Source organism: Xiphophorus maculatus, chromosome 19 (genome assembly GCF_002775205.1).
Source record: "Xiphophorus maculatus strain JP 163 A chromosome 19, X_maculatus-5.0-male, whole genome shotgun sequence".
Taxonomy (NCBI): domain Eukaryota; kingdom Metazoa; phylum Chordata; class Actinopteri; order Cyprinodontiformes; family Poeciliidae; genus Xiphophorus; species Xiphophorus maculatus.
In genome coordinates, this window is record NC_036461.1 from 6,581,260 (window position 1) to 6,725,438 (window position 144,179).

The following is a 144,179-nucleotide window of genomic DNA, read 5'->3' on the forward strand; positions in this document are numbered from 1 at the left end:
GAATTTCCATGTGACTGCTACTGATTGCGAGACTTGCTTTGTGTTTAATGGGAGAAGCGAAACAGGTGTATCCTAATTAAAAGTAAAGAAATCAAGAAATGGCAAAAAATGTGGAATGAAGATAAGAAAGGAAGAAGATTATATGAAGTACAAAAGTCAGTTTGAATTCGAAGCATTAATGAACGAAACAGAAGAGAAGAAATAATAATTAGTAGATTAAGAGTAGGTCATACCTACTTAAATGACATGCTTTATAAAATAGGGAGGAAAAATAATGATAAATGTGAGAGATGTGGAGAGAAAGAAAATGTAGAACACATATTGATGAACAGTAAGTCAAATGAACTCGAAAGGGAAGAATTAAAGAGAATAGTTAGAAATATGGGGCATGAATGGAATCTTAAAGGTATATTAGGAAATGAAGGAAACATAACAGATATTCACAAATTAAGGAAAGCATTGTTTATTTATCTTAAGAATACAAAATTAAAAAGTAGAATTTAATAGATATGAAGTAATGCTTCTACACACTCATGTACAGTAGGTGGCGGTATGCACCTTAAAGTTGCTTGTGATCCGCCATAATAGAAAAGAAGAAGAAGAAGAAGTATCCTATTGGTGGTGATGAACAAGCCCAGGCAAGCAGGCTGCGGACTTTGTTCGGTAGCCTGCTTGCTACTTGCTAATCAGTAGGTGGGGTCAAAACACTTGCGTTTCTCTCTCTCGCTTTTTTGTAACGAGTAACTAAACCACACATTGAAAATGTATCGGAGTAAAAGTACGCAATTAAGTTCGGAAATATAGTGAAGTAAAAGTGAAAGTCATCAAAAATTTTCATACTCCAGGAAAGTATGAAGTACTCCAAAATATACTTAAGTAAAGTAGTGAAGTATTTTTACTTCGTTACTATACAACACTGGTCATCATTGTGTTTAGCTTTTGACCGCCGACGAGACCTGAATTAAAAACAAATGTTGAATGAAATTCTATAAATATGGGATATTCCATATTTCCAAATGTATAATTTACAGATAAAACTGATGCAGTAACCCGGATTTTGACGCAACAGAATATCTGACTCTAAAATATACTTTCCTGGTAAAAACAAACCAAAAAAAAACATCTTGCCTGCATTCAAAAATAATTTTATTATTTAAAGAGAGCTCTTTTAATTTCTGGTTTTGGTTCTGGTCTAATAAATCTTTATTTTGTTAACTCAAACCAGAGACGTTGTTATCACTACTTTATTCTGGGCCATGTTGTAGTTCATTGAAACACATTAATGGTTTCAGGCATGGAAATGAACATCACTGTCATCAGCTGAACACATTTAAAAATAAAAATGTCATTTACAATTTTAATTGTATTCTAAAATTAGAACACTTCTGTGACCTGTTTGTTAAATAAAGATGTAAAAATGTGTTAAATACTGGGAATTTATTGTTTTGTCTTATTTCTTTATATGAACTGTGTATGAAATAAAAGCTGTGAGGAACCAGATGATCATCTGACCTTTTGTTTTTTTTCTGATCCATGATGTTGAATTTTCATCCACATCAGCTCACAGTTTCCTTTTTAATCTGCAGGGGAAACACAAATCAGTTTTTCACACGGTGGCTATGATCATTCTTTGTGTCAGATTTGCTGCAAAAAGTCAGTGTCAGCTGAATTAAGTCAGATAAGAGTTAGGTAGAGGAGACTGCTGTACTTCAACTATCAGCCCACTAGATGGCGCCATGGAACTGCAGGCTGCATTGGCAAACTGTGATACCTACTCCACAATAACTCAGTTCAACATCTGAAAGAACTTTATCCATGTTCACAGTATCAAACTCAAAATTACTCATTAGATTTTGGATGACTTTATAACAGAATATCTGACTAGAAATAAATGTTAGATTTCATAGAGAGGATAACACTGTCTAAAATTTTGTTATGCAATGGCTATAATATACTCAGAATTAAATAAATTATACCTTCAGACTAAATATTTCTTCAAAAGTATCTGTTACCTGGAATCCAGGAACACGAAACTCAATTATGGATCAACATCACCAGAAAATATGGCAGTAAAGTGTGTTTACCACCAAAGCATCATTAAGACACATTTGCCAGACATTTACTTGATATAAACACTTTGTAAAACTTCATGAAAAATTCATCACAGCCTAAAATCTCTGTAGTCAGTTCATGGTTATAAAAACACTTTCTGGTGCTTTGATCACAACTTGAGGCTCTTTGTGCATCATAATTCCTGTGGTTAGAGAGTTAGTGCCAACAAGGAAACATTTCAGTTGAAAACTTGATCCTTCTTTCTGTAGTTGTTGCAGGTTCTGCAGCATTCTGTTCTCAACGGTTGTTTCCAGGACTCTGTTCTTGTTTATTTCACAGAGTCATTAACTAAAATGATATTCTATTTCTTATATAAAACTATCATAAACTTTCAGAATATGCAGTATATTTTTAAGAAAGCATATAATAGGCCTCTAAACCATCTATTTTATACTCCACTAAGTATAACTTAAGTAGAATCAAACTAATTTCAACAGAGTAAACATTAAGTTTTTGTTTCTGAGTTTTATGGTGAAACCAAAGGTTGAGTTCAAGTTATTAGAAACATTAATCAGTTTTACAACAAAAAATATGATTTGTTAAGTTATTCCATATTTTAGTCAACCTCTGCATTTCTCTTCAGAATAGAAAAAGGCCTCTAAACCATCTATTTTATACTCCACTAAGTAAACGTGGCAGTTGTGGTGGAGGAGACCATTGTGCTTCACAACATTAAAGATGACACTTGGCTTTGCTATGCTTATGGGTGTCATCTACTGTATCAATCTCAACAGACAAGAAGGAGCAGAATCCATGTGCAGATCTGTTGACCAATAGTTGAAATTACCCAAGGAGGACAGATGGTCCCCACAGCCAGCTGACTTTAGAAAAATGTCACTGCCCACCTTATTTGCATAATAAAGCAGAAATGCATAAGGTAAAGTAAAAACATGAGACATGTAAAAGCAGTTTATGGAAAAAAAAGTTTTGGGGGGGAAAAAAGGATAAAAATAAACATTTAAGAGTCATAAATGAATCTACAAAGGGTAAAAACAAAATTTTTACAATAAAATATTAGGTAAAGTTCTTAATTGGTGCCTTTTAAGTGCATTTATTTGAGATTTATATAAAAAAATATATTTCTGTTATTTGTCAAAAAATTAATTTCTGTTTTTGTCAGTTTTGGTCCTTCAATAAATGTCAACACTTCTGATTGTCTTGAACAAATGTTTTCTTTTACACTTGATTTAAGGCTTGTCTCTTTTTTTGATAGAGAAAAATAAAAATAAATGTATAATATTTGAAATGGAACTGCATTTTGTGTAATTATTTTTAGGAAACTGGTGAACTTGGCATTATTAGTGGAGAAGGTGAGCAATATTTGGAAATGTTAGTTTACTTAAATTGCAATTTGAAGTTCAGTAGCTGCCTTAAACTCTTGAGTTAAATTAACTCAAAAAGGGAATTGGTATGAATACAGTTAGTCAGTTTAACTTTAAAATGAGAGTTGAAAGTATATATAATTGCTTGCTACTTTAACAAAATAAAACAAGTTTTTTTTGAATGGTTAATGTAACTTTGCAAGTTATTTAAACTCGGAGTATGAAGTTCATACAACTAGTAGTCATTAGTTAGACAAATGGTATAACTTAATTATTTGAGTTCAAATAGAATATGATTGTAAATTTACTTGACAAGAGTACTCAATTTTTTGAGAATGAATAATGTTCTATAGTTAGTCATTTTAACTTATGGTATCATATTTAATCAATGAATTATCAGCAATTGGTCTAGTTTTCTAGCTTGCCATCCTAAGTTGGAAAAAAACATTATTTCAAGTTGTGTTAACTTGTGTTTTTAAGGCAGCTGTTGAACTCAAGTTTTTAAGTTTAACCACCCTAATTATTTTTACAGTGTAGATCACAATACAGGTGGATAGTTTCGATATTGATTCGTCTTGGTCTCTGTGACGGCCACTCTCATACCTTTCATACACTTTCATTTAAAACTCAACTCAATGATCAAAACACTTTCCAGTGTGATGCACTTCCACTGTTTTCTACAAGAGGTCAGGCTCAGACTGTCAGACTGATGTCTGGACAGACCTTTGTGGTGTCCACATAATGTTAGGTATTTCTAATTTCACTGTACCAACTATTGAAAAAGGCCTCTCTCATACCTTTCATGCACTTTCATTTAAGACTCAACTCAATTAATTAAACACTTTGCAGTGTGATGCGCTTCCACTGATTTCCACTAGAGGGCAGCCTCAGACTCTGTCAGGCTGATGTCCAAACAGACCTTTATTGTGTCCACATCATGTTAGGTATTTCTAATTTCTATGCACCAACTATTGACAAAGAAACATTTTCCATTTACTTTAGATAACAGAATGAAAACAAACAGCAAGTACGTCGTTTCAAGAACATCAAGTGTAGTGAAAGAGTCGCCATTTTAAGCAGATGAAGGTTTATCACTACACTATTGAGATCAAGCAAAAACCAAACTGAGTTATTTCCTTTATAGCCTCACAGTAGCTATGCTTCATCTGAGTAACCTCTGAATTACTGCTAAGCAGTAACTTTTTATGTGTAAAACTCTACAACACTACAAAGATTCAACAAACATCTTCATTAGGGAACCATCTGATAAAGATGAGGGCTGATGAAGGTCAACAGCAGCAGGACTTTCAGCTTTGTGGTCACATTCCTCCCATTCAGTCTGATCAGTAAACTCTGGGTCGGGTCAGAACTTTGATGAGCTGGACCAGTGGTGTCAGATCAGGTGTTCTCTGAAACCTGTGTGCTGACTAATAAAACCTCAGAAATGACAGAAGGTGACGTTACATTTTATATGTAACATTTTAGGAGCAGCTAAAGGAGCTTAAGGCCACATGTTGAACTGAAATATAATGTGCTGCATTGTTTTATTTTATTTATGTTGAGTTGTTCTGATTAGATTGAGGTCACAGATGGACCAGGTAGTCCAAGAAGTGGTTCTGAACCTCAGGTTTTGTTTATACCATATAGTTTTGAAGCGTGCTGGACCAGAAACAGATTTTATCTCTACTTTAATTTGCTTTAATAAATAAAGAATGTTATCAATATCATCGCTGACAATCTCCCTAAAGAGCAAGTTCTCCTAATATCTTACAGGACACAACAGACTTAGACTTAGATTTCAGGAAATTGATTTTTCACAAAATGTGAAACTGTAACATAAAGTTCTACAATTGAAAGTTTGGAAAAAAAAAGGTACTGTAACATTTACTGCTAGACACTGAAACCAACAGTTTTTTATTGTAACATGTCAGTGTGATACAAACACAGCGTCTTTGGACAATCTCTAAACCATCATCTGTGAGGTAAAGATTGAAAATCTTTTGCAAATTTTTTGGAAGAAAAAACATAGAAGACAGTGACTTCTCTTTATGTTTAATATGAAACTTTATGTTTTGGTTTTCCAGGAAATGTGAAGTGGAGATATCACATAATATCTGGTCTCTGTGTGATTATGATCTGATTCTGGTAGCTCCTCCTTTAACTCTGAGCCGGTCCAACCGAGCTGCGCTGCCATCTGGAGCTCAGTATTTGCCAAAGAAGCAGAGAGTTTCCTCTCAGATTTAGGAGCTGTCAGTTTTTACCAGTCTGCTGCAAAATAACTCAATAAATGATCTGATGTCACACATTTTAATCTTTAGAGCTCAGATCACAAACATTCTCCCACTCTTCTACCTCCATTTTGGTCTGATTCCTGCACACAATCAGTATCTTCAGGAAGTACTTTGTATCTAAGCATTTCTGTCATGCAGCTTTTTACTGTTAGTGTAAATTGATTGTTTTGAATTTGTTTTTCCTTCTTCAGTATGCAGATGCTAATGAGATAACTTTTTTTTTATCAGAGTGAAGCGGGTTTCCATATTTACTCAGTCACTTGAGTTAAATGACTTGTTTTATGTTTTGCTGTTTACTTAATTCAGCCTATTTGAGGAATCCTTCAGTCAAAAATAGATCAATCTACTTGGATGTCAGACCTCTTTATAAGTTTGATGCTGCCCTCTGATGGGGATATATGGAAATGCAACAAAATCTGGAATTTTGCTTAAAGATGGAGCTCTTTGTTTCTTGCCACCAAGAATTAAAGAAGGAACAAAATAGTTCCTCTGATTGGGTGACGTCAAAAATACCTGCTGACACTAAAAACTGTAAGACACAACCAGGAGATTGTGGAATTTAAAACATACAGATACTTTACTGGAGTTTTAATCTCTGCTGTACATTTGAATGTTTTATAGGAAATTGTCTCCTCTAAAGTTACCAGAGAGGTAAACATTTTGAAGCATTTAAAAACTGATATCAATCGTTTTCAGTCAGAAGATTTCCAGTGTGTCGCTTTGGTTATGTGTTAAATGCATTTGGGAACAGATAAGCAGAGTGCAGTGAAATTCATTTAATAAAATAAATTACAAAGTTAAATATTACATCTGGAGCATGACAGCAAGGTTATTAGATAATTGGCAGAGATGGGACACAGATATCCAAACCAGACAATGATTATAAGATCTACAATAATAAATATTTACTAACACTAAAGCTCCAAACAATAGACTTAAAGCACAAAAGAAAACAACAAAATTAACACAAAACACATTATCTGTCTTTTGAGTCCCATGAGTCATGAATAATTGAGAGGTTTTTATGTTCCAACTTTGCTTTGGGTTAAGCTGCTTACAGGTGTTAGAACCAGTACAACCAGTAGGTGCAATTAAAAACCAAGAATCCAGAGATCAAGACTGGTGAGAAAAAGAAAAGTTAAAACTTTTTTTTTATACAAACTAAACTAAAAGATGGAGCAAATGCTCAAACTAACAAAATATTTTCCTCTGTTACTACCTTTAAGACAAAAACCAACACATATCACACTGTTTACAGACAATGTCAAATAATTAACATATTTGTATATCAACATGAGTGCAATAATCTGCAATGACAAAAGGTTCTTGAAAAGTTTACATTCTTAATTAAAAAAAGGTAAATTAGGGCTACTTGTTTGAATATTATTCATGAACTGTATTAAAAAGTTTCACTGCATTCATCAAGATCTTAAGGTCTAAAATAAAAAGAAATGTGTACATATCCTTTTTGTACACACTCAGGTCAACATTTTATTTATAGTTGCTCCTCAGAATGATGCTAAAATCTAACAGGAAGGGTTTGTAGGTAAACAGGGTAATGTCTGGCTGCAGTGCACAATTATCTGGTGTTCACTAGAGCAGTGTTTCCCAACCATATTCCTCCCCATGAGAACAATATTTTTTTTCAAAAATAAAAAACTCAAAATGCACTGTTCCAAATTATTATGCACAGCAGATTTTCTAAACATTTTATGGATTATAAAGAACTGCAAATGGTCATTCTTTGAATGTGCAGCATTAAGTGGTCACATGTACTAAAATCAAAAGCTATTTCAATCAAAAACATCTTAACAGACCGAGTTACATGTGAACATAGGAGCCCTTCTTTGATATCACCTGCACAATTCTTGCATCCATTGAGTTTGTGGAAAGTTTCTGCCTGAATTTCTTTGCAGGATGTCAGAATACCTTCCCAGAGCTGCTGTTCTGATTTGAACTGCATTCCACCCTCAGATCTTCTGCTTGAGGAAACTCCAAAGGTTCTCAATAGGGTTGAGGTCAGAGGTCAGAGGAGGATGGTGACCACACCATGAGTTTTTCCCCTTTAATGCTCATAGCAGCCAATGACACAGTGGTATTCCTTGCAGCATGAGATGGTGCATTGTCCTGCATGAAGATGATTTTGCTACGGAAGGTCCAGCTCTTCTTTTTGAACCATGAAAGAAAGTGATCAGTCAGAAAGTCCATATACTTTGCTGAGGTCATTTTCACACCTTCATGGACTCTGAAGGGGCCGACCAATGATTCTCTCCCCATGATTTTGGCCCAAAGCATGACTCCACCACCTCCTTGCTGATGCCACAGCCGTGTTGGGACGTGGTGGCCATCCATCACCAATCCACTACTGCATCCATCTGGACCATCCAGGGTTGCACAGCAGTCATCAGTGAACAAGTCTGTTTGAAAATTAATCTTCATGTACGGCTGGGCCCACTGCGACCGTTTCTGCTTGTGAGCTCTGGTTAGGGGCCCAATAGTAGGTTCATGCACCGCAAACCTCTGGAGGATCCTCCACCTTGAGGTTCCAGAGGCACTAGCAGCTTCAAATAGCTGTTTGCTGCTTTGTAAGGGCATTTTAGCATCTGCTGTCTTAATCCGATGAATTTGTCTAACAGAAGCCTTCGTCATTATGCCTTTATCTGTACAAACCCATCTTTGTTCTGAATCAGCCACAAATCTCTTCACAGTACGATAATGCTTCAGTTTTCCTTAAATATCTAATGTTTTCATATCTTGTCATACGGCACTACACTATCTGATGATTTTCATCAGCAGAGATCCTCTTTCCCATGTTGCTTGAAACCTGTGGCCTGCTTAATAATGTGGAACATCCTTCTTACGTAGATTTCCTTTAACTGAGTTCACCAGACAAACTAATCAACCAGCTCTCTGAAATTAATTATAGTGATTCAAAGAGCCCTGACACACAATACCATCTATAAATTTAATAGCACAACAAAAAAAATATCTTTATGACACTTAAATCCAATTTGCTAAATAATTTGGAATTACAGTGTATATCAGTTCCTCAAGATCCGGACTAGGATTATAAGGGAATTTGATGGATTATCAAAACACTGAGAAGAGAATCTTCTTTAATGGTGAATTAATTTGGTTGGTGGACTAGAATATTGCTGTTTTTCTTTCCCACAAACCAGTCAATGTTGCTATTATTTAATTCACTTTGTTCAAATGTGATTGTTAAATTGGTTCTGGCCTTAAATTTAACCTTGCAGTAACACTCAACAGAGAATCACTGAGGAATTGACTGACCAGAATCCAAACCCTGGAAAAAGTTTTTCTGTGAATGTGGTGGAGAAGGTGTGGAGATGGATTAATTTACCAGAGGAGACTTTGTAAAAGGACAGAATGCCAGCAGGATAATTCACAAATACTGCTACTATCTTTGTAATGGAAGAGGGGATGGAAATTTTGCTGTTATTGTGCCACACAGCGTAACCATCTTGACTCGAGCAGTACAAACTCCAGGATTGATTGTTTTTTCCAAATAAGCTGTGTTCATGACTTTCTCCCCTACTGATTCTCTTGTAACTCAGAGAGATATTTACATCTCCACTCCACTGAACTTCCCAGTAACAGCGGTCAGTCAGGCCATCTGCACACAGCACCTCAGGGCAACTTAATCTGTCTGAATGATAAGAATGTGTCTGAATCTTTTCCACACAGGTTACCTTCCTCTTGTTGTGAGATAGTTTAAGAAGTCTATTCATAGTCTCTGTGTTGATTGTGAGTTGATGGGAATCTGATGAAGAGCACAAACAAATTCAGCTGCGTTTATTGCATTGTTTATTGATTGTTTCATGATGGCTCAAATGAACAATGGGCTTGAAAATGGTTTAATGTGTACTGTTTTGCTGTCATGAAACAAATTAAAAACACACTTACACTTTTTCAGATCTGGTGTCAACCACCTTTCTGCAGCAGGCTCCAACCTGAAAGAAGGAAGAGAGTCAGACCATCACTCGTTTTGCACGCAAACACAGACTTTCCAGTCTCTGAAAAGCAACAAAACAATATTTAGATGGATAATCTCTGAAGTCCAATCATGACCTCCTGATGGCAAGGTCAAAAAAGCTTTCTCTCTTTGAACGTGGTTGGATTATTCAGTTCCATAAGCAAAGCCTTTCACTGCATGCCATTGCTGCTGAGGTTGGATGCAGTAAGACAGTCATTTTCAGCTTCTTGAAAGATCCTCAGGATTACAGAACAAAAAAAGTCAAGTTGTAGACCCTAAAACATTTCACCAGTTATGAGCTGGAGGAACCACACTGGACGATCCTTATCCCAAATTAAGCTTGCTACTGGTTCCAACTGCAGTCCCATAACCATCAGATGGCATCTATGAGAGAAGAGTTTTAAAAACAAACATCTTCAAAGGCCTCATCTCCTTCAACTGCACAAAATTTCCTGTTTGGAGTTTGTAAGAGAGCACCAAACATGGGACACTGAAAGGTGGAAGTTTTATTCTCTGATGAGAAGAAAAATAGCCTTGAAGGTCTTGATGGCTTCCAAAGTTACTGGCATGACAAGGAGATGTTTTATACATGACACAGTGCAGAGGGCACCACCACGATCTGGGGGCTTTTTCCTTACATGGAACAATGGAGGTTGAGGTTGCAGAGGCATCAAATTGCAGCTGACTATGTGGAGATGATGCAGGGGCATCGCTCATGACTGAAGGTCATCTTATGTGAGGTAATTATTGGGTTTGTCAACTGGAAATTCTGCAGTTCACAACGCCTGCCTGACACAGGAATTCTTCCACAGAATTCTCTCTGGAATTCTCTGGAATTCTGTGTTTCCGTGGTGGTTAAATGCACCACGGAAACACACTTTTAGATCAGTGTGTTCCTCTGATCTAAATCCAATCAAGAATATTTGGGGCTGGATGGCACAGAACGTTTACAAAAATCTTCCAGACAGGTACACAAAGCCATTTTCACCACTTGGAGCAACATTCCCTCCAGCACACGGGTGGGCAATCCAGGTCCTTGAGGGCCAGTGTCCTGCAAACCTTAGACGTCTCCCTCGTCCAACACACTTCAGTGCAATAGTTGAATCACCTCTTAAGTGCAGTCAAGTTCTCCAGAGTCCTGCTAACAGCCTCATTATTTGACTCAGGTGTGTTGAAGTAGGGACACATCTAAAGGTTGCAGGTCACTGGCCCTCGAGGCCCTAACCACATGGAAACACTACCATCAAGAATGCTGAAACAAATTTTTGAAAAGAATTAACAATATGAAACTGTTATTTCTATTTTAGGGGGATTTGATTTTTTTTTTTTTTAGATATATGAATTTTTTGATCTGCTGATGAACAGTCTATTTCAGTTTAATGGTTGTTTGCAATACGTACAAGTGACACTGGTGTCCTGTATAAAGCAAGGAATGGTGAAGTGCCTTCTGTGAGATATATCTGCAGCAAGATTGCTCATACCTGAGAGTTTCCAGTGTACTACTTTTACATGTTGACAGAATCTTCACTCCTGAGGGTTTGGGATGATTGTAGGCCAGGTCCAACACTTTGAGATGAGAGGGGTTAGTACTCAGAGCTAAGGCAAGAGAAGCACAGCCATCATCTGTGATCAGGCAACCTGAAAGTCTGCAAGCACACAAAAGAATACACAAGGACTGATAAGGTTATACTAAACTCAACAATTCAATTAACAGATACTATTTTAATTAAATACGTGAGGGAAGATTATTAGATAAAAAAAAATTCTGAGAACAATAAATAGATAATTTTTGGATCACCAGTTTAACAGATGGATTTGGTTTTGGACTATGTAATTTCCCTCTTTTGAATATTTCTGCACTTCGTCGACATTGCGAAAAAATGTTACATCTAATAACCCAGATACATTTTATTTTTTTAAAACTTAATATTTTAAACAGATATTCAGCTAGACATGGTCATTTTCAATAAATCTGAAATGCGTCTCGATTAGTCTTATTCATCAGATTAAAAGTACTTTTGCAACCAATAACCTTTAAGCAGGTATTAAACATACTTTTCATCAATATTTAAATTATCTTTAAAAGTGTTTTTATTGGTCTGATGTAATATTCTAATCTTAAATGTTGTGTTTTCATTAGCTTCAGGAAATTATCAGGTTAAGAGAAATAAAGGTGTTAAAACCTAAGTCTTTGTCTAATTAGCCAACATAATGTGTTACACTAGGGGATGGAGTTACTAAAACAATTTCAATAGCATTATAATTTATAGAATGGGTTTCTAGCTTGACAAAAATTAAAAGTTCGATAAAGGTTCTGAGTCAAACCTGAGAACTTCCAGTTTGCAGTTTGGACTCTTCAGGCCGTCTGACAGATGTTTTACTCCTGAATCATACAGGTTGTTGTCACTCAGGTCCAACTCTTTCAAAGAACAGGACTGAGAGCTGAGCACTAAGGACAGAGCTTCACAGCTTCTTTCTGAAAGGTTACAGCCACTCAGTCTGAAATAGAAAAACAAACACAATAAACACAAAATGTTTAACTTGATTTTTATTTTTAAATGTGACCTTTGGACAACTGTATTTTTCTTGCAAAAGATCTTTAATCTTTTGACTTCTAGAACCTTTCTTAAAGAAGCAGTATGTAAATGTTTTTGTTTTTTTACATGTTTGATAAAACTGTCACTATGTTGTGACAGTACAATATGAGACAATTGGTGAATTTCTCTCTATGGACCTGCTGTCATCTGCACAAATTCATTACTCTGTCAAAAACAACCAATCAGAGGAAGGAGGAGAGTCTTAATATTGGTACATATTTGAGATTGGGTTTTCTTAGCTTAGAAGAACTGGAAGGTGTTGGATGCAGAGGTGTGAAGCACTTTGTACAGCACCCTGGGACTCTAGAATAGTCCAAACATGTCCTATGAAATAATGAGACACACCTCTCTGTCTGGCAATCCAAGGAAAGTCTTCTGCAAGGAGAACAACTTTGGTGTGAAGGATTATGGATTTGGTGTCATTATCCTCAGGTGTTTGGGTTTCATCTGTGTTTGTACTTTGAGCATTTCCATATTTGGAGGTTCAACTTATTTCTTTCTATTTAAGTGGATTCCTTCATATTTAGTTTCTCCGTTATTTTTTTGCATTTCCTTTGATTAGAGTTTCACTAATCTCGACTTGAAAGAAAACCTTTAAATTGAATTAGGACAGCTATATCAAATTCTATTGTCAAGGACTGGTGTCCTGGCCCAATACACCTGAGTCAAATCCTCTGCATGCAGCCAATTCTGTAAAGTCACACTAATTATCTAAAAATTTGGATCAGGTGTGTTTTTAAAATAGATGCATCTAAAAGTTGCATAATACCAGTCTTCAAGGACTGTTTTTTATGTATTGTGTATGGAAAGGATGGCATTTTGTGCTGAACTGAAGGTTAATTTAGACTAACTCATAAAATGTAACTGGCTATTTAAAGTTCATAAGATTATTCAGAGATTGCTGGTCAAAATCAATTATATGTTTGTGTTTCAGGCTTTATTAAAAATTAAAACTCTGACTTACTGATCCAGCAGAACTTAGTTTTTTTGGTTTGTTTTTTGTTGTCTTTTTGTAGAGCATCATTAAAGTATCAATATGTTAGTTTTAAAAGTACAACAACATTTATTTATGTATATGTTAAAACTGTCAACCTGTTAGGATGGTATGAGACAGAGAAACTGTGAAAAGATTAAGCTCCTCCACCTTCCCTGAGCTACTATTGCTGCCTGAAGCATGCACATTCATTGGGCCTGGTCAAAAACAATCAAGCCAGGAGGAATGTTTTAGAGCTGTTAATCAACCTCATATATGTGCTGCTAAATGTGCTAATAGCAGAGGAAAACCGTTTATCCACTGCCATTGATATCAGTAACTAGCCTGAGCATTTATGTCAGACTCTTCTGTCAGAAAAAAGCTGTAGCGTAGCAGATCGAGGGGGAGGGTGTGCACACAAGAGCGATTGGTGGTGCTATTAACTAAAACTATGTAATTAGCACACAGTTACAATAATACAAAGAATTCTGCAATTCATATTGTACTGTACATCACTTTTAATATTTACTTAAATGAGAAAAGAAATCTAAATCAACTAAAAATAAAATTTTCCCTGCTGGTGATTTGAATTTGACTGTGGGGATACTTACAAAGCCTTGCTGGAAGCTTTGACCACAGGCAGCAGCCTCAGAAGAGCATCTTCTGAAGCTGAGTATTTCTTCAGGTCAAACTCATCCAAATATTTGCCTGATGACAATAAGAGGAAAACCAGAGCAGACCACTGAGCATTGGTGAGTTTATCTGTTGTGAGACTTCCTGAACTCAAGGACTGTTGGATCTCCTTCACCAGAGAAAGATCATTTAGTTCGTTCAGACAGTGGAACAGATTGATACTTTGTTCTGCTGACAAATTGTCATTGATCTTCTTCTTGATGTACAAGGGAGTTTCATGATTAATAGGTATGTTCATGACTGGGTTCTGTGACAGAAGGGTTTCGAGGAAAACTTGACTGGTTTCCAGTGAAAGACCCAGAAGGAAGCGAAGGAACAAATCTAGATGTCCATTCGAACTCTGTAGGGCTTTGTCAATAGCACATTCATGGAGATATTTTGGTTTTTGTTTCATAGCTATAGAAAACTTCTTAAAAGTTTTTTGTTTATTATCCATCAGGTTGACACCAGAGTTGATGAAGGTCAGATGAACATGAAGAGCAGCCAGAAACTCCTGAATGGTCAGATGGACAAAGCAGAAAACCTTGTCCTGGTGTGGTCCTTTGTCTTCTATAAATATCTGTGTGAAGACTCCTGAGTACACTGAGGCTGATCTGATATCTATGCCACACTCTTTCAGGTCTGACTCGTAGAAGATCAGGTTTCCTTTCTGCAGCTGATCAAAAGCCAGTTTTCCGAGAGACTTGATTATTTTTCTGCTCTCTGAACTCCAGTGTGGATCTGTCACAACTCCTCCATCAAACTTGACTTTCTTAACCTTGGTCTGAACTACCAAAAAGTGAATGTACATCTCAGTCAGGGTTCTGGGTAGCTCTCCTCCCTCTTGGGTCTTCAACACATCGTCCAGAACTGTAGCAGTGATCCAGCAGAAGACTGGGATGTGGCACATGATGTGGAGGGTCCGTAATGTCTTAATGTAGGAGATGATATTGCTGGCTTTCTCCTCCTCTCCTCTGAACCTCTTCTTGAAATACTCCTCTTTCTGTGGGTCAGTAAACCCTCTAACCTCTGTCATCATGTCAACACACTCAGCAGGAATCTGACTGGCTGCTGCAGGTCTTGTAGTTATCCAGAGGCGGGCTGAAGGAAGCAGTTTCCCCCTGATAAGGTTTGTCAGCAGAACATCCACTGAGGCAGGCTGTGTAACATCAGTCAGGATCTCATTGCTGTGGAAGTCCAAATGAAATCGACTCTCATCCAGGCCATCAAAGATGAATGCCACCTTGAACTGCTCGAACTGACGGATTCTTTTGGTTTCAGCAAAGAATTGATGAACAAGTTCCACCAAACTGAAGTTTCTATCCTTCAGCACATTCAGCTCTCTGAAAGTGAATGGAAATATGAACTCAACATCATGGTTGTTTTTTTTTTCAGCCCAGTCCAGAATGAACTTTTGAGTTAAGACTGTTTTCCCAATGCCAGCCACTCCCTGTGTCATCACTGTCTTGATTGGTTCATCTCTTACAGGCAGAGGCTTAAAGATGTCTTCAAGTTTGATTGTTGTTTCTGGGCTCTCTGGTTTCCTGGATGCTGCTTCAATCTGTCTGACCTCTCCAGTTTCTCCTTCTGTGATGTAGAGCTCCGTGTAGATCTGATTAAGAGGAGTTTGGTTTCCTGCTTTAGGAATTCCCTCAAACAGACACTGGAACTTCTTCTTCAGAGACGATTTCAGTTGACGTTTACAAAGTACTTTTAACAGTTCTGAATGGAATGACAAGAAAAACATTAGTAATGGAAATATCATACATTATACAGAAGATATAATGTATATACTATGTTATAATGTGCATACATTATGACATAATTTTTTTATACATTATGTGTGTGTATGTGTATATTAAATACGTACACACATGTGTATACCCATACATACATATATATGTAATATGGTAAGAGATTGTACCGCAATCTTAAGAGACTGCTGTACAATCTCTTAAGACATAATTTCTAAGTACTGCAATGAACCTACACTGGCCTGCTTTTATGATTTTTCGAGACAATTCATGCCCAATCTAATTTGTCTTTCTCAGCTTCTCAGAAGGAATAGAATTTTTCAGACTTAGAAATTATAGTTGTGAGAATCACACTTCACATGTTGATTATTTAATAAGTATGTTTCTCTATGGGTGACACAGACAACTCATAGGATTGACACGTCTGTGATTGTTTGCAACTATTAAGACTCCAGTGACTCCTTTACTGTCATTGTCCAAGCTGTGATCTATGTACATGAATATCTATACCAAGATACACCATCACATTAAATCATTGAAGAAATTTTCTTACTGTTCTCGAGACGATCAGCCAGCTCTATCTGCTTCAGTCCCCTCAGAAATTTCAGAGTTATCCTCATAATTGCCTCTCTGCTTTTCCTCTTCTGCTCCTCATCTGTATGCCCTAACAGCTCTTCATCCTCAAATTGACTCCCAAATAATTTTGGGTGATCATGTCTCAGAACCTCCTGGATCTTCTTTAGTTCATTCTTCACAAATTTGACAACATGTGATTCCAACAGCTGAAAAAGAATACAAAGTGGATTTAGAAATGTTTGATTGTATAAAAACAGGTTAAAACCAGGAGAAAATGAGGAGAATAATTGCAGGTCCACTAATTTTAGCGTGTATGCCTTCATATGCTGACAAAGCGCAGAACACTGGGATAAGGATATGCAAATGTAATGACTTACCTCTGGCTATGCTATTTACTAAACTGAAACAGATTCCTAGATCTGTTTTAGCATCTATATATTTACTCTGTAGAAAAGTTGGTATAAGCTCCAATGCAGTGATGTCTGAGGTCACTGTGCCGAACAGGAGGCATATTTACAATTAGTCATTGTCTGTCAAGTATTTTTAACATTTAAAGAATATAAAGTAAAAATATTTTTAAAAACTTAGAAACATCCTCCAGCAATGCCTATCTTGAGCTGCTAGATATCACTTTATGGTAGCACACTGTCATGTTTTGATTCTCTGCAGAAGCGTTTCTATAAATCCAAGAAAATTTGATTATATTTTATTTGCTGCATGTTCCACAAATTGTGGAGGTAAATACGAAGGTTTAGAGCTTTGTTTTGATTATTCGCAAATGTTTTTTTCTGTTGCGCTGTACCATGTTGTATACTAATTTAAGTTAATTGAATTCTTCTTCTTTCTGTTTTTATACCTCCAGCATAATGATTTTCTACTTTATTTTTCTTTTATGCCCACTGTGCTCTCCAATATTCTCCATGATGTCAACTTATGACTCACAGAAAATCCTCATTTAAATAGAGTGGTCTCCACCATTGTTGTTCCTGCAATCAATTGCACAGTGAATCTTTGTAAATCACATGCAACACCCCACTTCCTGTGCATACAATTCTCTTTCTTTGAGGAATTTACCATTTCTGATTCGGAACCTTTCTAGATCAGGCCCTAAATGTCACATCATGGAACCAAATATCAGATTCAGATTAAATAAACTGAAAATCCACTGGTTCATACAGGGATCAAGAAGAAGATGATTAGAATAGCTGTGAAGTAGCAGATTTCTGCCTATGTAACTTTTACAAATGAGATCTGGATCTAAATGGTGTTTTACCGGGTTAAATAAAGGAAAGAAAGAAAAAGCTGATGTACATGCACAGACCATAAATATGGAGTCAAGCTCTATTTGGCCCTGCAGGACAGGCTGACAACTGGAATCCTCTGATTTCTGCTGGTCCAGTCTGCAAAGTAATCACAAAGCATTAACACATTCTGTCTGTTCACACAAAGAAAAAAATCACAAGGTGAAGGTTGACAAAGACATATTGGATTATACATTAAGCTACATAAGAAGATTTACAGGTCCTGGTCATTTTCATTAGAATTAGAAGCTTTATAAAATTCTCTTATTTTTTTAAAAAAATCCCACCCCTTCCTTTTCAAGTGTTGTGGAGCAAAGTACTCAGAGCCATTGTGTTTTATGGACATAAGTTGTCATGCTGTACACAGGGTTTCTCCCAGTGCTTTATAAGTCTGGCAGCCCACCATGCTTTACCAACTCCCCCTTTTCCCTCCCCCGCCAGGCTAAGCCTTGCTTGTTTTGTTTTTAGGAAGTTATAATTAAAAAAATGTCTTTTTTTTCTGAGCCGGATTGCAAGCGTCTCTGTTGCTCACTAGGGGGCGCATTCGGACAACTAGTGATCCAAGCACACAATTTGAGAAAGACTGCATTAGGATAATAGCAATGTCTATGAGACATCCCATTCTTTTCTAACAATCATCATTTTTGTTTGATTCATATTTGCCCCAACAAACAATATTTAATAACTAACTTTGACCTGCCATGTTTACTTCAATATGGCTATGGTAATAACAGTAGCACAAAATATTTTTTTACTGTTACAAAACAATAGTTGGTTACTGAAGGCAGCACTCTCACTAATGAGTGAATTTGTTTATACCAAAAGTAAAAAGTTTCCAAAATGGGGTTTACATCTTAGGTGAGCTCTGTTTACCTTAATGTCAATTTTACATGTCCAGTTATTTTTACAAGGTATTGTCTTCAGGTCCTGTCAGCCAAATAGTTATCTTAACATATGAGTCTTTGAGTCGTAAAATGTTTCGTTCTTGGTTATCACACCTCACCAAATGTTACTTTATTCTTGGTTTGAGCAATTTCAGAAATTCTTTTCTATATCACAAATGGGCTGTGTTGGCACGTACACACACACACACACGCCCCTCCCCCCCCCCACACACACATTGTATGTCTATCTTCACAAGAACTTTGCACTGACTTTCATTCATTTTTCTTTCCCTTCTGATGTCTTGTCCCATTTCAGGAGTTTTCCTTTTCCTTCAATAGTCAACATTGAGCTTTTCCCAACCTCAGTTTCAACCACCATTACTACTAAGGTGTGAATTAAGTTTTGGTGAGGCAAGGTGGGTAAAGTGTCTTGCCCAAGGACGCAACATCTGAGACGAACAGAACTGGGATTCAAATCGGCAACTCCCCGGTTAGTGGACAAACTCCTACCACTGTTGTCATTGTCTGTTTGAGCTCACATTAAGCACTGGATGGAATACAATACTTTTCGGACTGATTGACTACATAGTTACAATAGTTAAATACAACTTACTTGCTTGATGTAGAAGGTTGGAAATTTATAACATCTTTCTTTGAATTGTGTCTTGAAAGGGACAATTGATTGGCTTCAGGTTCATAATATATCCTAGTTTTAACAGATGAAATGACATAAAGGGGAAAATCGGTTAATCAAGTAAAATTAGATCCATTATTATTGCATTGTGCCCCCTTGGTCACCTCAAGAACAGCAACAACAATAATAAGAATATGTTAGATACAGTATATGTTCCTATCTACATACCAAGAATACCGTGGCAGATATATGTGATAATGACTGAGCACAACTATAGTTGGTGATCTCACCTCTGATCTGATCTCTCATGTTCTACAGTCTGTGTGGTAAAAGCAGAAGTGGCTCCTTCTTTTCTGTCCTTCCTCTGATCCATGCTGGTAAATTCACAGCTACACCTCACACATTTCACCTGTAAAGGAAACATACATCAATTATTTGCACTGCCTGTCTGCCTGCCTGCCTTCCTTTTTTCCTTCCTTCCTTCATTCCTCCCTTCCTCCCTTCCTCCCTCTCTCCTTGTTAACCATGACAACCCTACATTCTAAGAATTGTTAACTTCTCAGGGCCAAATCTTATCTGGAGAATGCCTTCTGCCTCAGTAATGGACAAGCCTCAGCCCAAGTCAAGTTTTATTTGTCTAACACATTTCAGCAACAGGGCACTGTTTTTTTACATAATAAAATATAACTTAGTAACCAATTATGAAACAATCAATAAGTATTACATTTTGTCAAATGGTATCATTAAAATCATCAAGTAAATATAAATCAAATACATTGATCAATGTTCCAGTTAGTGTCAGTCAATGGCAAATCTCAACAGCTGGGGTTATAGCCTTGATTTAAAGGGACTCAGTGTTTCAGCTGTTTTGCGATTTTCTGAACCGTGTTCCAGATTTGTGGTGCATAGAAGCTGAATGCTGCTTCTCCTTGTTTGGTTCTGGTTCTGGGGATGCAAAGCAAACCAAAACCAGAAGACCTAAGGGGTCTGGAAGGTTGATACGATAACAGCAGATCTTTAATGTATTGTGGTGCTAAGATTTATAAACTAACAGTATTTTAAAATCTATTCTTTGAGCTACAGGGAGCCAGTAAAGACTCTAGAACTAAGGTGACGTGCTCTATCATGCTAGTTTTAGTGAGAACGTGAACAGATGGATCAGCTGCAACTAATTGATTTTTAGGCAGATATGTGAAAACACTATTGCAGTAATCAATGCGACTAAAAAGAAACACATGGATGAGTTTCTCTAGACCTTTCTGAGACATAGTCTTTTAATCCTAGAAATGTTCTTCAGATGATAGTATGTATGTCTGTTCTTGCATGTGACTGATGCTTTTATCTAAAGTAACTAACAAATGAGCAATTATGCTGCTGTCTACTTTATTGATTTCACATTTTTCCACTTTGAATTTATTCTGTTTAGTAGTTGAGACAAGTCATGATGCAGCTATTGTGGAAAATTACATAAAGCAGATTACCATCATTGCCTTGCAGCCAGATAAAAATCTATTTTTTCTAGTTCTGCAAGTTTACTGTTCCTCTGGATCAAACTTTTGAGAGGCTACTGCTACAACTGTGGGATTTGGACATTGTTTTGCAAATGTCACATTGTGTTTTTAGCTTAAAAAGGAACCATAAACATTAAGCATATTCATTAAATTCAGATCAAACTCCTAATTTCAATTGTCAACATAAAACCCAAGCAAGCTTACAGTTTGTCCAATTGGTCTTAAGTGTTGAAAGAGAAGAATAATAAACTCTCCATTCCAGAGATACTCACAGATAAGCTGCACAGAGGAATCTGTCTGCCACTAGTGATGGACGAAGGTAGTTTAACAACATTCCCAAAGTTGTTTTGCTGAAGGAAGTGCAGAAGGACTATTAATATTCAAGAATTTCTTCTTCGGTCAGTGGATAGTGGCAAAAAACCATAATTAGCTATGTCTAGTGAAAAGTTGGGTAATCTTTGATGCCATTATAACCTGTTGGAAATGTTACCGTGAGAATATTATCAGGACTAATAAACAGTTCATAAGGTGTTCTAAGACAAGGCTTGAGATATGTATGTGTTATAACTCATAAAGCAAATGTATCAAACTACTGTGTGTTATCCACCAACATGAGTTGGTCAAAAATGACACAGTTTTAGGCTCAGATGAGAACGTCAGGTGTCACACAAACCACCTGGTTGATTTTGACATTTAATCTTTTAGTGAGAACTTCTTTGAATTTTTTTTTCTCAAAGTTGCTTTTGTTGCTGTTATCAGTTGCTTTGAGAGTTATTAGTGTAAAGATTGTGTATTTGGTTGAGAATCAATTGAGAACCTCAAAACATCCATTCATGCTTAGCTCCAGTGGTCAACAGGAAAGAAGCGAACTACGCCCTGAACAGATAGCCAGTCCATCACAGGGCAACACAGAGACAGACAGGACAAACAATCATCCACCCACACACTCATTCTTGAGAACAATTTAATTAATCAATTGATCAGCAAGTTTAATTTCTATATCTGGCATATAGATGCATAATATTTGCACTTCACACAGTCACAATCAGCTCACCTCTCTGAGGATGAAGGTTATGATCAAGTCAATGATCCAAGTCCATATTAGATTATTGATTAATATGGGTTGTTATGTTGTACGATGTTTTAAGATCTTGTTCATGTGTCGGTTTTTTATCTCTGACACACCAAAGGTCTCTGTATGACTCTGACCTACAATGTCAGTGTTTGCCACCAAAGCACCATCCACACACATTTGTCAGATCATTAGTTGATCTTACACATTTTGTAAAACTTTATGAATAAATGCATCACAGCCTACAGTCTTTGTACTCAGTTCCAAGTTATAAAGTCACTTATTGGTGCTTTGAGCAGAACCTCTCCATTAGAGACAAAGTTCCAGCATACAAACATTTCAGGTGAAAATTTGTTCCTCATGTTCGGTAGTTGAATGTGGTTCTGTTCTCAATGGTTGTTTCCGCTGTTGCCGTCTTTATCTCACAGAATTGAAAAAACTGTACAATGTTCTTTTCTTCTACTAAGCCACAACAAACTTTCATCAAATCCAATACTTTTTCAGGAAAACTTTAAAAAGCTATTACATATTCTGTCTATATATAATTACCTAGAAACATTCATTTTTAACACAAAGGAAGTTTTTGTTTGCATTTTATAGTAAACTAAAGTTTGAGCTCCAAATATTAGAACCATTAATCACTTTAATCAAGGAAAAAAATACCCATGATCAATTAAGTTATTCTAGTAATTCTCTAGATTCCTCTTCAGAATAGAAAAACAACACACTGTGTTAAAATAAGAAGGGAACATCAGAAATGCATCAGAAAACAGAATAAAACTAAAAGAATTTGCTAAATATAAAGTAGAACCTAAAAGAAAGCAAACTTACATTTTGTTCAAGCAGGCTGAAGTGTTTAAGAGGAAGAAATGATCATACACTTGAACTGCTTCATGGAATGAGGCAGAGTTTTACCCATGACTGAGAAAAAGCAGATAGGAGGAGCAGCGACAGGAGCATCAGGGGAGTTCTTACACTGCATTCTTAAAAATGTTTGCATAACAAACATGTAGTAGGGTTCTGCTTCACAAAATAATTAGAGACACGTTAGTGACTTACTCTTGAGTGAAGCTTCTATGATGAGAAAAAGAAAGAGAAAATGTAAAATTGAAACTGGAGATAAGTGGAAGAAAGTAGACAGAGAAAAAGTGGTCAGTTTGTCTTACAGCAGCCTAACGGGATTATGTTGTCTGTTAAATCTTTGTCAGTAGAAAAAGAAAAAGTTTCTTAGATAGAAACTTTTTAAAACTAATTTGAATTTTTTTTTTGTGCCTCAAGACATTTGTTATGAACTGGTGCTACATAAAAGAACAACTTAATTTAAATTGAAATTCAAATAATACAATAGTATCACTGATTTTATTTTTAGAAACTTAAATTAGTTGTCCACTTTTACCTAATATTCATCAGTGTTTAGGGGTTTTATTCAAGTTGTGATTAATGTCATAATATTATGCAGACACGATGGTTGTGGAGTTGTCCCAAAGAGAACTTTTAATATCTGAATTAATTTTAATATTTCAGCTTGTCTTTAAGGAAAGACCCAACTTTTAACTTTTTCAATGCTTATATACAGCGCTATACAAGTACATTTTATTTGCCATCTTTGTACTTAACTGTTAAATGTCAAACCATTGAATTTCAATATTTATTCTCTTGTCACAAAAGCCTGACTTTAATCTGCAATAGTTGAGAAGATTTTGTTCAGTAGGAATACTTTTAATATTTTGTGAATATTAAAAGTATACGACGGGCTGCATTATGTATCTTTTCCATACAAGTGTACTTCCAAACTTTACACTTTTTCAAATGTCCTATAGAGTAAACAAGATTTATTAGCAGTATATAAGTTAAAAATTGCGCATTCTTTAGATGCACTCACTGATTTTAAAATGTCTCTCAGCGTTTGGTCAATAAACTCCACTTTGCGGTGTGTTGCATTTTCACTGATTCCCACTAGAGGGCAGCATCGGACTCTGTCAGACTGATATAGGACAGACCTTTACGGTGTCCACATGAAACTGACTGAATTCATTTACAAAGATGTTAGGCATTTCTAATTTCTATTTACCAACCACCAACAGTGAATCACTGGCATTTTTTTTAGATAACAGAAAGAAATCAAACAGCAAGTACGTGAAATCAAGAACACCAAGTATTTTAGGAGCAGCTAAAGGAGTTGAAGACTGCATGTTGATTTGAAATATGGATACAGAATAAATAAAATCCTGCATTTACTTCACATGAAGCACATAAATATTTACCTATTTACATTTTGTTTTATTTGATTTATGTTGAGTCATTCTAGTTAAACTAAGGTCACTCAAGGATCGGGTAGTCCAAGAATGGTTCTGAATCTCAGGCTTTGTTTATATATTATAGTTTTGAAGAGTGCTGAACCAGAAATACTCCAACAGATTGCAACAGATTTTATCTCTATTTAAATTTGCTTTAATAAATATAAAATATATTGTTCTCACGGCTGACAATCTCCCTAAAGGGTAAATTCTCCTGATATCTTACGGGACACAACAGACTTAGACAACAGACTTGTCTCAGGAGTAATTTTAACTTTTCAGCTAAAAATGAAGGATTATTGGAGGTAGTCAATCTTAGAGTCAAGAATTTACATATTTTTAATCACACTCATCTATTTCCTAATTATTTAACTAAGCAAACACAAACAAAAACCATAACATATTGCACATTAAGTAACACTGTTTAAAGAGAATTTTTTTTATGAAGATCTGAACATTTGAGGTCCAGTTCATTAAACTGATAAAAAAATGTAACTTTATAAGTCTCTATCAATCTATCTGACATTTTAGGAAATTGATTTTTCACACAATGTGGAGCTCTAACATTAAGTTAAACCTGGGTTGAAAGTTTGGAAAAGGTACTGTAACATTTACTGCCAGACACTGAAACTAACAGTTTTTTATTTTAACACACCAGTGTGATACAAACACAGCATCTTTGGACTATATCTAAACCATCATCTGTGAGGTAAAGAGTGAAAATCTTTTGCAAATTCTGGTGGAAAAATCAAATAGAAGACGGTGACTTCTCTTTATGTTTAATAAGTAACTTTTTGTTTTGGTTTAAGTGGAGATATCACATGATGTCTGGTCTCTGTGTGATTATGATCTGGTTCTGGTAGCTCCTCCTCTACCTCTGAGTCGGTCCAACCAAGCTGAGCTGCCATCTGGTGCTCAGTATTTGCCAAAGAAACAGAGAGTTTCCTCTCAGCTTTAGGAGCTGTCAGTTTTTACCAATCTGCTACAAAACAACTCCATAAATGATCTGATATCACACATTTTAATCTTTGGAGCTCCTAATCAAAAACATGTATTGTTTGTGTATGAATTGCTACTGAATGTTTGCATCAGCTACATAAAAAAAATATATTTTCTAAGATGGGCATCAACAGCAGCAGAGATTCTGGATGTTGTTCATCTATATTTAAATGATTTTTCTCTATGAAGTTAACTTTACAGTGTAACCTCTGTTTTCATGTAAAAACATCTTCAATTAAAGGAAATGACTGAAACCTGTCCAGCAGTTCTGGTCTCAGACCCAGATCGTCGGTTAAATATAGCTGCAGTACCATGTGTGTTCTCGCTGCTGATTGGCTGAGAGCCTGCAGGCCGTGATTCTGCCCTGCTAACCTGTTTCTGAGCCAGAAGAAACTCCAACCTGCTGAATGTTAACAGGGAAGATGAGGAGATGCAGCTGGAGGAAAAATACACCCAAACTGTTGTTACCTGCAGTTACAGGTTGGAATTTACTACTGTTTGCAACTTGTTGCTTTATTTTGAGCCATATAACCGAAAACATGCATAAAATTCCCCTTATTAGGTGAAAAAAAAGAATAAAGAAAGAATATACTGTATATATACATCCACTTTTATGCTCTGCATTAAAAGAAAAGATTGTGTCCGTCTTTGAGCAACAGGGCACCTCTTGTCTGTCCTATTATGAGGAAATATTCTACATGGAGGAAATGTGAACATATGTAAATAGTTAAGTCTTTATCTGTCTGTGTCTCATTTGTTCAATTACCATCAGTTCCATAACCTAGTCAGCTGACATTTTCCTGATGATCACACAATGTTCTTCTGCAGAGCTGTTAAATCATTCAGAGTCAGAATAACACCAGAAGTCGGTAAGTGATGAATCAGAGACGACTGAGGACAAAACTGGACCGCAAGTTCAAGCTGAAAAGAAATGACTGGAACCACTTGATTCTTAGAGACTGAAATCTTCATGAAATTTGACCTTTTTCACTTAAATCTAATTGTTTTCTGGAGCAAAAGCACCAGATGACTTTAAATCTATTATCTCTGGTAATGGTGATCTTGTCTAAATCTATTATCTGTGGTAATGGTGATCTTGTCTAAATCTATTATCTGTGGTAATGGTGATCTTGTCTAAATCTACTATCTGTGGTAATGGTGATCTTGTCTAAATCTATTATCTGTGGTAATGATGATCTTGTCTAAATCTATTATCTCTGGTAATGGTGATCTTGTCTAAATCTATTATCTGTGGTAATGGTGATCTTGTCTAAATCTATTATCTGTGGTAATGATGATCTTGTCTAAATCTATTATCTGTGGTAATGGTGATCTTGTCTAAATCTATTATCTGTGGTAATGGTGATCTTGTCTAAATCTACTATCTGTGGTAATGGTGATCTTGTCTAAATCTATTATCTGTGGTAATGATGATCTTGTCTAAATCTATTATCTCTGGTAATGGTGATCTTGTCTAAATCTATTATCTGTGGTAATGGTGATCTTGTCTAAATCTATTATCTGTGGTAATGGTGATCTTGTCTAAATCTATTATCTGTGGTAAAGATGATGTTATCTAAATCTATTATCTGTGGTAATGGTGATCTTGTCTAAATCTATTATCTGTGGTAATGGTGATCTTGTCTAAATCTATTATCTGTGGTAATGGTGATGTTATCTAAATCTATTATCTGTGGTAATGGTGATCTTGTCTAAATCTATTATCTGTGGTAATGGTGATCTTGTCTAAATCTATTATCTGTGGTAATGGTGATCTTGTCTAAATCTATTATCTGTGGTAATGGTGATCTTGTCTAAATCTATTATCTGTGGTAATGGTGATCTTGTCTGTCCCATTGCTCTTTTGGGTTTGTCTCTGATCTGTCCTCTGAAAGATCCATCCCATCAAGACTTATGGTCCCTTTTCCTGACCCTGGTTCTGGTTCTGTTGGAGGTTTTTTCCTTTTAAAGAGGAATGGTTCCTCTCATTCACATGATAAAATCATCTTTATGCAATGAATCAAGCTTCCTTAAATAACTGATTACCAGTTGACATTAAGAGATTGTCTAAAGTTGACTGGATGTAAAATTAACTGAAAATCAATTAATCAAGTCTATTTGCTTAGCACATTTCAGCAACAAGTTAGTTCAAAATGCCTTACATTGTAAAACACAAAACAAAAAACCATAAAAACATCAAAATCATCAAATGACATCAAATATTTTGGTCAATGTTCCAGTGATTATGGGTTGAAAGCAAATCTAAATAGGTGGATTTTTAGCCTTGATTTAAAGGAACTCTGTGTTAAAAAGGTGAAAAACACATTTTTGTTTCATATATTGTGTTGAAGTGATTTATACTGTGATTTTGCACCATTTAAATAAGTTTAATAGATCTGATAGTCAAGTTTAATTGGTTCTGTCTCTCCTGTGGCAGTACCAGAATGTTCTGGTGAACCTGATCTCCTCTGCTTGCAGCTGTGTGGGCTCAGCTGAACCGGATCCAGTTCTAAAACAGAACACTGTCCAGGAGAATCTGATGAGTGTCGATACGAGTCAACAGAACCTCCTTGTGATCTGGTTTATTCAGAGTCTGATGGCTGGTGCGGCTGAAACAGACAGAAATGTCAGAAACAGTTTTAAACCCTCTCAGATGAGCTGAATGGTGTGATGGTAGCTTCATCCTAGATTTAAATATTTTGAATCGTCCTTGACCTGAACAGAACGGGAAAGTTAACTGAAGCAATTTTTTTTGTCACTAATGTGTCATTTTCTTGCAGTAGAGTTCAAAACAGCTTAAACATTTTATTTAAAACACCTTCAAAGCATTAAGACGAAGAAAAATGATGTGGAGAATTCACAAGAACATTGTTTTAACTTAACGTAATCTTTCTGTCCCACCAATATCAGTTCTTTGTTTTTCAGCAGCACATATTGAAGATGGAAAATACTTTGTTTCATTTGCTCTTTTTTTACCTCATTCCTCTATATTGAAACAAGATGTGTAACAAGTTTATCAGAGTTTTACACACTGTAATCTGACACAAACTGTTCTCTTTGCTTCATACAAAACCACAGACCAAGACAATGACTCACAGCTTTCTGCCAGAACTTTGGTTTTCTGCATGCATTGTCTAAATCTTATCTGCATTTTTTTTTCTTTTACAGAACCTTTACTGAAAGAATTAACACAAGGTGTGATTAATGACGACATTGGTTTTTGTAATTATTCTGATCTTTAGAATTTGTTTTTATACTTAAGGTTTGTTGTTCACTTGCTTGCATGTTCTGACTCTGCATCCAGATGTAAAACATAAAAGCATCAGAGCCTGACGTCATTTCACTGAACCTGCATCACAACAACCTGAAAAGTAATTCTTAACGTTGTGATAACTAATTTTTTATCAGATGGAGCTAAAACCAAATTGGTTAATCTGTGTCAATAAAAGACCTACAAATAAACATATTGTGACCAAACCCTGGCAGCAGAAAGATTTTTAGAGACATAATGAGGTTTTATGCACATCAGCTGAGATACAAACAAACTTTGTGACCACTCTGTGCCTTGCTGTGGTCCGGGGCCTGCAAGAGAAACCGAACGCTTGTGATTCAGACTGACAAATCCAGATGCACACATACTAAGTTAGGCCTTCATATTTTAAAGTTATTTAAACAGAATCATACTTTTAAAGCCTGTGGAATCATATTTCTACTTCTGCTGGGATGGAAAACATTTCATAGATTGAGCTCAACAGATTTGAGTCACTGAATTCAGAAAGTAAAACTTTTATACCGTTTATCATAGATTTTTTTTCTTAGAATGATTGAGGTGTTATTTCTGTTCATTTTGATGGTTATAATTTATCAGAATATTAGAACAATAAGATCAATAAAAAGGGATTTTTATAGGACTACTGAAAATTATGTCCATAAACTGTGCAGTATGTGAGCTCAGTACTTTAGTGTGGCCTCCTTCTGCATGAATTACTGCATCAGTGCAGCGTGGCATGGATGCAATCACTCTGTTGCTCCACTGAGGTGTGATAGAAGCTCAGTTTGCTTTAATAGCTTTTAGCTCATCTGGATTGTTGGCTCTGGTTTTCTCATCTCTTGACAACAATACATAGATTTGCAACAGGATTGTAGGTTAGGACAGGACAATCTTCCAGAATCATAAAGACAGAAATTGTTAGTGTTTTCCTTTACTGTTGAAGATCTTGTTCTGTTTTGTTCTTCATTCAGGCTTTATTCTCATTCCCTGCAGTGCATACATTTAATTTCCCGCTGTATTATTGAATAATATGATAAAACTGTCACTCAGAGAGTAAATGCTGTTTTCTGGATTTGTTTTGTATTCCCATCATGTTTGTCTGTTTTCACGCTGTAATATTAAACCAGAGCTTAACAATAACTCCATAATTACAGCCCGTGTTGTGTGAAGATCATTAAACCCATTTTGCACTGTTAGACTTTTAAGTTCTCACTATTGGCCCCTGTGTTGTTGCAGGGTCATTAAAATTCTTATTTATTATCCATAAATGCATAATTGAGCCATTGATTTTCCAGAAATGTATTTATGCTGAGTCTCAAACATTGTTTTATTGTTGATGAATCTATTAATTATAATATTTGCTGATCTGATGCTGCAGCTGCAGGTTTGGTTTTGGACTTTTAGACTGATAAACGTCCATCACCTGCTGCAGATAATTTCTTAACTATAACTGCAGCGGTTAGCCCTGTGTGTGTGTGTGAGAGCATCTTATGGTTCAATGCATGTGTACGTGTGGCTCATGCTCCGAGTGTGTGTGGGTGCAGGAAGGCGGAGGTGGATCTGGGGGGCGGGGCCTGGATCAGCTCCATCCCACCTCGGGAACACCAACCAGGTGCAGCGGCTCCTTCCTCCTCCTCCTCCCGGAGCTCGGTGGCTCTGAGCGCGGTGCAGAGACGGAAGAAGCCGCAGTGTGGAGCAGGGATGCGGGTGTGCTGATGTGAGCGGTCCCTCTGTCTCTGTGGGCCGGCCGGATACCAGACTGCAGTCTCCTGCGGCCGCAGAGCTCCGTGTCCCTCCCGGATCCCTAAAGCGCTGTCCGGATGGCTGGACACCGCTGGGAGGACTGGTTCGAGCGGGAGGAGTTTATCGGACATATCAGCGACATCCGAGTGCAGAACCTGCAAGGTAGGAGGATCTGGGTCGGTACCAGGACAGTGGAAAGCGTGCTTGGGGAAGTTTAGTTCAGGATGGAGCATGGGGACCAAACAAGAGGAGCGGCGGAGCTCCAGGAGCCTCCTCCTCCTGAGGGGCGCGCAGCTCCCCGTGCACAGTGCGTGACAAAGTTTGGAGGTTCGGCCCAGTGATGGAGGAGTTCTGGCCATTCTTCCAGACTGAGCTCCCTCCCCCTGCGGGTCCAGATCAGAGAACCAGGCCGGGACCAGGGCCAAAATAAACCACCAGGGTCCCACAACACTAATCCGCTGCACGTGACCTGTTTACTAATTTATAAGCTATAGATCGATATGCGACCACCAGTGTGGACTGAAGGTATCCCTCCGCAGCGCATGGGCGGAGGGACTATATTTACATCAGGTTTAGTTTTAGAAAAATAAAATTAAAGCTCAGAGAACAAAAATAATTCAATATTTATAATAAAAGAATAATTTAACAGTTAAAGCAGCAGCAGAAGCTCGCATATATTAAATTAAACATCATTATTAATATTCATTTTAACAATAATTTTATGTAATTGACCCATCAGGTTAATACTTTTGTAAAATGTATTTTTTAGTATTTCTGCGTCAGTATAAAGCATAAAATCTTATTTAGATAAGAGTAAATATTTAATCTAGGCCTCATTAACTTCATAAACAATGTCAGGTTCCTTCAAAATAAAGCTGTGGTCCTTTCGGTATAAAAGATTTGTCTGGTGATCTGATTTTCAGAGACTTTATTTTTCAGTGCTCAGCTGTCAGGTGCAGCTGACAGGTTTGTTTCTACCGGCTCACTGAACGACTGAACCGCCTTGTTTCGTCACGGTGGTTAATGCAGCTCAACAAACACAAACTGATTTGAAACTTTAATTGGAATCCAGGTTTATCTCTACTCTGTGGCAACTTGAATGTACAAATAAATCCTGATAATTTTAGACGCGTTTAACCTGAAGAGACTCCATCCTTTCTGAGCAGAGCCTGAGTCAGGAGGGGGAAAAACTCAGGAATCTGATTTCTTTATTAAAAAATAACACTCCTACGTTGGCAGGGATGAAGTTTGCTTCAGAGAAAACACAACGTGCTTTGATGAGTGTTTCACTGAGCAACTGTTGCTATGGAAACATACAAACTGAGCTTTCACACAGTCTTGAATCATAGAAAGTTAGATCATCTTAGAGATCAACCTGGAGTCAGACAGCATAACAAAGAGCTTTCTTTGATCCGACGTCTTGTTTGTGGACGTTACCTGAGCCATGCTGCGTGTTGAAGGCTGGAGTTGCACCCCGACCCCAGCACTGCCTCAGACGTCAACCCAGAAAGTTCAAACTATGCAGAAAATCTGCACTGAGGTGTTAAATAATTCTGCTGAACATGTTTGGTGCTTTTCTCTCTCTCCAGGTTAAGAGGATTTATTTCTTCTATCAAAAACAGTTTTTTTTAAATCTGTGTGTAGGTCATAATGTCCTATTTGGTGCAGTCTAGTGTCAGCCAATTGATATTACATCATTTTTGCATCATTTGGAATTTGGCCAATTTCCTAATTAAGTGTTTCTCATTCATAAATCTTCCTATGTTAGTCATCAGAACTAAAAAAAAAAAGTAGAAAACTCAGGCTGAAACAAAAGCTTTAAAATTTGTCTATAATAAAATTATTGAATTTGAAACACAATCAGCTGAAGAATGTCCAATTTATATAACTTATAGATATTGTCTGCACTGCTATTTCTGCTGTTCTTACATGTTGGATCACCAGAGAAAAAAGTTTGAAACACGAGAATTAAAAAAACTCAGAGTAAGAAGATGTGGTTGTAACAGCCTGATAGACAACCACATTTAACATTTTGTTAATGTTACAACCATAAAACTCTGTGTACTTTACAGAATTTTAATACTAAGTAGATCTATAGAGATATGGAATAATAAGAGTGGACCTAATTGGTTTGTTTACCAATTAAGACTTTAGAAAGTCACTGGTTTCAGTGGATTTTACTCTGTGGCGTCACATTAATGCCACATCTTTTTGATTTTCTTGTAAAATATTTTGAAAACAATTCACATAAAATTTGAATAAAATGTTTTGAAGTTTGTGTTTGTAGCATGACAAAAAGGAAAAACGCAGTCAAGGTGTGTGAAGACTTTTTGTCAGGTGTGTAATGTACGACATATTTAGTCAGATTTAGCTGCAAATCCAACATCTGTGTTATATGACCAAAGCTGTACTTCTGAGCCAAACTCGCGCTGCGTCATCCGTTAATCAGCCAGCAGTTCCTGTGTTTACTTTGCCGCAACTCTTCAGTAGTCCAGTCTGTGTTCAGTCTGTTGTTCATCTCCTGGTTGATTCAGCACCCACAGAATAAAGATCACTTCTCAGTACTTAAGAACAAAGACTTTTCCATTTCTTATTAAAATCCAAATTACCTCCAGACATTAAATTTGATGCCTCAGTATGTTGTGTGGGTTTTACTTCATAAATAAAGAAGCAGAGTGTACATTTACAATGCTATAAATGTGGATTTGATTCTTTGTGAAGGATTTGCAACAAAGCTTTAGTTTTTCTGCAGTATTGGGTTATTGACTGGTTGATGATGCAGGAGTCTGTATATTGATCTCATCACTTGTGCTTTCTCTGCACAGTGATGTGTTAAACAACACCGTGAAGCGATGAAGCAACATCTTTAATTGGTCAGTACTGTTAGGTTATAGCTGTATATAATTTTTGTAGCTTCAAATGAGGGTTTGCCAGGTTACTCAATGTCAGATGAAAATCTGGATCTGGTTTGATGGCTTGGTTGGTTTCAGTGCTGAAGTAAATAGATGCTGCAGTTTGGTTTGTTTCAGATTGAGCTCTGGATGTGTCAGCCCTGTTTGTAATCAGTGTTTTTCAATGGAAAAGCATCAGATCCCAGGCCCGTTTGATCCAAACATCCCTGATCTGTTCCTGCGAACTCGGGTTTTGACGACTCCTCGCAGTGTGTCTCTGCAGCTCTGTGGGCTGAAGCATCTGATGAGTGGAAGCAGTGAGAACACTGACCGGGGGATTGTTGCATAACACAGCGAGTCGAGGAAAAGATCAGAGCTGAACGCATCACACATCCCACACAGATCTGCCTCCCACCTCCAAAGCTGCAGGAACCAGAGGAGCGATCAGTATCCAAACCGAAGCTCACACTACGTAATGTTCAGATAAGAACTATCAGGAGAAACATTTGTGCATTTTAAAATTTTTTCATAAAGATATTAGAGCCATTCATGAATAATTTGATGCTCACAGCTTCACCTTGTTTTGCTTGGAGATTATTATCTAGGAGGAAAAAATAACTACAAGTTTTAAGTCTGCAACTAATCACAGGGATAAACTGTTGTTTTTTTCCTTTAAGCAGGCAGTTAAAGCCTGAATCTCATACCAGCTACTTGCTGCCTCATTTCTCTGTGAGCTAACCGATGGTGTATGAAACCGCTTTAATGACTGCCTGGCACTAATTACTCAGGTAGGAGGAAACGATGCTGAAATAAAAAAGCAAAACATAATTAGAAAGAAAACCAAAAACATGATGCAGTAGATGTGCACAGTGGAGTGTGAGTAAACTGTGGCTTCTGAACGCATTGCTCCTCATGTTTCTGTTGAACTTCATGAACTCAAACTGGTTTGGGTTTTTTTTCTGATACTGATCTGTATCTTTTGACCTGTTTTGTTATTACATTTATCAGTACAGTGAATCTGATCCATGAGTTCAGCTGCATGTTTATTTTCAAATCATCTCTAACTGACTTATTGTCTGTATTGTGTCTAAGGTTTAGGGTTAGTATAGCATGGATGCCATTACATTTAGTTCCTTTAAGGATTTTCTTTGCATTATATATTTAGATGAGTTGTTTCATTGTTTTAAAAAAGGATATATTATACTGTTTCTTAAAGAGTTTGTCAGGTTAATACTTGAGAAGTTATTCTGTCAGATTCTTGCATTGTCTCCTTAGAGAAGTTGTCACTATTGTACGTTTTATTTTCTTTTGAGAAGTTGGTGCAGTACTTTATAAAACAAGATGTTTTCTTTGGTCTTGTTTTAAACTTTGATACATTATTTCTTTAAAAAGCTAGATTTTCAGCATAGAGGAGTTCTCACATTGCTTATTTAGTTCTTTAAAGATGGTAATTGAAATGCCTTGCTGCTGAAATGTGCTATACAAATACAATTTGATTTTGATTTTTGATTAAATCAAAAATCCTTCTAGAAAGGAAGGTTACAATGTAACAGCTATGTAAAAGCTTCGTTTGGAGAAGCTGTTACATAATTTAATTTCTACTGTAGAGACGTTCTTACATTTTTAGAGGTGTTGTTACATTGTTGCACTTCTTAGAGGAATTGTTAAATTTTTAGTTTCTTCTTGAAGGATTTGCTACATTGTCTCCCAGAAGAGTTATTATATTGTTACATTGTATCATCAGGAGATGTTACATCAGTTACACTATATCCGTAGGGGGTATTATGTTATGTTTTTATAGAAGTTTAGACATTGTTATAGTGTTTCTTTAGAGGAGTTGTTGTGCTGCTTTTTTAGATACGTTTTTTAATTTGACATTGTCTCCTTAAAGGGTTTATGCTTCATAAAAGGCTCTTTTTAGCTGAAATTCTCTCCTGTTTAGAAGAATTTCACTGATGGTGGTAAAAATAACCTTGAAGCAGAACGTCTCCCACTCATTACTTCATCATCTGTTCCTCTCCTGTCAGATCTGAATTAGAACGAACACTTCATTCAGATTTTGACTTCAACACCGTGCTGCTACGAGTCTAATCACTATTTATCTGAGTTTGGATGAATAACTGTCATTTAAGACTGCACCAACCTTTGGATAAGTGCAACACAGTGATGAATAGGCTGGACAGTTAACTGTGTAATAAAGCAGACATATTTCCTCTGATTTGAAATTCTCCTGCAGCTCTTTGAGTTTGTTTCTTCTTAGCTTTGTATCGTTGTGTTCAGAACCCGATCCGCCATGTGGAGCCTCTGTTGGTGGCCTGCTCCTCTGAAAAGGAAGATCATGTTCATCAGGTTCAGAGGCAGGAACACTGACTTTTGTTTTTGTTTCTGCTGTCTGTGTGCACCCTCTGCCCGTCATACGTGTCCAAGCAGAAACGTGTCAGGATTCCTGCAGAGTTCAGTCAAACTATCTGAGCATGTGCAGAAAAAAATGATGACAACACAACTCTGATGACCTCACCTGTTTCGGACTATTGTTGGTGGTTCTGCGTCATTCAATTCTGTTCAATTCGGGTGAAGGCTGTTGGAAGTATTGATCTTTGATCAGACAGAAAGCTCAGAACTACAGTACCGACCAAAAGTTTGGACACAACTGTGTGTCCAACAGTTGGTCTGTACTGTACATCTGAAATAGCTTGAATCAGTTTTCAAATGGCTTGAGTGAAGAGCCTCTTCAGGTTAAGCTGGTTCTGTTGTCGTCAGGCTGGATTCTGACCCGAACTGCTGCGGTCTGGTGGACCTTCAGAGGAATAAAGTGTGCTGAGTTTGTGACGGTGACTTCATTTCCGTATTTCCTACCCTAAAAATACCTCGGCCCTCTCAGAAAGGTCACTGGTCTCTTTGTGTCTGATGTCAGGACGTCGAGCTCACGGCTGGACTGGAATGCTGCTTTTTATGAGAAGCAGGTGGTTTCAATAAGGCCTGAGTGCACACACACACCCACACACACACACGCCCCCACACGCGCACACACACACCCACCCCCACACACGCCCCCACACGCGCACACACACACCCACCCCCACACACACACTTGAAGCTCTGTGAGGCCTTAGTTTTTGAAAGTACAAGGCAGAGCGTCGCTGAGCACTTCTTGTCAACGTTTCGTACTTTTATTTGTTTCCATGACAACATCTTGACAAGACATCTTAATTGTTCTTTTATTGAGCCTTACTCCTCTTCTGCTGTCTGTCCATCACTGTGTGTTTCTGACAGGAAAACCTGCCAACACTACAAGGAAGCGATGACTCTTCCATGTCTCTGTTTTTGTGCAGTTCAGGTGAAGATTTTCTTTTTTGTGAGAAATAACATTTTATGGCATTGTGACTTTTTTGTAAACACTGCTTGTTCTCAGCTGAAATTTAATTTCCGTTTAGGATTAGATTTTTTTTTTTTTCTTTTTCAATTCAGTTAAAAGCCAAAAACAAATGAAAACCTCCTGTGTCGGCTCTGCTGTGTTTGTGCCGGTGTGTAGCTGGTGAGTTCAGGTGCTGTGGGATAAAAAGGGAAGGCATCTGGTCAGGTTCACACTTATCTGGAAGTTTGTTAATGCTTCTCAATGTTTAACTGGGTTTGTTGCAGTGGCGTTTGAGGTTAACTGTGTTTTTTACCATTGTTATGATGAAGCTGCTTTACATTTGAACATGCAGTTCAAATTAATATCCTGATATAGTATGTTATCATTGTGAAACATGATCTATGTCACAGTGTATAAAATTTGTGCTTTATCTCTAATAATTTGGAATGCTTCAATGCAGCTATGAACTGTGAATCAACAGGACCAAAGCAACAACATTTGAAATTGTTTTACCAGAGAATCCAACAGCAAATTTGAGGATTTTAACCACTTCAGTTTCAAAACAAGCTGCAATGCATCCATATGTCCAAACATGCAGAAACAGTTGTAAAATGCAACCAACTTGCCCCATCATGCAGACCTGCTGCTGTTTATTAGATTGACAAATATATCTGCAAAATCAAGTCATAATGCAAATGCAAACCCCTTTGACCAAAAATCAGACCCCATAAATGCTAAACTGAGACAAGGCCACAAAATTATTTGCAAAACACATAAAACAGCTACATAAAAACAGCTGACACAATTTGGTAGAGGATTTATTGGTCTAAATAGTCTTGTGCTTTTTAATTTTAATTTTTTTGTTTGTTTTATATTTAGACTTTAGGTTTAAAATAAAACAACATAATGTATAAAGGAACTCTGAAATGATAAAAAACAAGTATGAGTCGATTTAAGGCCTGTTCCAAAAGAACTCTGGCCCAAAGAGGCAACAGTGCAAAAGCTGTTATAAAAATCAGCCATTTTACAAATTAATACTTATAATAAATGAATACTGTACAAAGTGACTGGAAAATGCAACAGATTGGTTAAGAACTGTGAAAATCAAGACACAAAGCTTGGATGGTGACAGCATTCGTGAAGTTTGTCATCCTTTTGTCAGAGTAGTTGCCAAACGGGACCATAAACCCAAGCAACAATGTTCAAATGAACAGAAATCTCCTCTCTAGGCTTACTTCACGCTTGTTCATTTAACATTTCTTCCTTATCAGAACTCCTTCTTCCAGAGCTGTTTGCCTTTACAAACTAATAACATGAACAATGGTTGCAAAGGCAATTAATAGCTGAAATTCTGTAACTTTATACATGTAAAGCAAAGCTGAATAAATCGACTCCGTCGCCCAGCCTTAATACTGACTAGAGATGTGGCAACAAAACAACTAGGGGCCAATTTCCTTTTGCTTCTGTAAGCTTGTAATTCCTTTCTTCTTTTTTTTACAAACTTGCATTTTCTTCTCTTCATATATACCTAGGAAAAATATCCTACTTAGTCAATATGACAAGACCTTGAAGGAAACCAGAAATTTATATTTGTTATCAAAAGATTGATCAGTGTGCCCATACACAGACTCTGAAACTGAACTTTTAGATTTTTATTTTAGCTAACTGAAGTGATTTCTTCCCTTGCTGTGTTTTTGAGGAAATGCTCTGAGTCTGACCTGCAGCTTATATAAACCTTCACTACCTGCTCTGCTTCATCTCAGCCTGAAACGCTCATTTTGTGTCTGCAGAGGAAGTTCACCTGCGAGCGTCTGGAGCTGATCCCTTCGTATCTCGGAGTTTCCCCGTTTAATCGCTGTAACGAGCTGCTGCGGCTGCTTTTTGATAATGTGCAGAGTGATTTTAGCCGCTGAGCTCTCACTCTGATCTGACCTGATCTGATGTGACGGATCAAACGGTTACCTTACGGTGACTGAAATTGGGCTGAAGCAGCTCGACTTTGTTCCTGTGCTGCTTCATGGAGGCACTTCAGGTTCATTAACTTGTTTCCTGTCTGATCTCTCAGATAAAGTGAAAGGAACAGAACATCATCAGAGGGAGGACAGTCCAGGATTTTCCTGAAGGTTCAGTCTGATCTTTAGATTTTATTTTCAGATTATTTCTGCAAAATCTGAGTTTTTCAGACATTAATTAAATCTGAAAGTTGTCAAGGTTTTTGATCTCAGCGTTTGATGAATTAGATGCGGTTTTTAATTGCAACATCTCTGAAGAGATAAAACTGAAACATAAACATTTCTCCCACATGCTGCCTCTAATTATGACTCTGGAAGCTTCTGTTATCTGTCTGGCGTTCAGCTCTGCTTCCAGCTGATGCTTCGGGTATTTATGGTTCTGCTGCAGGACTCCTGAGTCGGTTTATGGTGCTGATAAGGATCCATTAAAACGCAATCAGGATTAACTTGGAGCTTGCACTTACAGAGTGAGGCTGCTGTCAGCTGACAGGATGGAGCCACAACCTGACCTCCACAAAAAGCCACTGCAGAGACTCTGAGAGAGAACGGCATGTCAAAGACCTCCAGCACAGTTTGCGTTATCAGCTCACTGAACTTTGAGCAGCGAGACGGAGAACAGGAGTCAGGTTTTAAACTAGAGAGGAAGATGCAGCTCCAGATGTTTCTCTGTGATTTCCGTAGACGTTCTGATTGACCTAAACTGATCTGAACCCATTTGATCGGCTGAGGTTAAAGAGCTAAAAGTGTGTCACATCAATGTTTCTGCACTGAAACGTGTTTATGTGGATGGGAGTGCACAGTGATGGAAGCGGCTGATCGACTCTGTTAATAACTGACCGACTGCAGGAGTGAAACCGGTTCCGTCCGACTCTGATCAGTTCAACATCAGTTCATCTTTTTGTCTGGTTATCTGTCATCAACTGTACATCTTTCCAAGTTTAAGCACCGTTACATTCATGTTTCTGCCTGTTTTTGCTGTTTATGTTTTGCTTTTTTTAGTTACCCAGATTTTTTTTTCAGGAATAAAAATACATTTTGGGATATTCGGGAGTCTGAAGTGGCTCTTGAACAGATTCATGTCTCTGAACAGATTCCTGATTGCTGGCTCTGAACACAAAATCTAATCTAATCTAATTTCTGAATATTAATATAAAGCTCCAGTTCAAATGGCAGATTTTTTTAACCTATAACAAGACATTTTCCCATAAGTGCGTAAAATCTGCCAGTGGAACTTTTTAGAAATATTTAACAATTACTGACTTGAAATAATCTTCTGTGACTTGCTAAAAGTTACTTATAAGCTATTTTTGTCTTATTTTAAGTGTAGTAAGATATTTTTACTAGAAATTAGACAAATATACTTGGTAAGATTTCGTGTTTTGCGAAATCTCCTACAGAATTTCCTCCAAGCGGAGGAAATTCTGTAAAGTTCTCTGAAACCAGGCAAACAAATTGAATTGATTGATTAGCAGCAGTGCATCAATAAAACTATTTAGTTTGGAGATATTTACAAATCAGGGCTTCAGCAAACTATATAATAAACCAGGAATCAAGAGACACTGAGTAGATCTGATTAGAAATACCAGCTTTGCATTCATATATTCTGCAGATACAGAGACTCTGACTCAGGAGCATCACATAGTGAAATAATGAATGAAGTGACAGGCCGTGGAGTTAGAAACCAGTATGAGATGTGAGGGTGATGGGAGGGAAGTAGCAACTTTAACACCTTTGATTTAGACTTCATCATGTTTATAACATGATTATTTCAGTGAAACTTGTTCTCTAATAGGCGTTTATGAAACTCGGTGGAACACGTGAGCAGATGGAGTGATGAAGACTCTCAGCCTCCCTGTGAACTGTGATCTTACATAACCGAGGCGACGCAGCACTGCAGTGTTCAGGAACACCCCCACCCACCATCCCATCCCTCATGAATATTTTACCATCGCCGCAGCTCTTCCTGCGACTCCTGCAGCCACATTCACACCTCCGCTCTGATCGTTTCTCAGCGGTGTCGCTCGTCATCTTTCATCTCTGAGTCAGTGTTCAGGCTCGGTTTGTCTCCGTGTGGGAGGACGTCAGGAAGAAGTCGGCTGCTCGGCTCTAATTGGCACCCGGGAGGAGAAACTCTGTGGCTGGGAGTCAGATAGTCCCCATGTAGGCAGGAACAAGGAGGAAGAGCCCTGTAATCAGAGACGTCAGGGTGAAACGTGGCTCACAGAGACTGCATTTAGGGAGAAATCACACCTCAGCATTGCATAAACTGGAATCAGTGGACATGGTTGTGTTTAAGGAGAGGTTTAGACCAGGATCAGATGTTTACACTGCAAAAACACAAAATATCACCAAATATTTTTGTCTAGTGTCTAGTGAAGATATCTTTGTACACTTGAAATGAGACAAAACTAACTTACAAGTAACTTTCCAGCAAGATATAGAAGCTTATTTAAAGTAAGCCATTTCTTTTTGTTGATTAAAAAAATACTAGTTCAACTGGCAGATTATTTCACTTATAACATGTGAGAAATGTCTTGTTATAAATAAAATAATCTGCCAGTGGAACTAGCAATTTTCATCATTTTTAAGAGACTTTTTACTTAAAAATGTTCCTTATCTTGCTGAAAATCTTGCTGAAAAGTTACTTGCTCCTACATCTCCTTACTTGTAAGGTAATTTTGTCTTAATTCAAGTGTACAAAGATACTTGCAGTTGAAACTAGACCAAACACACATTGTTTAGATTTTGTGTCTTTGCAGTGTAGAGCTCTTTGAAGGTTAACGATGTTAGGAAGACTCCGACTTGTATCGTTAGCTCGCAGTCAGACACATTAAACAGTCTGTTAGGGAACAGCTGGCTGGATTTCTGCTGTTTAATTACACGAGCTCATGTTTCATCAGATTAAAGAAAGGATCCACTCATTTAAACTGATCAGGGTCAGGTTGTTGATGTGACTGACGGCTCTGATCTGCTGTTTAACTCCATGCTGTAGAGCTGCACCTGTTCCTGCCCGAGGCTAATAAATAGCCTCCATTATCGGATCTGATAACACAAACAAACATGGAGTGCAGCATCTGTAGGGCCTGACATGGTTGTTGTATTAACTCTGACTAACCCAGAGTTCAGGATGTGCAGAAGTCTGAACCTCTGGATCTTTTTCTGCTCCTGTTGATGTTTGAGCTGCTCCTGGTTTGTCCCCTCCTCACGCTGTTTTGCTCGGTTTCAGGGCTGTAAAAGCTGCGCTGTAAAGAAATGTTCACTCTGATGTTTGCATGGCAAACAAATGAGCAGCAGCAGCTCTCAGGTCCACACTAAGCCTCATCTGTGAGATGAAGCAGAGACATCACGTGTTTCTGAGCAGGAACATTACATTTTATCTGACTGTGTCCTGTTTTAATGAAAAACATGCTCAGCGGAGACTCGGGTAACCTGCTGCTTTAGAAACCTTTATGCACCTGGTTTCTGCAGCTTCACAGCATCAGCATAGAGTCGCATTTCATATAAATCTGATCTGGTAAGATGTTGTTTTGGCATGTTTGTTTATAATAAATTATTTAATCCCTCTGAAAAACATAAAGGTCTAATCTGTTCCTGTCTCTACACAAACACCATTAATTAGAAATCTTTCTCCAGATGAAATAACTTGAAGTGTATCCTAAATACAAAGTCATTATTTACTGAACTTTCTGAATTTATTGCTTTTTATTAGAATAGAACAGTGCATATTAATGAGCATACAATAGCGAAGTAAATACACAAAATTTAGCAAAATCCTAATTTCCATCCATAGTCCCATGAAACAAACACAACACAAAACCACATCATTAATTCAATGTTATAAAAACAATAAAAACAGCAAACAAAAACTATGTAAGTTTGGGTAAACCTATTTTAAGATACCTACATCAAAGTGCTAATATCTTTCTACACAACAACTGTTACAAAATACTAACAAAAATTTAGTAGGAAATTTCTAAAAGGTGCTTTAATCCAAACATGGTTGGATTACTGACCAGCCATGTTTTAAGCTGCAGCTTAAAGGGAAAATAGGTGGAGTCACACATTCCAGTCTTTATATCTGTGTTGCAAAGGATGGGCTGCAGTCTGAGTCTATAAATAAAGAAAAAAATTACATTTGACCTCAACAAGTTCAAGTTTTACTTGGAAATTAATATGAAACCACGGTTACTGAGATTGGAAGTCAAATGTCACAGAGTATGTAAAATTTGGGCTTAACTGTATCACAAACAGAAATATTTCCTAGGAACCATCCATGAGTTTCTCCACATGTCAATTCAAACTCTGTGCAGTGTTTTTTATTTACTTTTGAATGTTGACCTGATTTGTTTTTCTTTCTGTTACTTAAAAAGAAAACATGATGTGACCGATTTCTTTCTGAACTCTGAGGCGAAACTGGAGTTGAATTCAGGTCACATTAGTGAAAAGTGGTTTGGTTGTGAAAGATCTTAAGTTAAAAAAGGATCATGTCTGAATGTTCTCGCAGTAAAAACTGAAGGACATTTCAACAAAACCAGGAAGTTGGATCACTTCATGCAAATTGTTGAATATGTAGATTCTTCCGGTTAAAAACCTGGATCTGTTCAGGTTCTGTGTTGCATGTTTCTGGTTTCAAAGGAAGCAGAATCACTGAAGTCGCTCCTGATTTCATCTGTGACATTCGTCAGCCGCCCTGCGGAGCAGATCCTCTTCTGCTCAGAATGCTGTTTACATCATTACAGCAGCCACAGCTCTCATTACCTGTTGTGTGCTGGAGGGGGTGGGACTGAGTCATTCAGGACATAAAAATGAGTAACAGGTGACTGCTGCCATGGCAACGCTTCAGAGCTCCTCCCATCACTTCCTGCTCTGTTGAGCATCAGGTTCCCCACTTTGAGAGAGATTTAAAAAAAAAAACCTCCTGTATCTCCCAGGATCCATAAACATAGATTTTACATTCGAGCTGAAACATAAACTTTGCTGTGATTATGCAGTTTGTCCTGAAGCAACTCCGTCAGCAGCAGAGATGAAAGAGGACGACTGTTTCTGATCACATCAGCTGCTGTTTGAAGGAAGCTCAAATTTGAACTCTTAGTGATTTGATAAAATGCATGTGTATGCCAAATATTCACATAAACTAAATAAAGGGACACATAGCATCTTTTTTTGTCACTGTCTGATTTTAAATCAGACTAATCTTTTCCTTTTTAAGGTCAGTTATTATTGCCAAAGTTTTTTCTGTTTGCTAAATAGCAGAAAATGAGAGGGATATTATTTTTTAGAGAATTTTATCAAGGTTTACATTCACAAATGTCTTCCACTAGTTTGCTTGAATTTTGGCCCATTCCTTTTCCCAGAACTGGAGTAAATGATGCTGGTTGGAAGTGTGTGAACATCTGGCTTTATTAAATGTGACAACCCACTGACGCACAAACATGTTAATACATTTACACCTTCTGCTGTTAAAAAACACTGAAACTCTCAATTTTTCTCAAGAAACATGAAATTAAAATCCTCTGAAATGCTTCTCCTGCTTTTTTCTGTAGTTATAAATGAATAATTTAATTATATTGGTACATAGTGCTGAAATGCATCAGGTCGGAAGGAGTTTATTTAAGAAAAGTCACTGGAAGTTTGATTTTATCTTTAAAATACATCAAATAAAGACAATTTTCCTCTCTCAGATGGAACATTTATTAGTTGCTGCATGAATCCACCTCTTCTGTTATATTTTATAGGTGTTTATCTATGTTTAGTGTGTAACAGTGAGCTATGAATAGAAACCAACCAATTTATGTCTAATAATGTCATAAAAAATGACATCAGTGAGTGGCCACAGTTGTAAACATCCTGTCTTTGAGTGATGCGGAGAAATTATCCAATTTGTATGTTTCTTAAACAAGACAGAAGCGGAACAGAAATCGATAATAATTCTGTCTAATGTTACGATCTCTGTGTTGTCTTCACATTTCTGCAGCCTCTTATGCTCTCCCTGTTTGTGTGTTTCAGTGGAAAGAGAGGTGGTGCAGAAGAGGACCTTCACACGATGGATGAACCTGCATTTAGAGAAGGTCTGTTCCATTTACACCTCAGGGAAAGTTTGTTTTATGTTCAACTGTCCCGAAACTTCAGCGTTTGTGTGAGAGCGCCCCCTCTCTGCTGAAGTGGGGGCGTGGGACCCTGAAGCTCCTGCATGGATGTCATAATGAGAAACTGCTGAACATGACCCATTGATGCTGTGTCAGCTGTAACTCGACACCTGCAGCCCGTTTGTGTTTTATGGTCTGATCTTTGAAAATGTGAATATGCAAACATGCAAAGTGAGATCAGCTGCAGGTTTCAGGCTGCAGGCATCAGCGGGAAAAGGAGATGGTCCAAACTTTATCACAGGAGAACTACATTAAGAACAACAGATATTTTGCCTACTCACCAATAAAGTCTGCAGTACTTTAATTAAACACATAAAGTAGTCAGAGTTGTTGTTAAAGGTGCATCCGTACATTTTATAGATCCAAAACTTTCATAGGGTTTAGCAAGTTTCTAGGTACCAGTTTTGTTAATTTTGACCAATAAAATCAGGATTTAAGTCACTCCTACTTTGAAAACACTTTTTGTATTTTTCCAAGTTTAATAAATTAATTAGAAGCAGTTTAGGTGGCAACAAAGTTAGTTTTTGAGTACGTAAATGTTTCTGGACAGATATTGATAAAAAGTGTGGTTACTTAAAGACAAATAACTTCTGTTGTTGGTAATGTTTTCTATTTACTTTCTTTTTTTAATTTTACGTCATGTGTGATAATTTTGCCCTAGATAAAAATAGAAAGTCTCCATTTACATCAACACCTGTGCTGAGAGATGTTAGAGCTTTAGACAATAAACTGAAATAAACACAAACAGGTAAAATAGAGAACTAACTACTGGAAAAAAATGTATTGTAAAGTTTGCATTTTGTAGCAGGTAACTGAGGGTTAAACAAAATAAATCTCTGTTTTCTTATCAAGTGTAGGACTATTTACATGCTGACAATAACAAGGTAAAAATCTATTTCTGCTGTTCAGACAACATTAACTTCAATTAGCTCATATTCAGGATGATCAATAATCAGATTATGTTTATAGATTCAGATGCTAATGTCACGTTGGGTCGTTTAAACCTCCATCATTCTGGAGACTTTAATCATTTATACTGACCAAGTTTGACCTTTTATTTTAACTGTAAGCACAGAGTCCAATAGAGTCACAACAGAACATTGTTTCTGACCCAGAACTGAACAATGACTGTCTGGAAGGAGGCAGGAGTTACAGGGGAGCAGAGAGACGGGATGTGGGAAGAGTTAAACACTGCAACATTGTCCCGAATTGGTCCAAATACATTGCCTCTGTCTTATTTATTTAACAAAGTCCAAACTTTCATGCTGGGCTCGACTTGCCTCAGGATTCCCATGGATCAGTGCATCTGTATGTTTTTTGTGTCTGTCTTCCGAAACCCCCAGTTGACTGCAGTGGGTGGCCGTTCATAGTCATCCTGATGGAGGTTTCTTCCTGTTTAAAAAGTCGGATTTATTGTTTAGAATGAGGAATTGCTGTTAAGTTTGCAATTAAACGTTACAGTGTGGCTGTCCAAACTCTTTTACACCTGGGCCAAAATCATAAAGTCAAAAGAACTTGTGGGCCAAAAAAAGAAGGAAAAGAAAGAAAAAGAAAATATCTTTTTTTTCTTTTTTTACCTATTCAACAATATTTTGTCAACCCTGAGTAATAAAAACAAGATTTAGGTCACTCTTACTGAAAAGTGTATAACCAAGTCTGAGTCATTAAAAGCAGATCTGGTTGCACCAAAGTCTGCTAAATACAGACGTGGTCCTAAAAAGCTGTTGTTGTAGACAACATTTTTTATTGTAAGGCTTTAATATGTTTGTAATAATTTTGCCCTGATTAAAAATAGAACGTCTCCATTTACATTCTGTGCCAAGGTATGCAAATTTGTATATTTTTTTAATTGCAGTCGAAGGCCTCACAGAGACAGTCCAGGGGCCACAGTTTTTACATTTCTGTGTTAAACTTTACTATAATATATAAATTATAGTATTTTATTATAACTAGACAATAATTGGAAAGTCTATATAACTTAACTGATTTGATTTCTGTACATAATTTGGATCAGTTTGTCTTTCAAAATGTCCTCAGGAGGCATGTTGTCTGAATTCAGATGAACTGAGGTCAGAACCTGGTCCTTGGAATGACATCACTTCCTATTTTGAGCCAGAAAACCAGCAGGATTTAATCGTTGATGTGTGAACACCGGCTGTGAGCGTTGCAGGATAATTGCAACATATTTCTGTGTGTTCAAACGGAGAAGGAATATTCTTAAAAAAAGAAAGTGTGTTGGTTGGAATTGCAACTATAAAAATTTTATACAGCAAGGCTCACAACCTTTGTTACATTTTTTGTTCCTTCAGTACTGAACCATTTTTTAAAAATATCCATTTAACTTCAAGAGAACCATTTCACCTATTGCTCTGGAGTTTATATGGACTCATGCATTTTAAACTCATTTGTGGAAAAATGGAGAAAGTATCATTTTATTGTTATATTGTGGTTTTTGTACACACATCATAATGTTTGTGTTTCTATGATGAAAATAATGAACACTTTGCAGCCTGAGTCGTTAGCCACTCCGCTGTGAGACAACACAAGCATATTTTCACTACCACAACCTGCCTTTTCTTTTTCTCTATAAAAAGAGATAAAAAATATACATACACGCACTGTTTCTTTATCCTTTCTTTCTTCTGAAGTTTATAAATTTAGCGTTAATGTGTCAAACTCCTGGTTTGTGCACACAATCTTGGCCAGCAAAGCTGATATTGAATCACGTTTTTTTTATTTTTATTTTGTTACTAGTACTTGCTTCTTTTATCTAATATTTTAGTTACTTTGTTTTGCAATGTAATCTTGATTATCAATATAACAATTGGTATCTTTTATGTTGTAGGTGCAAACGTCCATAAGATTGCAACCCAAATATAATGTAAAAATCAATAAATCACAAAAGAAAGTTAAATATACAGCCATGCAAACAAAGACTGGCTCCCACAGTCTTTCCATTGTCACAGGAATGCAAGTTGATCCTGGAAACTCCTGCATTAAACAGATTTCAGCAATAAAATGTAATGAAATGGATTAAAAGTATAAATCAGTAAATGCAAACAATTCAATAGGTAATAAACAGACACGATTAGTTAGAAGAACTGCCACCACATTTTCTTACGTCATACAGAGAAACACTCAGTTCTGCTCTGAATAAACGTTCAGAGGAAACAGAATCAGTGAAGTGAAAGTGATGGTGCCTGCTGACAAGCTGTGGAGTTATGAACTGTTGGTGTATTGATCCTCTGCAGCCACCAGCCAGTTAGTGTCTGTCTCTTTTGGGTGCATTTGTTGTGTTGTTTTGTTTTGCATTATGCTCTGTTGCTATTATTACTGCGACTCCAGCCTCCGCAGTCTCTGTCCTCAGTTTAGTTTGTGAACAGTGAGTCTCAGCGTCTGATTGTCTCTTTTGTCTCCCGTGACACAATAATCCTCTCTTCTCTCCCTCTGTGTGTCTGGCCTGCTGTCAGAGCTCTGACCCACTAATTAAACAATCAAGCACTTGTTTTCAGTCATCTTGGAACGTTCCAGCTCCTCAACCCCACTACCCCAAACGGCCTCCATGTCCCAGCAGGTTCATGTCAGGGCTCAGTTTCTCAGGCTCCTCTCTCTGATGCAGTGACAATCTGCATCCATCATCACCTTATTAGTCTTCAGAGCTGCTCCAGTAGATACATCTGGACGTTTTTGAGCAGGACATTTTAATGGAACCTGATTCGTCTGCAGCTATGATGTTTAATTATTCAGTCTTAAAACCAGACTAATGGAGGATTTCAGTTGGCAGAGTTGTGACCTGCAGCTTAGACAAGTCAAAACCACGTCACCATAGTGACCATTAGACCATCCGCTCTGAGTTTGGACGTTTTATTACAAATAATGAAATTCTTTTCTTATTCTAAAATGCAACAACATAGCATTCTGTTAGTGTACATTTGATAATTTGTAGCAAAGAATGCATCTGCAGCTAAAAAAATACTTCTAACATCAACATGTGAGAAACGAATTTCTTTCTGTTTGACTTCTGTCAACACAGTTTAAGGCTGATCTGTTAATTAGTTTTTGGATTAACCAGTTAATGATTGGTAGCTAAAGGTGCTTGATAGGAGATATTTTAAACAGAATTTGCAGTGATTAAAGCAAAACCTGTTCTGGGTGGAACATACTTACAAACAAAGGTGTTGTTCTTTCTGCAAAAAGCCTTTTTTGACTATCGTCTGTTAATCTGCTGTTTATTAACTAAGGGAAGCTTGTAACTAATCACAAAAACCTTCGACAGGAAGATTCAACCTGGATATAAAACATAAAGCCTATTTATCCCCTGAAGAAAAGTGAATTTAGTGCCTTCAAACAACAGTTGAGATGGTTTTCCACTTGAAATGTTTTGGAAAAAGATGAGGGTAGATATAATATGAGATGTTCAGATTTGACCTTAAATCCTGAATAAAAATGTGTCTCTCCTCAGTGTGACCCGCCGCTGCAGATCCAGGATCTGTTCCAGGACATCCAGGATGGATACGTCCTCATGGCTCTGCTTGAGGAGCTGTCCGGCTGCAAACTGGTCAGACTTTAATGATTTTAATCATTTACATGTAAACTCATGACGTCCTGGGCAGCCGTGTAACTGCTCTCTTTTTCCATCTCGTAGCTCCACGGCTTCAAGAAGTCCGCCCATCGGATTTTCCGACTCAACAACATCGCTAAGGTGCTGTCCTTCCTGGAGGAGAGAAATGTGAGTCTCTCAGAGGTTGGCTGTTTTTGAGCTGATTCCTGTCGGAGCTGCCAGTTTGTTAAAGCTGGATTAATGTGTTTTTCCAGGTGAAGCTGGTCAGCATCGATGCAGTCGACATCGCTGATGGAAACTCCTCCATCATCCTTGGACTCATCTGGAATATCATCCTCTTCTTCCAGGTACTTCCTGTCTCCCTCAGCATCTTCATTACTTTCCCCTTCTTTGACCTGTTGTTCCCAGTTATGTAGGGGTGACAGACATTTTTGACATTCAAAAAGTCTAATCAAACTTCTCCATCTCCACCAAGATCAAGGAGCTAACGGGAAACATCCGGAGCCAGTTCCCCTCCTCGTCCAGCTTGTCATCCATCCCCACCAGCTCCGACTCCGACACGTCCTTCAGCAGCACGCCGTCAGAGGAACGACAGTCTGCTGCCGCCACCATGAGGGAGAACAGCAAGGCCATAAAGAAGCTGCTGCAGTGGATCCAGAGGAGAACCCGGAAGTGTGTTGGCTGTAGAACAAAATAAAACCCAAACCGATGATGATGTCTGATCTGATCTCTTGTGGTCTCATAGGTACGGCGTGGCCGTGCAGGACTTTGGGAAAAGCTGGACCAGTGGTTTGGCCTTCCTGGCCGTCATTAAGTCCATCGACTCCAGCCTGGTGGACATGAGAAAGGCCCTGCTGAGGACTCCCAGAGAGAACCTGGAGGACGCCTTCAGGATAGCTCACTACAGTTTGGGAATACCGCGACTGCTGGAGCCTGAGGGTAAAAATCACAGCTTCACATATTTGATCCTTGACTCAGTCACTGTTTGCTGCTGACGCTGTGACACATTCCTGATGTTCTGATAAGATGGACTCAAACACCAAACAAGGATAAAAACAGGCTCAGTCACAATACACTAGCAGAGTTTACTCATGTTTTAAACCCGTTGGTCCGTCTCACTTAAGGCAACTAAAACTAGTCAGAAAACATTTCCATTCATGGTTTAATTTAGTGTGAAAAGGATAATGAAACAGGTTTAACTTACTGAAGCAGCTCTGTGTTTACGAGATTTACCTGATAACAACCTGAATAGGGAATGATTGAAACCATCACCTTGTTGGCACAGCACGGAAAGTTTGACCAGTCAGACAACACTGCAAAAACACAAAATGTTACCAAGTGTTTTTGGTGTAGTTTCTAGTGCAAATGTCTTAGTACACTTAAATTAAGACAGAACTAACATACAGGTAACTTCTCAGTAAGTTAAAGGAGCTTGTTTTAAGTAAACAATTCCTTAATATTGATTTAAAAAGTTTCACTGCAGATTTTTCATTTATAGCATGGGAAAAATATCTTATTATAAGTGAAATATTTTTTAAAATTCATATTAAGGAGTTGCTGACTTAAAACAATGTCCTACGTCTTGCTGACAAGTTATTTTTCCAAGTGTTCTGAGATATTTTCACTAGAAACTACACAAAAAATACTTTGTAAGATTTTGTATTTTTGCAGTGAGGGGAGTTGCAGTAGCTTTATCAGAAATCAGCAGGTTGTATTCAAAGGGCAAACATCCAGATTTCCACTTTTCACTAGACTGGCTTCAGTGAAACACCTCCATGGAAGTCCTTAAAATAGAGCAGAAAACAAAAGGTTGAAACTGTTACGTGATTGGTCACAGCTTTAAGGAAATTTAACCAGTCAAAGCAGTAAAGTAAAACAAGTGGAACCATCAGCTGAAAAGGTCAACCTTCAGTCAAACTTGCATCCTGGTGTTACATTGATATTATTTGGAGCTTTATCAGTTTATTCTTCACTGGAAACAAAACCAGTTTGCTCCTGTTTTAACCTTTGTGCTGTTGTGTCTCCATCTGCTGATACAGAAGCAGGAATGTTTAACTGGTGCATCAAAAAAAACCAGTTAGATCAGGAAGTTTGATGAGAGATTAGATGGTGCATATGTTATATATGCAAAGATTCTTTAAAGGTTTTCACACTTTTTCAGTACCTGATAGTAAATTCCTGGTTATTGGTGATAAACAGCACCATTAATGTGTCCAGTATTTTAAATAATTGAGCTTCGCTAATTGTTTAATTGTAATGGTCTTCAAGTGGTTCATTAGTAAAAATTTAGGCTCCATGATTAAAAAAGTGGCTAAGGTGTTCTAAATTGATCTTTGATGGTAAAATATATTATGTGTAAGGTATAAAAGAAGGTGTAAGATTAAGCACCGTTAATCTCACACCTTCAAAAAAGATTTACCCATTGATTATTGAGAAGAATACAGATAACTTTCAATATAGAAATTTAAATTGAAACAGACAAATTAGTTTTTAAAAAAGAGATGCCTATTATTTTGCATGCACTCTGCAAAGTTCTCCTAAGTTCTCAGGGCTCACCTTTTCTTTGGTATCAAAGAAATGGTCCAGGTATCAATATCTGCAGACCTCACACATTCTGGACACAAACTGTTTAGACTTTTACCTTCAAGTCGACGCTATATAGCACTATTTGCAAAAACAGACAGTTTCTTCTCCCAGTTTGTCTCTTTGATGGAAACTATACTAAAGAATTATACTCATGCAGATATGCATATTTACAAAAATACCTTTTATTCGCCAGCAAGTCCTTTTATATATTTATATTTAAAATGAGAGCAAAGTAGATTCTAAGTCAGATTCCTTGTTTTGTGGAGAAACTTAGAGGTTAAAACTGATTCTGTTTTTTTTTTCTGTGTAGACGTGACTATAAATGCTCCAGATGAGCAGTCCATCATCATGTATGTTTCCCAGTTCCTGGAGCACTTTCCCGGCACACAAGAGGTAACAAAATGTTACTCTAGATTTTTACAGGTTCCGATTCTGACAGAATAAAACTTATGAATATCTGTGTTTCCCTCACAGTCCGAGGAACCCTCCCAGGTGATTGAACGAAGCGTCTCCATGGGCAGACTCAACTTCCGTGACATTGACTCGGAGCACATGAGGAACGGAGCCCATTTCAGCAGAGTGAAGCAGCGTTCCTACATGTTCCAGAAGGACTCCACCCAACCTCCACCTAAACTCCTGATCTCCTCAGTGTCGGAGGACAGAAGCGTCTTGGAGCCGCGTTTCAGGGTGGCTGCAGCTCGATCGTGGTCAAGCGACGACATTTTATCAGACCCCCCCCACGCCGAAGACGTCTCCATCAGAGAGACCGGCAGCGACGTTCTGCAGGACTTTGGTTCCCCTCAGCAGTCCTTCACTCACTCACCCTCATCAGTACCAGAGTCGCTGATTGGAGACTCTGCCATCAACTCTCCAGACTCCTGGATGGAGGGGGAGCTGAATCCGGACCGGTTCTGTGAGAGTCGCAGTGACAGCTCTTTATGTGACAGTGGGACGGCCTGGGATGTTTACCGGGCCACGCCGGTGGAGGTGATGCCGTACGATGAGGGATTTATCTCCTCCGTTGAGGACCGAGCTCCTGATGAATCCATTATTGAGACATACATTGATGAAGGGATGAGCTCTCTGGACAGAATCGATATGGAGACTGAGAGAAACCAAGAAGAATCGGAGATCACTGAGACTCTAAACCATGAACCAAACTTGGCAGCTGATGTTGAAGAAACCAAACTTATGGGTGTGGATGAAATTGCAGTGCAACAGGCTGCAGTTCCCAGAATACAAGAACCTTTGGATAGGGTGTGTGAAACAGGACTGTACCGTTTTGATGCTGGAAATCTTGAGAAATCAGATCAGTTGAACCAGTTTGAGCCTTTCTTTTCCACTGAACCACCTGAAGAGATCCCTCTGATTAAACAGGATGGAGAAGGAAGTCACCAGGATGGACAGTTTCCTCCTGAGCAGACGCCTCAGGAGGAAACTGATTCAACTCCAGAGGATAAATTAGAGGAGCTGCATGATACGTCAAAGAGTTTTAATGAAGGGAATGACTCAGCTGTTGAATGCCAAGATATTTTAAGGGACTTCTCACAGTGTGAGGAGACCAGCAGCTCAGAAACATCAAATAAACATTCAGTCAAACCAAGTCTGAACATTCCTCTGATCTCCATTACCAGTGAGCCAGAGGAAACGGATGAAGAGACAGAACCTTACCCAGTAATACTTGATCAGGACGAACATGAAGATCAGCAGAGAAACCCAGAGGTCCAGAGTTTGCAAGGTCCGGATCCACCAAGCATTGTTTACAGTGAGGCTGATGGACAAGAACCTCCAGAGATCCCATCCAGTTTGATACCAGAGAACAATAAACCAATGACAGACCCAGAAATTGAGTCTTTAAATGAACCAGGTGACCAGAATGGGACTCATCCAGAAAGTGACTACAATGATAACAGGAAACAGGAGGAAGGGCTTCCTGGGAACCATTCCCTGGAAGATGGATGTGACAACCAGCCTGAGAATCCTAACGGAGACGGAAAGTTTCCATCTGATGGACACCGGGACACACTGACTGAAAGGGAGACGGAGGACAGCCCACAGAACCTCCTGGACTCTTTTGATGGCTTCCAGAACGTTCTGGATGCAGAACCTCAGAAGCTGAACGGTCAGATAGGGATGCCGTGTTCTCCACCAGCAGATTTACCCAGAAACTTGGAGCAGCTGTCGCCTCACTTCGACAGACTTTCTCCCATAGAGGAGCTGGTCGGTGACCGGATTGAACCCATGGATCTGTTCTACCCGGACAAAGAGGAGTCCGTTCTTCCAGAACTTCCTGACTCAGACATGCAGAGGTGGCCTTCGGTTCTGAGCGTCTCTGCTCTCCAACCAGCGCCACCTTCAGACAGACCGGAGGACCTACAGGTGGACTTCCTGAGTGGAGGAGAGCAGGATCGTGTAAGATTTCTTTTATTTCTGATGGGTTCAGAGTCTGGATCATGTTGTTCCTTAAAGAGATTCTGGATTTCAAAAGCATTCAAAGAAAACAAATGTTTAAGGCTGCAGCTAACAAATAGTTATCAGTTATTCTGATGATTAATTGGTTAAATTTATTGGATAAATATTGAAATAATTTTCACATTCTGCAGATTTTTTGCTGTGCTTTTTTATATAAATTATTAGAAATACACTAAAAGATGCAAATTAGCCAATAAACCTTTTGCTGTTTTAACTAAGAAAATAAAAATTTTATTGTGTAAAATTCAATCAAATCCTTGCAGTAAATGTTTGATCATTTGATGCATCTGCAGCTAAAAAAATACTTTTAACATCAAAATGTGAAAACTAAGCCCTTTCTGCTTGACTTAAATTGATAGAAGGCAATCTGTTGATTAGTTTTGGAATAAGCATTTAATAATTCGATTTTTTTAATTTTTATTTTTTAAAGAATTTGAACCAGATGAATCTAAAAAAAATGCAACTTAAGAATTTTGGATAAAACGTACAGATGACGTTTTTTTAATTTTAAATGCAAAATGTATATATTTTTTATACAGTTTCGGTTTAATTACTGCTGAGAAATTGCCTTTTTTATGAGTCTGTGCACTCCAGTTAACGATTAATTGATTGCTAAATTAGTTGCCGATTATTTCAGTAATTGATTCATCGCGATTAATCAGATTGGTCGTTTCAGCCCTAGTTTTATTATTCTACAAATGATCTAAATGATCAGTTCAGCTTCATAGTTTGTTTAGTTGCTGGACAAAATTCAAATGTATGCAAATGACTCTATGTGGGTGTGGTGGTGTTTAACAGGGAACTCTGAGTTAGTTTGGTAACACAGTGAACTTACTGAGCCTGGCAAAAAAGAAAACAGAAATAAACCAACCATATTTCTGATATTATTGATTATTTAGAAGATTTCAAATAGAAGTTATCTCCTCTGATTTGTTCTGATTTTCTCTATGATTCCTTCTGACTGATTTATTGTTTTGCTAAAGGCATCTTAACTTTTTTTTAACCAATCAGACGCCTCCTGATTCGCCTCTATCCCAGGAGCAGTGTCTGATGTGCGGAGTGACGATCGGCGCTGATGTTTCAGAAGCAGACAGCAAAGCAAGCTCTCTGAGGTAGGGCTTCTATTCTGGTACTGTGAGAACCAGACCAGACCCGAGGGACAGCAGTGGGACCGTTCTGACCCAAATCCTCTCTGTCTACTCACAAGTTCCCAGAAATGTATCTGAGAGAGCTGCAAGAATGAATCACTGCAGCTTAAAGACAGGAGGCGAGGATTATAGACGCTAATGTGCTTCAATTAATTCTTACATCACAGATTAACTGGGTTCCTGTTCTTCAGTCGGATTCATGTTTGTAATCCTGCAGACTGTCAGACATCAGACCTGTTTTTCTGACTCCGTCATGTTTCAGCTGCAGCCTTTTGGGTTCTGTAGTCATTGAAAGGGATTCAGTCTGCATCAGAATGCATGAATATACTGCAGGAATAAAAACATATCTAGATCATGAATGTCCTGGTTGTTCCAGAGTGTATTGATAAAACCCATTAACAAACTGCATTTGATGAGTACTTCATCACAGATTTTCTTTTAGTTCTAATTTAGAAATTGTTTGATATTTGCGTTTATTTATGATGGTAAAATGTGCCTTTTTGTTATTTGGCACATCAATCACAGACAATAACTTGACATCAAGTACGGTAGAGGCAGCAGTGAAGTAAAAGTAAAAAATACTGCCACCTGCAGGTGGGAGTTAGCATCATCTGTTTAAACCCAATATTTTTGACAATTTTTGTGTTTCCCCAAAAGTTTGGGGATTTTGAATTTCTGAGAAACTTTTGAGGGTCTAATTGGTGTTATTTGGGAGTAAACAGATAAAAATGCTTCATTTGATGAAAATAATATTTAAGCTCACCATTGTAATGTTGAATAGGAGTTCCTCTAGTCTAGAGCAGGGGTGGGCAACTCCAGGCCTTGTGGGCCGGTCTCCTGCAACTTTTAGATGTATCTCTACGTCAACACACTTGAGTCAAATAATGAGGTCATTAGCAGGACTCTGGAAAACTTCACTTCACTTAGGAGGTGATTCAGCTGTTGGATTCAAGTGTGTTGGACCAGGGAGACAACTAAGAGTTGCAGGACACCGGCCCTCGAGGACCAGGATTGCCCACCTCTGGTCTAGAGGGCCACATTACAAGCTATGGCGGGCTGGATTTGGCCCACGAGCCTTGAGTTTGACACACGTGTCTTATAGGATGTTGAGTGATTTATGGTTGGGTAATTTTATTTTAGGTGCACTGCAGAAATACAAAATCTTGCCAAGTCCTTTTAATATAGTTTTTTAGTTCAAATATCTTATATATAAAATATAAATATAAAATAAAACAAAACTGACTTACAAGTAACTTTTCAGCAAGCTATAGGAGCTTGTTTCACATCAGTAATGTCTTAATATTGATGAAAAAGTAGTAGTTCCATTTTTCCCATGTTAAAAATAAAATAATCTGCCAGCGGAACTAATATTTTTTCATCAATATTAAGTAATTATTGTCTTAAAACAAGCTCCTGTATCTTGCTGAAGATTTACTTCTAAGTTATTTTTGTCTTACTTCAAGTGCAATGAGATATTTGATAAGATTTTGTGTTTTTGCAGTGTGGGGGATTTAAAATCAGAAGAAGAATGATATGTAATCTATATCTGCAACTTTTTGAAAAACAATGCATATATCAAGGGGATTGAGGATTTTATTGAAAACTTCCATACAGCTGTCACATGAAGCAACAGTGAACTGAATTTTCCAGTATCACAAGTCTAATTGAAACTGAGCCGAAGTGAAATGAATCCTCTGAGAGCTGCTGTAGTTCTAAAGGGAAATAAACAAGACGGGCGTTGAAGTCAATAAAACAGACTTCAAATTAAAGGTTTCAAGATTTCCTGATACTATAGCGTGTCTCGCTCTGTGACCTGACTGATGGATTCTGTGTTTTAGGTTGGACTCGGTCCACATCCCTCCGGTGCTCCGACACAGAAAAGGAGGTCGCCTCTCAGACTCCACGGTGAGTTCAATCCTCTGGCTTCTTTTCTGTGGGCGCTGGTGCCTTATTGATAGTAAATAACAATAATTATTTATGTCTGACAGGACAAACCGAGAGCTGCGCCCAGAAGAGCTGAAGCTGAAGACTCTGATTTATGGTGAGGACACCTCTTTTACATTCTGCACCACTCTGTTTATCTGCAGCTATTTAAAGAGATGTGAGCTCAGAGTGGTGTTGAGCACGTTGCACAAAAAGCAGAAGGAACAGAAATGTTGCAGCAGAAAGGGAGTCGTGGGATGTTTTCAACCCATTCTATAATCATCAAATTCACTTTGGATTATGGCTCAAAACTGCTGATTTCATTTGGACTGCATTCAAAGACTAAAATACCTGGGGATAAAAATGCACCCCTACAATCCATCTGATCCTAAATCTGAATTTAATCATCCTGTGGTCCGGCTTCATTTTCCTGTTCCAAACCCTAAGCCTTCTCTGATGAGTTTAAACATTGCCCACAATTATGTTCTCTTTATGATGGGAAAGAAATTAAAGATGATGATGGGATAGATTTACTTCTATCTCTCCCCCTGGTTTTTAACTGACTTTTTAACATTAAAGACGACCTATGAAGTACCTGGCAACAAAAAAAGAAAAAGATTACAAATGGGAGAAGTAAAATGAATAAATAAACCACCAAGAAACAATGAACTACTGTTTATAGACTGAGTCTGTAATATATTGGAAAACTTTGCATTATTGTGGTAATAAAAATACATTAGTTGTGAAAATCTTTATATTTGTGAGTGTATTTCCCAACACAGCTGCTGCTACTTTGTTTCCAGACTTCCTCTGAAAAGAAAAGAACATCCTCAGGCTTTACTCTAATCTACAAAAACCAGTGGGAACCCTTACCACTTAGAAATATTTTAAAAACGGCTATAAATCAGTGTTACAGACTGAAATGTGCTTCAGCATAATACTTTGAAACCTTCTTCTGCGTCTAAAGTCTGCAAAAGGTGTTTTCTGTAAAGCTCTGCCTGCAAAATCTTTTATCTCCAAATTTAGATATTTTTAACAAGTCCTCAGGGAATCTGTGTTGACTTTATTTTTCAAACCTCTTCTGTCTTTTTTTGTCTAAACCCTGAGCCGTCTGATCCGAGTGAAGCGTTTCTGTGTGTGTTTTTCAGGTGGAGGGAGAACTGGGAGCTGTGTGTGCTGCTGCTGCTGTGGCTGCTGCTCTACTCCTTCATGGTTCTCCCACAGATAGACCTGAAGACGCTGCCGAGCCTGCTGCTCAACCGATAAACACCCACGCCCACACACACCCACGCACACACCCCCACACGCACACACACTTACTGAAACACACATTAAACACTCTGACACTGACTCAGAGCTTAGCTACCGCCCTCCTCTTCATCACTGACTGCACTCCAGCTTAAATTAAGGCTTTTTATTCTTTCTTTCTGACTGAATTCATTTTGTTTTTGATTTACCTTTGTAAAAACAAATATATATATATATATATTTGTGTTATTTTTGTGTTATTTTAATAGAAAATGTTCTGCTTTTATGTAAACAATGAAGTCTACAAATGTAAATTTACAGATTCATAAAGTTGGGAGAATAATTAAACCTGCTACTTTAAATTTTAATCACTCACATAGGTCTAATCATCAGCGAGAGAATAAATAATTTTATGGATATTATGAAAAGTTTCTGCGTAACTGCCGAGAAAACATGCCGCCACAGGAACATTTTGTAAAAAAAACAAACAAATAAAAAAAAACAATAATTTATCAATAAAACTTTCATTTTCTGATATATCTTCATTTAAGATATGGAAATTTAAACTTGAGTTAGTAATTTTTTTGACTGTTATAGCCCCATAAAAATGAATTATTACCAAGTAATTTTTGGTTCATTTTAGCCACAGTTACTTTATCATTTTATTTTTTCATCCTATCGATGAAAAAATAAAATTTCTCAGTCTGAAATGAGACTTAGAAATTCAGTCTCATTTCATTATTAAGTCCAGACAGTTATTTTAACTATAATGCTGCCTGATGATGCAAAATATTTGGTTTTGAAATACTCATTTGCAGATATGAGCAGATTAACAGAAGTTTGGGTTTTTGATGCTCCACCTTGGAGCATCATTTATTCTCCCCTGGTTCTCTAACGTTCTGCACAGACTCAGTGACATTTTGTCATTTTGCTGATCGATCAGCTGGTTCATTCTGAAGGTCTACATCTGCATGCTAATGTGCAGAATCACAACGCTGTGAACTGTGATAAGTTTCTGTTGCATTTGCAGGAAATTTTACTTTAAGAAAACATATATAAAGTCCTGTTTAAAGTTTTAGGTCTTTGCAAAACTTGAACCAGGAAATAAATCATGCATTCGGACTGAATCAAAGCCGGTGTGTATCAGGGGCTGTAACGCTGACAGATCTCTGATCTGTAAATAAAACACAGTTACTGAAGATTTATGAAGACAAAGAATGTTAAAAGTTGGTCAAAGTTGGCTGTGATTTTTCACCCACATCTGAACCAGTAATGTATTCCAGTTTGTCCAGAGAACATTTTAAAGGGTCTTAGAGATATTCACACTCCTCAACATTTTCCATCTTTTGTCACTTTACAAACACAAACTTCTGTGTGTGCAACATGGATCATCATGCATAATTGTGCATTGGAAGTAAGATTACTTGGTTTTCAAAGGTTTTTACAGAAACAATTTGAAAATGTCAGCGTTATCTGAGTTAATAGTTTGTAGAACCTTTTTTCACTGCACTTAAGGATGTATGTTTGGGTTTATACCAGCTTTTCACTTCCAGAGGCTGAAATTTGTGTCAAGCATGTCAGATTGGATGGGGGGGTCTGTGAACATCTGTTTTTAAGTCTTGTCACTGATTCTCGATCTGATTTAGGTTTGACCTTTGACTAGGCCATTCTAACATATACTTTGAACTAAACGGTTCCATTGTAGCCCTGTTGTGTATTTATAGTCCACGTCCAAGTCACTTTTTCAATTCTAATACTCCAGTATTATGGACCACTTCATGTTGAATCCAAATGAAATGCACTGAAGTTTGTGGGTGTAATCGTACAAAATCGGAAAAAGTCGAAAAGGAGTGAAAACATTTTGTTAATATACCTTGTGGCTGTGTGGGTTCAGTATCTGACCTGCGGCAAACAACTGTCTGAGCATGCTCAGTTTGTCAATCAGGAAATAGAATTTACCTCATGTTCAGAATGTGAATAATGTGAATGTGATCCATTTAAGTTTATTCACATAAGAAAAATGAAAAGGAATCAAAATCTTGATTTAATACAAGGAAAGATTTGGATTACAGCCTCATAGATGGATCCAGAGTGGCATCCTGTTTATTAAACCTGGAACATGTTACAGTTTCTGCTCCTTTACTGTGACTCTGGACATTTTGGACAAACATTCCTGTCACACATTGAGACTGAACTATCATATAAAAGACTGAAGCAAGATGTAGATTATCAGTTCTAGATTTTTGTATGTTTGTGAAGTTTGATGGAGCCTTTCTGATGGTGCTGCACTTTGTAATGAAGAAATCTGAAGAAACAAACTGCCAAAGATCACGTTGGATACATTAACTCCACCAGCAGATGAACATCAGGTCACTGGTTTCAGCAGGATTTCGCATGTAGTGTTTTAGGAGACTGAGTGGGAATGTTTGGATCATAAGATAGGGGGAATGGATTCTTGATGTTTGGAACACTTATTATTATTATTATTTTTATTTTTTTTCACTTTATTTTAATCATTTCCGTGTGAAACCACCACCAAACACTGAACTTTCTTCTTCTGCTCACCAAGCTTCTCCCTGCAGCATCTCCTCCGTCCACTGGGTGGCAGCAGAGAGGCTGCTCATTACAGTTTATCTTCATCACTACTGTGTGCCTGCTCTGGATTTGCTATTTACACACCTTTGTGCTAATTGTACACTTATTACTGACTGACGTCTGTAATCAGCCTCAACATTAGAACCACTTGGAGGAGAAATATTACACTTCCAGTCAGAGGACGATTCAAACATTCATATCCTTCCAGAACCCCCATGACCCGGCTCCAACACGACTCCTGCTCAGGAACGATTAAATGCAAAACAGACCAATCCGATCAGAGACACCAACTCAACTACCCTCAGGACCCGCAACATACACAGCCAATGACTTACATATGTCTTGTTTTCATACGCTCTGACCTACTGAACATTACACAAACTGGTTTTAATCTTCTGGCTGTTTGTTGCACTGTTATTATTATAAGAAATATATGTAAGGATTTTGTAAAATTGTCAAAAATCACTGAAGTTCTGCATTTAATATTCTATTTTATTTGCATTTTAATCCAGCAGAAATCAGTCAGTGTGAGTGATTTGAGTATATTTTATGTATATTATTTACCTTATTAGGTTGTTACTGATGCATTAAAGTACCCCTAATATGGATATCAACAGATTTGTCCTTTTTCTTTTGGTCTTCTGAAATGTTTTCATATTTCTGCAACACATTCTGAATGTTTGAAGGATGCTAGGTGGAGCACTAGAGAAACATATTGACCAAAAATATACGCTAGCAGTGAAAATGCTATTTCAATTGGTTGCTAACACAACTACTCAATCAAGCAATCACATGGCAACAACTCAAAATATTTGGGTGTCTAGACATGGTGAAAATGGCTCGGTAAACATCAGAATGGGAGAAGAAATGGGGTTTAGGTGACTTTAAAGGTGCATCGTTTGTGTAGGCCTAGGTGGTCTGAGTAGCTAAGAAACTGATCAGAATTTTGGTGCAAACAATGTAAAAGCATGAATCCATCCTGCCTTGTATCAATTCTTCAGGTTGATGGTAGTAGCATAATGTGTGAAGAATGATTTCTTGAGATACTTTAGTACCGACACAAACATGGTTGAAACCCCACAGGCTACCTGAATATTGTCACTAACCATTTACACCTCTTTAGAAGCGCTATGCCGCCATATTGTGATGGCTACTTCCAGCAGGATAGTGCATTATACCACAAAGATCCAGTCATCTCAAACTGGTTTCTTGAATGAGTTGCAATGGCCTCCACAGTCACCAGATTTCAATCCAGCAGAGCACCTTTGGGAAGTGACGGAATGGGAGATTCAAAACATGAAATGAGAAGTCGAACAATCTGCAGCAAATCTGTGATGCTATCTGGCCAATAAGGAACTTGTTGAATCTACAACATGGAAAGTGGTACAGCAAAGTACTAACAAGGTGTATCTACTGAATTTGCCTGCTAGTGTCAGCAGATAATATTTTTTAGTTTATGAAAACAGCAAGTCTTTGGTTCGCTAATGCTGTCAGATATTTCTGAGGAAGAGAAAAAGTAGACAAAGGTTGTGTAGGATCCACACATCTAAACTAAAAAAATGGGGTTGGATAGAGAATGATATCAACATAACGCCATCAAACATTTGGAGATATGGGATGCTTAAAAATACTGAGAGTATATGTAGGTTAGTATTTAGGAACAATGCATAGTGTATTCAATCACAAAGATGATTGATGTTCCAGCAAACATGTTCCAGAAGAATTTTCCAGGGTTTTTAGTGTAGACTAGCGATATCAGAACTGAGTCTCTCCTCATCTGTTTTATGTAAAACACTTTGATGAAGCTGTTTGTGTCAAATGCTTTATTTATAAAGCAGCATGACACATCACCCTAAAATAAAGGGTGTGGCCGCTTTCTGATGGGAGTTCCACTGCTATAGAGTTTCTTTTTTTGTCTGAAATCAAAATAGAAATGGTTTTATTAGTTTGATGGTGCCATCTACTGACCATTGAACAAAACTACTGAGTGTACAAAACGATGACAAGCCTCTTTTATATCGTTCTCTTAATCTGTAATTTACTTGTTCTTTATACATGGCAATCAGCAGGAGAGGTGATGAAGTCAACCCACAAATGTTACGCCCTTGCTCCACTTTGGGATGCAGTCACAGATCGTAATCACAATGCTAAAGAAAAGGTTGTGGAACCAGTTTGATGTCCTGATATGATGGAAAACAAAGAAAACAGCAACACCAGAGGCACCTGGATAATCCCCTATAGGGTGACAATGTCCGTCTGATATGAGAAATGCGTCAAGATAAAGAATCAGATGTTAAAAAAATATACTGAGGATGGCACAAAACAACTTTTTGTGTACTGAACAGTGCTAACAACCGTTCCACAGAGGAATCAATTTTAATGTAATTTTGTTTGAATTTGTCATATTAAACAACAGTGTATCTTCTCATCTTAATTTGGATGTTATGGTTTTTAATCTAGATCTATAGAGTTCACCTTGGAGGAGTTGTATAGGGCCCTGACATTAAATCTTTCTATTTGTCTCGGGGCTTAGTCCCACAGTTCAACAAGATGACTGTTAGGTTCATTGGCCTCTCTGAACTGTCCTTATAAAACGACTGTGTGTGTCTCTGTGTGTGTCTGTGTTGCCCTGCAATGGACTGGCGACCTGTCCAAGGTGTAACCTGTGCTTGCACAGTGACTGCTGGAAATAGGGCCCTGGCAATCTTGCAAGATAAAGTGGGTATACTAAATGGATGGATGGTACCTCCGTAGTTTTTTTTTTTTACTTCTACAAATATTAACTGCTATTAATTACAGTAGTTTAAATCATGTATATTTGCTCATATTGACAGCAATACTAATATCATTAACACTTTTATTTAAACCACTTATTTTTATTTTGTGATTATGGTCCTTTTTTAAAGTTTTAACACATAATTAGCACAATTTATATATTGAAAAAAAAAAACTTTTCAAATACTTCATTTTTAAAGGAGCAAAAAATGTAATTGTGTCACCCTCGTTTTATCTCTGTTACTTATAATCATTATTGTTTTAAGAACCTTCGTTTTTATTTTCCAAGATATTTTCAGTATTTTAAGGCCTCCCACGGCCCTAAATAACCTCTTTACACCTCTGGAATGTGCAGTTTCCGTCTGAGGCGGGTGAACTCCGTACGCAGGAAGCCTATTCTGGTCCACTTACGTAGGTTAGCGTTCGGGCTGAACAACTACGGCTGCGCAGATAGCGTAAATAATTTAGCGTAGCAGAGGCCCAGGTAAAGGAAGTGGTCCCCCGTGGACAACTAGCCACAAACCGGGACACCGAGCCTGGATGGCAGCGAGGATTTCCACGGAGCCAGTTCAAATGTTTTTATTTGGGACAATTAGAAGCATTTAGCTCCACGGGTGAGTTTCTGCGTGTCTGTTCGGTGTTTCTGGAATATTCTGCGCTACACAGCGGCCCTGCTAGCTGTTAGCCCACTGACATGAGGAGGATGATGATGATGATGATGATGGAGGAGCGTGGCGGTGCGGGGCCGTCCCCACGCTGCGGGACTCAGGCCCTGCTTCTGGTCCAGTCACACAGACACGCCTGGTCGAAAGACAAAACACCAATACGAACCGGGTCAGAACCAGACGGGGTTAAAACATTTTAACCTGCTAGCATTGCTAACATTCTCGACCAGGTTCGGCTGAGGGGTTCTGGGTCAGTTTTGGCTAAAAGCTAAAATCCCAGGTACCAGTTCGATTCCTGGTTCTGTTCCCGGTTTATCGAGGGACTCCTGGTTTGAGCCCCAGACCGGCTGGGGGCTCATAGCGTTATTTTAGGTTCGGCGGAACCCCCTGGTTCTGATCCCTGGCCAGTCTGAGCTCTGGCTGCTTTCACCTACAGATATAAATCTGTTTATTTCTGCCTGAACATCACTGATAGGTGACGTCTGCAGGTGAACACATTACTTAAACCAGGTGAATAGGAACTGAAAAGTTCCATTCATATCTGTTAGTGATCAATAATAATAGGGGTGGATTTTACTTAAATCCTGGTGCATCATATAGATCAGAAATATTCTGCACTTTTTCCACATATTGACCCAGTTTCTTGAGATCTAAATGAACCAACACGTTGTCAATATGTCCTCTCATACAGGTGTCCATGTAACAGATTTGCCCAGTAAAGTTATCCAAGAAACTCTCCAGCTCCTCCTATTGGGTCACAGGATATGTCCTTCCAGGGGGGATTCACCATATACAGTCCAGTTATCTATTGTCTATTACCACTTATCCTTGCAGGGACATCTGGTTTCCATAACTACGCAGGTGATCCACAGGTCTACATTACTATGTCATTAGGAGACTGAACAGATGCTTGGAACAAGTCAATGTGCTGTAACTTTCTCCAGCTGGACTGAAACAAAACTGAAGTTATTATCTTTGGACCCAAAGTGAAATTATCTAGTCATCTGGCAGCTTCAGTTATTACAGCTAGAAACTACAGATAAGGCCTGCAATCTGGGTGTATTGATGGATTCAGAGATGAACCTCCATAGTCACATAAAAACAGTTACAAAGTCGGTCTTCTATCGGCTGAAGAACATTTAATGTCCCAGCAGCAACCTTCCAGACCACTCAAGACTTCTGATTCTGGTCTGCTCTGAATTTTGTGAGATTTTCCGTCTTATTAATTGTGAAACTTTTATTTCTGCAGTCAGAGATGCATGGCTGGTTAGTTCAACTTGGAAAAAAATCAAAGAAAATACAAAAATAAACCAAACTGAGTCAGAATAATGCTTCCACACATCAGGACTGTGAAGATCTTTAGGATCGCTGTAGGACAGCGATTTGACTAACAGAACATTATCAGTGTATAAGTAGTTCTATACTTGTTAAATCTGGCTGCTGATTCTCATCATTACATAAAAAAGCCTGTAAATAATTAACTGACAGGACAGAAATAGTCTGGTTCTGACCGAGCTGCCAGAACCCCTGAGAGCTGGTCGATCTAACACAGCTGTGCTCTAAACTTCTTCATTCTAAAACAAAACGACGAGTTTTTAGGTTATTGATGGAGTCAACTTCATCAGGTCCTTTAGTGTCGTTGTTGTAGAAATAAACTGAAATGTTGTGTTTCTGACCTTTTACTCCTCATTTTCTTTGCAGTTAGTGCAGATCTGCAGGATTCAGTCTGACTGCTGCCGTATGACCCGTTCTGACAGGTGAGTCGTTCTGTCTAGAAATGCATTAAAATACTGTCTTGTGTCCGAATCAGGCAATATTTCTGCTTAATCTGCTTCACCAGTGACCGCCTGATCTAAAAATGTCAGTCAGATTTTTTTCTCCGATCAGTAAACGCTCCACAGTTGAGGAGAACCAGGTTGACGGCAACACTCATTGTTACGTCAACCTGCATCCTTCACTGTCTTGAAAAGAATGGGACTTGGTTTTATCATTTCAACATTTGGACAGATGTGAAATATTTATTTATATTGACCTATTAATTAACAATAGGTCTATGTTTTATCTTTTATATATTTACCATTTTGGACCGTTTTTAATTCTGATTGAATTGGATCTTTGACCTTAAACCAGGTCTAACATCAGTCTGAAGCACTGGAGCCATAACTTGTAGGAATCCTTACAAATGTTACTGACGGGGTTGTGGTAGCGCATATGTCCCATATTCTCAGCTTATTCTTGGGTTCAGCTTATGCTCTGAGCATTTTTGCTGCATGTTTTACCATTTTTTTCCTTTCTGCCACTTTCTTGCTTGAACAGTTTTTATATATTAGTCGGATAATTGTGCCGTATTAAAAAAAAACAGTGAACGGTCGATATAAAACTAGCATGACACTGCTTCTGCTCTTCATATCAGTAATTTATGATCACTCATGGAAATAAGACTGCAGAAAATATTATGAATACCTTTCTTATATCTTCTAAAACATCGAAGATTGTAAGTTTTAATCCGTGGACATGCAGTCTTATCACTTTAGGAAAGAGCTAAATGTTTCCTCCAGGCTTAGTGTGGAATATAAGAGGATATATGTGGATGAGGATAACTCTGCACTGTGTTTCTGTTATGTCTGTTTCCATCTAAATGAAGGAGAGAATCAGGAGTTGAACAGAAATGTTACCATGAAGCCTAGATTAGCTGTTCTCTGCTCGTCAATAAACTCAGCTGTTACCTGTGAGTATCTTTCATGTTTAATCTGGTCTGGATTAATCTGGAATAAGATTTTCCTTAGGTTTTCATCAGCGTTCTCCTCTGTCCTGTTAGTGATCTTCAGTCAAGAGGGGAAGATGAAATGAGATAAGTGGACGTCTGGAGGAGCGCAGCCCCTTCACCTCCACCTCCAGCTCAGCTCAGTGAAGCATGGCAGGCCTGCAGCTCGTCACCCCTGCTACTTCACCCATGGGGCCCTTCTTTGGTCTGCCGTGGCAGCAGGAGGCCATCCATGACAACATTTACACGCCCAGGAAATATCAGGCAAGCCCTCTGCTACTTCCTGACTTTCCCTTAATGCAGTGAAACTCCAGACTTCGTTTGGATGCCTTAATGTCCGTTTGAGTGCTTTAATTTTCAGCTATTTTCTTACACCTAATAAAAATATGCAGATACATTTTTATCTCAATGTCAGAACTTAAATCAGACCAAATCTTTCTTGTTCTAGATTTGGTTAGAATTGCCAAAACTATTTCTATTTGCTATAAACCAGAAAACTAAGCAAGAAGATTTTTTTTATGTCGCATTTAAGCGTTTAATTGAGTAGGATTTTAATTTACCTTAACACAATTTGTTTGGATTGTTTAATTATTCCTAATGACTCAATGACTTATTGATCTGTTTTGCTAAACATCCATCCATCCATCCATCTTCTTCCGCTTATCCGAGGTCGGGTCGCGGGGGTAGCAGCTTCAGAAGGGAGGCCCAGACTTCCCTCTCCCCAGCCACTTCTTCTAGCTCCTCCGGGGGAATCCCGAGGCGTTCCCAGGCCAGCCGAGAGACATAGTCCCTCCAGCGTGTCCTGGGTCTTCCCCGGGGCCTCCTCCCGGTGGGACGTGCCCGGAACACCTCACCAGGGAGGCGTCCAGGAGGCATCCTGACCAGATGCCCGAGCCACCTCAACTGGCTCCTCTCGATGTGAAGGAGCAGCGGCTCTACTCTGAGTCCCTCCCGGATGACTGAGCTTCTCACCCTATCTCTAAGGGAGAGCCCAGCCACCCTACGGAGAAAACCCATTTCGGCCGCTTGTATCCGCGATCTCGTTCTTTCGGTCATGACCCAAAGCTCATGACCATAGATGAGGGTGGGAACGTAGATCGACCGGTAAATCGAGAGCTTCGCTTTTTGGCTCAGCTCTCTCTTCACCACGACGGACCGGTACAGCGCCCGCTTGACAGCAGACGCTGCGCCAATCCGCCTGTCGATCTCCCGCTCCCTTCTTCCCCCATTCGTGAACAAGATCCCAAGATACTTAAACTCCTCCACTTGGGGCAGGACACCCCCCCTGACCCGGAGAAGGCACTCTACCCTTTTCCGGCTCAAGACCATGGCCTCGGATTTGGAGGCACTGATCCCCATCCCGGCCGCTTCACACTCGGCTGCGAACCGCTCCAGCGAGAGCTGCAGATCACGATCTGATGAAGCCAAAAGGACCACATCGTCTGCGAAAAGCAGAGATGAGATCCTAAGGCCACCAAATCGGACCCCCTCAACACCTTGGCTGCGCCTAGAAATTCTGTCCATGAAAGTGATGAACAGAATCGGTGACAAAGGGCAGCCCTGGCGGAGTCCAACTCTCACCGGAAACGAGCCCGACTTACTGCCGGCAATGCGGACCAGACTCTGACACCGGTCATACAGGGACCTGACAGCCCGTATCAAAGGGCCCGGTACCCCATACTCCCGGAGAACCCCCCACAGGGCTCCCCGAGGGACACGGTCGAACGCCTTCTCCAAGTCCACAAAACACATGTAGACTGGTTGGGCGAACTCCCATGCACCCTCCAGGACCCTGCCGAGGGTGTAGAGCTGGTCCAGTGTTCCACGACCAGGACGAAAACCACACTGCTCTTCCTGGATCCGAGGTTCGACTATCCGACGGACCCTCCTCTCCAGGACCCCTGAATAGACCTTGCCAGGGAGGCTTAAGAGTGTGACCCCTCTATAATTGGAGCACACCCTCCGGTCCCCCTTTTTGAACAGGGGGACCACCACCCCAGTCTGCCAATCCAGGGGAACTGCCCCCGATGTCCATGCGACATTGCAGAGTCGCGTCAACCAACACAACCCCACAACATCCAGAGCCTTAAGGAACTCCGGGCGGATCTCATCCACCCCCGGGGCCTTGCCACCGAGGAGCTTTTTAACCACCTCGGTGACCTCGTCCCCAGAGATTGGAGAGCCCAACCCAGAGTCCCCAGGCTCCGCTTCCTCAGTGGAAGGCATGTTGGTGGGATTGAGGAGGTCTTCGAAGTACTCCGCCCACCGGCCCACAACGTCCCGAGTAGAGGTCAGCAGCACACCATCCCCACTATAAACAGTGTTGGTGCTGCACCGCTTCCCCCCCCGAGACGCCGGATGGTGGACCAGAATCGCCTCGAAGCCGTATGGAAGTCTTTCTCCATGGCCTCTCCAAACTCCTCCCACGCCCGAGTTTTTGCCTCAGCAACCGCCCGAGCCGCATGCCGCTTCGCCCGCCGGTACCCATCAGCTGCTTCCGGAGTCCCACAGGCCAAAAAGGCCCGATAGGACTCCTTCTTCAGCCTGACGGCATCCCTCACCGAAGGTGTCCACCAGCGGGTTCGAGGGTTGCCGCCACGACAGGCACCGACAACCTTGCGGCCACAGCTCCGATCGGCCGCCTCGACGATGGAGGCACGGAACACGGTCCACTCGGACTCCATGTCCCCCACCTCCCCCGGGACGTGTTCGAAGTTTTGCCGGAGATGGGAGTTAAAGCTCCGTCTCACAGGGGATTCCGCCAGACGTTCCCAGCAGACCCTCACAACACGTTTGGGCCTGCCAGGTCTGACCGGCTTTCGCCCCCACCACCGGAGCCAACTCACCACCAGGTAGTGGTCAGTGGACAGCTCCGCACCTCTCTTCACCCGAGTGTCCAAGACATACGGCCGCAGATCCGATGAAACGATGACAAAGTCGATCATCGAACTGCGGCCTAGGGTGTCCTGGTGCCAAGTGCACATATGGACACCCTTATGCTTGAACATGGTGTTCGTTATGGACAATCCATGGCGAGCACAGAAGTCCAGCAACAGAACACCGCTCGAGTTCAGGTCGGGCGGGCCGTTCCTCCCAACCACGCCCCTCCAGGTCTCACTGTCATTGCCCACGTGAGCGTTGAAGTCCCCCAGCAGAACAAGGGAGTCCCCAGGAGGAGCACTCTCCAGTACCCCCTCTAAGGACTCCAAAAAGGGTGGGTAATCTGAACTGTCGTTCGGCCCGTAAGCACAAACGACAGTCAGAACCCGTCCCCCCACCCGTAGGCGGAGGGATGCTACCCTCTCGTTCACCGGGGTAAACCCCAACGTACAGGCGCCGAGATGGGGAGCAACAAGTATGCCCACTCCTGCCCGACGCCTCTCACCTTGGGCAACTCCAGAGTGGAAGTATGTCCAGCCCCTCTCAAGGAGACTGGTTCCAGAACCAGAGCCGTGCGTCGAGGTGAGACCGACTATTTCTAGCCGGAACCTCTCGACCTCACGCACTAGCTCCGGCTCCTTCCCCACCAGAGAGGTGACATTCCACGTCCCAAGAGCCAGTTTCTGCAACCGAGGATCGGACCGCCAGGGTCCCCTCCCTCTGCTGCCACCCATCCCACACTGCACCCGACCCCTTTGGCCCCTCCCACGGGTGGTGGGCCCATGGGAGGGGGGGTCCATGTTTCCTCTTCGGGCTGAGCCCGGCCGGGCTCCATGGGTAAAAGCCCGGCCACCAGACGCTCGCCATCGTGCCCCCCCTCCAGGCCTGGCTCCAGAGTGGGGCCCCGGTGACCCGCGTCCGGGCGAGGGAACACCAAGTCCAAAGTTCTTGTCCATCATAAGGGGTCTTCGGGCTGCTCTTTGTCTGGTCCCTCACCTAGGACCTGTCTGCCTTGGGTGACCCTACCAGGGGCATGAAGCCCCAGACAGCATAGCTCCTAGGATCATTGGGACACTCAAACCCCTCCACCACGATAAGGTGGCAGCCCATGGAGGAGGTTTTGCTAAAACCTTTTCCTACATTTTATATGTTAAACACCATTATTAAAATTGGATGATTTTTTTTTTGTTGAATTATTGTTTTGTTCTCTGGTCAGTCAGGTGTGTATGGTGTGTGTGTGAGTCATTTCATTCAAAACATGCTTTAGAATGTCAGTACTGTCACTAGAGATTATTAACAACAGTAATAAGTGAATTGAAACTGTCCTTTTTTTAGTTTGATCTCCAAAGTGTGGTGATGAAAAAGTTTAAAAACCTACCTTGAAAATGCTTGAAAAGTGCTTGAATCTTAATGTGGGATGTTCAGCATTCATGACGTTTGTACCTGACTGGTTCACTGTCTGTAGGTCGAACTTCTCGAAGCAGCTCTTGAACGCAACACTATCGTCTGCTTGAACACGGACTCAGGGAAGACCTTTATTGCAGTACTCCTAACTAAAGAGCTCTCCCACCAAATCCGAGGGAGCTACCAGGAAAATGCCAAAAGGACAGTTTTCCTGGTGAATTCAGGTAAACCAAGAAAACACCTAGTTCACTCATTTTAAGGTTAAAATCTGATTGCTTGGTTAACAGCGAATGACTTTTTTATTTATTTTTTATAGTGTCGTCTGTAATTCAGCAAGCGGCTGCAGTCAGAACTCACTCGGACCTCCAGGTGGGGGAATACTCAGACTGGAAGGAGGCGTCAGCTTGGTCGGATCAAAGATGGAGTCAGGAGATATCCACAAATCAGGTGCTCGTCTTTTACTGTAGGAAAAGCAGCTCCAAGATATTTTCACAGTGGGCTGTTATGAACATCATCAGACATATTTAGGGCTGAGTAATATGACTTTAAAATAAAATCTCAGATATTTTCATACCAGATCCGATTTCCAATTTTAATAAAAACATTTTTCTTGCTTTCTTTTAAAAAAAAGAAATGACAAATGACAAAATATTTTCAAAAAGTGGCTTTTATTTCAGTCATTTCTTCTGTGTGTTGTAGAACGGAGTATTAGGGCCTCTGAGAATTTTTGTTTATTATATTCAGAAAATTAGCTGAATAAATATAAAGTTTTACCGGAAAAAAACTAATTAAAATTAAATGCGAAGTTGAGTTAATGAGAAGAAAGCTACAATAAAATTTTTAGAATCTGACATGAGCACCTGAGTTCATGTGGTTCTTTTTTCAAAATGGACTCAGTTGTTTACACAATTTTTTAAAAGTCCTGCTCTTGATAATAATGTGATGCCGATGCATTAAAAGATGAAGTGTTTGTATAAAATCTTATCTGTAAAATTTATGCCAGAGTATAACTTCACAAGATGCTCAACATTACTCTTTTTATTTTTTTATTTTTTGTGTTCTAGTTCTCAAAAAATAACTTTATTTGTGTAATATTACATCTTCATTCTTGCATTATTTTGACTTTATTCTCGTAATTAAAAATAAAAAAATCATGGCGTGGCCCTAATAGTCTGTCATAGAGTCGTCCAGAATTCAAAGTCCAAATATACAGAAGCTGTAAAACACGTTTGCCAAACAAAATGGCGGCTCTGGGTGTGCTGACATCACTCTGAACTATGGAGGAAAAACTTCAGATTTTCCAAAAGTTAAATCTTCAAAAACTAAGATTTTGATTAATTGATAAAAACTATTTATCTCCCAGCCATAGTTGTATTACTATTATTCCTTTCTTGCTTGGGCTGCAAAGCTGTTTCTGTTCATGCTGCTCAGATTCTGTCCTCTGATCAGTTTTCTCCTTCCTCAGGTCCTGGTGATGACATGCCACATCTTCCTTCATGCTCTGAGGAGTCAGATCTTACCTCTGTCTAAAATCAACCTGGTGGTGTTCGATGATTGTCACCTGGCGATCACAGAGCACCCTTACTGTGACATCATGAAGGTGAGGCTTCTCCCAGTAAGTTTAGCCACTCACGCGGCAATCTGTGCTAACATGGTTGTTCTTTCTGTGTGTGTGCAGCTGTTTGAGGAATGCACTTGTGGACCACGAATACTGGGCCTCACTGCTTCCATCCTCAATGGGAAGTGTGACCCATCTGAACTGGAGCAGAAGATCCAGAATCTAGAGAGAATCCTGAAAAGCAATGCTGAAACAGCGACTGACCTGGTGGTCCTCGACAGGTGGGAATTACATTCATTGAACAGTTTTGCTGAGTGGGATTGGGCCTTATCAGAACTGAGGTTTAGTTTTACTGAACGCTTCAGGCTCAATCAGAACTTACAGCCAAATCTTTAAAAGCTAACATTCGCTGCATGTTTCAGGTACACGTCTCAGCCGAGGGAAGTGGTGCTGGACTGCGGTCCCTACGTGGACAGGAGCGGCCTTTCATCCCGTTTGCAGGCGGAGCTGGATGAAGCTCTCCTCTTCCTCAACGACTGCAACATCCCGTTTTCCAGAGAGGACAGAGATCCCACATTCATCTCCAAACAGGTCAGACCAAGGACGTTTCTGATCCTAGTTTTGGTTCAGAAAATGAGAAACGAGCAGCTTTTTGTAGTTCTCGAACAAATGATCGGATTAATTGTGATGAAGGTATTATTGAAATAATTGTCAACTAATTTAATAATTGTCTATTAATCGTTAACTGGAGTGTACAGATTCAAAAAAACTAAAATTGCGGAAGCACATATTCAGAGCAGTAATTATAACAAAACTGTACAAAAAAATTATGCATTTTGCATTTAAGATAGAAAACGTTTGTTTGTAAATGTCTTCTGCACAGAACTTCTCTTGTGGCTTCACCTGGTTTTGTAAGCAAAAAATATCTCCTATTAAGCACCCTTTGCTATTCAATTATGAATCAAATAATCCAAAAATAATAATCAGATCAGCGTGAAACTGTATTGGTGCTAAGTGCAAACGGAATGGTCTGAGCTTCTCACATGATATTTTTTCGCTGCAGATGTATTCTTTGCTATAAAAGAATGCTATGTTCGTGCATTAAGGCAATAAAATGTAAATTTTCTTATTTAAATTTGTTTTTTGCATCTCTAACATGCTATAAATAATAAAAAGAGTTAAGTGGTTAAATAAAAAATGTGCAGAATGTGCCATTTTATTTAATCAGATTTATTAAAATATTAAAATAATTGTTAATTGCAGCACTACTTTTTTTTGTTGTTTTCTGGTTCCTTTTGTATAAACTGACCTTTTCTCTGCAGATCCTGAGCGACTGCCGGGCCGTGTTGCTGGTTCTGGGTCCTTGGTGTGCAGACAAGGCTGCAGGTATTATGGTGCGAGAGCTGCAGAAGTACATCAAACACGAACAGGAGGAGCTCAACAGAAAGTTCCTGCTCTTTACCGACACCACCCTGAGGAAGGTGCATGCTCTGTGCGAGGAGCACTTCTCCCCCGCCTCCCTGGACCTCAAGTTCGTCACGCCGAAGGTGCTGCGCTTGCTTGAGATCCTGCACGAGTACAAGCCGCTGGAGCGCCAGCAGTTTGAGAGTGTGGAGTGGTACAACAACCGCAACCAGGACAATTACGTGTCGTGGAGCGACTCAGAGGATGAGGACGAGGACGAGGAGGTGGAGGCCAAAGAGAGGCCAGAGACCAACTTTCCCTCCCCGTTCACAAACATCCTTTGTGGGATCATCTTCGTGGAGCGGCGCTACACAGCTGTGGTTCTGAACCGGTACGATCCAGACTTTTAATCTTTTAATAGTTTTCATCAATGATTCTCTTCATTTGCTTTTTCATCTACTGAATGAGACTTTGTGTGTTTATTTGATCAGCTGAACAGCTCTTGCTAGGGCTGAAATGATTAATTGTGATTAATCAAATATTGAAATAATTGTCAGCAAATTTAGAAATCGATTAATCGCTCACTGGGGGATACAGATTCAAAAAAAGGCATTTTTCTGGACCCCCCCCCCCCCCCCCCCCCCCCCAAAAAAAAAAAAAAACTCAACATATTCGCACCTGTAATTAAGGCACAAATGTAAAAAAAAATATACATATAGATTTTGTGATTTAAGATAAAAAACACAGTTTTCTGTAAATATGTTTGAACTCCTCAAGTGGTATATTTTAAGCTTCACCGGGTTCAGATTTACAAAATTTTAAGCTATAAATTGTTTATTTTCTTATTTAAATGAGCAATCGAATTGTTTATTTGCATCTATTAATGTATTTTTAATATTGTTGCTAAAATGGTCAATTAAAAATCCAGTTTTTTTAATTTATTGATTTTCAGAATAATAAATGGATAAATTGCTATTTTTCTTTTGCTGTAAAACTCGTTGAGGACCAACATAGAACTCTATGTGTTTGTAGTCTAATCAAAGAGGCAGGGAAGCAGGACCCGGAGCTGGCTTACATCAGCAGCAACTTCATCACCGGCCACAGCATCGGGAAGAACCAGCCGAGGAACAAGCAGATGGAGGTGGAGTTCAGGAAGCAGGAGGAGGTATACAAACGTCTCACACCATGTTGGTTCTTTATTCTGCTCTGAAATCAGCAGAGCAGCAGGTGGAAACGAACTTTTAATCAACAATGTTTGGTCGGTTATTTAGAAAGTTGAGTGGAGCTGCACTCTTCAGATTTACCAACCCCACACATGCAGAGACACACAGGACAGCTGCAGACTGCATCCAGAGTGGTGGAGGAAAATGTTTTTAAATAATAAAAAAAGAGGTCATTTTTTAAAAAGAAAATATAGTATTTATGTAGATGTTGACAGTTTACTGTTGTATGGACAAGTAAACTTTGATTCACTGGAGGTAGATACCCCAACTACGTAGACATGGTTGATTTTTAAAGCAAAATAAAGAAAAAACATCCTAAATTATTTGGTGACTGAATGACACTTAAAACTGGGGGAAAATAAATCAGGTAAATTTACAGTTAAGTTATTTACGAATAAAACAGTGTGGCTACTCACTATATTATTGACATCAAATCTAAAATGGAATAAGAATTTTTTTTTAAATGACAATGATTTATACTGGAACATTTCTATTAACTTTGAACTGTATATGTTATGTATGACTTTGATACTGCAATTCATTTAGAAATTTAAATTCTCTGCACAATTAGAAGTGATTAAAAGAAAAACTGATGCAACTTGCTGCACAAAGTCTCCACTTTTTAAAAAATCTTTCAATATTTCAGCAAATATTGACCAGTTTAAAAACTTGGTGGTTTTGTCTTTTCTGTTGGCTCATCAGTCACCTCTGGGTGTCATCTCCTCAGACGCTCGTCATGCATAGTGGCTCTGCTCCTCTGCTTTCTGTTCACTGTCACCCAACTCCAAACTTTGGACCAGTTGTTAAACTGTTTAAATCATACATCAAAAGTTTATATTTCACTGTCTATCACCAGAGAAAACCACAGTTGGAGATTTTGCAGGATGGTTGAATTGTTTGGAAACAATCAGAATTCAATCCTTCTCCCCTCCACTATCTTCTCCTTGCAGGTTCTCAGAAAGTTCAGAGCTCACGAAACCAACCTGCTGATCGCCACCAGCATCGTAGAGGAAGGCGTGGATATTCCAAAGTGCAACCTTGTGGTCCGCTTCGACCTGCCTACAGAGTACAGGTCCTACGTCCAGTCCAAGGGCCGAGCCCGGGCCCCCGTCTCCAATTACATCATGCTGGCCGATTCTGAGAGGACAAACAGCTTCGAAGAGGATCTAACCACCTACAAGGCCATCGAGAAGGTAGTTTATATCTGATTTTAAAGCGATGAGGAGGAAAACTTGACGGTATTGTGACTTTCCCCGGAGCAGATTCTGAGGAATAAATGCTCCAAGTCGGTGGAGGCGGGGGAGTTTGAGGCAGACCAGAGTCTGGACGATGATAACCTCCTCCCTCCATATGTCCTGCGGTCTGAAGACGGAGGCCCACGGGTCACCATCAACACGGCCATCGGACACATCAACAGGTCCTCCCCTCAGATCTCCATGGTTACCTCTGTTCTGAACAAAGAACTTGTGCTAAAGCGGTTTCTTTTGTTTTTCCTCTGGTTCTCAGGTATTGCGCTCGGCTGCCCAGTGACCCATTCACACACCTCGCTCCCAAATGTAAAACTGTGGAGACGGGCGATGGACGCTTCCAGTCCACCCTCTTCTTACCCATAAACTCTCCTCTGAGAGTCCCCATCAAGGTGCAGCTGCTTTCCTGCAGGTTCTTCTGCTGAACTTCAGCTCCACATCTCCGTCATATTGATGTGTCTGTGTGTGTTCAGGGTCCCATCATGAACTGCGCCCGGCTGGCTGAGAAAGCTGTTGCACTGCTCTGCTGTGAAAAACTCCATAAAATAGGTAAACAAGTTATCGATTAATGAGTTAATCAAAAGGTCATTGATTTTATCAATTGACTAACAATGAATTTTCTCTTGCATCGAGAGGGTCAACTATCTTTCAAGTAACAAATAGGATTAACAGTAAAAACATGTTATTTTTTTACTGAATAAAAAACAATTACATTATTTTAACATTAACAGCTGAAAACTAACATTATCTACCGTTTTAAATAGTGACTGAATAAACAGAAAATTGTGGTTTTCTCACATTATTAAACATTTTTATAAAATATAACAAAACAGAAACCTCTTAGATTGCAGAATAGAAAAATAAAAGATGAAAAGAATAAATATGTGAAACAAGAACAGAGAAATGTTCATCCATAAGTCCCGTCTGCTCTTTAAGGAATGTTAAAGCTTCGCTCCATGAAGCGCATTAACTAACGACAGCCCTCAAAATCAAAGTTGTTCATCAATGGTGGCTCATCCTGTTCTGTACTGTATCGCAGGTGAGCTGGACGACCACCTGATGCCTGTTGGGAAAGAGACGGTGAAGTACGAGGAGGAGCTGGACCTTCATGATGAGGAGGAGACCAACGTCCCGGGTCGACCTGGCTCCACCAAGAGGAGGCAGTGCTACCCTAAAGCCGTACGTTCCTCTGCTTTCCGTTGGGTTCGTCATAAATCAGATCTGGATTATAAGCAGTGACTCTCCCTGTTCCTCTACAGATACCCGAGTGTCTGCAGGACAGCTATGCCCTGCCGGAGCAGACCTACTTCCTATATGTGATTGGGATGGTCCTCACCACGCCGCTCCCCGATGAGCTGAACTTCCGCAGGAGAAAGCTGTACCCCCCTGAGGACACGACTCGGTGCTTCGGCATCCTGACTGCCAAACCCATACCTCGAGTCCGTCTCCGTCTGCACCAATCCTGGAAATATTCTCTCCGCCCTCTGGGATTCTGATGATTTGTGTGTCCATGACTTTTGCAGATTCCTCATTTCCCGGTGTACACCCGCTCTGGTGAGGTGACCATCTCCATCGAGCTGCAGAAGTCGGGCTTCACGCTCAGCTCAGCCCAGCTGGACCTCATCACCCGCATGCATCAGTACATCTTCTCCCACATCCTCCGCCTGGAGAAACCTGCACTGGAGTTCAAACCCACGCTGGCTGACTCAGCTTATTGCGTTCTACCTCTGAATGTTGGTGAGTGCTCCTTCGCTCCTCCTCTTCCTCAGCAGTCACACTCAGTTAGTGTCCTGTAGGGCGGGGCGATACATTTATTTAATCGATTAACCTAAGTTTTGAATAGTTTTTCTGTCAAACGTTTGAGTTGCATTCAGAAATCATTCATTGCATTCATTACATTCAGTGACTTGAGACGGTTGAGACTACTGCTAGCTAAGTTTTTTTGTGTCTAACCTGGGTGAGTGCATACATTTTAAATTCTGTTGTTAATGGTCTTAAAATTATCTTAAAAAGTCTTAAATTTGAGTTGGTGAAACCTGCAGAAACGCAGCTTTTCAAAAATATTTTCTGTCATTTGTAATTTCTTTTTTAGAAAAGAAAGCTAGAAAAAAATCTGAAATTTTACTTTTAAGCTGTATCATCTGACCTCATTCCATCTCTGTTTCTTCAGTTGGAGACTCTGACACTCTGGATATGGACTTTATGTTCATGGAGGACATTGAGAAGTCTGAGGCCCGAACAGGCATTCCTACCACTAAGTACACCAAGCAGAACCCCTTCACCTTCAAGCTGGAGGACTACCAGGATGCTGTGATCATTCCAAGGTACGCCCAGCTTTCCTCTGAGCATTTCGCACCGAGCCGACGTGAAACGCTGAACAGCTGTCCATCGTTTCCTCCTCAGGTATCGTAACTTCGACCAGCCACATCGTTTCTACGTCGCTGACGTCTACACCGACCTGACGCCGCTCAGCAAGTTCCCATCGCCGGAGTACGAGACCTTCGCTGAGTATTACAAAACAAAATACAACCTGGACCTGTCCAACCTGAACCAGCCGCTGCTGGATGTCGACCACACCTCGTCCAGGTGAAGCTCTCCTGCAGCATTTGCGTTATGATCTTTAACGTTCCCATTTCTGACACATAAACTAATAATGATGCCACCACCAGTGTCAACAGTGGGAAAAGTTCCTTCTTTTTACTGTCTCTTATGGCTTGTTAACTGCAAACAGAATTTATGGTTTTCTTTCAATAACTGATTCCTTTTTTCCACCAGTGAAGCTTTAATAATCCTGCAACAGCAACCACACATGGTATATCTGTATGAACATCTCTCTGTTTCTGGGGAATTTATTCTTTTCAAATTTTAGTTTTCTACTCAGAAACTTAAGAGGTTCCTGTTTTGTTAGATTTTATCAATGCATCTATGTTTTATGACGTGAGAAAACCAAAATTTTCTGTTTAGCATTTAATAAAGCTGACACAAAATCGTTATTTTAAATTCAGTACATTATGAAAGGTTTAGCCATTTAGGTTATAGAAAGATGATCAGGCCTCTTAATACAACAGATAACTGATTTTTAATAAAATGGCAGCTTATCAGTGGTTTGTTACTCGATCTGTAGGATTAATCAACTTTAGATTAACTCTTTAATCGATAATCTGCATCAGCATCTTTACTTGGCATATAGTTTTATAACCTAACCCTGCTTTTCGCTTCTCAACAACATGTAGCAATCTTTCTGCTGAGAAAATTTGCAGCTATCAGAGAATATTCATATCATCCACTTTATCAAAATACTATTTGAAAGTAGAAACTCTTCAGCCTGGTCTCTGCTGCGCTCCAGTTGACCAGATCTCTGGTGTCCTCAGACTCAACCTGTTGACTCCCCGACACCTGAACCAGAAAGGGAAGGCTTTGCCACTAAGCAGCGCAGAGAAGAGGAAGGCCAAGTGGGAGAGCCTGCAGAACAAACAGGTAGAATCTGCAGTGTGTTCATCGTTTGTGTTTTGAAAGCTGTTCACCCTGATTCATTACTGTTCTGGTGTTAGATTCTGGTTCCGGAGCTGTGTGCCATCCATCCCATTCCCGCCTCCCTGTGGAGGAAAGCCGTGTGTCTGCCCAGCATCCTGTACCGCCTCCACTGCCTGCTGACGGCCGAGGAGCTGCGAGCCCAGACTGCCACCAAAGCTGGAGTTGGGGTGCAGATCCTCCCCCCGGACTTCAGGTGACCCAGCAGACCCGCCTCCACAGAACCTCACTTAGGTTTGATAGGAAAACGTTGAGATTTTGTTCTCCGAAGCAAATATCTGAATATCTCTTTCTGCAGCTGTGAGAAGGAAACTGGCGCCACCTGCTGTTCATTCTTTATAAATACTAAAAGGAAAAAATAACTTGCACATTTTCCTCCCAGATCAACAGCGTCATTATAGATCAGGGTTGTGGTTTTTGTGTGTTATTTAGAATGTCTTCCAGTTTCAGTGAGAGTTCTTTACAAGATTATTTCATTGTTTATTGCTTTATTGGTCTTTGAAAGGGCGAACTTTCATTATATTGCTTGAAAATGGACTCAAAACAACAACCATATTGTTTGTCACAATTATTTCGGAGCAATTTATCATCCAGCAAACTGTTTTTCACTTTCTAAATTGATTTAGTGAACTAAATTAAGTTTCTGATGATGTTGTAATTTGTTGAACCTGCTGTGATCCTGTAAGCTAGCAGCTGCTCCTGATCTGTGTAACGCCAGGTTGCTCCGTCTGCAGGTATCCAAACCTGGACTTTGGCTGGAAGAGATCCATTGACATAAAAACATTCTGCCCTTGTCCCGAATCCTGCAGTGAAGAAGATGATTGTAAGCACCAAAATCTCACCTTCTTAGCACTTCCCAGCAGTCACCAGGGGCCCCTCCCGGCCCCTGCAGAGGGGCCCTGCACAGGGAACCTAACAAACGGCACTACCGTGACGGACGACGGCCACAGAGACGAGCACCTTCACCAACATGACAGTTGCCAAGGCTGCCGCAGCAGCTCTGAATGGAAACACGACGCTACCTCAGTTCCTGCGCAGACGCCCCTCAGCTCCAGTCCTCCTCAGCCCAGCCATGAATGTACCTCAGGGAGGACCTCACACCACAGTAATGAAGCTACCTCAGACTGCACTCGTACAGCACCTTCCCCTGACCTCACAGCCGGGCCCCGGGCTGCGGACTCGCCCAGGAACCTGGGCCCCAACCCCGGCCTCATCCTTCAGGCCTTGACTCTGTCCAACGCCAGCGACGGCTTCAACCTGGAGCGGCTTGAGATGCTCGGCGACTCCTTTCTGAAGCACGCCATCACCACCTATCTGTTCTGCACCTACCCTGACGCACACGAAGGGAGGCTCAGCTACATGCGCAGCAAGAAGGTGAGTCACGCTGAGGTCAGCTGCTGTGTTGGATTCCAGGAACCAGAGCAGTTCACATTCTTTGTGTTCCGCAGGTGAGCAACTGTAACCTGTACCGTCTGGGGAAGAAGAAAGGGCTTCCCAGCCGGATGGTGGTGTCCATCTTTGACCCTCCGGTCAACTGGTTGCCGCCTGGATACGTGGTGAACCAGGACAAGAGCAGCTCGGACAGAGTGGACTCTGAGGAGGTTGGAGTCTTTTTCCTGCTACTATGCACTGCAAAAACCCAAAATCTCACCAAGAATTTTTGGTCTAGTTGCTTGTGCAAATATCTTAGTACACCTGAGATTAGACAAAATGTACTTACAAGTAGTTTTTCAGCAAGATATAGATGCTTGATTGAAGTAATTTCTTAATATTCATGGCAGATTTTTTTTTTTTTAAAAACAAGACATTTTTCCCATGTGATAAGTGAAATAACCTGCCTGGGGAACTTGTACTTTTTCATCAATATTAAGGAATTTTTTGCTTTAAAAAAGTTCTTATCTTGCTGGAAGGATGCATATTTGTTTTAGTGTTATTTCAAGATATTTGAAGTAGAAACTTGATCAAAAATACATGGTGAGATTTTGTGTTTTTGTGGAAACCCGCTTGTTGACCTTCTGGTTGACGCTTCCTGTCCATCCAGGCAAGAGAGGAGCTGGTGTCCAACGGGCGATCTGGGAACGACTTTGATGACGAGGACAGGGACGACGAGGGTGAAGACGTGGACGAAGACGAGCTGATGCTGAAGGACGAACCGAAGGATGACGTCAACATGGAGGACGACTTGGAATACTACAAGGAGCACATCCGTTTCATCGACAACATGCTGCTGGGGTCCGGTGCGTTTGGGAAGAAGATCTCCATCAGCGGCTTCGGCCCGCCGCTCAGCCCGGCTCCAGGCTCCTCTCCCTCCATGGACTCCTCCTATGATTGGAAGGCCCCCAAGAAGCCCGCCCAGCACTCTGAACAGGCGCACTGCGGCTCGGCGGCCGAGGAGTTCGACTACAGCTCGTGGGACGCCATGTGCTACCTGGACCCCAGCAAGGCGGGCGAGGAGGACGACTTTGTGGTGGGATTCTGGAACCCGTCGGAGGAGAACTGCGGCACCGAGCTCGGGAAGCAGTCCATCTCCTACGACCTGCACACGGAGCAGTGCATCGCAGACAAGAGCATCGCCGACTGTGTGGAGGCTCTGCTGGGCTGCTACCTGACCAGCTGTGGGGAGCGGGCCGCCCAGATGTTCCTCTGCTCGCTGGGTCTCAAGGTGAGATGGGGAATGTCCCACTGGGCTGGAATAAGTGTAAAACCTGAGGAATCAGTGGAGGAAAATATAGAAACACTGGGTCATCCATCAGGTACGACGGCATAATCCTGAAGAAACTCTGGAGGAAAACAGGCTAAATCAGGGGTGTCCAAAGTGCGGCTTTTGCAGTGATGGTGTGTGATACAGATGGAGAATATTTATTATTAATTAGGGCAAAATATTAGAGACAAATTAAAATCTTACAAGAGAAAATGTTGGCTGTAGCACAAAGTGTTAGGGCTGCGACTAAGGACTATTGGAATAATCTATTTATTCTGATGATTAATCAGATAAAAAAAATGTGCACATTCTGCACATTTATTTGACCTTTTTATACAATATTAAACATACATTAAAATTAGCAAATAAACAATTACATTCCTTTAATAAGTAAGAAAATAAACTTTTATTGCCTGAAAAGCAACAGCTTGGCATTCCTTTAGTGTACTCTTGATTGTTTGTTTGGTACGTCTAACTTCCACATGTGGAAAGCTTGACTTGACATCAATGCAAAAGTGCTTAATAGAAGTTTTTTGTATTTTTTTTGTACAGAATTTAAACTAGGTTAGGTTTTGTTTTTTATATCTTAGATGAAAAAAATAATATTTTTGGCTTAATTACTGCTCTGAGTGTGTTCTTTCAGAAAATGTACTTGTTTTAGTCTGTATTCTCCACTTAGCAATTAAGCAATTACTAAATAAGTTGACAATTATTTCAATAATCAATTAGTCCAATTAGTTGTTTACTTCCTGCAAAGTATCCAATACCCCTGCTTTTTGTTGTCCTCTGAGGACTACATTGCTCCAGCAGACTTTGATGCATTTAAATAAATGTATTAAGTTTGGCTTATTAAATTTTTAATTACTCAGAATTAAATAATCTATTATTTTTCAGAGATCTTTAAAAATTTGCAAAGCGGACCCTCTTACTTTTAATGAAGCAAACCTTGAAACCCTCCTATATTTTGGATCTAAAATAATTTACACATCTCTTTCCAACAAAATAATCGACTATTTTACTCATTTAATTCAAGTATTGCAACTTCGTTTATTGTTGAGTAGGTAAGAAAAGTGAGTATTTTGTTTCTGTTTTTTTCCCCTAAATATTTTTTCGCCTGTGAGTCAGTTTGACATGGCGATGTTGGCTCATGTGAAAGAGTTTGGACCCCTGAATAAACCAGATCAGTACGAAAAGAGTGCAAAACTTTCTAATTCAACTGTAGTCATGTGTTGCACTATGTTTCTCAGCATGCATTCAGTTTTGCATCACTTCCTTATTTAAAACTTGATGTTTCTCTGTCTCTCCTGTTGCTGTTGTGTGCAGGTGCTGCCGGTGCAGAGGGGGTCTCACACGGCGCTGCTGGTACCGGCCGTTCTGACTCCAGCCGTGGAGCTGATGTATGGCTGGCTGAAGATCCCGCCCCGCTGCATGCTGGACCATCCTGACGCAGAGCGCACGCTGCAGCACCTCATCTCGGGGTTCGAGAACTTTGAGAGGAAAATCAACTACACATTTCAGAACAAGGCTTACCTGCTGCAGGCCTTCACCCACGCCTCCTACCATTACAACACCATCACAGGTCAGACTGGGATCACTGGGTGACTCTTTGACTCCAGCTGGGCAATAAATCGATTTTTTTTGAAGACTTTGAAGAATTTTTTTACATCAATCCACTCCTTGGGTTTCCATAGTTTAGACTGATAGCAGTGCACCCTTGGCGGCCATCTTGTTTGACAAGCATGTTTTAGAGCTTCTGTAGGTCAACTCTACATTGGAAGTTTATATTTTCGAATTATAAGAAGTCATAATATTGCTGGACTAAAGATGAAATATAAGATCGCCAACACAAGAAATAAAAAAATTAAGATGAGGAATGTTGAGTATCTTGTAAAAGAAATACTTAATAGTTTAACACAGCGTCAAATTATCATCAGCAGCAGGACTTGCAGTTGTTTGCACAATCGTCTTAATTTCAAACAACCACATGAACTGAGCTGGTCACATCAAATCCTGATAACTACGCTTTTTTCTCAATTAAACAACTTGTTTTTCAGTTTTAAAATGTTAATTTCTGGTAGAATAGATTCTTTTTTCTCCTAATATGACTCTTCTCTTAAATAGCAGCCACTTTTTGAAAATATTTCTTATAGTTTTGTTTTTAGAAAAGAAAATGGGCAAAAAATCTATTAAAATTAGAAGTCAGATCTGGTATGAAAAAAAAATCTGATGTTTTATTTCTAAACCATCTCAACCAGCCCTAACTCCAGCTCTCTTGTCTGTGTCCTCAGATTGCTACCAGCGGCTGGAGTTTCTTGGCGACGCGATCTTAGACTACCTCATAACGAAGCACCTTTACGAAGACCCTCGGCAGCATTCGCCCGGCGTGCTGACGGACCTGCGCTCGGCGCTAGTCAACAACACCATCTTCGCCTCGCTCGCTGTTAAATACGACTACCACAAGTTCTTCAAGGCCATCTCTCCAGAGCTGTTCCACGTCATCGACGACTTTGTGCAGTTTCAGCTGGAGAAGGACGAGATGCAGGGCATGGACTCTGAGGTGAGTTCGCTTTACTGAGAACAGCGGAGGCCTGCAGCCAGAAACCCAATACAGGAACCCGTGTTATGTTCCAGAGGGTTCAGGACCGACAACAAGCCGGCATTTGGATTTAATTTGCCCGGAAATCAGTAACTTGGCACCAGATCTGCTCTGGTTGTTCCTGGGAAGGAGTTTTCTGCCTCAGGAACAACACAAACATACAAGACTGGGGGAAAAAAGTAGAAACTCTTTGCCTTATGTTGTTGTTTGACTCTGTTTCTTAGATTCTGAGTGGCTTGAAGTTTAAATCACAAAGTTGAGGGACATTTTTAGTCTGTTTCTCCGTCAAAATGTAATGAAACATCATTAAAACCACATTATGTAACCAATAGGAAATGTAATAAAATCCTTTAATTTTTTTACTTTCTGCCACATTATGTAATATTATTTTACTATTATAAAATGCAGATTTAGTCTTTTTTTTAAAAGCCCGACTTTATTACATTATTATATATTTCGCTGTTATCACATTACAGGCTTGTTAATTAGAGGCATTATTAGTACTAATTATGCCTCCAAATGTCTGTAGTTCCTACCAGTTTTTCTGGTTTAGTGGGTTGAACAGGTGCTTGTGTTTCCCTGCAGCTGCGACGCTCCGAAGAAGACGAAGAGAAGGAAGAGGACATCGAGGTGCCCAAGGCCATGGGGGACATCTTTGAGTCCCTGGCTGGAGCCATCTACATGGACAGCAGGATGTCCCTGGAGACGGTGTGGCAGGTCTACTATCCAATGATGAGGCCTCTCATCGGTGAGTCTGCTGAGTTCGTCTTCGATACGTCGGCTCGTTTCTGTCCGCGTTTCTCATCACTGGAAAATTTTCTCCTCCAGAGAAATTCTCCGCCAACGTTCCTCGCTCTCCAGTCCGGGAACTCTTGGAGATGGAACCAGAAACTGCCAAGTTTAGGTAAGAAAATCCCAAAATCTGGGATCTTTTGTGGGATTTATGGGAACAGCATATTTATGTAGTATATTCATGAATTGATTTTAGTACTGTGCGGACTAGGGGCCGTTAGTGGCCCTTGGACTGATTCTGTGTGGCCCCCAAAAAGTTCAAGACAGACACCAATGTGTCCTGACCGGAACTGATGGTTGATGCGTAGGGAGATTTTTTATTTGTAATTTGAGTAAAATTATTTCCAAAATGTTCAGTAGAACTCAAAGTATTTGTCTTTTTATAACCAAGCTTTCTTAATAAGTACAACGTCTATCTGGACACTTCAACTGAAATGCCAGCTTTGTTAATTTATTCATTTTGACTAAATGTTTCATTTTGAAACAAATTGACCCAAATTCTGTTCTTTGAAAATTAGAACAAATTTGTTCAACTGAGCCCTAAAGAATTTGTAAACTAGATGCCTTTCTTTTAATACGACAAATTTATTTTGGATTTACAATATATAGCATCACTTCCTGCAAAAAATCAAGCTATTTTGCTTCCTAGTTTTATTTTATTGACTCGTCAATACTTTTAGCTCTATGATTTTTGCCCATGTGACAAAAAAGGTTTCGACACCCCTCCTACTCCTTAATCACCTGCATATTACACACTGTTAGTGCAGCCTACATTTAGGCCACGCCCCCTTACTTCCAATGCTTACTTCTCCTACTGAAACATCTTTTTAAATTGCATAAAATGAAGTAGATTTTAACAAACATCTCAAATTATATTTGATTGATGGTTTTAATATTTAATGCAAGTATCAAATGTATGTTGAAACTACAAAATGTATGTAAAAACAGATGTTATTAATGTAAATCTTTGTTAAACTGAGCGTGGATTTGTTCTGTTCCCGTTCGCAGCCCAGCGGAGCGTACCTACGACGGGAAGGTGCGTGTGACGGTGGAAGTTGTCGGGAAGGGGAAGTTCAAAGGAGTCGGCCGCAGCTACCGGATCGCCAAGTCGGCGGCAGCCCGCCGAGCTCTGCGCAGCCTCAAAGCCAATCAACCTCAGGTCCAGACCAACTGAGCTGCCAGCTTGCAGCATTAGCACCTAGCGGAGAGAATGGCGCGGTGTTCCCGTGGAGACGCCACAGCAGAGCACTCTGAGCTCACATCCCGTTTGTTTTTTTCCCTTTTTTTTCTTCTTTTCTTTTGTTTGTTTGCGCAGACACAATCTTTCTTTGTGCTTCGTGTGATCACGAGTGCTTTATCGTCCCAGCCGAAGAGGTCAGGTGTGCTGCTGTGTCCGTGAGACGAGCCTCACGCTTCGACCCCGGAACGGACGAAGCTCGGTTGGAGCGAAACGCGGCTCTCCGTCTCCTCATCGGTTTGCACTTATTCCACCAGTTTTCTGAATAGTCACTCTGACACCAAAATCCCCTTTGTAGCAAAGCAAGAGAATATATCTGTAAACGAGAACTCCATGATGATGATGATGATGATGATGCGGCCTCGGACGCTAAGGCTTGCCCTCATATCCTGAAATAGGAATCCCAACATTCCCAGTTACTGTAGTTGGTCCCATGTTGCTGTGGCTTTTGTGGAAACGCGCGGTCGTCTTGGCAACGGATCTACCAAAGCTGAACCAACATGCGATGACGCTCTGAGGCCGAATGATTCCTGCGGAGTTTAGGATTTTATTCCCTCTGATTAATGTTGCTTCCTGCTAAATGTGGTCGATAAGCCCTGTTTGTTGTTTTTTTTTGTTCTGTTTTATTTTATTTTTTTTCATGAATACCTCAGTTAACTGCATGCATCTCTCGTCTCCTTTCTGTTTGTTTGGTGCTATGTTTTTGTATTAAGCTTGAACTTCTCATCTTTTTTGCACTGTAACTACAATACCTCCTTATTTGACCTTTTGTTGACCTGTCGCCATGAAGCCTCGCCACCTTACGCTCGTCGGAAGAGGGGGCGGGGCCAAGTTAGCTGTTAGTGATTGGCTCCGTGCAGACGCATCATCAGTGTTGCTGCAGAGGGGTTGGGGGTCATCAGGCTGCACTCTGGGGTCCGTGTGGTTTCTACCTCAGCTCCGTGACGCCGACGCCCGCTGCAGCCGTGTTCCTCAGTGCCTTCCCGCGGGAATCCTCCACTCATCGACATTTGAGATGGACACGTTTATGAACTATACAGTGTACCAGCATTCAACCCACTGAAGGGTAGGGCTGCATAGTTGGAAATGATCAGCAGCTGGAAATCAACGTTAAAGTTTCCACTTTCTGTATATTTAAAAGCAGATATTTTTCCCAATATATTTCAATGTTTAAAAGGTTGAAGAAGTGATGGAGCGAACGCCTCTGAATCAGGCGGCAGACGGTTAGAAATCTGGACGGATCCGTCCGTTTCAGTGTGTTGATCTGCTCGGTTTTCAAGCCGCTCGTGTCGTCGTGGTAACCTCGCTCTGTCTCTGCAGCTCCTGCCCGCTCGTCGGCTCGGCCCGGTCCGGCGGAGTGCAGCCTGCGGTCGCCTCGGATCCGCTGTGAACTCAGACTGTAGAGAGTGAAATGTCTCGGTCAGACTCTGCATTCTCCTCCTCCTCCTGGCTCTCATCGTTTCCTTTTTCGTTGTTAAACATGTAGCACAAAGAGCATTGCACTTGCCGCCATATTTTACCTCATGTCAGAGCGGAAGGGAGCAGGCGAAGGAGAAGAGGGAACCGCCGGTGTTAAACAGAACGTTCCTGCAGGTCGCCACCTGACCCCGCACTGGAACAAGCTGATCCGCTGCCCTCCCATCAGCCCAACCACAGAGAACTGCTGAGAGCTCATGTCAGAACCCGGTTCAGTTTGGATCAGGTCTCCACCCAGCTCATGCTTTCCTGTTAGATCTGAGTTAATAAAGTTGCTCAGTTTTATATGAGAGAAACTTTCAGCTGTTTTTTACACAAATCGATGATCAAGTTTGACTGAGAGTCAGAACCACATTCGTCTTTCACTCTTTTTGAACTTCTGCGATGATTGATGTTTGTGAGAATCTACAGTTGTCAGTTTTGCTTTAGATGACTTGAACTTTTTCCAGTGTATTTCAGGAAGGCTGATTCTTCCTCCTCCTGCGTTTTCCTGTGAATTATTGATCCGGTTGTTGCTGGGTTGTTGTTTCTCTGAAGTTTTTTTAAGTTGCCATCTGTTTGGGCGGTTAGGTGCCTCGGTTAACTCCAGTTTCTTCCTGATCTGAAGAGGTCTGATGGTGGTTGTTGGTGTTTCAGCTTCAGCAGAACGTGAATATTTTTATCAGTCCAGCACAACGCTGGGCTGCGTTCCTGGACCTCAGTCACTGAGCAAACTCACATCACACTGCAGAAACAAAATCTTACCAAGTAATTTTTATTTAGTTTCCAGTGCAAATATCTTACTACACTTGAAATAAGACAACTAACTTTCAAGTAACTATTCACCAAGATATAGGAGCTTGTTTTAAGTCGATAATTTCTTAATGTTGATGAAAAATTACTAGTTCAATTGGCAGATTATGTCACTTATAATGTGGGAAAAATTTATTTTTATAAGTGAACAAGTACTTTTTTTTATCAGTATTAAGGAATTACTGGCTCTAAACAAACTCCTTTATCTTGCTGAAAAGTTTCTTATATTTGTTTTTGTCTTATTTCAAGTGTATTAAGATTTGTGCTAGAAGCTAAATCAAAAATACTTGGTAAAATTGTGTTTTGCACTCCTGGTTTTAGTTTGACAAATTAAAAGATGTTTTTATATAAACAGAACTCAAACTCAGATTATTGTTTTGTCGTTTCGGTTCTGATATTCTGGAGAAAAGTGCCGATGAAGCTCCATCTCTGAATAGTCCAGCCTCAGGATTTACAAGAGGGATGGAGAAGCTGAGTGACTGAGCTCCAGCAGAGGGCAGTGGTGGGCTGTGATGTGCAGCTGAACGGATCCGCTTCAGGTCCAGAGTTTTGGTTTTGGTTTTATTGACGGTTCTGAATGCAGAGGCTGGTCTGAGGTCAGTTCTAGCAGAGCTGGGTGTCTGTGCCGTGTTGGGGGCCGATCCGGGGTCGGTTCGCGGGACCGTCAGGAACGTTAACGTAACAGCGATCTGCAGTGGTGTACAGTCTGCACCTTATGGAGCACAGAGACCTGTACCGTGTTGTTTTCTTTGGATGTTTCTATTTGTGTAGCTCTGTATATCTCCAATAAAGTCCTGATCATCAGCTCGGCCTCTCTGAATTGATTATTCTCTACTGGAGGCCTGTTTCCTCTCAGGCGGCCGCCCGCCGTCTCCTCCTCCACCTCCTCTCTCGGCTCTGAGGCTCGTCAGCAGCACCAGGTTTATTGGCTCGGAGTGAGCAGCAGGCCGGGGCTTCACAGCACGTTTATCGGGCCCCGGGGACCGAACGCGGAGCGGCCCCGGCAGCAGGTTCATGCTCTGAACTCAGTCACTTCCCACGTCTTCTTGTGCGTCGTTAATCTGGTGTTTTAGACGGTCCTGATGTGGTCACCGACTGACCCAGGTCAGCTGGTAACGGTCTGAACAAAGATGAGGAGCTCAGCAGCTGATCTCAGGTCCATGGAAAGAGGAAGAAAAAATTTTGATTGTTCAGTTTATCCAAACAGCAACTCGTAGAGTGAATGCGTTAGAAATTTCTGATAGTTATTAGTTATGATTTAAAGACCTTACAACCTCTTGTCCAAACCTGTTTCTATTGAATCTTGAATAAAGAAGTTAATTCAAAAGATAAATTCCCATTTTATGGTTATTATATTGGTTATTTAAAATGTTTTTTTAGGAATATTTATTATTCAGAATACCTGAATAATAAACATTTTTATGTTATATTGCTGAAGAGAAAATATTTTTAGCAGGTGCAGTAAAGTAAAAGAAACCAAACAGCCATGAAATTTAGCTTAACAATTATTTGGAAGGTTTGGCTAGTGAGGTCATTATTTGTTTGTGCTCATCAATATAATAGGGGTTAGATCTTTGGAAATTATTCTGAGAATCCTTCCCTCAAAATATGATTTGAAGGAAGGAGAAATGTATAAACAAATATAGAAGATTTTACTAATGTCCAATGTTCCCACCTGTGGCCATTTGTTAGGGATCAGTACCAAAAGGACAAAATCCATAATGCAGTCGAATTTCTGGAGCAAAATGACTCGTAAAGAGGATAACATTTGTAAAGAACACACTAACTAGCATTATGTGACAGGATAAATATAAACTGTAGTCAGGTTACACAGAAACAACTAATTCAAACTGCACTGTAGCATGGCAGCCCAGGTATCATGACATGGGAAGGTTTACCTTTTTATTCAGAGATCAATTTGAATACATCAAACTTAGGCGTATTATGCTGAAAAGGAAATGCCCTTGAAATTATTTTAACAAAACAACAACCCCAAACACCAACACCTTGGATCCAGACCAACAGAATTAATGTTAGCGAGACGCCAACCGAACCTCTGGACTGTGATTTAACTGTGAAGTTATACTGGGAAATCAAACATGCCGTTTCTGAGGAGAAACCAAGAACTGCAGAGGAACTGGACTGAGACACCTGTTCACAACAAGTAGCAGTGTCACACAGAAGACAGTGTCTTCAGTCACTTTTCAGTTTCTGCAGTTAATGTGCGATTACCTCATTTTAGTAGCATTTTATTCATTTTTTTCCTTCACTTTTTGTGAAATATTACAGTTTTGACAAATTTTTCTTCGTTTAAACAAAGCTAAGCTAAGAATGTTTAGCTTATATTTTTCTTTTTAAAAATGCTTTGAGTCAGACCTGGCACTTTCATAAACATTTATCTCATATAGAACTTCTTTTATCTTTGTTACTCAGAATAACAACATCGTCTCAGACAAACTTGTAATATTTATCTCACAGAAGTAATAAACCCTCACTTTTTCGAATATATGTAATAAAATGTAAAATAATCAGGAGTGATTAAGGTTTGCAGAGGGTTTAATCTGCCTTCAGTTGAACAGTTTTCTCTCCATGTTGGAGTTTCGGAGTTTAAGTTGACCTTCAGAGTCATGGTGTCCCTCAGGGCTCCGTTTGGGCCCCGTTATCCTTTGCTCATGAACAATAAGTGATGATTTGATAATCGTGTTCAACGAATCCAATCAGTGTTTTTATGTCTTATCATTTCTTCTTCTTCTGTGGTTTTCTCTCATTTAGTTTCTCATTCGACTATTTCACTTCAGATCTGACTCTTTAAATCAAGTCGAGACATTCAGGGAAAATGGTTCTGGTAAAATAAAACAAGTATGAATTTGTAAACTTGTATATATGTAATATATTTGTTACATATAAAATGTAAGTTTTTTTTTTGACGATTCTAAAATTTGTCATTGGTTTTCCAAGATTATTCCCTGGATTTTCCGACCTCTGTCCCGGCAGTGCCCTCTCTGCTGATGTTCACCAACGAACGCTGAAAGTTTCTTCACACCGACTGTTTAAATGAGGAGCGTTGAGGTGAGCAGAGCTTGGAGACGCGAAGCTTGACTGTAAACTGAAAGTAAACAGGGTCAAACTGGAGCAGAGAGGGGGTTTAAACTGGAGCTGGGTGGGTCACACTGGGGAGGCTTAATGGTGACTTATTACCTGTGCTGATGATGTGCAGACTGCTGCTGTGTCACATGAGTCATTTATTCTGAGCTGGAAAAACAAAAGAGACCATGAACCCATGAGGTGGGGAGGGACAAGAAACCAAACTGGTTTTACTGCGACCCGCTTTAGTCAGAACTTTGTCGTCTTGACAGATACGAGCAGCAGCAGATTATATGTTGAAATGTTCAGAACTTCAGCTTTTCTCTTTGAACCGCCTGAATCCTTCTTTTTATTTTGTCTTTTCTCCCCTCCACCTTTTTTTCCAAAACTATTTTCTGCTTCTCAATATTCAGTTTTTCATATTTAAAACTGCAGTTGTCCACTTCAAGAAGTTTTGAATTTCAATTGAATTTCAGTGGAATATCGATGCAGCATATTCAGATTAGATTTTAAAAGTATTTAGCATTTTCATTTCTTTTGTATCATATGAGCTTGTAACCCAAAAAACCAACAAGATATTTCCTTTACTTTGATAATAATGTATATGTATATATTCACTGTTTCTGAGTTTCCAGACGGAGATTTAAACAGATTTGATATTTTTCAAGTTTTGCTTTAAAGATTTTATCTGCCCTTAAAGCTGCTCTTATAAAAACAGTATCATATTTTTTTCATTACAAAGTAAATCTCTAAAATTCAGAAATTCAAGACTGTCAAACCATTTTTTAAGTCTCTTTAGCTTCCATCATATTTTTAGTTTAAAAAAATAATTGTCACAGTTTGCAGGTTTAAATATTTTTATATATAAAATATATATACAGATGACAGTCTTCATTACCTAGATATATTTTTTCCCTGCTGCTATATGATTGACATTCCTGTCAATCATATAATATGCATCAAAGCGAAAGGTAAGGAGAGAAATTGGACTACTTGTTGTCTTAAAATGAAGCTGGTTGAACAGTTTGGTCAGTTTGTTGGAGAAAAAAAGAGAGAAAAACTAACTTTTAATGACCCACTATTACAACTCATCTGTAACTGAAAAATGAAAAAGGCATTTTTACCTGTTTAAATTATTACATATTGCAATAATTATTAATTTGCAATAATAGAGTCAGATTTGTTCAGGTCTTTTGGAATTTCTATTTTTGTGTAAATGTACTGAGTGTATTGATCAATATGTATCCATAGTGAGATGTTTATGTATGTTTTGGCTCTAATAAAAAAAAAAAAAAGATTTGTTCAGTTCAGCCTGGACAATGTTTTCCTAAGGGGACTGAAAACCTTTATTTATCAACCAGCTGCAATTTAAAAGAAAGAAAAACATTTTGCAGTGTTAGCATGAACATTTCTGCTACCAGACACAAGCTAACTCTGTGTTTTTCTTCCCATGTCACTGTTTTATGGAAATAGTTAAATATTTTTTATTTTCTGAATCATTATTTCAGGATTAAACAAAGTCCACCTGAACACCGACATGATGATGCTGCCGAGTGTTTATCAATAATCTGAATAAAATTTTCTGGCCTAGTTTTTTTAATCTTATCATATTTATGTTTTGCAACATTCTGATATCATCAGTAAACTTGCATCCTGAGTTTTTATTTCCTGTTTCTTTAAACTTTTTTTCCTGGTTTGAGTAAATCCAGCAGGAACCCTCAGATTTATTTTCCTCCAATGTTTTAACTGAGTGCAGTTCAGATGCTTTATATTTACTTTTTAATTCTCCTCTGATGAAACATTTTCCAGCGTTGATTAGAATCAGTCTCACAGCCTTGGTAATGCATTCATCCTCCTGATCTAAAGGACTTTTCATTCTGTCTCCTCTTATTTGTGTCTCTGCTGATGTTTTATAGACTTCATCCTCTGGTTATTTTCAAGCTTCCAAGTTTCTCTAATGTCTGTGCAAATGTTCTGAGCGCGGGGTTTTATTTCTGTTCAATCTTTTGTCCGATTCCTTCTGGGCTGAGCTGGTTTTAATGTCTTTTATTTGTCTGATTCAGGTTTTTGTTGAGGGGGAAATTAGAATCAAGCTGCAGCTTTTGAGCAGATGATTAACACGACGCACCCTCCTCATCTAGCCGCCGCTGCTGTTGATTTGTTTGCAGGTATCACCTTCCTCGTCCTCCTCTTCGGCCTCGGCCCGCTTCCTCTCCGTTTGATGAGAAACAAATATTGAAATGAGGTTTGGGAGCCGGAGGCAGCGAGGAAAACAGTGGGAGGGGAACTTCGTAATTAGAAATATCATTTCAGCTTCTGTCGGCCTATTTCTCCTCTGCATTACCTCGTCTGCAGGTAAATTGGTGGCTGTACTCCCGCCATGATGGTAATGAGCTGTGGTTAGCCCCCACACCACATCTCTCTGATTTAACCATAATGAGAAATATGCTATCAGTGGTGGGGGGCCAGACCGAACTGGAGGGGGTGAATCACTGTGTAAAAGTATGATATTAGGTGGACTGATGGGCAGAGACGCTCCAGCACAGGAGTCAGAAAAAAACCTTATTATGCAGATAATAATATAGGAAGAACATCTCAGCCTTGGTGTTAGACTGCAGGCTGTCACTGCATCGCAGCTAATTAGGTGTTTCACAGAAACCAAATGTGATCTCCTCCCACAGGACCGGCCTCATCTCACAACTCAGACATCCATTACACAGAAATATGTGTCCATAAGTTTTTTTTTGTTGTTTTTTTTCTACTGAAGACACTCTTCTGGTTCTGTTTAACAGCTCAGACCACCAATCGTGCGGTAACAGCTTCGTCTGAAAAGTGAAGAAAGTTGGTTTTTCCTCCTCCTGTTCTGCGGTTTTATTCATCAGGGCAAAATAAAAATCATCTGCTCCTCAGCAGGTTCTAATTTAAGGTAGATATGATCAATAATTCAGAACATATGTCACAGAGACGTCGTATGTTTAAAGATAAACTAAGCCAGAATAAGGAAACAGTCAAATTCACCTTTCTTGCCTCTATTGCAGTCAATAGTTTACTTCCAGTTTACTTTTGACTGAGAAAAGAATTGAAATAAAATATTATTTCAGATCAGGGGAGGAGAAATTTTATTGATATTTCTTTAGATCTTTATTAGCAGTCCAGGACATCTGTGTGATTTTGGCAATTATAAACTTTAAAGGAAAAAAGAACTACACGTGGAGTTCCTCAAGGGTCCGTTCTTGAAGAACTTTTATTTGATACTGTATCTTCCCTAGTGAATGTTTTGGGTGAGAGAAGGGAGGATACACCCTAGACGGGTAGCCAGAACATCATAGGACACAGACATATCTAAGGACAATTTAGAGAGACCAATTAACACAGCAGTCATGTTCTGGACTGTGAGAAGAGGCCAGAACCCAGAGAAAACCCACACATGAGTGGATTGAACCCAAACTTCATGCAAAAAGATCCCAGGCTGGGAATCGCACTCAGAACCTTCTTGCTGCAAGGTAACAATGCTTGAAGAGTAAATTTTTGTCATGTAGGAGCTCTGCTCCTTTCTGTACTTATAGAGCATTTTTAATTACTCTGGGTATAAAAAAATAAAAATTTCCATTTCCAAATGAGCTTGCTGTTTTGGTTTGATTCCCTATTAGATTTTCTGTAGTTTAAATTGACAGCAGGAAGCAAGATGAGCGCTCCTCTTTATGAGGTCTGCAGGTTCTTATCTTTTATATTCAGTCTCAGAAATGATTTTTTTTATATATATATAAAACATTCAGATCAAACCTAACTATGTGGCTCAGTAAGGCAGGCTGAAAACTGTAGCGACAGGCACAGCTTGATTTGCACTGTCACATCATCTGCATTTTGCCCTAATTGGACCTGCTGCTACTTCTTTGGTGTGGTTGAGTGCCTTTTAGTTAATTTTATTATTATTATTGTGTGTTTGTTTATTTTATTTACTGTATATATTTGACTTTTTGCACGGGAGTTGCAATAGAAATTTCGTTGAATCCTGTTCAATGACCATAAATGCTATCTTATCTTATCTTAGGTTTTCAACATAGCTGCTATGTCTAACACATCCACCAGATGGCAGTATTTGTTACAGACTGTCCCTTTAACATGAGTCATGAATTGGATCAGGAGGAGAGAGGGATGAGAGGAGGTGCAGATCTGGGCTCAAACATGAACATTGAAGGTAAACCTCTGGAGTCTGGAGGCTGTCGGTGTGGCTGATGATGCTCAGATGAAGCCATCTGTCCAGATGTTGCAGCGACATCGATACGAGCAGCGATGAGCCGCAGCATCTCCTGGTCCAGACAAACTGCAGCTGCGACCATGAAATCAGGACTTACTGTAATTAGGCACTTTGAAGCGGAGATTTAATACCCAAATCTTCGTCTAAATACCAGGGGATCGGGTACAACTTGATGATAATCTGATATGCAAAACTCAGCTCTCTGTGTTTTTCCTTCTCTTCGTGGTATTTCGGTGCGGTCGAATTGAAGCTGGCTTCCATTTGGGCCGTCTGTTCAGCAGCCAGAGAGAAATACTGTGGTGCAATGCCCTCAATTCCTATTTGTAGGAGAGAGCCCAGAATGACACATGCACTTCTTGAAAGAAAAATGAGAGTTTGAGTCTAATATTACACTGTTATTAGGAGGCTTTTTAACCCTCCTTCATGTGCACATGCAGCCTGTTACAGCTGCTCCGTCTAATCTCTTCAACTTTCTGTTCACTTGTTTGGCTTGTTGCTGGTGACTTTCTGAGCTGTGGTAACTCTGAGTAATGGCTTGGACAAGAGGTTAAACTCTCAGACAAAAATATGACAAAAGTGAGCATTAGTTTACGATTGAGACATGTTGAACTTATTATACTGTGACTAAACTAACACACAATTTCCCACCGTATGGACTGCAGGACTCTAGCTCTTCTTCCTCTTCTTCTCCAACCATTTGAAATGTATCCGTGATACTGAAAAATAACATAAAGTTCTGAAATATCTGATTTATGGTCAATTTTATGAGGGGCGCATAATTCCAGGAACACATTTAATTGAAATACTAATACAGTGAATTGAAATAAAGATATCCATTACTATTAACCCTCATTTTTCAGACACTTTTTTTTCTTTGTGCCATTTGTTAGAATAATTATATTTTGTTATCATCCTTACATAAGTAGCTACTAGTTTGTTTTTCATTTAAAGGTTTAGTATTCACACCCCAGAGAGGAAGGATCTGTTAAACCGTGTGAAAGACAAACTTTGCTTTTCCCTAAACCTTGAAGCTGCAGCTGTTTATCACGGGATACTCCTTAAACTGCTTGTGTGTAGAATGTAGTTCTTCCTTGTTTCAGAATAGCCATTCTTTGATTTATCACTCTCCCACATTTCACTCTTGACTCCCTTCTTTCTCCTGCTTAATAAAAAGACAGGCTCTGCTGCAGGGAGTCAGAATGCATGGTAAACACCTTGGAGAAGTGGTTTGCTGTGTCTTCTCCTTCTGCAGAAGCTTGGCTGAAAACTCATAAACGTTGTCTGTGATTCTCTTTTTATGTAGGTTTGAGAAATACCGATCACCATTACACAATGTCTCCACCCCCTCTATGACATTTGCTGTGGCCATGCAGGAGCGTTAGAGCTGCACAATATGTGACCGATATACAGAGTCTGTGAATCCATGATACTGGAAATATGATAACCTTCCAAATATTGCATCATCCAAGCAGTTGTTTCAAGCTGCACACATAAACACTTTCATCTTGCTCTAACGTTTGCTCTGAAGGTTTTGTATTTGTATCTTTTTCTCTTCCTGTGTATAAATTTGGACTTTGGATATTATGCAGTTCATAGATGCACTTTTATTCTTTTAGAAATCTTGCTTTATGGATTTCTTCTTACCTTATTTAATATTTTGTGGATGAGTCGGCTGCATTACCCTGTAAATTTTATTTATTTATTCATTTATTGATGAAAATGACCCAAACTTGCTTGTGGCTCTTCGGCAAACATTAGTTAAATTGAAATTTCACTCACTCCTTTATTCATCTCTGTATATTATGTACATTATGCTGACTATGGATAAATTATGGAGCATCTGTTCTGCTTCTACAGCTTTTGCTACCAATTTTACAAATGCTACTATGTTTACTATTTTGACTTATTCTGTCTTATTCTAAATATCTTTGCTGTTGCAACTCAGCAATTTCTCACAAGGACTTGACAAAGTACATTATTCTATTCTATTCTATTCTATTCTATAACTATTGAAGGTACAATATGACCCCTCAGATTTGAGACAAAAACAAACTCACTTGGACCCCCCCACCATATTTACAAAAATTATTACTTACCCCAGCTCTTTCTACTGCTTCACAAAATAATTCATTTCAATCAACTTATATACTAGAATAACCATACAGCTAAAACTAGACTCACTAGACTTACCTACAGCAACTCACCGCACAGATCCACGCATAAACAACAAACTGCTGAAAACTGGACAATGTCAGTTCCATCGACATCTTTAGTTTGTGTGATTCTGGTTTACCTGCGCTAGTGCTAGTCATTCAGTTGAAGAAACCTCAAGAGATATTATTAAACTGTAAATCTGTGTAAAGTGTCTCTGCTGGAAAAAAAGTGAAACCAAGGAAGAAGTTGATGTTTTTCTAAGTAAAATACTCCACAAACTGTTAGAATCAGTTAAGTTGACTTGAGTTGCAAAAGAGAGAGAAAGCCGTTGCCCACTAATGGATTATTTTCTGTTCTGTGAACTAAGTGGTACCCACTCCTGCCTTATTTGTTGTACTATGTTAAACAAGCTTTTGATCCCCCTGGACCAGTACTGAGTTGCAGTTTGAAATGTACAGTATGAATAGGTGGATGTAAACTAACAAACTAGGCAGAAACGGTTGGAAACTGGGTTTGTTTTGGATGGTTGTAGTCAAATTGTTTTTGAAAAAAAAAATTCCTGATAACTTTCCTCTCATTGTTTGCTTCAGGGTCTAGAACAGAGCTGGATTTTTGGTAAGCAGCAGTGTAAGACGAGATCCCTCCCTTGTGATGAGGAGGCAAATGCTCCACAATAAGCCTCAACCTCAACCGTTCCAAATCAACAACCCCACCAAAAAAGTTTTAAAAAATTAGCTAAGCCTTGCTACCCCCCCAGTCCTGTCCATGTTTAATGAAGCTGAGAGATATTTATGGCTGCTCTAATCCCACCCTGACCAGCTCTGGAACTGTTTTCCTGCCTGCTCCTTGGATATTACTCACTAACCCAATTTGCACTTGCTGTATGTAACACACACCAGTGTGCATAGGGAGGGGCTGCACAGGTCAGTGGCAGGCTGCTGCATGCTGGGGAGTGAGGGCGGAGTTGGAAGGTTGAATCTAAGCGGTGGAGGTCCAGAGTGCGTCACCAAACGGGCATCTGAGGAGTTCAGGGGGAGAACCAACAGCAGAGCTACTGTACCTGAGCGGGTAACGAGGTGTTGCTGGAGTCCAATTCCATCCAAACTCCTGAGAGGCGTCATAAACACGGAGAAACCGAGAATTAACTGATATCTGAGAGCAAACAATAACAAGGCTGGAACAGATGACGTAAAGGCATTAATGTTTGAAAAACAGTCAGAAATTTCTGTTGGCACAGAGGGAGCTGATTTAACATTTTATTCTCTGCTATAAACCGAATATAATGAACATAAATGTGTCCAAACAGCCAGAAGTCACAAAGCAGATATGAAGCAGAAAAAAGAAGTTAAACTGCAGCGAGGAGAGACTGTTAAAGAAGGTGAAGTTGGTAACGGAAGTGAAGAAAGGACTCAGTCTGATGGAAATATGCTATAATGTCATATTTTAGTACATCTCCAAAGCAATGTTTGAATCAGAAAATTATTATGCATTAATAAATTGAGCAGGAGAACAACAGTAGTTTGTTAAAATGTTCAAGAATCCACATTGAGAGCCTTCATAAGAAAATGGGGAATAATATTGACCAAAAAGCCAAAAGCCCTGAGACCTTCCAAAACCCTCCGTTAAGTACAAAATTAAATTAAAAGATTTAAATCCATGTAAGACACAAATCAGTTGTCAGGGTTTTAATCTTCTACTGTACAGTAATTTGCTTTAAAGAGAGACCACTGAATGTTTGAATGGACCTGAAAATTCAAACATCTAATTGTGATTTTGTGGATCGGCAATTCAACTGTTCTGTCTATATAAAAGAGAAATCAGTAAGTAAAACCTAATGGGAGAATGAGTCCTCAGTAAACATTTTGGCAACCAACACTCCCACCAGACTTGCAACCAACTACCAAACTCTTTATCTCCCAGCAAACAATTTTCCTAGCCTTGAAACAACCGACCAACTCTTTAGCTCATCTTCCAACCAACCACACCTCCAACACTGCAACCAACTTTTCTTCTTTTTCAGACTCCAGAAATAATAACTGCTTTTCCCAACCATTCAGTCTAGAAAACAACCAAACAACCAAATCATCTTCCAGCCCACCAATCCTCTTTCCTCCCACAAACCAACCTTCCAAGACTTAGACTAATACATCAAGCAATCCTCTAACTACTTTTTAAACCAACAAGTCCTTGAACCAGTCAACTCTCCTACATCACAACTATCTTTTCAGCTGAACAAACTCTCCACCTTCCAATAACTCTGACCCTCTAACCTCCAAACAGCCACTCTCTCACTAAACACTCCAAGTAAGGATCAATTGGTCTCTTTATTCATTTAATTAACTTTTAATAACTTAATATTGTCTTCAGGAATGGTTCTGCAGGTGAATTTTTATATAAGTATTTTATCATTTGTTTTCCAGTATCCTTTTCTATGTGCGTGCAGTTTAATAAGTATTTCATTTTGTTGCATTTTTTTTCCAAAAAACATGTTTGTCTTTGTGATTTATGAGATCAACCGTAGGATATAATTTAATGCAAAACAGAAAAAAAACATCCAATGGAGAAAATTGCATCTCATAGAGATAGAACAAGAAATACAAATTCAATACAGAAAACTAAAGTTACACATTGCCCAAACCAGACTTTAAAATAAATAGTAAAGCTTCTTACATCCAGCAACAAAGGATTTAAAGTAAGTCACTTCTAAAATTTAGTTGTTTCATAATTAATTTTTTGACAAACTCCTGATTGTTAGATTCAAACTGATGACTTACCAAAACAATTTTAGGGAGTTGTACAAATGACGCCCTCTGCTGGCCAAAAGCTAAATGTTTTAAAGTACAGAGTGTCTCTTCCTTCGGGGGCCAAAGATTTCAGTCAGGGTGCTCAGTTTTTGAGACTGATGAGCTGACGTTATGATTCACCTGTGACACTGAGTGACAGGTGTTTGGACCTCTAACGAGTCTGGAAACTTTTTGTTGCTTGGTGAGTCTCCAGCATTTTCTGTAAGCATTCTCTGAACCGTACAGAAATCTGCATCTGATGTGGAGCTTGAACTCTGACCCCCTTCAGACGAGCATGTGTGATGTGAGGCGGAGCAGAAAGGTGAAAGTTTCACACCTGAGCTGTCAGGGAGCTGAGAGGTCAGGGGACTTGGACACGACACCGGCCTTCATGTTGCAGACCCCTGAAAAAGCCCAGAGCCCCTCTCTGTGGACTGTTGGTGCCACTTCAGACGTGCTGTTTATTTTCACCGCTTCACACAGGAATTTTCATATATTTCATCGTCCGCTCATTTTTCTGGGGACGCTGAGCGTTGTTTAAGGATACTTGGGCTCCCTGGGCAATTATTGTGTCAGGAAGAGTGAGCTTAAACATCTGTGGCCCCTTCAGGGAGATTTAGCTGCATCAGAATGGCGCTGTGTAAAAAAACCCTCTGATACGTGGCTGAAAACAAGAAGAAAACCCTCTTGTTTTTCCTTGTTTTCTACTCTGGTTTTTATCTCCCAGCCTTTTCCACACAGAGCTACAGACTGAGCCTGGATTAGCATCATGAGCTGAGAAATACCCCCGATTACCCCCAAACACTGTGACAATTTCTGGGCCGATCTCTCTTTGTTGGAGCTGAGAGCCAGTCGAGAACACATGGGCAGTGTCAGCCATAATTAGCTTTGACAGGGGCATTTAGTGGTTGTAATTCAAATCTAATTCAGAACATCTTAACCCTGAAGTCTGTCAGGAGGCCTGAAATGGTCCCAATCAGGGCTACGTTTGTGTGGCAGCGTGCTGATGTGTCAGGGAAACAGAAACTCTGATGCAGAGATTCATCCTACAGCTTCATGCTTCACACAACATCATCATCTCTGGCTGTGGAGAAAAAAACACAAAGCTAATCTCAGATCAGTGATTTAAGCAGGAATTCGCCAAAAAACTCATCTTCAGTCAATTTTCTTGCCACATTTAGGAGCTGAACTTTAACCCTAAACATCATGTGTGTGTCCAGCTGCCTGCAGCATAAACACACCTCAGAACTCTGCTTCTGTTTTCTGTAAAGTACAGCCGATTTATTTATTCTTCCTTTATTTCACCACCAAGGGTCCTTTGAGAGCTTTTCTTTCAGCATGGTGGCAGAAAACCACCAACAGCTTCACAGAAACCATAGACTTCACTTGTTTGTGCAGATTAAAACACCATAGAGAGATATTCAGAAACACATTTCACCTTCAGTTAAAAACCTGAAAAGGTTTAACTTCAGGGTGGCACAAAGGTCTGAAACAAAGCTGTTTCTGAAGATCATTCCAAACTTAAGCAATATAAAATTTTCCAGCTTCGACCCAATTTAGGCTTTAATTCTACTTAATAGACTTATCAACAGAAATAGAAGATTGACAACTGATTTTTTCCCCCTTTGGACAAAGATTTTTAGTTGAGTAGAGCAACCACAAAGTCGGCAGCAAAGTACTTCCAATATGATCCTGGGTTTGTACCAAATATGTATCAACAGGCATTTGTGGTTTGAAGTGAATTTGCGTCAATACAATACAAAGGGTTAACTCAATTGTTTCTCAATTAAAATATAGTTCTGCTGTGTGAAGGAGGGCGTCATCAGTGTAGAAGTGTCTCAGTTCAAATCAGGTTCTATGAATCAAAGCAGGCTGTCATCTGCATATTATCAGATTTTGGTTGTTTTCAGGCACCGTTTCACTTAAAAATTTCTCAATTCAAAAGAAATTCTGCTGTATGAAGGAGGGTATCATCTGCAGAGGATTTTATTTTGCTTTGTCTGTAAAATGTATAATTTAAAGTCGTATTAAAGTTTGATATTCTGACGTCCACTTGTGTTTCAAATTTCATCTATTATTTTAACTGGCACGGTATTTTTTGTAATTGGTGTAGTTGATTGAGTTTTAATAATATATGTGTGTGTGTTTGTCAGTCATCCATTGAAAATTGTGGCTCTAAAGACATAAGGATACTGGAAACCCTGTGTTTTTCATTGAACTCAGTTCTTTGGACATCATGTTCTCATTGCACAGCGTAGAAAATGCCACGGCATGAGTCTGCATCTGATCCTGTTTCGGGTTCATGATGAAACGGACAAAAACTCATTCCTCTGAGATCATTTCAAAGCCATTTATTTCCCCTCAAATCAGATCCTGAGTGGCTGACCGGCATCAGGCCGACTGCGAGGCTTCATTTGTTAGATTCAGCAGACTTTGACCTGAATATCAATCTGGCACTTAGTGATGGGGAGACTCAGTTATCTCCCCCGCTGCTGCTGGAAGGACCGACTGTAAACATGATGGGGAGATTAATTCCGATTATCAGGTGTCGGGGCCCCTCGGCTCCCGCTCCTCATGTTTTCTCTGCGTTTGGGGCCTAATAAGGAAAGCAAACAGAGATATTTCAGCTGCTTTGTTGCTGATGAGGAGGAGGGATAAGGAGCAGAGGAAATGGGCCTGGAGAAGGGGGGGCTCTCTCAGCGGCCTGGCAGGAGGCAGAATAACAAATGAGTTATTCTGAGGATTTGGCTAATCATCTCGGGCCACCGCTGCCCCGGGACAACTGGACACATCGAACAGAGGAGGCGGGGAGAGAGGGAAGCCCAGCACTTGAACCACGGACCCCGAGCCCTAATTAACGGAGGGCGCAAATGAAAAGCAGCTGGAAATAATTACATAATTAAAGTGCCTTTGGGGGGAAGAAAAGCATAATTTCTGCAGCCATCGTCATAAATCTTGTGCTGTCCGACTCGATGCGTTTAAGGTGAGCTTTCCTCCTCCAAGCAGGTTCATGCGTTTCTCCCAAAAACACAGGATGCCTTTGTGTTGCTCACAGAGGTGGATCCCTGTCTGCTTCAGCAGGATGAAACTAAAAATATCCAAACCAGGATCCATGCTGACTCTCTGTCAGGTGACTGATTGTGCTGAGCTGCTGTGCTGAAAGTTTACGCTACGCTTTTACTAAGTGTAAATGTGTATGAGCCATAAAAAAGAGAAAAATCAAGCTCAAAGGCAACATTTGGTTTTACTTTGGATAATTCCTGTGAAACTCAAGTCTGACTTTTAGCTGCAGCCACCAACAGATGAGCAATTAAGCAATTAGAGCCATTTGACAAAGTAAGCCATAAACACCTCGGCGTGCACGGAGAGCTGGCCCAGCACGATCCGGCCCCATCTTTTGTCAGCCGCTCCGGGGGATGATTAATAGTTTAATTTCTGAAAATTATTTAGACACACAAATAATTTGATCCAACGAGGAGCTATTAGCACATCTTGTAACAGACGAGCTGTGCTGATGAAAGCCTTAATTTGTTTTTAGAGCACTTACAGGGGTTAGAAAAGCCACCTTCCTCCCCATCATCAATCATGTGTCACTTAGCAGAAGTGTTACATTATGGCAGAAATGCAAAAAAAGGGCAAGTGAAGAGCATGCCGCCTGACAGGAGGCTCTTTGAATCTGAGCTCCCTGTTTTCACTCTAAAGAAAATTACAAGTAGCAGTCAGCCGAGGATTTGTCCTCTGTGAGTGAAGGATGGCACAGACAGCGGAGTGAGAGGGGATGGGGAGGGGAAAGGTTTCTGCTCTCCCATTCAAAACTAGTAAAAAAAACAACTCAGAAACATGACAGAAATATCTGAAATAGTACAGAAAAAAAATATAAAACTGCACACAACTGACATTGATTTATTTTGCATTAAACCGTTTGTTTATCCGGGTAAAATATATCTCTGAAGGTATTTTTGTTTTTAAATATATGTACACAAGACAGACATAACTATATTTAGGCAATCACGAAATTTTTTAACAGTAATAAATATTGCATTTTGTTATATAACTTTTGTGTACATACATATCTATTTAAATATAGATGGGTGTATGTGTATGAATTTTGAACCCACCCCCCCACAATTTATTAGTACAAAATACAGTATCATTTTTATAAATTGTATTATAATATTTGGTCATTTACAATTGAAACCATAAGTTTATATACAGCAAATAAAAAGAGACATTTTTTTCTCACTGTCTGCAGTCAAATCAGACCAAACTTCTCTAATTTTAGTTCAGTCAGGTTTGACCCAAGTCATACAATTTAAAACACAATTATCCCTGAGGCTGACCAAATATATGTAAACTACTGAATGAAAAGAAAGTTAACAAAATATCTGTAAAAACTGCTGTCAATAAGTTTTCTAATATTTGGCAAATAGAAATAATTTAGGTAATTCTGACTGACCAAAAATGAGAAATTTGGTTTTATTTAACTTCAGACAGTGAGAGAAATAAAAACCTATATTTGTATTTTTATTCCCTGTGTGTAACATTCTGGTTTCAAATGTATTTATTTGTGTATTAATTTATCGCTACACAAATAATTCAATAGAAAAAGTAAGAAAACAAAAAAAGACATCATATACCCACAATTGAGCAGAATATGAATTAGATCCAGTGCTATTCACTGTTTGTCTATTCAAAACAGAAATCTAACTCAGGTTCCTGTTTACCCTCAATGAAGACATTTAAAATATAAATGTATAACAACGGGGACATACAAAAATAAGAGTTTGTTCTTTTTATATATGCAGTGCCATTAAAACAAAAATCTACAAAACCTAAAAATGTTTTTTAAATTAATTTTACATCTGTTAAGTACTGAGTGAAATAAATATTTTAGTCTTCTCTTTTGATGGAACTCTCTTGTTGCGTATCGGTGCTCTGGTAGAAGATGACTTTTCATTTTTGTCTCATCTCTGAAATGTCTGTAGAGTCGAGCAGGGGCCCCGTGCAGACGGGGCTGCTTCTGCACCGGCCTCTGAGGGGCCACATATGAATCCTGAGGTTTTCTGATCCATTTACAGGAAGGATAAACCTGCGGAAGCTCGGCTGCTTTCTTCCTGAGTGGGTACTGTGATTGTGAGCTGACAGCTGTGACAGGGGGCCTGACATTTTACTCATGGAAATGACGGTCCTCCACCACCATCAGTGTCACATCGGGCTCTCTTGGCGTCCATCAGCGGCTTTACGGGAGCGAGAATAAAACCTGAGAGGAGAAAAACATGGTGAAAACGGATGTTTTTGATGCCGGAGTGGCCGTGCGATTGGCCTGTCAGCGGCTGGGAGTGACATCCATGTGATTACCTATGCATTAGAGGGATGATGAGGCCTTACAGCTCAGAAGGCTTTAAAAGGAGCAGAGACACATGAAAGCAGCGAATGGACGACTGTTTATCTGAAGCTTAAATATTCCAGCTCCCATAATACAGGCTGAAATGTGGGACTGCAGCACAAAGACAGCTCTGCAACACAAAAACACTTTTTTCCATTAAAATGGAGAAACATATATTCAATTTAAACACAAACATTTTTATAAAATTAGCCTAAAAAACACATTTTTCTGATTCATAACAGAACCTTGCAGAACTGACTGGATCGCTGAGGGAGTTGGAGTAAAATCAATGCAGATTAATAAACATGTGACCAGGATGTGTAGGGTAGCACATGGTAGCGCCTGCTCCTCTGATAGGCAGACAGTTTGGAGTCCGATTCCTGACCTTTGAACCTTTACCGCATGTCATCTCTCCTTCTCACTCTACCCATTTCCTGTCTAAATCTGTCCACAGAAGCCAATAGAGCTATGAAATCTATGAATAAATATACGTGTTTTCCTTTTTGTCTAACATTTTCACTTTTGCATGCTTTTATATTTGTTAATTAGTGATCGGATTAGTGAATGCTAAAATTCTGGATCCATCCACCATCCAACCCTTACAAATTGTCTTAAGATGTGGATATTGACTGAAAGAATGTGACTCCAGATACAGTCACTGAAAATTAGCATCCTCTGATGGCTAATCAGTTTTTATTTGGAAATCAGGTGAGCAGCTGGCAGTAGAGTTTCTGCTTTTCTACGTTGAGTCAGCTGGTGTGGTTCATCTGCTCCAGACTCCAGAGCTTTCCTTGGGAGAATTTCACGACAAATGGAGACCCCAAGGCAAACTTTGTGGAGTGGAAAAGAAAAAACTTTAATTGGATATGATAAAGCTCCAATAGATAGATTTCACTTTTCAAGAATTAGTTCGTCTTTTTTACAGGTGATGTATTTATAGTAGCAGCCACAGGTTGGAGAAGATGAAGTTTGATCAAGATGAAGTTAAAACTAGGCTTTCAAATGTTATTTTAGTAAATCCTCTGAAGAAGAAAAAAATCAAATGTTTACAGCTTTATTTTTGTAAAATACTACAGTGATTTTTTTTATAAATTTCTTTTATTCACCTCAAGCCACTTCAGATAAAAATCTCTTTTTTAGGGAGACCTGGCAAAGAGGTACAATGGTGTATAGCAAATAAAATTATATACAATAATTGAAAGGTACAGACAATTAAAACACTGTAAAATTCACTGAAGTACAGACAAAATAAAAACTACCAAAAATGAAATGTAGAACTAAGATTATATAAAATGATTTTAAAGAGTTTATGAATAGCATTTACATGCTTCAATGAAATAGTTTTTGAGAAGAATTGGAAATTTGAGTTTTAATAACTTTTTGAAATTATTCCAGAATCAAAATGCAGCTTAAGAAAAACTGACTTTGTGGCTGCAAACAGAGTTTCCTTTTGTGTTTTGCAATTTTCTTTAGTGGAAAATCTATTCTGCTAGTTTGTTTATGTTTAATTCAAGGAAATAAGCTTTTGTCAAACATTGTGGGGCTTTTAAACACACAGCAATAACATTATTACAGTATAAAAGTTTGGCTTCAATTTCAAAAAACTAACAAAAAATATAAACAATTTCTCAGAGCTCAATCCCACAATTCCAGATACTTTATAACAATATTTTGTGCCATTCATTTGCAATGAGATCTCCATCTACACATTTGGATGAATGGATGAATTAATGAATTAATGTACAGATGGATGGCTTAGAGGTATAACATCATAAAACTGATGTGATTTGGTTGAAGGCATACTGACTTTAATGCCTCATTTTTTCTGGCAGTGTAAATCAGAGATCATTTTGATCTTTCATCATCAGAGCTAAATTCATATATATATTTTAAACAAGAATAAAAATCTCTTTTGCTGCAGAAAGCTGCAGAACCCCCAGTCTTATATAGAAAGTCAAGCAGAAATAATTCTCAGCTCCATCAGTTTTGTTTGAACCACGTCCAGTTAAAAATGTACTTTAATGATTTGGAAATGGTTGCTTTGTGTTTTTATTTCTAACTCTTCTGGAAACGGCCCTTTTAGAAAAACAGCATTTCTTTTATTAATTCCCTGCTGTGCTTTTATTTCTCTGGTCACAAATCACAGTCGCTCTGTATTTTCCTGAGATAAAAAAACGGCGTGCATTAAGTTCATGATGGAAAAAGGGATTTAGTGTTGCATGAAAAAAAACGGAGCTCTGGTTTCCAGCAGACATGTGATAGCTCTCTCCGGGATTTTTTTTATCCACTTAAGCAAAGCTTTTCAACAAGCAGAGTTATCAGTGATAGTCCACACATCATGCTCGTACGCAGAGTGGCAGGAGGGGGTCATTCGCAGGCAGCATTCATCAGATGCCGGCTGACTTTTTCCTCATAGTCACTTCCAAATACCTCATTAAGATCCCTCCGTCTTCGGGACATTTTCACTTGTTCACATGTGTTTTATGAATTAGTCTCTGTATGATTTGTTGGCTTCAGCTTCCCGTTAAGCAGCAGATTTGTATGAGAGGTGTCCTGGAAGAAGCAGAAAGCAGCAGCGTTAATGCTGTCAGGGTTAAAACCTCAACGCAGACGCTGAAGAGGCCGACTCTTGGCTGTTTCTGACAGCCGGATGACTGAGTGAGAGCAGACAGAATCATGTTCAGCCATCAGTCAGGTTGTCTGTGGATCAAAAAACACACCAATGTCTGGGCCGAGCCATCACTCTTCACCACGGGATCTGCTCTACCTCACATGAAAACTTCTATTGTTGGGAATTAAAATGTGACCCACTGAGGGAGGAGTAAAGGCAGAGAGGAGCGGAGTCAGGAGGGGGCTACTGACACAGTCCAGGCCCCGGCAGCCTGAGGTTGGCTGTTGGTTTTATGAGGAGTGTCTTTTTGGAGCAAGGTGATGGCCATGACCTCAGGCATCAACCAAAACTGCCTGTCAGTCTTGACTGAGGGCCAACTTAGTAACACAATTATCTGGTTTTTGAAACGAGGATTACGGATCAAATAGAAACGTCACATCAGCTGATCCTTCCTGTCAGACCCGAGTGAGGGCAGCGTCAAAAACTGAACGTTACAAATCTAACAGAACTAAACACTCAGCTCTTCCTGCCTGTAAGTCCTGGCTCAGGGCAAAGCCACAAGCTGCACATGATACTGCCTGCCTGTCCTGAATGAGAGCAAAGAGCCCACATGTACAGCTAATTTGCTAGCTGAACATTTTAAATGTAACAGAAACAAACCCTTCAGCTGATCTCGCCTGTCAGTCCAGTGTCAGGGCAAATCCTCAAGCTGAACTTTATAAATCAGACTTGGATAGGATTGAACTCTGCCTGGAAAGCTTGTTCTCACCTCCAGGCATGTTTCTCGTTTTGTTAATTCCGCTCACATTCTCGTAAAGCTCTTTCACTCAGAAGGTGTTTGCCAAATCGATGGTGGGTATTTGGATTGGAACGCTCCACCAAGTGCTGCTCTAGTTTCTTCTTTTCTGCCATTACAGCCACTTATTTTCTGATGGGAGCACTTTGAGCCTGCAGTAACAGGCTGAAAGGCTTTTTCTCTCTGAGCCGTGAGGTTCTGTGTGGGCAGTTTGTTCTGTTGACACCGTCCACGTCCAACCTCTTGACAGAAGACAAGACTGATTCAGACTGACAGTAAACAGATGATCTGAGTTTTCAGGTTTAATCCGGGTATATTTATCGGTACGCTACATGTTTTTTTACTGGAACCTGTAGATTTTACAGAGTACAGCAACTGTTTATTATCTGCAGCTGCCTAACTCCATATTCGTTTATGGGATGGTAAGGATCTTCTTCCACTAACTGTCGTATTACATCTGCAATGGTGAACTCAGTTCTGCAGTAACAGCTGTAATGAGACCTGCTGTAATTCTTTGTTCAGAGGTAGGAATCCAACAGAGACAAGTCGAATTACACAGCATGCCGCCAGAAACTGAGCAGCTCAAATATCCAGTTATCCAGACACACCACAGATCCTGCAAGGATGTAGAGACACACAGATCAATCAGAGGAGAAACTGACTCTGGAAAAGCACAACATGAGTTAGTATACAGGAAACAGCTAGAGAAAATGTTAAACTCTCCACTGAAATATTTTTGTGTTTGGTTGATTATTACAAGCTGATTAATGGTCTAGAAAAGTGGAAAATACTCTTCTACTGCTATACATGTTAATTGGCACTTCTTGTCTTTTGCCAGTTATACATGGGATTCCTCAAGGCTCCATTGTCGAGTCATTTCTGTTTAATATCTACGTCATACTGATGACACACTACTTTATATATTTGTGCCAGCTACATGAACACAGTCCCTAACAGTCATTTAAAGTGTTGATAATTACAACAGTCAGTATTATAAAAAGAAAAAAGGTTAGCAATCATCTAAAAACAACAGAGCATATCAGAAACTTAGGAGCAGCTATGGAATCAGAACTAAATATTAATGATCTGCCACTAAACTATATTAAAAACAACATAATAATTGATTGGGGCTTTATGACTCTGGGACCCATTGTTTAAGATGTTCTTGTGAGAAAGCTGTAATAAAGCTGAGTGAGTGTACATCAAGTGTGGGGTTCCTCAAGGCTACATTCTCAGACCAGCTAAAGGAATACAGTAGAGATGTGACTCCTCTATATTAACTAGAATTTCATTCAGCTTCGTAGAGAGAAGACAGTATAGTCAGTATACATACCCCTGACAATTACTCCTGCCTTTTAGGCAAGAGTCATTGCCTTTTAACACACTTTTAATTAGTTAAAAGTGCGTTAAAAAGTTATAATGTCAACTTTGCATTATAAGGTAAATAGTGACACTTTTAATGCAAAGTTGCATTAAAACTTGCTTTAAAAGTCCATTGAAATGGTCAACTTTGCATTAAAAGTATCATTATCTACAGAATGACACTTCATGACAGGTGTTATGTCATGTTTATGACTGTCGTTTCAATCTTATGCACACCCCGCCAAATAAAGTGTTACCATTTTTTGTTTTATTTGAGGTGTCAATATAATATTTGAGGCTGTAAAAACTTTTGGTTTTGCCGTCTGGCATCATAATCTACATCTTATGTTAAGCAAAAGTTGGACACAGAGACATCTTTCTCTAGCAACAAGACAGTTTTCTTATGTTTTAAGTGAAAATATCTTTGTGGTACCAGTACTTTTCATCAATATTCAAGAATTACTGACTCAAAACAAGCTTGTATCTTGCTGAAAAGTTACATGTAAGTTAGTTGTGTCTTATTTCTAAAATTTTGTGATTTTTCAGTGCAGCTTCTCATTGAGCATCCCAAATTGTTGCCAAGTCCAATGGGATAAATAATCCTTCAAATACAGTTCTGTACCGTCCAGGAACAGATGCACCGCCTCAACTGGCTCCCTCCAGTGTAAAAGCAGCACCTGTACCCTGAATTGCCCTCCTGGCCACAGAGGAAGCTCATTTCAGCGGCAAGATCTTGTTCTTTCTGTCACGATCCACATCTGAGATGATTATTGTTCCGATCTTTTAAACCAGTTTTCTGACAGTTTTTGTTGCTCCAACAATAGTTTATCTGATTGCAACGGTCAGAGTGAAGACCTCCTGACTGTTTTTGATCACAAAGATCTCTTTCTGGATGACAGTTGAGAGTTTTTTGCTTCCTCCAATCTTCTGAGCTGTGATGATTGTATATTTGTTTTTGTACCTGCCAGTGAGTCAGTGGGTGATTGCATCACTCTCAGTGGTTTTCTGATTTGCTCAATGACAGAGAAACACAGCAGTAATGACCTGTAGGAGCTGAATGCTGTTACAGAACCAGTTTGTTGTTTTGTTATCTGTATATTGAAACTCTAACATGTGGTGCTCCGATCCTGGGATGAGATATTTTCATCATCTCTTGATCTAAATCTAGAGAGACAAGGAGAACTCTCTGATGCGGATTGAAATGAAATCGGATGAAGATGATCCTGAACTGCGGCGTTTAAGAAGGAATGCATGTTTGTCTCTTCTCAGGCCTCATCAATGCTAATGCCTCAACCTTTGTGCCCTGGAAAATAATTCAGATGAAGTGGCTCCACTTTGAGCTGATCCGTCCCCTCCCATCCCCGTTCTGCTGATTTGTAGGTAAATCATGGCTGTCAGTGTAGTAGCAACCCTGATTAAAGTTCAGGGCTTTAATAGATCATTTTAAATAACCCCCAAATTGCTCCGCTCTCCCCTGCCGATCCACCTGAACCCCTGCCCCGAGTGCATGGCAGTTTTCAGCCGTCGCAGGCCGAGCCAAATCCAGCCTCGCGGTTCCTGCCTATTCCCCCAGGATGCTGCGCTGCAGGCCTACACCAACATTCTCAGCTGGGTTTAATCTGCTCTCAGACGAGCCGGCTATGAGAAAATGCGAAGGGGAAAATGGCATACGCACACACACACACACTCACACATATCCATGGAGAAAGCTGGAAAATCCTGGACAGTTAGCATGCACGGTTAAGCTGGAAGCTGTCCAGGAACACCCCGGTGTGCACGCAGACGTGCACCGCAACCAGATTCCCTCCAATTAATAGTGTTTAAGCGTTCTAATCACACTTCAGCACATTAATCCTATTTTCTGCGAGCGAGCCGTCGGAGCTGACCGGCATGTGGCCTTTTTACTGCCACCGCAGAGCAGATGAAACCCAGAAGTGGCTGCAGGCGTGTGCGTCAGCGTGCACTCTCCCTGAACCTGGCCTTTCCTCTCCTCTCCTCTCCTCCCTCGGCAGAATTTATAGAATGATGCTGATGCCTTCACTCACACAGCGTCCCTGCAGAGTTTAATGATTACCTCTCTGAGGTAATTGAGGAAGTGCACGTTTTCCCCGCTTTGCTTGATTATGCCGTGTTATTGCGGATCGTGTTGTGTGGACACAGACTCGGTATCTTATCAGTTTGACGTCCTGAGTCGCCAAGGCAGCCAGATAATTTGTGTCCAATCCATCTGCCGCAGCAGCGCCCCCGGAGGTAGGTCACGACACCGTATCTGAAAAACATGAGCAGAATCACTTTGCACCGCCTCCTTTGGGGCCTAACAGAAACACAAAGTTCTGGGATACTCTCAAACTGGCACCAGCCGAGGTGTTTAGCGCCCCCCAGGGTTTCTCCTGGAAAGTCCTTGAAAAATCACAGATCTGACTTCAGCTGGAGCTCCTAAAACGCTGCAGCCGGGGGTCCAGTAAAAGGTGCTGCTACACTGATAATTGAGCCGTGCAAAGCAAACAACGTGTCAGAAACAGTGTTTTAATGGCCACTTTGTGGGAGCCGCTACAACGTTCAGAACACATTAAGCTAATTGAGTTTTAGAGGCGAGGTGAAGCTGGCACCGAGTGATGCTCACGGAGAGCAAAATAAACAAAAGAGTCACTCATAGGAAAACAAATGAGCTGGAGGCTGAGTAAACTGAGTGACATCACTGCGAGAGTTGGGGGGGGGGGATGATGTAATGGGAGCTGCCCCCTCTTTACAACAGCCGTGGTCAGTCTGACACGCTTTAATTAATCACGCAATAATTAGTCCGCACAAATAAAACTGTTGTCTTTGCATGACAAGCTCTCCTCCTAATGTGCTGCTAAACATGATGTTGAGAAAACAGGATTAATCCAGAGGAAGTGGGAGGAGACGGAGAGTTCAGAGCTGCTGGACTGCTGCAGAGTGAGTCAGCTGCAACAATTAGCGAGTTGAACTTAACTGGGAAGAAAAAAAAATCGGCCTAAAGGAACTCAGTTTATGTTACCTTTTGAGTCTAATGGCTCAAAAGGTTGAAAACCTGAAACCTTTTCAGTCAAGTCAAGATTATTTATTGAGCACACTCCATCAGTAAGGCAGTTCAAAGTGCTTTATATGATAAAAAAAATAATACAATAGACATTACAAATAAAATGTAAGGAGAAGTAATAAAAAGTCATAATTCATAGGAGTAATTTATGCTTCAGTTATCATTCGTCAAAGGCAGCTCTAACAAGCTGTGATTTAAAGGAATTCAGTGTTTCAGCAGTTTTTCAGTTTTCATGAAGTTTGTTCCAGATTAGAGGAGCACAGAAACTGAATGCTGCTTCTCGGTGTTTGGTTCTGGTTCTGGGGATGCAGAGCAGAACCAGAAGATCTGAGTGGTCAAGAAGGTTGACACAACAAATCCATTCTGTGATTTATAAACTAACAAAAGTATATTAAAGTCTAAAGATATGAGGGCTTTATAAATGGCGTGATGTCTTACAGCTTGTGTGATCAGCAGCTTTCTGGATCAGCGGTGCAGCTGTATGATTGACCTTTAGACAGACCTGTGATACCACTAGCTGTACTTCTACTCACCATATAATCGTACAATTTCGAAAATAGATTTGCTTAATGGAAACTTGCCAAGTTTGAAGAAACTCTCGTCTTTTGATAAAAAGTTTTGAAGCGGATGAGGTGTTTCTTTTTTGGCAATATTGAAATTGGTTTATTTTGCAAAACTGCAATAGAAACACTTTTTTGCTTCACTCGAGTCACATGATCAAGAAAGGGATGTTGCCACTGGCACGAACCACGAAGATGATGACAACAGGAAGTAGTTGGAGGATCTTTTTTGTATAAAACCATTGCGTGAACAAGCTTATTCACATGTGATTTTAATTGCGTTTCTTATTTAGTGGAAAAGCTGCAGTTGCAGTCAGTGAGTCACTGTAACCGACTGGGCTTCATGGATGGATGGAGAATGAGGTCTACAAGCTGTTTTGGGTTTTTCAGGTGATGTATTTTTGCTCTATAAGTAGAAACAACTAATCAAGCCATTCACAAAGTCCAAATAATCTGTGCCCTGCTTTTCGAAATAAACAAATTTACAATAGATAAATGCAATTAAATACCTTAAGTACAGAAGAGAAACATTTTTAATGCCAGGTTGAACATTTAGCAGTGACAGATGTCTAAATGACCATGAAACCCAGATGGAAACAACCCATGTCGAGGTGAGGTAGAAGAGTTTCACTCCGTCTTAAAGTCTCAGAGAGAAGCATCTGACTCAAGCCGACAGTCATTATGAGGATGATGTATCTGCAGTTTCTCCACTCTGACTCCTTGAAATATGAAAAGCCTTAAAGTGGGCTCCATTTTCCCACTCAGTGTGGAAAATACTTTCCCACACAGTCTGAGAATGACTCTTTGTTTCCTGCTTTTTTCACAGCTGCCACTTAAAGCTGTGCAGAGTAAATAAGTTGGCAATAAGTTGGCTTTGCAGGCGCAGAGTGTCTCCTGCGGAGGGCCACCATCATCAGGTCGTCGCTGTGGGAAAAAAAAGTGCATTCACACAGATCTCACTGGAAGGTTTTTACCCAGAAATATGTTGGACGGGTATACGATGTGATCCAAAGCTTCAGCTGAAGCGGAGTGGTGTAAGATAATAAATGTGAGGAGTGGGATCTTCCTGTGTGGTGGGTGGTTGGTTTCCAGCTCAGAAGAACCACGTTTCGTCTTCAGTTTCAAAAGCAGGGCACTTCCCTGCTGCAGTCAGCATGCGGCCGCTCTGCTCCGGTCTACCATCAACTCTCCGTGTGGCCGGCTGCAGTTGGCAGGCCTCTGTCCAATCATCTCCACATCATTTCAGGCTCAGCTCAGTTCAGAGTCTCCCAGCGAGTGGGGTGAGGCTGAACGCTGCGTCTTATCGCAGAAGCTGATGAGAGCAACCTGTGAGATCATTGCACAGTTGGAGTTTTTACAGCTGTGCAGCCAGCTCCACAAATCAAACTTCTCCTGCCTTTATTTAGTCTGATTTCGCTCCAGAAATTCAGACCTACACTTACAGCCTGGCTGGAGCAGAAAACAGAACCCTGAGAGGTGAAGGTAACACAGAAAACTCAGAAGCTGGCAGCGTCTCTGTCAGAGCTGACGGACTCATCACCAGGTGAAGTGCTGCTCATGTAAATAGTCCATCTTATTTTGCTTCACAAGTATTGATAGACAGCAAAACGACTGAATCCAGTGAGTTGACATCTGGCTGTCCATTTATTTAGGCAAATAAAAACCTGAAATGTTGTAGAAGTCAAAATGAACCCAAATGTTGTGACCTGAGAGGTTTAGTTGAAAACAAACAGCATCATGAAGTTCCAGGAACGCAGCAGGAAGGCCGGGATAAAGGTTGTGAAAAAGTAAAACTCCTCATACCACCGCATAGTCAGTAATGACATCTTCTATTTTCTTTTCTGGATAAATTTCTTCTCACCCTGTTGAGTATTTTGCAACAAAACCCTTCGATGGTTCTGTGATCAAACCTAAATATCTGGACAATCTCAGGAATCTGCCTCCCTCTGAAATGTGTTTAGTTTGTTTTGATTGAATCTGTTAAATTAAAGAGAAAATATGTTGGACATGCAATGTTCTTGTTAAAAGATCCTTAAAGGTATAGCTCCACTTTTTAATAGCTTGATTTTATCTCGCATCTTTTTAAATGGTGACAATGCTGCTTAATTAACAAAATATCGTGACTCCTTCTGATTTTTCCTGATTTAGCCGAGAAAATGAAACAATCTAAATTGTGCAAACAGACAAAGATTGAAGTAAAAAAAACTGAACTGGACTAAACTGAACTGAATTTAGTTGCTGTGTTGTCATTGAAATCATCCAGTTTATTTCTAATAATTTTATTCTTTCATGTGAAAAACATTGCACTCCTTTTTGAGTCAAATTGATTTTTTTAAGCAAAAACAAGACAGAGGCACATGAACCGACTGATGGACAACTTTTTAAACTCGCAATTGTGTTTCTCTAGGTATTTAAAAAAAAAATACATTACTATGATCAACAGGTTTTTGACAGATTACTCTGTTCAGCTTTAAAATAGGAAAATGTATTCTGACAAAATTCATAAATCCATGTCATACATGTTTGTTTTAATACTTGCATGTGTAATTTATTACAATCCTCCTCAGATTTCAAAAGAGAACGATTTTAGGTAAATAAAACTCTGGTTTTAAAGTCTAAACAGTCCAGAAGGAATGCTTTTAAAGCATTCTTTCCCTGCTCAAACATTCATCCCTATCCACTATTCCAGTTGTGTTGACGTCTGAGGCCTCCCCAAAGTTTAAAGCTCTGAGAAATAATTTCTCCTGAACATGTGAGGTTGCAGAGAAATCCTTCTGCTCGCAGGTTTGTGTGTTTTATTTCTCCTCGCTGCTCTGACGATCACGCTCAGTGCAAACAAAGTGAATGAAAGTGTGGCACAAGGAAAATGCAAACGCAGTAACTGGGACCACATGTGACGAATATGAACCAAACGATGGCGTCTGGCAGGAGGCATGTCCGTGTAATTCCCTATCTGCAGTACAATCTAATCCAGCCGAGGCCCAAGCCCAGAGCTGTGCGGAGAGAGCACGGCCGTGCACGTCTGTGTTCACACGATAAACGAGTAGATTTCTACATCCACTGCTGACACGCTGTTATTAAATTCTGATGTCTGAGCTGACCTGAAGTCAGAGCTAAAATGCATTTGATGCTTTATGGAGGAAGATGGAGGTGGGAATGACAAAACCCCATGTGGCTGACTTCCACATGTGGCTGACTGTTACAACTTTTACTGATTGGCTCTTTTCAGAGTGACAAAAACATTGTTCCGGGTATAAGCTTATTTAAGTTTATTGTTTTGCAAAGTGTTTTTTTTTTTAACTTGCAGCAGAATTTTTTTTTTTATCACAGATTCTGGTACAATCGAAAAAGCCATTTTACCCTTAATCCAGCGGAATAAAATTTATTTAGGACAGCAATTGTTACCTGATCTGAAAAAAAAAGATTTATTTCTTTTTTTAGATTTAAAAAAAAAAAGATGGAGCAATTTTGTCTTATTGTATGTGTATACCAGTCATAGGAGGAATACCAGTCAGAGGAACTCTTCTGCACTAAATGGACACTTTATCCTGGATGAAATGCAGTTTTCTATTTTGACCTGAAGTCAGAGCTAAAATGCATTTGGTGCTTTACGGAGGAAGATGGAAATATCTTCAAATATTTGCAGAAGAAACTAGAAAGAAAATACTTAAAAGGATTTTGTGGTTTTGTTATCAATATCAATGACTTAATTTTTGTGGATGTGTCTGCTTTTATTAAATCTCTCTTGGATTCTTCTTAATCAAGACAGAATTTTTGTTTTTGTGTTAATATTTTTTTTACTCAAGTGAGTCTATTACTTTGCTTTTAAACAAAGATTATATAAACTTAGTCAAAGCACATTAACACAAGCAATTTATACATTTTGTGTAGAATTAAAAAGAATATGTTGGTATGACAAAAGAATAGGAATCTTTGGAATACAACTTTATATTTCGGTGTCACTGAGCACAGTTTGAGTTTCACTGCTCATTTCCATAAACTGACATGTATGAATGGTAATGTTTGTATTGATTATGTATTAGGTCGCCTCGGACCTCTCCCTCCTCATCAAAGCCAGCTCTTTCCCTCTCTATAATTATTTTCATCTGGTTGAAGCTGTTAAAGTGCAGGTTTCATCAGCCGCTATCATCTGTCACCTTTCAGAGGGGGTGGAGGTGGAGGTAGGGGTGTGTGTGTGTGTGTGTGTGTGAAGGGGGGTTCTTCATGCTCATGAACATTTCAGCTGCAGCCACTCAAAGTTTGTACTCGAAGCCAGCAGAGTTCACTGCAAAGACCTGACCAGTTTCCTGCAGATCTCCGGGCGTTCTGCTGGAGCTGCTGCCGTCAGAGCGCCCTCACACTCCTGCAGGGCACAGATGATGAAGCTGGTGAAACACTCAAAGCTACAGCTCAATTAATAGGAACGGTCTGCAGGCCATGATGAAATGTCACATGGATTTATTTAGGAGGAAAATACAGAAAAAACTATAAGCTGCTGTTAGAGCCACTCAGAGATGTGACACGTGATCTATCAGTTCTTATCAACTGATCTACATATTGATCAGAACTGAATACGCTGTATGTCATTGTACCTAAATGAATTGGTCTCAAAATCTATGAAGGATTTCTCCAAAGGACGAATGCATCAAGCATCAATCAAGTTAATTATACTTTAATAAAGCTGGATGAGAAAAACCACCAGGAGAAAATCATGGATGGAATAAGAATATATTTATTTTTGTTCATGTACGGTTCCAAATGATTTAACTACATAGTGACATAAAGGACAGAGCTTTGTTAATAAGAAATACAATTTTCAACATGTTATCTAAGTCAATTAAAGGTTTAACTTTTATCAAAAATGTGTTGCTCTTTCAGAAGCGACAAAAAGGATTTCAGATTAATTTTGAGTGCTAATAACTAATACTAAATTGAGTGGAAAAGAAAGGAAAATAATAATAATCAATTTTATTTCTAATGCGCTTTATATGTCAAATTGAAATCTCAGAGTACATTCACATGCTCAGTTACTTCAGGAGCCAGCAGCTTCCGGGTTAGGAGTCATCACAGTGAGCTGATCAACCAATAAGAAGCAATTTTTGGAAAAATTAGCTACATTGCGCTAGACTGACGGAAAAAATTCTTTTTTTCTTAGTTTCCAGAATGTAATTGTTGTGTGTGAATAAAAATACATCTCAGAGTCATAGATTAAAACTTTAATCAATAGTTCAAGTTAGTTTAATATCATGTGGGGTATATTTAAAATACTCCAAATAGACCCACTCAATAAACTAGAGTATTATTTATTGATTTTAGGAACTTTATCACTACGTAAAACACATTATGTGTATTAACTGCAATCAGATGGATGTTTGAGCCTCTTTTTTTCAGTTAAATGTCATGATTTTTCAGTTAAAGTTAATGAAAACATGACATTTAAAATGAGAAAATTAAAACAGACCATTAAAAAATGTATACAGAAGTTTAGCCTTAGTTACTTTCTTAAAGTTTGCCAGTTTTCACAAGGTACTTGTGAAAGCCTTATTGGAACGCATACTCAAATGATCTAGTATGATTAATAATAAAAACACAAGTAAAAAAAATATTTAAACTTATTTTGGGGTAACCGGGTCCTGACATCATATTTAGCGATTCTCTGCAGGTGATGCTGAGTTCCTGCTGATCCACATTGAGATGAGTAAGTTGAGGTCATTCCTGCTTATCAGGAAATTTTCCTTTGGATGTTTTCCAATCACATTCCACTGGAGGAACCTGGAACTCACAGGAGGAAAATAAATTATTTCCTAGAAACACTAATGGATGAATAGATGGATGTTTCTAGCTTTTTATTGTTTCTATGTACACATGCCTGTAAGTTTTAAGTGAAGATTGTTTTAAGATTTTATTGTGTTTGCTTCTGTTTATTAATCCTCTTTGTAAAGTTTACAACATGTGAGCTAATAAGACCCAGTACACCCACAACCAGATTTTTTTACACCGTGTTCAGATAAGAATAATGTTAAATATTATGCTCCATGTGTGATTTCTGCCAGTTCACGCCAGGCCCTCACATATTGGTGGTTTCAGATCCATTTCAAACGGAGCCCTCACTTCTGGACTGTACCAGCGCTCCCTGCAGGTCGGGTGGTGCCATGGCAACACGTTGGATCAGAAAACACAAACTCTCTGAGATGGCAGAGTGACTCGGACCACCCAAAATGATTAGATATGTTTTAGAGTTTGCCCTGGCTCTGATCACACACACACACACACACGCACACACACACACACACACACACACACACACACACACACACACACACACACACACACACACACACACACACACCCACACACACCCTCGCGCACACACACACACACACACACACACTACCAGATTTTTGCAGGTTTTTTGCTTCTTGTTTATTATCTTTGCAGAGCAACGACAAAGCTGCAGCTGATGATGGCGCTGCAGCTCTGATCCAGATCTTCTACCAGAACCAAATGTTGTGGTGAATGCTGGAGAAGAGCGGAGTGTGTGATGTGTTGTGAGAGCGATCACTGCCAGAGGAGAAACAGCAGAGAGTCTGAATCCTGCAGCTCAGCAGCTTTGTGAGCTTTAAATGCCTCTGAGGTTCAGTCTTTCCAATCGCCTAACTGTCCTCAATCTGATGGGTAATTTTCAACCACAAACACTCTCTCACACATATGTATGCGCACACGCACGCACGCACGCACACACACGCGCACGCACACACACATGTACTATAACTGTGAGAAAAAAATACAGAAAGAGGCTTTGAGTTTCCTAAAACATAACCATCTTAGAGGGATTTTATAATAAGTGATAAAATAATAAATTGGATCAACCAACATAAATTGTCCAATAAAACACCATACAAACACAGACCCGGAAGAAGTAATGTACTGAGTAGCAAAGAACGTATAACTAATAGCAAAGTTTAATTAAATATTATTTTACTAGGGAGCCCCTTGAGATTAAATCATTTTTTCGAGGGAGAGCTGTCTGAGTTAAAAACAAACATTTTGATTCATTATAAGCAACGTAAAGCCCTTATTCTGGTGGTACACTGGAAATTCTGGAAGTTTCCAGTGTTTCCAGTGTTACCTGAAAACACTGGAAATATTTTCTTTTTCCAATTTTAAATCGGTAGACTGCATTTAGTCCACCCACACACCCAAATTTGGTAAGAACAACGCTGGAAGTCAAGCTTGTAAAACCTATTTGATCAACCCTACAAACTTTTCATCTACCTATTCATTGTTTTCCTCTAATCGAAAATCCTTTAGAGATACTCACAGGTCAAAGTAGGAAACTCAGACATCTCAAAGTCTTTATACCATTAAAGAGAATCACAAGGAGTTCCCAGGACAGAAAGCATGCATAGTCCTTCCTGTGTGTTTCCTCAGAATGACCTCTCAGTTGGACATGCCTGAAAAACCTCAGAAGAGAAGCTCAGGAGATGCTCGTGTACGTGCTGCTCATACCCTCCCCTTTCCTCTCTGCTAAGCTACGGCTTCTCCTCATGAGCAGAGCCTATGGTGACTGGTAAGGCCACAGAAAAACAGTTTTTCTGGAATGGTAAGTTGTTTCTCCACCATTAGCTCATTAAGCAGTGCATACATGAGCTTAATTGATAGTACTAAGCCCTTCCTCCTGGCTCTGATTGGTTGTTTTTGACTGAGAGCGGCACATTTCTTCAGATGCACTGAGAGGAGGTGGAGGAGAATGATTTTTTTCACAGATAGTCTGTGTCATATTATAATATCACAACATGGTGACAGGTTTAACAAACATGTAAAAAGATTTTAAAAAGTTACATATCCCAGCTTTAAAATCACAGTTTTGTCAGAAGATGCAGAGAAGCATGTTTGTAGAGGTCACCGACTTTCTGGAGAGTCAGTAGCTACAAAGCTCCAAACTTCACATGACATCAGATTAGCTTTATTAATAACAGTGTGCAGGTTTGCACTATGTGCAATAAAAAGCGTTAAATGCAGTGGTGCTGCTCAGAAGAACCTTGTAGATGTTGCTGCTCTTTTTTAGAAAAGGTTCTAATTGATGATTGGTTATCTGTTGAACATGTTTCTCTGATAAATGTTAGTTACTTTATCACCATGTTTCCTTATTTTCTTGACTTTTGTTGTTGAATTCAGCTTCTATACATCATATAAATGGACTTTAAAAGCTAAAACAATGGATCCTTCACAAACCCAGCCTTCTATAACAAAGCCCTGACGTCTACAGCTTAAATACTTCATTATCTGCTGTGCCGCCCCCTTATGCAGCTGCAATCGTTTAAGCTCTTTGTGTTGTTTGTTTTACAGCCTCCTCTATTGTCAGATTAGTGACACAGCAGCTCATTAGTTCCTCCTCATTGAGATTTGATCAAACCACCGCATGGGCTTTAAGTCAACGGGCTCGCCTCTGTGTTTCTCCTTGGAGTCTGCATGTGTTTGTATCTGTAAAGATACACAACAGAACAGCTTCAGGAGTTAGCGACCGGATACACAAACCTGAAGAGTGATGGAAAACAGCACAGAGAAACAACACAAACCAATAAAAGGGATATCTGATACTCAGGCCTTGCCAACCGTTGATTTTCTAGAATATTGACAGTTTCTGCAACAAAGCAGACCGAATCTCTTTAACAGCCCATAGAAACTTTATCCCAGGGTTCCCCCTCCTCTAAGAAGCAGGATGCTCGTATTTCACCCCTGATTTAATAGAAGCAAAACAGGATGGATTTGGGGATATTTCATGTATCAGTCTCCTCTTTCATTGCAGAGGAAATTAAAGTGAATAGAGTTGAGAACATGCATTTCTTCCTCCTCGTTTCATTATTTCTCCGTCTAAAGCCAGCCAGGATTCATTCTTCCCGTTAGGACCTCATTAATGTGCTGAATTCCTGACTGATCCCTGCTGCTGGATGTGTATTCGGCTGCAGGTGTAAACATGAGCTGAGGGGTTAAACCAGTTTTTATTATAACACTAAAAGCATTTTGTGTTGTGTGTGAACAAAGTTTATACCCAACCAGACTTTATCAGCTCCACAGGTCTCATAAATATGCAAATGTGACCCCATGACATATTATACTAGGTCAAGTTTTTTAAGTAACATTAGATCAAAATGCAGATGTTGTGAAATACCATCCAGGTCAACCCTGCTTCCATTTATCAACTCTAAATATATCCAGGTGAAATCCAATGCACTGACCCGCTTTAGTTAAGTCCTGATTTCACCATGATATTGTCCTGGATTTAACTGAGTTCCTTCTTGGTGTAATGCAAAACACTTTGTGATGTTTTTTTTTTTTATCATGAAAGGTGACATACAGCATAATCCTGATTTCATGACAGTTTTATTCTGGTTTCTTCATTGCTGCTTCTGGTTTGATCCCAGTTTATCCTGCTTTTATTTTAAGTTTATCCTTGTTTCTTCCAGAGAGGTGAGTAGCAAGTATTTACATTTACTCAATTACGGTACATTTACTTGAGTAACTTTTTGGAAATAAATTACTTTTAAGAGTTGCTTTACTAAATCATACTTTTCAGTCTTACTAAAACAATGTAACGTTATTTTGAAGTATTGTTACTCATACTTGAGTAAAATCTCCAAGTACTCTACTCACAGTGTGTAATTTCACTGAATGAAGAACAAATATTCTTTAGCCAAAAATTCATTTGTCACTTACCGGCAGATTACACTTCCAGAATTTGTTATTTTGTCTTTAAAACACATTAATTTATTCTGATATTATTTTGATTTTTTTTTAAAGTTTCTTCTGGCTTTGTCCTGGTTTTACCAGTTTTTGTCTCGGTTTCATCCTGATATTATCCCAATTTTATCCTTTTATTGTGTTTTTTTCCTTGTTATTTCTGAACTTTAAGATCGTTAAAATTTTTTATTTAGCTTCAATGGACACATCCATTCAAATTAATTTTCTGTTTTGATCTGGGTTTATCTGGTTTTTCCCAGGTTTTATTCTAGTCCAGCCTGATTTTTGTCTTTTTTTTCCCTCTCCTGCTTTTTTGATAAAATGTCGATGAAATGAAAATCAATTGCAGTTGCCCTTTGAAATGTCCATTTCCAAACTACATTAAGGCAGTCCCTCTGTGGAGAAAAAACATTCAAAAGTAAAGTTGAAAACTTTTAAAACACCTTTCTTCCCTGGAGTAAACATTGCTACAAATCCCCCCAAGGTCAGTGAAAACAATTTTCACAGAAGTAACAAAAAAATAAGAGCTCCATCGCAGACTCTACATCCCTCATCTAGGATGTGGCTTTTATATTCAAAGTTAAAGCTGAAAAAGTACAAAACGACTGGAACAATAAGAGAGGAGACTAGAGATATTGTGCTGTAATAAACAGCACAATCAAACTGTTAAGCACGGAGGCGAATGATGATGATTTGGGCTCCTGCTGCTGCTGCTTCAGGATTTGCATCCCTTCTGGCCTGATTCATCATCAGGACAAGCAGCCATTACACAACAGAATGACTGAAACAGAAAATAATTTAAGTGTTGTAATGGTACAGTCGAAGTCCAGACCTAAAATTGACCTAAACTTGATACGAAAGGATGGAGGAAGGCTCAACAGAAACAAATGTCTACAAACATTAATAAATTGAAGCAATGCTATTAAGAAAAACATCCTTTAAAATAATTATTGAGAGTTACTGCTGCTAAAGATTGATCCCTGTTTCACTCACAAATTTCTTTTACTAATAAAAGAAAACAAGATTTTTCTGTTGCTCTCTCATTTATCAGACGTTTCTCCTTCGCTTTGATGACCGAGTCTAAGAGAGAAATATTTGTTGTTCCAGTTCAGGCTGAACTTTCTGTTTGCATCCACCGATGCTGTTTTGCATTACAGCATCTGATTGTGAAGGACATGGGTTGGAGTTCGTGGTTTACATCTGCTGCACATCTCTCTCGTTTCCTTTCCCTGTCCAAAAAAAAAAAAGAAAAAAAGAAAATCCGTTGTTGATTCCAAGTTGTGTTTATCGTTGTATCTCCCAGATTTTTCCCATAAATGCACATTAAAACAGTATGACATTAACCAGAACATAACCCAGTGAGCTGCTTCCAGGCTGTGCTTATTGAATTACCCGACCTGCGATAGAAATCTGCAGCAGTTATGTGCCAATAACAACACACTGAGAGCGCTCTAATTGAAGAGGCTGCAGTCAGGGTTGAGTAAAGGTTTTAAAGCATTACCAGGCATTGTTTACCGCAACAGATACACTCGCTGTAATGAAGTGTTCTGTCGATTTAAGGCATGGAGGGCTTTAAAATGCATCTGAAGGGAGCTGTTAAATGCCCTTATCCTGAAGCAGTTGATAAATATGTGCAAAATGTTTTTTTACTTCCTCCAAACATTTTTCTGTGCGATTAAGACATTGATTATCTGAACCCGGCTCAGATATTAAATTTTATGCCGAGGCTCCCTCTGAGGCACTGAGAGGAAGGGGGAAATATGGAAGTTGACCCTGGAAACTCCAGGGAGTCGTGGGGCCGAGCTCTGACAGTTTTCAGCTGCAGGGGAATGTTAATATGTATTTCCAGGATTACTGAATTATGTATATGACAAGCGTCTGGAGGAATGCTGCAGCTTTATGAGCGCAGCCTGGTCATCTGCATGCTCCAGTTACTCCTAATGATGGTAATTATTACAAGGCTTAACTGTAATACAGGATTGATTCTCAGGCTCCTGGATAACCCCTCATGCTGGCACACTGCTCGTACCCCGGGGCCCCTCCTCAGCTGCCCCAACAAAGGCCACGTTGAGGCCCAGGAACAGCTCTCAGTGGGGTCTTTGGAGCCGGCTGGCAGCCCGTTTCTGACGAAGGTTAATGCTCGGACACATAAAGAGCGGATTAAGAGCTTGGCTCACACGACTAAGGAGAAAATTGAAAGTTTGGAGGGAAATATGTGGCTAATTCCATTCTGTCAACAGTGGATATTAAAGTTTTTAGCTGCTATGTCAAATTATTTGTACATCACAATGGTGGCACTGTTAAAATCCGCTTTAATTTCCAGGGGCAAGAAGTGATCGGGGAGTTTAATTCTCATCCAGAGTCTGGCTTTTTAAGGGATTTACATGATTTTGTTGAAAGGATCGGCTCGCCTTCTGCTGCCTGACTGTACGGTTACATTAAAATCCTTCCTTGTAGGAAAACATGCAACATACTGTATCTGCAGAAATCCACATGAACGGGATCTGAAGTCTTCTCCCCCCTGCAGAGGGTAAACTGGGATCTCTGGCACCTGTACTGGATTAATGGGGAGCCTCTGCCAGTAGCTCCACAGAGTTAAGCTGTTGGATTGAGTTTCAGAGAGGGGTGGGACCCACGCAGACCAGGTGCTGGCCGGGGAAAAACCTCCCAGGTTTCAACAATCTGGTTCTGTTTGTGCGCGGCTGAGCTCTCCTTCCCGTGCCGCTGCTGCTTCTGCTGCTGCTTCTGCTGCTGCTGGGGGTCCGTCATGACACCGGAGGCTCATTCAGCACAACATGGAGGAAGAACTGCCTGCTTAAGACCAGAACCAAGCTTTGTCACATTCACCTGCTTTCCAGATCATCCATCACTCGGCGAAACAAAAAGCTGCACTGGAGTTTAGTTTGATCACCAAACTAACTGTTGCCATAATGCTGAGGCATACTGTATGTCAAAAGATGTCAAAAAAGAATGAAGAATGTTGTCAACTGTTTGACTTCATTTTTGGAATAAAAAATATAATAGTTTACGTTTTCTCTTATTTTCAACCAGACGTGTCATTGTCATTTCCCATTCATCACTGGGTTTAAAAATGTAGACTAATGTTTCTGTTGTATATTTTCTGCGGAGGCTGAACTGATGAACAAGAACAAATTAACGATGTTTGACGTTTCTCCAGGCTTGTAGTTTGACTTTCTGGCCTGAATCAAAGCAGAAATTACTGCTACATTTTCTTCACCCAGTGAAACAAAATTTTTTAATGATACAACATGATACAATATTGTATAAAACAACATAATACGAAATAAAAACATAAACATAAAATCTGACCTATGCAATGACATAATTTGATACAAAATAATATGATACCATGCAACACAATATTATAACATTAAACGATACTACATACAATGGTATTGCACAAAAGAGATACAGCATAAAATAATCATAGATAAATAAATATTTAAACATTTATTTAAATAAATGAATGTGGTGATAATATACAAATGTATAACTAAAACAAGTGACAGTGCAACATGTAACCAAATCATACAAGCAACTTTATTTAATTAGAAACAATTTCTTACAATACATTCCAACATACAATAATATTATACGATGCAATACAATACAGAAAAACAAGACATGATGCAATAATAACTGATACAATGTAATTCAATACCCTATGACACAATACAGTCTAAATAATGTGATATAAAAAGTAATAAACTATGATATATCATATCAGTGCTGCCATTAATTGAGCGCAATACTATTTTACAAAAACTTTAACACGTTGTAGGAATGAGCTCGTTTAAATCTAATTCGTCAGACAGTTTAAACTTTGTTCATGTGAACAATGAATCTTCGCAGTGCAGGGTTTCCTGTGGAGTACCACAGGGCTCTGTGCTTGAACCAGTTCTTTTCACTATTCACGTGGATCCAATTAATAAAATCATCATCTTGGCATAAGTAAATTAGTTTGATTTCTGTGTTCATAAAATTCAATGATTAAATTGAATTTTAATCATCTTCCTTGCTATTTTCCACTTTCCTCTAAGTTATTTCGACATTGTTTGTTCTCTCTTCGGGTCTGTCTATGAGACATTCAAGTTTGAAACATTGAAAAAGACTTCTTGCATAACATAAGATTTCATCAGTTTAGATCTGGTTTCCGTTCCTGAAAAATATCCACATGCAGTAACTTCTGACCATTAACAAACACTCAGATAGTTTGTCTCGCTGCAGTGATGATTTTAACTTTGTTTAACTCTGCTGTTTAGTTCTGTTCTAAATATTCAGAGAAGTTACACATTTCCACACTGAAACTTTGAGCTTGATCCCACCAGAATGTGGATCTGCTCTGTGAGTTATTTGCAGTGATGGGGCCTTGTGTTAAATCATTCTGAGCGAGGGCTCCACACACAGCTGTGACATGTGTGTGCACAAGCTAAAGACATGTTAAAGTGGCGTGTTGCGCAGAGACAGAGCTGAGGTCTAAATTCTACACTGCTGCCTTGTTTTGATAGAATAATTCCAGGTTTCATTATGTTGCTGCCAGCCTGCAGAGCTCATTTGAATTTCTTATAAATCCAAAGTGTGTTAAGTAGCACCTCTGTGAAAAGAGGGGGAGGCGGAGAGCCCGTTTCAGACCTTCTAATGTGAAAATGTGTTTTTGATTCCTGACTTGACATGCAGTCAGAGGGCTGCGAGTGTGTGTGTGTTTCCCTGATCCTGCCTGTAATCAGTAATTACCAGGATTGGCTGATGGATTCTAGTTATAATGAATGATTGATGAGCGCTGAAAGAGCGCGCCCGGGCCATTTCTGTCCTCTGACAGCCCGATGTTAGCTCTGAATTGAAACCATTTAAGTAGAAAATGACTGGACACAGGAAAGGTTCAATAGCAGGTACCGCGCTGTCATTTGAAAAGTGGACGTCTGCATTCAGCCTCCTTTGAATAGCCTGAGTGAAACCTGAGCTGCTGCTGAGGCCCAGAGAAGAAAAACACACTTTAATGTCTAAAGAGCATTTTGATTTGTTTGGACTGTTTTCATGTGTGCAGCCCACAGCCAGGTTTTAACTCTGCAATCCCCTGTCATTGATGTGGACACTTTTTACACTCCACCTCCTGTTTTTGGATGTTTACGCTGCATTTTTTTTTCAGCCAGGATTAGACCTGAAATAACTGAGACAGGTTTTAAATCAGTTGAAAAAACTCACAAATATCGATATCTTTTACATGAATGTTTACAAAAATGTTTAAAAAGGATTTATTTCTAGATTAGATCTTCACATCAAAGCCCCTCTGTGTGGCGTTTGCATGTTTTTCCTTTGCTTGAATGAATAAGTTTTGCTTTTGGTATTTTGCTTTAGCGAATGTTGGTGTAGTTATGTTTTTTCTCTGCTAATGTGATTGACAGGAGACCTTCCCGGTTCCACTAAAATGTCTAGATCCAATCATTACAGGCAAAAATATAATTTTATTTGATGCTTTTGATGACTTATTTGATCTGCTTACTCAGCATACAACAGCAATGATTATTAAAAACAACAAATGGGCACTCAATTTCAAACTTATTAGTAATATTGCTTAGTCTATATGCCAGAATATATGCATACATTCACAAGTTTGGTAAAATTCACCTCAGCTAAACATTTGCCCATTTATTTTGGTAGAATTAGTTAAGACTAGTTTGTTTTCTGGTACAGACGTGGCGTTTGAATGATGCCAATAGGAATTGAGGTTGGACTTTCTAGAGACTTTTTTTATACAAGTTCAACCATTTGAACTAAACTGTCCCTCTCAGGTTAAATAAAAGCTCAAAAGCACCACAGCGACCCCCTAGAATCAAACTCAGAAGGAACTGGAAACTGTAGGAACACCAATGCCACTCCCTCCAGTAAAGCCAATTTAAAAACAACGTACTAATTTGTTGCACATCAAGAAAAAGTTTTCACTTTGAAATCAAAGCATTAAAAAGCTGATTTAAATTAGCGTCTGTACATTCGAACAGGTCGGATATCATTTGATTTGATATCAAACATGACAAAAGTGGAGTTGTTCGGCCGCAGTGACCAGAAGTATGTTTGGTGGACTCAAAGTGACCTGTCCAGCACGGTGGTGGCAGCATTATGATGAGAAGCTGTTTTAAGAAGAAGAACTGGCTTTAAATTCTTCAAACAGATGTTAACATACAAAGTATAATAGACATTTATGCATAAATAACCGGAGTACGCAATAGAGTAGCCTCTTGTTGCTTTGTGACATAGATAAGTAAACCTATTAATCACTTAATCTGATGCCACGTCACCATAGGATTTGACCCAAATATAAAGATATATAAACCCTATATAACATCATGACATCATCTTGTGAGCTTACAGAAACTGACTTAAGGCAAGAAATCTCAAGTCATGAACAAAAAGAAAATGACAAATAACCTTTTCTATTTACACAACAAAATGAGTTCCTCAGGATTCCATTTATCCTAAGTATGTACAGGCTTTTGGTATCCAAAGAAAGTAATCATCTCTATTGTGATATATTTTGATAATGTTCTTCTTTAGAGCTGCTCAATGTATCTGTGTAAACATGAATTTGAGCAACAGAGCTATGCGTGTGTCTCTCATGGATCACCACACCGGTTCCCTCAGAGTAGAGCTGCTGTTTCTTCACATTGAAATGAAGAAGTTGTTCATGGATTTCCAGGGACAGAATCCCTGGGCGGGTCCAAAGATTTCTGGAAGGAGTACATATCCCAGCAGGCTTTGCAAACACATTGGGATCTATTGGATGAAGCTGGAGGAAGTTGTTGTTTTGTTTTTTTTGTTTTTCAGAACAAACAACCATCATTTGATGTAAAAAAAAAAAAATTTTGTTTTGAATGTTGGTTTAAGAAAAGCATTAAATAAATATTGATTACATGTTAATCTACCATCTACTGTAGTTTTGAAAGCTGTGCTCCTCAATCAGGAATATGTGGAGGTATGATTTTTGAAATAAAAGGTGGAAACTTGTTATTAAGATCTTCATATGAAAGACGAACTTCATTCCTACCAGGAAAGAAAAGCTGACGATATTTTCATCCAAATCTTTGCTGCAGCATCTTCAATGAACTGATGCTCTGAGGTTTTTGGCCTTTCTGGAAATTGCAATACTGCAGCCCTTTGAGAGAGAGGACATTTGTGTTTTTGGGGATACCCGGTAAAATGAACTTCCCAAAAACTTTCTGGGTAATGAAATTGGCTTCAAAGAACATGTCCTGGTCATAGCCCCCATGTTACTTACATTAATACTGGAGATTAAATAATTTAGAGTTCTGAGCTGATAATCTGAAATAATAATGAAAATTTGTCACCTGCTTGTCACATAATTTTAACAACTATCTGTAATTAAAATGGAATTGGCTCAAACACAGGACCCTGTTGTACTCCATTACAAATTCTGGTGTGAGGTAGATCATTAACTAAAACAAACAGGAATCTCAGTGTCGTTTCTGTATGATGACCTCTGATACCTGATAGAAACTTTCTAAACTTTTTAATATTGTCTAAATACTTTCAATTATTTCCAAGAATCTTAGCTATGCAAGGAGGATTCACTAGTGGCCCATTCTTTGTCTCTTGATCTTATGCTGATGTCTCAAAGTGTGAACATAGAGCAGTACTTCCAACTAATCCTGTCAAAAATGATCATTTCATTCAATATTCTCATGTAAATACAAGTAATTATCTCGTTGGAAGAAAATAGCATCACACAGTCATAAGACATTCCTGAAACAATGTTTAAAATCAGTGATTCTATTGCAAATTTCCTCAAAATTACAAAACAGAACACCAGAAGGTAAATGTCATCCCGTTACAAACTGGTTGTTTAATTAATAGTGTCACAATTTAGGCAATCTGACTGCTCTGAACAAAGAAACAATTCTTTTGTTATTTTTGAGAATTTGTTGTTTCACGATGAGCAGGTTGGAAAGAATGAAATTAATTTGATTAATAATAGAAACAATTTTATTTGTAAAGAATTAGATTACATCAAAGGGACTAAAAAGAGCCTTAACTTTGTTTGTCTGGCTATTTTCTCTGATGACTATATTATTAGTTTCTTCCCTTTAAGTTTTTATTTGGGATGAAATAAATCATTTAGAAATAAGCTTTTCAAATTGATTAAGGTAAGGAGATATAAGATTCCATATTCAAGTTCTGTTAAAAGCTTTCTTGAGCAAAACCTAAAAGGTATTCCAAACTATAATATTGAATGAAATTGATTATTTAAAGCAACATTTACATTTATTAGTTTGTATAAGCTCTGGGTTTACATGTCTTTGGAATTTTTATAGTGAAAATAATAAAGAAAAGTTGAATTTAAAAAAAAAAATCAGCTGCAGAAAAAGGATCATTTCCTGAACGTTGTTTAAGCTGTTGTTTCAAGAACATGATTGAAAAGAAACCAGATTCTGGTATTTGTAGTCTTTGATGTGCGAAGCAGATATTAAATCTGTGGTGAAGTTAGCAGCCTCTTTGCGGTTTGGTTTTAGCGGCAGCAGCAGCAAAAGGTATTTTTATGGTGGTGAACAGTTCAGAGTCTGAACACAGACCGATAGACTTAACAAAAAAAAAAAAAAAAAAAAAACAGCCCTGAAACTGCAGGTGTGTGTGCGTGCGTGTGTATTAGAGATGGTAGATGGGATTAAAACAGATGTATTAGTCCGCTTTGTCTGTCCCGTTTTAAATACACACGTCTAGCAATATATGAGCACATATGCGGAGAAATCTATCTATCTATCTATCTATCTATCTATCTATCTATCTATCTATCTATCTATCTATCTATCTATCTATCTATCTATCTATCTATCTATCTATCTATCTATCTATCTATCTATCTATCTATCTATCTATCTATCTATCTATCTATCTATCTATCTATCTATCTATCTATCTATCAACGTCTGTAAGTGGCGGTTCTGTGATGTTGCTTTTCATGTCAAACACACGTTTCGTTTTGCAGAAATCTTTTTTTCTGCTCGCTACCTCCTGCAGCAAAGTGTAAGAATAAATGCGAAAAATAATAACAGCATGCAGAATACTGCAATCACAGAGTGACTGCATCACAGGAATAAATAATATATATATTTTTCTTCGCAGATAGTAGGGAAGGGAAAAACAAGGAATACTTGAGCCTCTTTGAATGAAAAACATTTATTTATTCCGAAAATCTCTCGAATCAGAATAAAATTTGTTTCTGTGAAGCTGTGGAATTACAAACAGTTTAGAGTTTAAACTCAGAGAGAAATGAAATGTCCTGAAGCCAGAGAAGGTGTTCGCACCTCCTCCTGCAGATGAGCTCCAGTTGATGCAAGCTGCGATGAAATGAGCGATAAATAAAATCTGTTCAGTTGATAGTAAATATTGTTTTTCTTTCAGGGCCATTTCTCTGCAATATGCGCAGAGGTAAATATGGTTTTAATCTCTCAGTCGCAGAAAAACAGAAACCCGACGGCTTCATCACTCTGTAGGAGGACGGGTCCAGTTAAAGACGGGCTGAACAAAACTTTACACTCAGTGAAAATAATAATAATAATACATAAAAAACTTAAGTAGGATTTTAAAGAAAATAATTGTAATAAAAAAATCTGAAAAGTAATAAATGCTGAAAACTTTTCTTCTCCTTTGTAGTTGCAAATGTTTAGATTACATTTAACTTTTTGTTGAAGTGGAAAAAACGTTCATGACAATAAAATGATACTCTCAATATAAGTTTTTTTAAAATCTCAGATCGAATGAAACATCCTATGCGGTGTAAATAATAATAAAAATGAAAGAGATCAAGTTTATTATGAACTGCATGAATCAGAGTATGATTTAACTTAATTTAGACACATTTACAGGAATAAAACGTGGTAAACTTAACGAAGAGGCGGCTCTTAAAGAAAATATTCCGATATGTTCAATTAGCCGACTCCCTGGGTTAAAGTTTGTGAAATAAGTTTATATATCATTTTAAATCAGTCGGAAATGATCTCTGCAGAGCTGTACGTCTTCTTTAATCACACCTCGGATCTGAACGGCACATTTTCACCTCATCAGTTTATCTGAGCGCCTGACGCGCGCATGTGTGAACTCCCCATTGAGTCTTAAATGCAATCAACAGCTTCCATTAAGGTCTGCAGCGGGAATCCACGTTCCTGCACAGCCTCGGGGCCGTGTTGATTAGCTGCGTAAAGACCCGATCTGTTCTCCTTTAGGGGCCTGAATAGAAGCGATAATGGGCCGTTATCTTATCCCGGTCAGGGAAGGGGGGAGAGAGGAAACTGCTGCCAAGGGGGAGACTGACTTATCCCCCACAGAGAGCAGAGCGGAGGCCGGATAATGAGAGGAATATCAGCTTTAATGCGCGGCAGTTTGCGTCTGACATGAAATCAGGTTCATTTTGGATCGTATGCGCAAAAATAGATGAAGGCGCCGATTAAAATCTTGTTTCAGTGTGAAAAGCAGGGTCAATTCGGATTGTGAAGAGGTCTATGAAATAGCCTGCAAGCTGCAGTTTGATTCCGAATCTAAACATGTTTAATGATCCAGACTCCTGATGTTTGGCGGCCTGCACGCACTAACGCCGCTGTTCCCTCTGATGGCTCCGGCGACCGGGAAATAATCGGATTACTCCGCAGGAAGAGCCTCCGTGACCCAACAGCGCCTTTCCAATAGTCTGCAAACACTGCGGATTATCTTAATTCAATTAATTCTCAATACACAAACCCGCGGCCCTTCAACCCGGTCTGACTCAGCCTCTGCGCCGTGACGTCACGGCCTATAAGAGCAACCCCTCGCGCAGCAGTTCACATCCTGAACCGGAGCTGACTCTGCAGCGCTTGCAGAGGAGAGAAGAGCGCAGCCGCGTCACCATGTCGCCTTCAGCCTGAACTTTCTTTCCGCTTCCTCAGGAGTTTTGATTCCCAGTTTGATCCGTTTTTTTCCTCCTCCGCGCAGCCGCGTGATGCCCGCCGGGATGTTTAGCATCGACAGCATCCTGTCCGGACGGCCGAACTGTAAGGAGCCGCTGCTGCTGCACCGGAGCGGCCCCGTGGTGCTTCCCGCCGGCCTCACGGACACCATCTACACCGACTACAGCGGACTGTACTCGGCTGCCCGCGGACCGTCCCCGCCGGGGGTCCACGCATTGAGTGGGGCAAGGATCGGATATAACGGCTACTACTACGGACAGCTGCAGGTCCAGGGTCCCGGAGGAGGTCCGCCTTGCTGCGGAGCCGTGCCCGGCCTCAGTCCGCAGCAGTGCCCCTGCTTCCCCGCAGGTAGGGTACCCCCGATAGTTCTCAATTCACAGCTTAATAGAAATTAAATCTGTTTCTTAAAAATGTAAATTACTATTTTCATGTGACACAAATAAGATAAATATGCATTTGTTGAATTGTTTAAAATTATCGTTAAAAGCAAATCTAAACATCGCCCTTGATCTTCACAATTATGTTAATCTTTTTACAACTTTAAAAGTGTTTTAAGACAAGAATATGTTAAATGCCGCCTTTTTGATTTCTTAAACTAAAATTTCAAATTCCATCTGATTTCTGCTGCACACTTCGTCATGTTTTCGGTTGTTGGTGTTGTCCTCAATGTTCTGTTAGATCAGAAAAAAGTTTTTAAATTCCAGAAAAACTTAAAGAAGAACAAAGTAAGACAAAAATGGGCGATGCATGTAGATATAGCATATAAATCTACGAAATCTCCTAATTTCTGCGCCTCAGACGCTTCAGTTTGTTCCCGTCTTACAGGCTACGACAGCCCGGCCTCGGTGCTCCTGTCCCCGGTTCCTCACCACATGATGTCCTACATGAACATGGGCAGCCTGTCGCGGACCGAGCTGCAGCTCCTCAACCAGCTGCACTGCCGCAGGAAGCGCAGGCATCGAACCATCTTCACCGACGAGCAGCTGGAGGCTCTTGAGGGCCTCTTCCAGGAGACCAAGTACCCGGACGTGGGGACGCGGGAGCAGCTGGCCCGGAAAGTTCACCTGCGGGAGGAGAAGGTCGAGGTGGGATACGTTTTCTTTCCTTTTTTAAATATTGATTGAAATCAGGAAGACATTTATTATTATTATTAATAATAATAATAATAATAATAATAATAATAATAATAATAATAATAATAATAATAATGAATAATAATTTTTAGTTTTAAAAATAAATTTAGTTGCAGAATTAAATAATATGAGAATACAGATTGTAAAAAAAACAACATAAATATCTACAGAAATATATTAGCATGGTGGATATTGCAAATATAATAGTGCGGAACGTAATAAACGATTTTATTATAGACTATAATAATATTATATATATATATGCATTTGCAATGTATCTCATATTGATGTTTAATTAACGTTGTTTATTATTATTAATTATTAATTATTATTATTATTATTATTATTTGCTTTTATAGACTTAATTCCTATGTATTTCTTTTGAAACTATTTGAATCACTGGTCCACTTATTTGATTCCTTTTTACAAAATTATAACCTTTTGAAAAATATAAAATTCGGCTATTTGTACAATAGTAAGGTTCAGTAATAAAGCTTATTAGTTTTATGCGCTGTTTTATGCTTATCTTTTCTTGTCTAAAATTTGTCTCTTGAAATTGAGACCCAGTGTGTTAACAATATTTACCCGTGGAAATGAAAGTGTGAAAAAAAAGCAAAGACAATATTGACAGTATTAATAAAAAAAATGCATAAAACGGGTACAAATAAGATTATTTCATTTTATTTCGTTAATCTTAACCCTAAAAAAATCAACATATTAAAGTCTGCATTTTTGCCATCAAACGTATTGTTTATAAATCATGGAGAGAAGCCATTTGCCTATCAGAGTTTTCTAACTTCTTCCCTCCTGGGTCCTGCAGGTGTGGTTCAAGAACCGTCGCGCCAAGTGGAGGCGGCAGAAGCGCTCCTCCTCGGAGGAGTCGGAGAACTCTCAGAAATGGAGCAAAAAAGCGGAGAAAACGGACGGAACTAAAAGCGACGCGGACTCTGACAGCTGATGGAGACGGGGACGCGCGTGATGTAATGTTGCACAGGTGTACATATCGTTTTATTATTGTCTCTATGACGCCTATTTATGTTTAATTTAAAACTCATTTTATGTCGTAGTTTAAAGCGCGCGCACTCACGGTGCACCATGTGACCGTTCGTGGATGTTAATTGTTGGTGCACGTGCAGATTCGCTGCGCAAGCTCTCGTGTGTAATTAATTAGAAATAAAGTGACATCATTGAAATTTCAGCGGAAGACGGCGCTCTGCGCGCACGCCATGCGCGCCCACAGCGCCGGGCTTCCGGCTGAAACTGTAGAAATCGGAAGTTTGAATTTGGATTTTACTGAAGACAAAATGATAAATGATCCAATTTTAAAGCGGAATCTGTTTGGGTTTCTGACAAATTTCACCAAGCAAATTGAAATTACCAACATGTTGGAACAAAAATGTGTTTTTATCTCCAAACCAAAAAGATGTAAATTAAATTTACAGAAACAGCAGCAGAAAGGAAGCTCATCTGAAGCTGATTTGTGTTTCAGGGTGTAAAAACGTATTTTCTTTTATTTATCTGGTCTTGTAAATATGATTATTATAATGAATCTTATTTAATCTCTCAATTAGAGTGTAAAATAACTTTATTTCTGTCATGAAAAACGTACAAAAATAAATTCCTGCACATCAGTTTTCAGAAATTAAAACTTGGTTTCAAGAAAATTATGAGTCAAATGTTGGTAAAAGAGCATCTTTGTAACTAGATATGAGTGTCTCATTGTATCTGTGAAAGATGTGAATAAATATAATTTTATGTAAATATGAAACTAAGTAGATAAATAAAAACCTCTGTGAGGTACAGATCAATTTGAAGGCAAAATTAGCCAAACTGGAATAGAAAATTATTTTTCATTGTTTAACAAGAGAAACAAGATGCAGGTAAAAGCTCTAATACCTGATTCAAAAACAATGTGTTTGCAGGTGGATATGTTTGTCAAACATTCAGCATTAAGTCAAATATGAAAAAGAAGTAAGTTAAATCTGAATAAAAAATATAAGCGCATTATAAGTCATTTTGTTGGTTATTTTTCCAGCAACGTCTGTTTTTTCTCATGTCTTTCTCTCGTTTAGTTGGAAATGTAACATTTTAAAGCAGCGGGTGTTTCAGTGCTACAGAAATACAAAAACAGATCTGCATATGGAAGTCCAGTAAGATAAAAAAAAACATGCAGCCCTAAAAATAATTGCGCCCTGAAATTCACTTCAAAACCTGATAATGAATTGTTTTTGGTCTTTCTGACCAAAAGCATTGATTTGAACTCTCCTAAAATAGACTTATCTATGACTGCATTTTGTGGAGCTCCCACCTAATGTATGCAGAATATACTTAAGCTGTTGTATATTTTTTTCCATCAGAACATTCATCATGTTTTAGATCGCTTTCTTCTTTCCATTACCAACGTTCCAGACTGCAAATGTTCCTCACAGCAGCAGAAAATCCAAATAATCCTGGACGAGGTGAAATTCTGCAGCAGAGTCTCTGAGGCTCGTAAACACAAGAAGGATTGTGCTGAGGAATGAAGGGGAGGGGGCAAAGCATTAAAATATTCTTCCACTTTTTCCAGAGATTTTTATTCCAAAGACAAGTGAAGTCCTGCAAAAATTCCCCTTTGATTTTACAAGGATTAAACCGAAAACTGGGATTTGTTTCGGCTCGGCTGAGTTTTCCCACATTTATCCGAGGAATTCCAAACAAACAGCGGCAGCAGCATGGAAGCACATGTGGGGAAAGTTTCGTGTTGAGATTTGGATGAACGGCTTCTTCCTCCGTCACTGAGCTGGAAAACGAGCCGCCAATGCAACAGATGCAACATCAGAACCAAATAGAAGGGGGAAAGGATTTTAATCCGCTCAAACTTGGAGGCTTATTTGATTTAATTGCAAGAAAATGCCAACATTTTTTGGTTTTCCGCTTACTTCCCTTACAACTTAACTGCATTCCTCAACATATAAACTGGTGAAAATCAATTAGAGCTACATGTTTGAAAAATCAGTCTTGTAAAATAAAAAATCTCCCAGATACCACAACATGTTTGATGTGAGTTGAAAAAATTAGAATATGTGAAAAATAAAGCTTAGCAAAAAATGTAAACAAGACTCACTGAGGATTTTCATCAAGGCAAAGTCAATGTTATGAATCAGATTTCACTGACTTAAGATTGCACAGTTACAGACAGACGTTTGATTCTCTGATTAACTAAGTTATACTAAATTTACAATAAAAATCACCATGTATGTTTCAGCTAATTAGTAATCAGAAACTCCTCGATTCAGAAGCTCTGAATGTTTTGCTCTGCAGGATGGTGGAAGAAAGTTTTGCAGAAATGATCCAGAGACACAAAATCTCATTCTGCAAGTTAAGGCCAAGTTTGTTTTAGTGAACAGAGAACGTCCATAGATGACCAGATGGTCAGCGGTGTTGTGAAGGGGAACACATTGATCGGCAGATGAAGGAAAACTTCTCCAATATGAAGGTCGGAGACAGAGAAAGGAGAGCTGACAAGTCAAAGATGTGCAGCTGTTCAAATCTGATGGAGTTTTATCCTCTTTTTTGGCAGCAATTTTCAGATCTGAACTTGATTTGAACACAGAGTGGCTTCGTCTGACTTGATCTCATCATTCTGAAATAGATCTACTGCCTGTGAGCTTCAGCCATCATGGCCGCCGTCCTTCTCTCTCCTGTAGCTATAGCAACAGCAGCCTGAAGGCCTGAAACCTGGCGTTGATTTTCACACAGTGTAAAGGAGAACCAGCATGAGGTTATTTAACTTCAGATGCTTCATGGAACTGGAGTGCTTTCACTGTCAATAACTTAACTTTTATTTGTGTAATTCATTATTGTTGTAATTCTGGTCTATTTTAGGATGTTATTTTGAAAGTGTTATGCTGCAAAGGAAGAAAATAACTGATTTTATCATTTATCCGACTGCTTGTTGGTGGCCCTTTCAGATATTGAATATAAGGCAGTTGCCCAGGGCAGCGTCAGAAAAGGGAGTGATGCAACTTATCTATAGTCGGTACCCAGAACAGGTTTTCTATAATTTTTCTGGATGTGCAGTCAATAGGGAGTTGGCATCCCCATGTGTTCAGCGTTCGACCCCTACTCTCTGTTGAGAGGAGGAAAACCAGTTTATGTGCTTTTTACGGATTTGCACTGAGTTTTCTCTCAGCCCAGAGTCTAATTTTGTTAAACTGAAATGTTTGGATGATGTCTGCAGGAGGGGCTTACACTGGGAAACATTCATGCCAGAATCATCAATGCAGTTTGGAAGGAGTTTTGGTTGAACAGTATCTAAATGTGAGCTGATTTTATTTTTATGTTTTGATCAGACTTTTAAATCTATTCATTATAATCATTTCTATGATGTTAATTTACTTCATAATTTATAAAACATTTTTTATATTTTGTTGTGGGTACGATTATACAGCATGTTTGAATTTATTCTAGGTTTTCTATAATCCACATAAATTCTCAGATTTATGTTTTTGTGTTCATTCAGCTACTTTTTAACAAGTTGTGCTGATAGTTAAAACTGTTTTTTAGAGATTACAAAGGACTGCAGTTGGTAGTTGCCAACATAAATAAGGCTGTGCTTGACTGAGATCTAAAGAGAACTTAGAAGTTAAGAAAGGTATATGAAGCCATTACAGGAGAGTCCAAGATAATCAATTCAGACTGCTGGATGTGAATACAAATACGGACGTCTTAAGACTCAAACTGACTTCTCAGATTAAGGGACATCGCTAGAATGTTAAATAACACCCCAGTAAAGAGTAACTGGTACTGTAAATGAACTGGAAGCTACTACAATACCAGTGTACATTGTAGAAACAGACAAGGTAGCTGGTGGTAGCATTAAGCTGTGAGCTGGTTGGTTGCTAGTGGCCACTAAAGTGAATGGAATAATAAGAGAAGAGAGTCTGAGTTGATCTTTAACCGAGAGCTAGATGACTGAAAGTTGGACACAGCTGGATATTCCAGTAGGATAAAGATCCCAAACACATTGAAATTTATTTAATATTTGATGCTAAAATTAAGTTTCTAGAATGACATTCCCAAAGCCTTGACCTTCTGTTGCTTTTGTCTTTGCTCAGTGGTGGGAAGCAAAACGATTTAATGAACCAGTTTAATGACCAAAATTGTCTCAGATTTCAAATACCTTGTGGTGCATATTTAACAGATCAGTGTGTCTGGTTGGTGAACCATGCCAAGGATAATGAGCTGCATTTTTGTTTCCTGCTAACAGAACAAACCCAATTCTGTTTGATGAATCTAAGTGCAGTCTTACAGAAAAAGTTAACATTTTTAAAACAAATTGAACGTCCTTTAATAACCTTAAAGAAAAGCAAATTTATGAAATAAATTAGGATTGATGCCAGACATCAATCCTAATGTTGTCTGGCATCATTAGAATGCCAGACAACATTACGTCGCCGCTTTACGTCGCTGCTTTACGTTGCCGCTTTACGTTGCCGCTTTAACCATAATGTGTTTTGCTGATTCATGTAAAAGAAATTTTTAAATGATCTGGGTCATGCAGCTAATTCCATTACAAACAGGTGAGGAACAAAGGTGGATTTCATGAAGGTTACTATGACAACCAAGATGTTGCTATGAAAGGTAATTTGATTGAATCATGGCTTATGTATTTATTTTGATTCATACTTCCATGTGTCTCCTAAGACAGACCTGGGGATAAAGTCTTGTCCGACTTAAGAAACTCCAGTTATTTTAATTTATTTGGTAGTTTCAATGCACATCAATTAACATTTCTGTAAATGCACCAGAATTAGCTAAAAACCTGTTTTTCAAGTTGTCTTTCTAAAAAAATGAAGGCTATATAACCAGGGTTAAAATGACTTAACCACACAAATTTTGTCAATAAATACAAAAAATGTAAACAATACAAACCATAAATACAAAACAAAGAAACTATAACACGATTATCACTAAAAGTATGCTAAGAAATTAAAATTAAACTGTCAAAGTAGAAAAATGACATTAGTGTCATCATAGTGGTTGAAATTGAGCATATTTGCAATAGAAATGTAGAGTTTTACCATCAGGAGCCAAGATGAACTCCAGCTGAAAAATTCCAGCAGCTGGAAGGCTGGATAACTTCAACGTGGTCATAAAGAAAGAAAGAAAAATGAGGTTTAATTTGTAGACGTTTTCATTCACACAGCAGTTTTCATGTGCAAAGCAAAACAGATGCAAGTTCCATTAAAAACATGCAATTACAGACTATGAATAAAGGTGCAAATATCAAGAACAGACCTCCTCATATTCT

General features: G+C 39.3%; 5 protein-coding genes and 1 long non-coding RNA gene across 8 annotated transcripts; 3 read left to right on the top strand and 3 right to left on the bottom strand.

Annotated features, from left to right (window-relative positions):
- Positions 1–8,736: 8,736 nt before the first annotated feature.
- Positions 8,737–9,713, bottom strand: LOC111612221 (stonustoxin subunit beta-like; the record flags this gene model as incomplete). Its single annotated transcript, XM_023352710.1, has 2 exons — positions 8,737–9,509; positions 9,653–9,713. Coding segments are annotated over 2 exons (582 nt in total), but the record flags the coding sequence as incomplete, so codon positions are not given.
- Positions 9,714–10,635: 922 nt separating this feature from the next.
- LOC102234142 (NACHT, LRR and PYD domains-containing protein 14-like) lies at positions 10,636–16,617 on the bottom strand. The gene is made up of 5 exons (XM_023352711.1): positions 16,272–16,617; positions 13,904–15,686; positions 12,048–12,221; positions 11,204–11,368; positions 10,636–10,651 (listed from the first exon to the last, which is right to left on the bottom strand). The coding sequence occupies exons 1-5, from the start codon at positions 16,615–16,617 to the stop codon at positions 10,636–10,638; spliced, it is 2,484 nt and encodes an 827-aa protein (XP_023208479.1).
- A 2,814-nt stretch (positions 16,618–19,431) lies between these two features.
- On the bottom strand, positions 19,432–22,582 carry LOC111612186. The gene is made up of 3 exons (XR_002754460.1): positions 22,528–22,582; positions 20,897–20,974; positions 19,432–19,522 (listed from the first exon to the last, which is right to left on the bottom strand). It is a non-coding gene; the product is annotated as an uncharacterized LOC111612186 (long non-coding RNA).
- Positions 22,583–29,895: 7,313 nt separating this feature from the next.
- Positions 29,896–58,582, top strand: clmn (calmin). 2 transcript variants are annotated; one of them, XM_023352986.1, is made up of 14 exons: positions 29,896–30,168; positions 44,271–44,332; positions 48,873–48,968; positions 49,056–49,139; positions 49,226–49,318; positions 49,447–49,643; positions 49,717–49,910; positions 51,868–51,950; positions 52,032–52,955; positions 52,992–53,969; positions 55,041–55,141; positions 57,016–57,082; positions 57,166–57,218; positions 58,249–58,582. In XM_023352986.1, exons 1-14 carry the CDS (start codon positions 30,084–30,086, stop codon positions 58,364–58,366), a joined length of 3,135 nt encoding a protein of 1,044 aa, XP_023208754.1. In that variant the 5' UTR covers positions 29,896–30,083; the 3' UTR covers positions 58,367–58,582. The 2 variants fall into 2 exon arrangements, with proteins under 2 accessions (XP_023208754.1, XP_005814362.1); XM_005814305.2 differs by having other exon boundaries at positions 52,032–53,969.
- Positions 58,583–64,196: 5,614 nt separating this feature from the next.
- On the top strand, positions 64,197–89,935 carry dicer1 (dicer 1, ribonuclease III). Of its 2 annotated transcripts, none has more exons than XM_023352804.1 (30): positions 64,197–64,332; positions 66,085–66,140; positions 67,028–67,111; positions 67,181–67,411; positions 71,493–71,655; positions 71,748–71,878; positions 72,897–73,031; positions 73,110–73,270; positions 73,412–73,580; positions 74,312–74,784; positions 75,426–75,558; positions 76,567–76,809; positions 76,879–77,033; positions 77,123–77,255; positions 77,337–77,412; positions 77,903–78,042; positions 78,123–78,302; positions 78,387–78,600; positions 79,034–79,187; positions 79,267–79,449; positions 80,235–80,340; positions 80,415–80,590; positions 81,129–81,768; positions 81,843–81,995; positions 82,436–83,056; positions 84,419–84,674; positions 85,384–85,652; positions 86,277–86,439; positions 86,520–86,595; positions 87,492–89,935. In XM_023352804.1, the coding sequence occupies exons 4-30, from the start codon at positions 67,298–67,300 to the stop codon at positions 87,655–87,657; spliced, it is 5,583 nt and encodes a 1,860-aa protein (XP_023208572.1). In that variant the 5' UTR covers positions 64,197–64,332; positions 66,085–66,140; positions 67,028–67,111; positions 67,181–67,297; the 3' UTR covers positions 87,658–89,935. The 2 variants fall into 2 exon arrangements, with proteins under 2 accessions (XP_023208572.1, XP_023208571.1); XM_023352803.1 differs by having other exon boundaries at positions 67,202–67,411.
- A 46,573-nt stretch (positions 89,936–136,508) lies between these two features.
- gsc (goosecoid homeobox) lies at positions 136,509–139,874 on the top strand. The gene is made up of 3 exons (XM_023352475.1): positions 136,509–137,102; positions 137,580–137,839; positions 138,708–139,874. The coding sequence occupies exons 1-3, from the start codon at positions 136,787–136,789 to the stop codon at positions 138,843–138,845; spliced, it is 714 nt and encodes a 237-aa protein (XP_023208243.1). The 5' UTR covers positions 136,509–136,786; the 3' UTR covers positions 138,846–139,874.
- The last annotated feature ends 4,305 nt before the right edge of the window (positions 139,875–144,179 follow it).

Bases quoted from the DNA above. Each gene is read 5' to 3' on its own strand.
- LOC102234142 (XM_023352711.1), bottom strand. From the start codon at position 16,617: ATGAAGGCATACACGCTAAAATTAGTGGACCTGCAATTATTCTCCTCA. The intron at 15,687-16,271 runs GTAAGAAAATTT...CATTCCATTCAG, and splicing joins GGCTGATCGTCTCGAGAACA to AACTGTTAAAAGTACTTTGT. The intron at 11,369-12,047 runs GTTTGACTCAGA...GTGTGCTTGCAG, and splicing joins TGCAAACTGGAAGTTCTCAG to ACTTTCAGGTTGCCTGATCA.
- clmn (XM_005814305.2), top strand. From the start codon at position 30,084: ATGGCTGGACACCGCTGGGAGGACTGGTTCGAGCGGGAGGAGTTTATC. The intron at 48,969-49,055 runs GTCAGACTTTAA...TCCATCTCGTAG, and splicing joins AGCTGTCCGGCTGCAAACTG to CTCCACGGCTTCAAGAAGTC. The intron at 55,142-57,015 runs GTAGGGCTTCTA...TCTGTGTTTTAG, and splicing joins AGCAAAGCAAGCTCTCTGAG to GTTGGACTCGGTCCACATCC.
- dicer1 (XM_023352804.1), top strand. From the start codon at position 67,298: ATGGCAGGCCTGCAGCTCGTCACCCCTGCTACTTCACCCATGGGGCCC. The intron at 81,769-81,842 runs GTGAGTCACGCT...TGTGTTCCGCAG, and splicing joins GCTACATGCGCAGCAAGAAG to GTGAGCAACTGTAACCTGTA. The intron at 86,440-86,519 runs GTGAGTCTGCTG...TTTCTCCTCCAG, and splicing joins AATGATGAGGCCTCTCATCG to AGAAATTCTCCGCCAACGTT.
- gsc (XM_023352475.1), top strand. From the start codon at position 136,787: ATGCCCGCCGGGATGTTTAGCATCGACAGCATCCTGTCCGGACGGCCG. The intron at 137,103-137,579 runs GTAGGGTACCCC...CCCGTCTTACAG, and splicing joins GTGCCCCTGCTTCCCCGCAG to GCTACGACAGCCCGGCCTCG. The intron at 137,840-138,707 runs GTGGGATACGTT...TGGGTCCTGCAG, and splicing joins TGCGGGAGGAGAAGGTCGAG to GTGTGGTTCAAGAACCGTCG.